Source organism: Mobula birostris, chromosome 1, assembly GCF_030028105.1.
Source record: "Mobula birostris isolate sMobBir1 chromosome 1, sMobBir1.hap1, whole genome shotgun sequence".
NCBI classification, from domain to species: domain Eukaryota; kingdom Metazoa; phylum Chordata; class Chondrichthyes; order Myliobatiformes; family Myliobatidae; genus Mobula; species Mobula birostris.
In genome coordinates, this window is record NC_092370.1 from 209,960,458 (window position 1) to 210,104,636 (window position 144,179).

The 144,179-nt window shown below is 40.6% G+C and overlaps 2 protein-coding genes across 7 annotated transcripts; one reads left to right on the forward strand and one right to left on the reverse strand.

Moving 5' to 3' along the window:
* Positions 1–6,339: 6,339 nt before the first annotated feature.
* Positions 6,340–41,510, reverse strand: LOC140204141 (tryptophan--tRNA ligase, cytoplasmic-like). 3 transcript variants are annotated; one of them, XM_072270559.1, is made up of 11 exons: positions 41,258–41,510; positions 40,720–40,862; positions 32,437–32,650; positions 30,842–30,950; positions 29,926–30,045; positions 26,687–26,869; positions 22,597–22,697; positions 18,340–18,452; positions 17,234–17,407; positions 16,947–17,087; positions 6,340–6,636 (listed from the first exon to the last, which is right to left on the reverse strand). In XM_072270559.1, exons 2-11 carry the CDS (start codon positions 40,825–40,827, stop codon positions 6,478–6,480), a joined length of 1,422 nt encoding a protein of 473 aa, XP_072126660.1. In that variant the 5' UTR covers positions 40,828–40,862; positions 41,258–41,510; the 3' UTR covers positions 6,340–6,477. The 3 variants fall into 3 exon arrangements, with proteins under 3 accessions (XP_072126660.1, XP_072126670.1, XP_072126679.1); XM_072270569.1 differs by lacking the exon at positions 41,258–41,510 and adding an exon at positions 40,956–41,146; XM_072270578.1 differs by lacking the exon at positions 26,687–26,869.
* Positions 41,511–41,556: 46 nt separating this feature from the next.
* On the forward strand, positions 41,557–110,070 carry wdr25 (WD repeat domain 25). 4 transcript variants are annotated; one of them, XM_072270517.1, is made up of 9 exons: positions 41,557–41,717; positions 44,018–44,076; positions 52,622–53,417; positions 69,527–69,616; positions 94,531–94,678; positions 98,874–99,004; positions 99,875–100,045; positions 101,152–101,292; positions 107,245–110,070. In XM_072270517.1, the coding sequence occupies exons 3-9, from the start codon at positions 52,683–52,685 to the stop codon at positions 107,464–107,466; spliced, it is 1,638 nt and encodes a 545-aa protein (XP_072126618.1). In that variant the 5' UTR covers positions 41,557–41,717; positions 44,018–44,076; positions 52,622–52,682; the 3' UTR covers positions 107,467–110,070. The 4 variants fall into 4 exon arrangements, with proteins under 4 accessions (XP_072126618.1, XP_072126637.1, XP_072126628.1 ...); XM_072270536.1 differs by lacking the exon at positions 69,527–69,616; XM_072270527.1 differs by lacking the exon at positions 44,018–44,076.
* The last annotated feature ends 34,109 nt before the right edge of the window (positions 110,071–144,179 follow it).

Sequence of the window (144,179 nt, forward strand, 5' to 3'; positions counted from 1 at the left end):
TTAAACATCTGTAGGATTTGTAATCAGATTGCCTAAACTAGTGTAGAACAGTTAAAAATGTTTTAGCCCTAATTACAAGGCCTTTACGACAATAGTACGTCAACTTTGCGCCTGAACAAGAAAAATAAATCTCCTCATATATCTATAATAAAACTCAGCTGGTGAAGTGGATCATGAACAAGCTTATAGTCCTCATAATACTTCTGACACAGTATATCATCTGATCCTGACATCTACTTGAAACCGAAGATGTTGCTACAGAAGTTGCATGGCCCAAGTGATGCCCGTCTCTTTGTGGCATACTTCGAGCAGTCTTGCGCAGGTTTCTCTCCTTCATAACTATACTTATAACACATTGACTGCTTTCTGTACTGATACAGAACTAACAATTCACTCCTACCGTCGTGCTCACTTTCACATTACCCATAACTGACTCTTCTCATTTTAGCTACCTATCTTCATCTCAAGCCGTTGTTCGTCAATGAATAGGTGTCCATGAGTCCTTCAGTTATCTTGACACCTCCTCCAACACTGCTTCATTCCATTGTCCCACTTTCTCCATCTTACCTGTTCTGATGGTGATTGTGAAACTATCTTCTATTTTCCTTAACCAAAATTTCCTTGCTAACACAGTTGGCAGCACTCTCAAACATGTCCCCTCTACATCCTATAGATCTGCTCTTGCCTCCACTCTCAGCCAAGGGAATATATACCCTGATCTTCAGCTTCCACCTACTAGCTCATCTGTAATTTCTGGCAATTGTAATGAGGTTCCATTACTTTACACATCTTCCGCTCAGCATTCTGAAGAGACTGTTCTCTTTACAAGTCCCTGGTTTGTTTTTCCATCTGTATCAATTACATAATGGTATTTTCAGATTTAACCATGGAATAATCAACACTGCCTTTTTACCTCTTCCCATCATCTATGGATGCAAATTGTCTTGCAGATAAAGTAGCAGTTCACTTACACCTCTTCCAATTTAGCATATTGTGTTCGGTGCCCATGGTGTGGTTTCTACTTTGGCAAAGCCAAATACAGATGGCATGGTCACTTTGCAGAACACCTCCGAGTCTGCAAAAGTGACCTGGAGCATCCAGTTACCTGCCACTTCTCCATTACTGTAACCTCCCGATCTTTGACCTCTTACAGTATTCCAACAAAGCCCAACGTAAATTGAAGGAGCTCATCTCATTTACACATTACAGACCTCAAGGCTCAAAACTGAATTCCAATGTTTGAGGAAACTGATTTTTCTAGTTTGTGACAGAACAGGACAGTTATGATGCAAGGTCATCAGTAACAGTAACTCAGTTCTTTTCTCTCTCAGCATGAGTACTTGAGTTGTGTACTTTCAGAATTATTTTGTGTGTCAGATTTCCAGCAAATGTTGTATTTTATCTGCATATCACAGTTCCACCATATTTTGCTTTTGTCTCCTTACTGACTGCCCTTTTCCAACTGGACAATCTAGATTTTGACCCAGTCACAGGCATTCTCTTTGCTCCTCCACCCTTCTCCTTCTCTGCAACTTAAAATCTATCTCCCATCTGTTTTCCAATTCTGATGACAGGTCATTGACCCAAAATATTAACTGTTTTTCTCTCTTCATTGTCACTGCCTGATCTGAGTATTTTTGGCACTTTATTTTTAATTCGAACTTTATTAACATTTAGGAAAATTAAAAACTTTAGATTTAAAAAAAATGTGACCTTCTATTCCCTTCTTCTTACATCAATGCATTGACCTAAACCACAGGTGATAACAAGTTGCAATCTTTCCTATCCCAGGAAAAAGAAATACCTCAAATGACAGTGTTTATTACATTTATATTAAATATCATGAGTATTTGATTTATTGTATAGAGTCTAACAAAGAAATTATGATAAAGAATTGAGTGAAAGAGCTTCATCTTTGAATTTAAAAAAATACCAGAAACACTGAACCAGTCATCATCCATGAAATCAGAAAATAGTTAACAGACAGCTAGTTTTCCAGCACGTTTCAATTTATTCACAGACTTTTGACATTCATCTTTAGGTTTGTAATAGCATAGAAATAAATTAGGGATTATTCCAAATGTGGAGATCTTGTATACTAATCTGGTAGCATAACTCCTGTGCTCCCATAATATTCACAGAATAGTTTAACTGGCTGGCTGTAGCCATACAAGGCCTTGCAGGTATTTCGGACGAAGAGACATCATTCTTTAAATCCATGGACACACAAAGGATCAGAGTAACCAAAGAGGAAATTGTTAGTTATGTAATGCAAGTAGTAGTATTAGGGCTCCTGGATGCCATACTCGGGCAGATACTGCCTTTATTTTCACCTCTGCATTTCAGCACTTTGGTAAAAGTTTAGATTAACACCATAGTAAAAAACAAACAAACACTATTTGATAAAAACCCCAGATGTGCATCAATGACCAGGTTACTGATGAGTGAGGGGCTGCTTTACGCACTAATTACAATGCCTTCCATCACTTAATTGTTGATTAAAAGTAGACTGATGGAATGGTAACTGACCAGATTTCATTTCACTTTTTTTGTGTGGATAGCTCATAGACGGGCAATTTTCCATATCAGCACTTGCTATAATTGAACTGGAACATTTTGGTTGGAGCCGCAACTTGTTTCAGCAAAATAGTAATTACGTCATTTTGTCCTGCTGCTTTCATTGTATTTTCAGGAGCTTCTTTATATCATGTACAATCAGACCTGAAAACTGGCTTCTGCAAAGCAGTGTTCCTCAGGAGAAAGTTGTGAACGATCAGTTACTCGGCACTTCTGAATGAATGCCTTTGCAAATACATTAACCTTGCCTCAGAGGATTGGATGTTGTTGGAGTTAACCTTTCTTGTTTGTTGTTCTATTGCCTACCATTACTCATAATCAGATGTGACAGAACTGAGAGATTTCATCTGGCCTGCTAGTCAGGAATTGTTTGGCTCTCTTTATTACATGCTGCTTTTCCAGTTAAGCATGCATGTGTTATAGCTTCACTAGGTAAGTACCCCATTTTCTTGGATGTTTGGTACTACTCCCAGAGCGAGGAAAGAGCGGAGTTGCTGTCGCGTTCTGTCGGGTTTCGGCAGGACTCAAGTGCAGACCAACGAATACTTTTTCACCAGGGTTTATGAGGGAGCACAAAGGCAACAGTCTTTCAAAAACAGAAGGCAGGCACGAATCCGAAATGGCAGGCAGAAGTCTTACCAGGAAAGGCAGTCAGGCGAGGGCAGACAATCCAGAGTGCACAGGCAAAAATCAGGTCCAGGAACGGGCAAAATCCAAACACAGAATCAAGCAAAATCGGTTGGCAGAAGTCTCAATGACAGGCTAGAACGACACAGCTCAGAATATGGGACAAACTGGTAGAGAACGCTAGTCAAGGTAGGGTTTAAATGGACAAGGTAATGAGTGAAAATTAGACACAGGTGGGTGCAAATGAGGAGACAAGCAGGTAATTGGAGGAAGTCAAAAAAGGAAAGGGGCTGGGCCAAAACCCACAAGGCCAGGTGAAAGAAAACAGAAATTAAAGACTGTCGTGATCCAGAGCTACCAGGAGAGGCCCTTCGACCCAGTGTTCAGGCCGGATCCTTAACAGTTGCTGAGCACTAATCCCAGCCCTAGGTCATCACTGTAGAAGTTGCTCATGCTCAACTATCACTTACACCTGCAAACAAATGTACAAAGTTGGAACTGAGAACACAGTTTCACTCGTCACTCCTCAGATAATGAAATCCATGCCTTCTGGAAATCATGGATTCCAGGCAATGACCATCTTCTTCCAAACACAGCTAAGCACCTCCCCATGACAATTAAACAACAATACCATTTCTGAATCCCCCCCATCATCATATATGGGAATCACCAATGAATGGAAAGTAAGCATAAGATTGATCACTGAAATGCAACTACTAGTGCAGATGGGAGATGAGTATTTTGTAACAACAGGTTCATCGTCTGGTCTCCAAACCTTTTTACCACCTGCAGAATTCAAGACTTAATGCCAGCCAGGGCAAAACAGTCCACTTGATGAAACACCCCTTTCACCATCTGAAATGGATGAATTACGCACAACATATCTAAAGCTTCAACAACTTCTCGATCTAATATTTTTTTTAAAATATTAGTCCACCATTATCTTCTGGTCACTCACTACCCTGATTTGAGCAGCTATCACTGATCTTATGAAATCACTGAATAATTACCCAAGACCACCATGGGAATACTTCCAACCACTGCACTGCAATGCTCATTAACAGTTGACACTCACATGTCAAAGTAATAAACTTGGATTAATAAGTAGTTTACAGAAGAAAATAAAATTGGATTCAATCTACTATCTTTTCAGAAGTAAACTATTTAAGGAAACGAATCACAGTACAATACAGCACAGAAATCAGAAGCAGGCTTAATATCACTGGCATATGTCATGAAATTTGTTGTTTTATGGCAGCAGAACATTGGAATACATAATAACTATAAATTACACTGTATGCATAAAAAAAGAGAATTAAACACATAGTACAAAAAGAGAGGAAAAAAATACTGAGGAAGTGGTCGTGTGTTAATTGTCCATTCAAAAATCTGAGGGTGGAAGGGCAGGAACTGTTCCTGAATCGTGGAGTGTGTGTCTTCCTTTGATGGTAGCAATAAGAAGAGGGCATATCCTGGGTGATGGGGGTCCTGTGATGGATGCCACCTTTTTGAGACATCCCCTTTTGAAGCTGCTCTGGATGCCAGGGAGGCTAGTGCCCATGATGGAGCTGGCTGAGTTTACAAATTTCTGCAGCTTTTTCCAATCTAGTGCATTGGCCCTTCCATATTTTTCTCCCTCTCACCCTCATAATACAAGATTTCTTCTCCTTTTTTAAGTGATTATCCAATTACCTGAGATTCTAAAGATGATGATGCAACCAATTAGAATGTTTTCCATGATATTTCTACAGAATGTTCTGTAGAAATCTACAAGTGTCTTTGGTGACATACCAACTCCTAATGAAGTATAGCTGGTGTTCTGTCTTCTATGTAATTACATCAAATGTTTGGCCCAGGATAGATCCTCAGAGATGTTGATACCCAGAAACTTTAACTGCTCACACTTTCCAGTTCTGATCCCTCAGTGATGACTAGAGTGTGATCCCTTGACCTCCCCCTTCTGAAGTCCACAATCAATTCCTTGGTCTTACTGACGGTGAGTGCAAGGTTGTTGTTGTCTCACCACTCAACCAGCTAATCTATCTCACTTCTGTACGCCTCCTTGACACCATCTGAAATTCTGCCAACAATAGTTGTGTCGTCAGCAAATTTATGGATGGCATTTGAGCTGTGCCGAGCCACATATTCTTGGGTGTAGGAGTGGAGCAGTGGGCTAAGCACATATCCTTGAGGTGCACCAGGGTTGATTGTCAGCATGGAGATGTCATTTCCAATTGGCACAGACTGTGATCTCCCGGTGAAGAAGTTAAGCATCCAGAGGTGCAGGTTTTGGAGCGTTTTGATTAGAACTGAGGGTATGATTGTTGCAGCCATTTTGCATGTCAAACCTGTGTACTGTCTTCTTCAAAAATCAATCCAGTTAGTCCTGGTGTCTTATATTTTCCCCCTCTTATCCATATAATACAAATTTTCTTTTTTAAGTGATTATCCAACTACCTGACTCTAAACTTGCTTTTTTCAATTATAACAGATGAAAATAGGAGAGAAGTAGGCCAACGAGCCTCTCAAGACTACCACACCATTCAATATGAGAATGGCCGATGTATGCTGGCCTCAATTCAAATCTATTCTGGCAGCGTGGTAGCGCAGTGTCATAGAGAAGGACAGCATAGAAACAAGCCCTCAGAGCATCCTCTGTAAGAAATCTCTGTATGTCCTCCCCATGGAATGTGTGGGTTTTCTCCGAGTCCTCTGGTTTCCTCCCACTGTCCAAAGATATACTGGGTAGGTTAACTGGTCATTGTAAATTGTCCTGTGATAAGGTTAGGGTTAAATCAGATTTGTTAGGGATTGCAGGGAGGTACGGCTCAAAGGCTAGCAAGGGCCTGTTCTGCGCCAGATCTCGAAACAAAAATAAATGAAATAAAAACTCCTTTGTATCAATTCCTTTATCTTCCAAATATTTATCTATCTCCACCTTAAGTATCTCTAATGATTTGGCTTCTGGGGCAGAGAATTCTTGACCAATCATTTATTATGAAAGAGTAGGCTTCTTGAATAAGAAATAATCAGGGCAAATTGTTATACGGATCTAGGTGAAGTTTTATCAGGACAATCTAATAATGTACCAAAGACTGAGTAAGCAATTATCTCCATAGATCTGGAACTTACAGGTTATAATTTAGTGATATTTATTTGATTTTGAATCATTTGTCCATCATATTACATAGAACTTCTTCATAATGTTAAGATTTTAATGAATTAAATTGGACTGCATTCTCCATTAAGGAATGTGAATTCCAAAACTTGTCATTAAAAATTATATGCCAGTTTCCGAGGGGTCATGAACTGTTTTACCAGTTCGTCAGTCACCTGCTTGCGTCGTGCTTGGTGTTCTGCTATGAGAGGCTGCAGTGTTTCAATGAGAATTTTCTTTAGTTCTCCTGTAAGAAGCTTTCCACTTGAATAATCCTAAAGGAAATAAGGATAATAAAGAAAATAATCCTAAATTCATTGATGTAACTGCATTGACTACACCAGTGTATGCTTCAAATGACGTTATTAAAATCATTAGGATAATTATGTATAAAGGCGGCCTTTCAGTGTGACTTTATTCATTTAGAAATATGTTGTGGTCCATTCATTGCATCAGCTAATGTTCTTAAGGTGCAACTTACAGCTAATAGTTCTTTAAAAATTATTTTAACACCTCTTTCGGCAGAGACCAAAAGCCACATCACTGGAGAAATTATTTTTGCATTCCCCTACAAATAAATGACCAGAAACATGTAATATTGATGGAATGCTCTAAACACATTAATCTTTCAGATGGGATGTTAAAGTTAGGCAATATCTTCATTCTCAAGTGTAAGTGAAGAAGCTGGCTGATCACACCACTGACAAACATGCATCCTTCAATCAGTATTATAAAATAAATACATAGTCACATTACTGCAAACGTGAGCTTATTCTGGGCATGTTGGATGCTACTTCTGCTATATTATAAGAGCGAATATACTTAGTAGTCATTCATTTGCAGAAAAAAACATTTGGATATCTTGAAGTTGCTCTTATGTCATGCCTTTTGCAAATCCTTCATTAGCTGCATCATCACCAGGACTTCCTCGGACTAAATTAGCAATCCTGTGCAACTGATACATTCTCGAAATATTACACTGGCGTTGCTAATTCCTGCTCTGTATTTGTTGGCTGTATTAAAAGTTAAAGGTATGATTGCAAAAGAGGCAGATAAGTGTATCTAGAGGGTAGTTCTGGGTGAGCCTCAGCCATTACCAGGTATGAAGTTCTTGCTTCGTGTTTGGACAAGACTAGGGACTTACAGGGGATATGAAAATTGTTCATAGCGCAAGATGCAGAGAGTCATTCAAGTAGTGGGAGAAAAAAGAAACGTGGTCACGGGGTATACCATAGATGGGAGAAGAGACATTATTTTCCGCAGCAAAGAGTCTTGAGTGCCTTCCGCCAGGGCTGGGGATTAACTTGGAGCGACCGGGAGGATCCAGTCACATAGGCATTAACATCACAGGTAGGGTTAGGAAGGAGGGTATGCTGAAGGATTATGAGCAGTTAGAGCAAAGTTGAAAAAGCAGAACCATTAGGATGATAATCTCCAGATTATTACTTTAGTCATATGTAAACTGCAGAAGGTAAATAGAATAACATAAGTAACCACAAGGTTCAAGGGTGAGTGGAAGAAATAGGTTCTGATTCATGAAGTACTGGCACCATCTGGGGAAAAAAGGAACTGCACATTTGGGGCAAGGTTCATTTGAACTGGAAAAAAACAAAAACTAGGGTTATAGACTAGCCTTTCAACTAGCCAGAGGAGGGAAAATGTCAAGTGACACGAATGAAAATCAAACGAAAGAACAGAGGCTAGCGAGGAGAATGAAAATCAAAGCATGACAGAAAGAGATGGAAAATAAATGCAAAAGCATGCAACACAATGGATCTGTAGTTAAACACTGCAAAACAAAGATGAAGATTCCTTATCTGAATGCAGTGATGCTGCTACTAGTAGGTTTCCACTGCATCTGCATACAGTACACGTACAGTACTTGAGGGGTGGGGTGGCTCTGCTGGTAAAAAAAATATGAAATCAAATCCTTAGAAAGAGGTGACATAGGATGCAAATATGAACTTAAAAAGTATTTTGAGTCAGTCTTCACCGTGGAAGACACTAGACGGATACCAGAAGAGTGTCAGGGGGCAGAAGTGAGTGTAGTTGCTATTATTTAGAGAAGGTACTTGGGAAACTGAAAGATCTGAAGGTAGATAAGACACCTGGACCAGATGGACTACACCCCAGGGTTCTGTAAGAGGTGGCTGAAGAGATTGTGGCGGCATTAGTAATGATCTACCAAGAATCACTAGATTCTGGAATGGAATGGAGGACTGGAAAATTGCAAATGTCACTCCACTCTTTCGGAAAGGAGGAGGGAGCAGAAAGGAAATTATAGACCGTTTAGCCTGACCTCAGTGCTTGGGAAGATGTTGAAGTCCGTTATTACGGATGAGGTTCCTGGGTACTCGGAGACAGATGATGAAGTAGGCGTGGTTTCCTTAAGGGGAAATCTTGCCTGACAAATCAGTTGGAATTATTTCAAGAAATTATAGGCAAGATGGACAAAGGAGAGTCAGTGGATATTGTTTACCTGGATTTTCAGAAGGCCTTTGACAAGGTACCGCATATGAGGTCGCTTAACAAGATGAGAGGCTGTAAAATTACAGGAGAGATACAAGCATGGATAGAAGGTTTGGTGACTGACAAGAGACAAAGAATGGGAATAAAGGAGATCTTTTCTGTTTGGCTACTGGTGACTAGTGGTGTTCCACAGGGGTCAGTATTGGGACCACTTCATTTCACGTTACATGTCAACAATTTGGATGATGGAATTGATGGCTTTGTGGCTAAGTTTGCAGATGATATAAAGATAGGTGGAGGGGCAGGTAGTGTTGAGGATGCAAGCAGTCTGTAGAAGGACTTAGACTGGGAGAATGGGTGAAGAAGTGGCAGAAGGAACATAGTGTAGAGAAGCGTATGATCATGCGCTTTGGTAGAAGGAATAAAGGTATAGGCTATTTTCTAAACAGAAAGAAAATTTAAAAAATCAGGGGTGCAAAGAAACTTGGGAGCTCTTGTTTAGCATTCCTTAAAGATTGACTTGTACGTTGAGTCAGTGGTAAGGAAAGCAAATGCATTGTTAATCAAACTGTCATGGATAGCGTTGAAAGACTTTTTTTGTACAGTGCTAAATGGGTTATTTCTTAGAGCACTATGTTATAACAGCTGGGAACAGGCTAGTTTAGATTTGGTTATATAATGAGGAAGGATTAATAAAACATCTCAAGGATTGCAAATGAAGCTCTGATCACAACACTGTAGAATGCAGTAACAGTTTGAGGATAAACATCCCGATTCAAAACCAGTGTACTCAACTTATGCAAGGATAATTAACCAATGTCTAAAGGAAAAGCTGTCCTTCAGACATTGGGAAAATAGGTTAAAAGAAATGTCAGTAGATGAATAGAGGGAGAATGTTCAGAAGATTTTTCATACCACTTATCAGAAATTTATCGCCTTCAGCTAGATGAACTCAGTGAGAAAGATCTAACTGTGGTTAACAAAGCCAGTTAAGGAAAATTTTAAAATTAAAAGCCAGTGTATTCAGGAAGGGAAAAGGTAGTGGTAGTCAGAAGACAGGAGATTTAAAATCTAACTGGACAACGGGGTGACCCATTGGGGCACCCTTTGAGAGAAGGGTAGTGCAGTCTGATGTGACCAGAATAAACATTAAGTTTTCCTGAATGCTATTGGTATCGCTTTGCTTTGAAAACGGAAGTAGAAAACCTCAGTTTATTAAAGAAGAACGACGCATAGCAAAGCAAATATAGCTGCTCCTCATTTAACGAAGGACACTTTTGATGGCATCATTTCTGGTTTATCTGCCAGTCTTCTGCCTCTCGTTGTCATTCTGGAGACATGCAGTCCTTTCATCCCCCGTCTCTTTATCTCTTCTGCTGTTTGTTGTTTGTCTCTGATCCTGGAGACGTGCATGCCTCTCCTCCTCTGTCTCTTCTTCTCTCATCTTTTTTTGTCCTGACTCTTTGATCCTGGAGTCGTGCGGCCCTGGCCTCATCCGATTCTTGTTCTCTCCCTCTCCTTGCTGCTTCCCGACCACGTTTGTCATCTCTTGACCATAATGTCCCCCTTCCCTTTCCATGCGGCATAATTAGGCTGACCATTTCTTTTTTACCCTAATGCTGGATAGAAGATACAAAGCAGTAACACCAAAGGATGCTGATTATTCTTGATGATGTGGCTGGCATTCTCCTAAATGGACGTGATATAGTCATCGCTGTCCTTTGACGGCAGCAAAGGGTTTTATGGGTGTCTTGAAGTACATCATTACAATAAGATTTAATTATCTCTTATTGATGGGTGGCAGTTAGATCTGTCCCAATCCTGTACATGCTGATGGTGATTAGCAGAATGTGGCCCTTCGAAATAGAGCTGCCTTGCCCTTTTGCTCCAGTAGGTGTCACTGCTGAGGCTGGCCGTGCGCATGCATCGGGCTGTCGTGTCCCAATTTCCATGATGGCCGATAGGGTCTCGGGTTAAAAGGGAGCCTGTTTATTTTGGCGAATGAGCAATTTTATACGAATATATAACCCTGAACTTTGCCTGCATTCTGTAAGTTAGCGCATTTTAATTTGATTTAGCCAAAAAAAGTGCCGCTGTAATGCACCGTGTGCACTATTTGGAGGTCACAAACAGACAAACAGACAGACAGAGCATGAGAGTTTTAGTAGTATATAGATGAGGAAGACAGCTGATCATGAAAAAAAAACTGGCTAGCAATATCAAAATAAACAGCAGGAATTTATTTACATATGGTATATCAAAAGCAAGAGGCTTGCTCAGCATAGGACTCATGGAGAATAAGACTGGGGATTTTACAGCAGGAAATAAGCAAATGGTACATAATTCATGGCGGGAGACATAATAAACCAATTCCAATTATAAACAGAGTGGCTAGTTTCCAACAGCATGGAAGAACTTGTAACAATCGCTATCAGGAGGGAAATAATGAGACTGAAGGGAGGCAAGTCAACCATATCTGATGGCCTGCATCAAAGGTTTTGAAAGAGAATGGCTGCAGAAATAATAGGTCCACTGATTGAAGCTTTTAAAAACTCACCATATTTCAGGGAAATAACAGCAGTTTGGCACCCTGCAAACATGACTCCTTATACAAGACAGGTGGGAGGCAAAAAGTGGGAAACTATAGGCCAGTTACCTTAACATGTATCTAAATGAATGCCTGGTCAATTAGAGAAGCTTAATGTAATTAAACCAAATCAGTGTGATTTTATGTAAGGGAAATCAGGTTACATCTTTAAAGCAAAGAAGATCAATAGCAGAGTACCTGTAAATGTAGGGTATTTGGATATACAGAAGACATTCAATAAGGTGCCACATAAAAGGCTGGTGCACAATATTACTCACTGTCTATATTAATGACTTGAAGGAGAGGGCAAAGTGTAAAGTATCCAGGTTTGTTAATGACTCAAAGGTATGGGAATGCATGCTAGGATAAAGATAGTTAGACTCTGTCATAGTGGATAAGTTGCGTGAGTGGACAAAAATTTGGCAAATGGAATGTTGAGATTTTGCACCTTGTAGGAGGAATAACAAGACAAACTATTATCTTAATAGAAGGAAACGTAAATGAATCAAGCAGAAGGATCAAGATGTCTTAGGACATGAAATGCAAACTGCAAATAAGTGTAGCACAGTAACTAAGACAGCAAACAGCACATTAACAATCTACATATTGCTAAGGATTTGTAAATTAAATATAGGGCAATATTGTTACAGCTGTGCAAGGAGTTGAAGAAGCTGCACCTGGAAAGTCATGAACAGCTTTGGAAAGCTTATTTAAGAAAGTATACACTATAACTGAAGGCAACAGCACAGAAACAGGCCATTTGCCCATCTAGTCTACGTCAAACTATTCAAACTGCCAAGACCCATCGACCTGCACCCAGACTATAGCACTCCATATCCCTCCCACTCATGCACGTATTCAAACTTCTCTTAAATGTTAAAATCACGTTTAAACATTCCACACTCTCATCATCTTCTGTGAAGAAGTTTCCCCTCAGCTTCCCCTTAAACATCTCATCTTTCACCCTTAACCCACAACCTCTAGTTGAAATCTTACCCAAACTCAGTGGAAAAAGCCTGCTTGCATTTACCCTATCTATCCCCTTCATAATTTTGTATACATCTATCAACACCCCACTCCCTCAATCTTCTACGTTCTAGAGCAGTGGTCCCCAACCTTCGGGCTGCGGACCGATACCAGGCCACGAAGCATGCAGGGGTGCAGTGGTAGCTGGAGCGCACCCAGCACATCTTTAAGAAAAAAGCCGAAATAAACAAGCTAATTAATTAGGTGCCGCCCAGAAGCCAGTCTTCATTAGAGGAACTGAAGTGGAGAGGGTCAATAACTTTAAATTCTTCGGCATTAAAGATCGACGTTTCTCTCTCTGAAAAGTGTCAGAGGATCTGTCCTGGGACCGTCACGTAACTGTCATTACAAAGAAAGCACGACAGCACCTATACTTTATTAGAAGTTTGTGTAGATTCAACATGTCACCTCGATCCTGACAGCCCTGTCTGGGCTGGCGTTTAAATCGACCAAACAATGGAACAGCTAAAGGCTCCAGCGCCCTGGAAAGTGGAGTGAACATCACGTAGAGCAGCGGTCCCCAACTACTGGGCCACGGACCGGTACTGGGCTGCAAAGCATGTGCTACCGGGCCGCGAGGAAACAATATGATTTGGTGATATGAGTCAGCTGCACCTTCCCTCATTCCCTGTCACGCACTGAGCTTGAACACACGTGAGGTCATTACCCGCGCGTCATCCATGTCAACGCGGGAAGGAGATCAACTCCTTAAGCTTGCAAATGACGACGAGCTGAAAAGTGTGTTTGACATAACATCTCTGCCGGCATTCTGGATCAAAGTCAAGGCTGAATATCCTGAGATAGCCATGAAAGCACTGAAAACGTTGCATCCATTTCCAGCATATCTCTGCAATGAATGCAACGAAAACTAAATTGCAGAATAGACTGGACATAAGGAACCCCCTTCGAGTATCGCTGTCTCCCATTACCCCTCGATGGGACCGTGTTGTTGCAGGGAAACAAGCCCAGGGCTCCCACTGATTCAGTGATATTGGTGGGTTGCAATGATGTTACATGTTCATACGGGGAAAATATGTACGGTGTGTTTAACATCCAAACGTTACTTGAAATGTTATGATGCTATTGACTTATAAGTGACTTATATAACCATATAACAATTACAGCACAGAAACAGGCCATCTCTGCCCTTCTAGTCCGTGCTGAACGCTACTCTCACCTAGTCCCACCGACCTACACTCAGCCCATAACCCTCCATTCCCTTCCTGTCCATATAGTTGTCCAATTTTTCTTTAAATGATAATATCGAACCTGCCTCTACCACTTCTACTGGAAGTTCGTTCAACACTTACTTCAAGCTCCCCTGCCCTCCCCGGTAATTGACTTATCACTATATTCAAGCGAGGAAAATATGCGCTGTGTGTTTAATATTAAATTCATTAGATAAACCCTTTTAGAAACGAAATTGAGTGCATGAGCCACTTACCACCTATATTCCAGTTGTGATTAACACTCCCCCCCCTCCCTGAATAGAATTGCCAAAAATGATTTGCAGGGGAAAAAATTGGCACGTACACGCATGCGCACACAGGTGCCTGCGCAAGGCTTCATGGTCATTGTAGTCTTTCTTGGGGTAAACACAATGTATTGACTGCTACTTTTGTCCATTGGCAACCCTATCCTCCCCCCACCCCCGGTCCGCAAGAATATTGTCAATATTAAACCGGTCCGCAGTGCAAAAAAGGTTGGGGACCCCTGGCGTAGAGCAAGTGAAATCCACAATCGCCTCTGATCTGGGCCGACATTCACGTGCCGGGCGGCACCTAATTAATTAGCTTGTTTATTTTGGCTTTTTTCTTAAACGTGCTGGGTGCGCTCTGGCTACCGCATGCTTCGTGGCCCGGTATCGGTCTGCGGCCCAGAGGTTGGGGACCACTGTTCTAGGGAATAAAGTTCTAACTATCTTTCCTTATAACTCAGGTCTTTCAGTCCCAGCAACATCCTTGTAAATTTTCTCTGTACTCTTTCAATCTTATTTACATCTTTCTTGTAGGAAGGTGAACAAATCTGCACACAATAGTTAGGCCTCACAAACATCTCATACAACTTCAATGTAATATCCTAACTCCTCCGATCAATACTTTGATCTATGAAGACCAATGTGCCAGAAGCTTTATATCTAACCCTATCTACCCGTGACGCCACTTTCAATGATTTAGGGCCTTTATTCTAGCACACCCCTCAGTGCCCTGCTGCTCACTCTGTAAAACCTACCCTGGCTGGTCCTCCCAAAGTGCAACATCTCACAATCATCTGCATTAAGTTCAATCTGCCACTTTTCAGCCCATTTCTCCAGTTGATCCAGATTCCGCAGCGAGCTTTGATAGAATTCCTCCTTGTCCACTACATGCCCAATCTTGGTGTCATTCACACCGAGGAGAAGATGACGGCGCAACGCAGCATGCGCGGCCTCTCCGGTGATGAATATCTGTAATCTGTCAAGTAGGAGGCCGTGCACAACTCTGATTTGATGGAGGCAGACGTGAGAGCACGGAGGAACATCTGGTGAAACTTCTGAAATGCCTGCTTTGCTACCACTGCTACTGTGTGATCCGAAATCTCCGGAGGGGAAGGCCCCGAGTCCTCGGCTTTGCCTGTTGCTTGGCGGCCAGGGTCGAAGCGCTCGGTGCCCGGTGTTGGGGGGCTGGTCAAAGGCTCGAAGTTTTCGGACGGACTCAGAGTCGGACTATGGTCGGGTGCTTCCAGGATGCTGCATCGGCAAGTTTGCAGCACTGGAAGCTCATGGCAGGGAGCGTTTCTTCCTTCTACCATCTGCGTGAGATGTTGGAGCTATCGGGACTTTGAGACTCTTTTTTTACCATGCCCATGGTCTGCTCTTATCAAGTTACGGTATTGCTTTGCACTGTTGTAACTATATGTTATAATTATGTGGTTTTTGTCAGTTTTAGTCTTGGTCTGTCTTGTGTTTCTGTGATATCATACTGGAGGAACATTGTATCATTTTTTAATGCATGCATTACTAAATGACAATAAATGAGGACTGAGTGTCCTCATCATCTAATCTAAAAAAGTTTGTTCATTCAGTTAACCACATTATCATCCAGATCATTCCACTGGTCACAGGCCTCCAGTCAGAGAGGCAACCATCTACTACCACTTTCTGGCTTCTACCACAAAGCCAATGTCTAATCCAATTTACTACTTCATCTTGAATGCCAAGTAACTGAACCTCTTGACCAACCTCCCATTGGGGACCTTGTCAAATCCCTTGCTAAAGTCCACATAGACAATGTCCATAGCCCTGCCTTCATCAACTTTCCTGGTAACTTCCTTGAAAAAAGTCTAAAAGACTGGTAAAATAAGACCTACCATGCACAAAGCCATTCTGATTATCCCTAATCAGTCCCTGTATATTCAAATACTCATATATATCTGGTCCCTTGGGATACCTTCCATTAACCTTCCCACTACTTATGTCAGGCTCACTGGCCTATAATTTCCTGGTTTATTCTTCAAGCTTTTCTTAAACAGCCAACAACATTAGCTATCCTTTAATCCTCCAGTACCTCACCAGTTATAGTTGTTCTGGACACCGGAGATCTCTCTGCCTTTCCACATCCCGCAAGAGGGTCATTCAACTATCCTGCCTGGCATCCCTACTGCTCTAACTGTGCAGTTATAAAGAAGGAAACAATAAATAAACTGGAAAAAAATCTACCTACAGCTTTTTGCCTTCTCACAATCGAGCCTCAAAGATCTAAAGCCTAAAATCCCCACTCTAACACTGTCTACTCTGACAAAGGCCACTCCACTTCCCCTTGCCTTATTTTTATTTGGTTTTGCTAATGAATCCTGACCTCTGACTGTCATTGTTCAAATACCAAAACTCACACAAAGCTCGCTCCCGATTTCTGATTGGCTGCTGTTCAAATGCAATTCATGAGGCTAACTCCTGGGTTGTCCTGTCATAACGGCTAAAAGATTAGATTGTATTCTTTAAAGTTGAGACGACGGCTGATCTAAATGAAACATATAAAATCCTATATATGTATGTTTCAGTTGCATCACCTTTTTTCTATGAGGGCATGACAGAGCAAATGTTGAGTTGCCCTAACCTGTGGTAGAGTCTCAAGTGAAGGGACATAAGCTGCCACAGAAGGTGGTGAATCTCTGGAATACTGCACGTGTGGAAGTAGATCATTGGATGTATTTAAAGAGCAGGTAGATTTTTTTTTAAGATTAAGGAATTGAGGGCTATGTAGACCTGGGACAGATCTGTCATGATCACATCGAATGGCAGGCAGGCAGCCTACTTCAGTTCCTATTTACTTGTGATTTTTGTATTGTATTTTGGTGAAAATAAGTTCATCAAAGAATCAGAAAGCGGGCCCAAAAACAGGCCCTTAGACCCAGAGAGTTTGCACTGACCATCAACCACCCTTTATATGACAAAGTTGTTATGTAACGTTATCATTTTAGGGGACTGAAATGAATAAAATTAAGTTTTTAATAAACTCTGCTGACCTGCTTTATCTTGTCCAATCTCTCATCATCTTCCAGGAAAAACCTCAAGTACATATAAGATACATCCACTTCACAATTGCCACCAAGACGCTGATGCTCTTCAATAGTATCTTTACCTCCTGAAAATGCATGCTTGTTGATCTGAGCGAAACAAAAAATAAGAATTAAGTACATTGACGTTGTATAATTTAAAATTTTAATTTTAAAGAATAGTAATGCAAAACATCTTCGATTCCTCATTTGACCAACAAATATGGACATGAGTTTATATCTATGAGGAACATTACCTTTGTTTTGATTTGCTTTGGGGTATCTGTAAGGAAGATGGAAGAGTTGGGGTCACTGGCACTCATCTTTGTTTGTGCTCCCTGCAGAGCAGGGAAGAAGGTGGAATGCAACAATGCTGGTTTTGAGTAACCAATTCTTGGAGCAACATCCCTTGTCATCCTAAAATAAGGGTCCTATGGAAAAAGCATATGTACAAATAATAAGACTTCAGCTTTTTTCTCAAAAACTGATTTTTGAACTAATCAATAATTACTGAGTCTAATTTAATCACTTAGAAGTTTATCAATGCAGTAAGAGAAATGAGCAGTAAAATCTTTGACTTAACATACCTTATTTACAATCCCTAATCTGACGTAGATGTAGCGATATTTATTAAGTGCAAATTGAAAATTATTACTCAAACTTGCTACACTGAATTATCTACACCCAGAGATGTAACTAAACCTTTGTTGCACTATTATGTATTCCTTCCAAATGGTGAGATGACAATTCATTTGCTGATCCCAAACCATACTGAACTTCCAAGCTCAGGCATGTGCTTCTTTAGGTTTGTTAAGGAAGTGGCAGGTTCTCCAATGTGAAAAGCTACCCAAAACAGAGCCTTTGCCAAACTGACCTTCTAAACATCTTGAAGGGCATCTATTAAGAGTAATAGTACAAATATTTTCTCTATTTAGAGGGGCAGTTTTACATGGTCTTTTGACATTCCAGCATATTGCACGGTTATTATTTCTGAAATGTGGTTAATGATGCAATAAAGTATGGCAGCCAATTTGTAAATAAAAAAGATCTCTCAACTGGTAGTATGACAAATGGCTAAATAGTTCTCTTTTAATTGTGTTGGCTCAGAGATAACTAAACCCGGAAAAAAGGGAAATTTTTTTTCTCCCCTTCAAATCGTCACTTTCACACAGACAACGAATCAAGCCTGCCTCCGTTCTCTTTGGCTGACAGTAGTATATAATAAAAACTTGTAGAGAAAATATAATCTCATTCCGTGCACTTGAAGCTGAAATACTGTGGGAAAAATAATGATCTCTGCAATCTTATAATAAAAAGCATTGGCACTTTTCAAACACGATTTATTTTGATATTAAGCTCTGACCTGATCGATGGCACATGGAATAAGACACTGAATATCCTTTCGGCCATTAAAGATTTGTGGAAATGAGGAGCTGAATGACGGAGCAGCCTGTATTGCAGGGAAACTGATCTTTCCTGCCAATTAAAAAAAAATGAAGAGTTTTAAATATGTTTCTTAATGACAGCAATCAAATACTTAAAAGAATTAGAAACAATATATGCTACAAAAAATCTTATAGCCCCGATTAAAACAGTTGTTTTTCATTGCCACCCAAATATAAACATTTTCTCAGAGATAACCTCACAGTGTTTCTCCTTCAGACACTGCTCTATGAAATTTATTATTGACTGATTTGAAAGGCTACTCAATTTTTCTTGCACTCTACTTAAAATCATTGTTCTTGCATCCTTTCTTACTCCCTCCCTCCAAGTAAATTTCACAATACAGAAACTTGGTCATCCATTCTCATGTGGTCTCATCCCAATCACAGGCTGATGTTCTCTGTTCACTTCCTTCCATTGTTTGTCATCCAAATCCCTAATTACCACTGTTTGTGTCTGCCTGTCTGCCCCTGGAATAAGCTCCCTCTGAACTCATGGATGCTTGTACTTTTAAAATTTCCTGTTTAATCCCTGGTGGTCCATATGGTATTCCAGCAATACTTTATGGACAATTAATTATTTTTCAAAAGTAGTCAAAGATGTAAAGAAGTGCCAACCAGTATGTAGGAAGGTTCCACAATCACAGTTGGGTGTAAGATAAATGGTCTCAATGGTACATCTGTCAAAATTTGCTAGTCTTTGGTGACATGCCAAATCTCCTCAAACTCCAAATGACATATAGCCACTAACATACCTTCTTTGTGATTCCTCAGTACATGGGGCCCAGGATAGATCCTGTGGGATGTTGATGCCCAGCAACCTGAAGCTGCTCATCCTTTCCACCACTGACTCCTTGATGAGGATTGGTGTGTGTTCTTTCTACTTCCTCTTTCTGAAGTCCACAATCAATTCCTTGGTCTTACTGACATTGAGTGCAAGGTTGTTGTTGTGACACCACTCAACCAGCTGACCTATCTCACTCCTTTATGCCTCCTTCAATCATTAATATATATGACAAACAATAAAGGACCGATCCCTGTGGCAAACCAGTGATTCAGATTTCTAATTTAAAAATAAACCCTCTGCTACCACTGTCTGCTTATTAGACCAAGCCAGCTTTGTAGCCAATTTGCCATCTGACCAAGGATCCCATGTATTCTAACTTTCTGGACCAGCCTACTAGGTGAGACCTTATCAAAGGCTAAGTAGACAATGTCTACTGTCCTGCTTGTCAATTATCATGATCACCCCCTGGAAAAACTAAAATTTTTTGAGATATGATCCCCCGTGAACAAAGCCATGCTGACTATCCCTGATCAGTCCTTGCCTTTCCAAATATATCCTGTTCCTCAGAATGCCTTTCACTAATCTTTGCACCACTGAATTTAGATTCCTGGCCTACATTTTCCTGCTTGTGCGTGCAGCCCTTCTTAAAGCCAAAACATTAGGTATTTCTCAGACATCCAATACCTCACCTATGGCTGATGAAGATACAAAATTATAAATATGAGAAATTTTGCAGATGCTGAAAATCTAAAACAACACACACACAATGCTGGAGAAATTCAGAAGATCAGGCAGCATCTACAGAAATGAATAAACAGTCGAGCTGAGCTGAGACCCTTCTTCAGGACTGGAAAGGAAGGGGATAGGCGTCAAAATAAAAAGGTGAGGTGAGGGGAAGGAGGACAGTTAAAAAGTGATAGGTAAAGCCAGGTGGGTGGGAAAGGTAAAGGGTTGGAGAGGAAGGAATCTGATAGGACAGCAGAGTGTGAGGAATTGAGAATATAAAAAAATCATTTTGAACCTATGTTAAAAGAATAATTGGGACTGAATAGGAATTTTTGAACTAAACTCTAAGTCTTCAGCAGTTAGCTAAAACAAGCTCATTACCAGTTCTCCTTGGTTTGCAGAGAGACATTGAGAGTTTGATAACATTGTACCCTTGGTTAAGTAGGGGCAAGAGGACTCACCGATAAGGACAGGAATGATATCTGTCTGTAATTAAGTCAGGGCCTATCAAAGGGAATAACTGATAAGGAATGGACAGTACATCCATCTGTAATTAAAACCTTGATTTAGTGGACTCTCTCATCTAAGTAATTAAGTTTTGCTCCAACAGACTTGGTGTGAGTACCAATTCTAATAACATCTTGCAACAGTAATGTATGGGGCTTACTATGTATAAATATATGGCTGTAACCTGACTAAGTGGGTCTACTTGTTGGATGGTGGCAGTACTTACGTGCCTTCCCTCTGACTACTGAGTCTCAAACTCCTGCAGTAGGATGCACAATAAACTGTTGTAACTATAAGAAGCTGGTCTCCTGAGTTTTATTCAGATTTGACTTTAACAAGTGGACCATAGGAGAAAGGGAAGGAGGAGGGGACCCGGGGGAGGTGACAGACAAGTGAGTAGAGGTGAGGGACCAGACTGGGGAATAGGAGAGTGGAGGGAGAGGGTAAATCAATATTCATGCCATCAGATTGGAGGCTACCCAGATAGAATATAAGGTGTTGCACCTTTATCCTGAAGGTAGCCTCTTATTAGCACAAGAGGTGGCCATAGACTGACATTTTGCAATGGGAATGGGAATTGGAATTGGAATTAAAATGCTTGCCCACTGGGAAGTTCTGCTTTTGGTGGTTGGAGCAGTGGTACTTGACGAACCGATTCCCCCCAATTTATGACGGGTCTCTTCAACGTAGAGGAGGCCACATCAGGAGCACTGGACACAATAGACGACCCCAGCAGATTCGCAGGTGAAGCATTGCCTCACCTGTAAGGACTGTTTGGGGCACTGAATGAATGTGAGGGAGGAGGTGTACAGGCAGGCGTAGCACTTTGGCCACATGCAGGGATAACTGCCAGGAAGGAGATAATTGAGGAGGGATGAAAGGACAAGGGAATCATGAAAAGAACAATCCTGCAGAAGATGGGATGCAGGGGGGAAGATAGAGATATGCTTAATGGTAGAATCCCTTTGGAGAAGGTGGAAATTGAAGAGTGATGTGTTGGATGCGGAGGCTCATGGGGTGGTAAGTAAGGACAAGAGGAACTCTATCACTGTTGAAGCAACAGGAAGCTGGGGTGAGCGCGGATGTTTGGGAAATGAAGGAAATACAGGTGAGGAAAGCATCAATGGTCAATCAAAGATGCAAAATCTCTGCTCGGGCATCAGCAAGCTCCTCATTTGCTTTCCACAATGTCCTAGTATATACCAGATCAGGTTCCTGGGATTAATCTATCCTTATGCACTTAAAGATCATTAATGCCTCCTCCTTCATAATGTTACTTCTTCTGGTACTTTCAAGCGCATTCCTGGCTAGTTTTCCTCATTTAATTCTCTATAAACCTAAGGCTATCCAAAACCCGACTGCTCACGTGCTATGTTTCACCAAATCTTCCCTCACTTTGTCAAACTGGAATGGTTCCAATTAAGTGAAGCTGCAAGTTCTCATTTTAGTTTTCGAATTCTTCCAATGACTTTATCCATACTGTCAATGTGATCACATGTTTCACATGGCCATACAGAATAATCCTGTAAAATACATTTGCCTCTCCCATTCAGGTTTATTGAGTACACACATATTTAACTCCTATATTATTGAAGGCTATGCCTTTGAGTTGCAATGGCCCTATGTCCTCTCCACCTCTCTTTCCTTCTCTAAATGGCTCCTTAAAACCTGACAATTTGCTATAGGCATTATTCACCTGCCCTAACATCTGGTTATGTGATCCATTATCAATTTTAATAATACTCTTGTCAACTATCCTGACATGCTCTTGCCACTTCAGAAGCTCTGTTGTTGCACAATGAAAAGATTTTCCCCAGATACAATCTAATATTTGCATTTTCAGTTGAAATTAGCTGAGTCTTAGTATTGATAAATGGGATATGAGGATTCTCAAGTACCATTAATTGTGACAGCAAAGGCTCTTGCACAAATATAAAAAAAATTCTCAAGGTATATTTGCATGGTGAAATGAAGCTCCTATCTTTGAAACTCCAAGGATTGGCAGCAGTTTCCATTATAAAAAGAATATAAGACACAGTAAGATTGCCCCTTTTATGAGCACAGGATGTCCAATATGTAAATTAAACATTAAAGTACAATGGTAGGTTCACCAGCTGATAAACATTTTAACTTGGAAAATAAGCAATGCCAATCTTACCTATACAATCACTATCCCCAAATCCGAAGATTCCTTTCACTTGATTGAAAGTAACATGTTTCTGGACTTTAACCACATTATGATAGAAACCTGGGCTCTGCCTATAACAAAACAAGAATTAAGATATTAAATGCAGTCTCTTTGGGTAAAAGCTTATATATAAAATGGTGGTTTAGCAGATTTCTTAATAGCTATGTATCTCAAATGCAATAAGTTGCTGATAAGGTGAATGGTACACTTACATTTAGAGCACAAGTATATCTTGTAACAGCTATACAGGGCCTTGCTGAAAACCAGTCTAGTTTCTGGTAAAGTTTTTGGCGTCTTTATCTGAGTTGGAATGTACTGGCTCAATGACAATAAAAAATAATGTTTATTATATTAATTTCCTGAGACGGCAGGATTGATATATGAAGATAAATTGGATATGTTGAGTCCTTATTCACTGGAGTATGGAAAAATGAATGAAGATCTCATAGAATCTATAAAATTATAACAGTATAAGACAGACTAGATACAGGGAAGATACTCATGATGAACATGTACTGAAGTGGATGATCAGCCTCAAATGTACTAAATAGTATGCAGGAAAGGAGGACTAAATAGCTCACTCCCACACCTATTTCCTACGTAATACTCTCTGGTAATGTACCGGAGCTCCCATGTACCGTTCATTTTAATATCATGGTGAGGATGCACAGAAAGGGAAGGCCATGTCCTGTTGACCTCAGCTACCTCCAGCAGCCAGTTGTATGATATGATTTGGGCAGAAGGGAGGCTTGGAACCAGGTTCATTCCAGCAATTTTGCAAGTATGGGATAGCTGGTTCACAAGACAAACGAAAAGGCACTATAGTATATTAGGTAGCGCTGTTGTCTTACAGTTCTAATGACAAGGCTTCAACCTTAATCTTAGGTCCAGACTGTGTGGAATTTGTACATTCTCCCTGTGACCGTGTGGGTTTTACTCAAGGGCTCCGGTTTTCCCCATCACAATCCAAGCCCCCCATATCCCAGATATACTCCCACCATGCTCAATCTGTTTTTTCTCTCTTTTTCTCTCCATCTGCTTCCACCTACCATTCACTACCACTGTCTCCCAACTCCACCCCCACTCACCTCCCCTCTCTGCCTGTCACCTTACACTCCTTCTCAGTTCACCTTGGATTCCTTTCTTGCCACTGCCCTTCTCTTCTCAATGCTGGCTAACTCGCCTCTCCACTCTTTGCCTTAATGCAAGGTTTTGGCCTGAAATGTTGACAGTATTGCTGCTCCCAACAATGCTGCTTGACCTGCTGAGTTAAAACATAGAACGGTACAGCACAATACAAGTCATTTGGGCCCATGACGTTGTGCTGATGTCCTTCCAGCAGATGGTGTGTTGTCCCAAATGTGCTGACGATCAAGTTCAATGGGTTCTGAAAATTACTCCAAAAGTAGATGGGTGTTTGAAGAATCAGGGAGGAGAGAATCAATGAGTTTGTGAGAAAGCGTACAGTATATTACAGGGAAAATAGTTGGGAGTAATTGGTTTGCACTGAAATCATAGACTTAGGGGGTTGATTGCATAACAAAATATGAAATATGAGATTTATAAAGGCATAATAAGTTCCACAAGCAAGTAGCCTTATGTTTCCCATCGTATTTTCCCTCTTTGGTCAATGAGTTATAAAAAGTAGATGAAGTGGGGTGGAGTGGTTAGCCCATGTTTCATAGCACCAGCTGCAAGATCAGCGCTCAATTCAAGCTGCTAACTGTGAAGAGTTCTGTCCGCCAGAGAAAGCAGGATCTCCCAGTGGCCACACATTTTAATTCCACATCCCATTCCCATTCTGACATGTCTATCCACGGCCTCCTCTACTGTAAAGATGAAGCCACACTCAAGTTGGAAGAACAACACCTTATATTCCGTCTGGGTAGCCTCCAACCTGATGGCATGAACATTGACTTCTCTAACTTCCACTAATGCCCCACCTCACCCTCGTATTCCATTTGTTATTTATTTTTATACACACATACTTTCTCTCACTCTCCTTTTTCTCCCTCTGTCCCTCTGAATATACCCCTTGCCCATCCTCTGGGTTCCCCCCACTTGTCTGTCTTCCTGGACCTCCTGTCCCATGATCCTCTCGTATCCCTTTTGCCAATCACCTGTCCAGCTCTTGGCTCCATCCCTCCCCTTCCTGTCTTCTCCTATCATTTTGGATCTCCCCCTCCCCCTCCCACTTTCAAATCTCTTACTAACTCTTCCCTCAGTTAGTCCTGGTGAAGGATCTCAGCCTGAAACGTCGACTGTACCTCTTCCTAGAGATGCTGCCTGGCCTGCTGCGTTCACCAGCAACTTTGATGTGTGTTGCTTGAATTTCCAGCATCTGCAGAATTCCTGTTGTTTGTGTAACTGTAAGGAGTTAGCATTTTCTTCCCATGACCGACCAGGTGGGTTTCCTCTGGGTACTCTAGTTTCCTGCCACACTCCAAAACTGTATGGCTAGGCTTAGTGAGTTGTGGGCATGCTAGGTTGGTGGTAGAAATGTGGCCACATTTGTGCCCAGCATAATCCTTGCTGATTTGATTTGACACAAACTTCACTGAATGTTTTGATGTACATGTGACAAATAAAGCTAATCTTAATCTTTGTTTTTTAAGAAGAGCTCCTTATATTTAATGGAAATAGAGGCTTTTAAATTAACTAACAAAATCACAAAAGGAAAGCTTATTCAGTGATGAATCACTTCTATGCTTCATAAATGATCTATCACATGTATCATGGTTAACAGTGCAGGAGGATACATTTGGTCCATAGAATCAGTACTGGCTATGTGGACGAGCAATTCAATCAATATGGAAGCTCAAGCAACACACATCAAAGTTGCTGGTGAACGCAGCAGGCCTCAAGACCCTAGTCCTGATGAACAGTCTTGGCCTGAAACATCGACTGTACCTCTTCCTAGAGATGCTGCCTGGCCTGCTGCGCTCACCAGCAACTTTGATGTGTGTTGCTTGAATTTCCAGCATCTGCAGAATTCCTCGTGTTTACGTTTTTAAATATGGAAGCTCATCCTCATTTTGCAAGATTAGGAGATGTGCAAGTATTAATAATTTAGTAGTGATAAGCACACTAATTTCATTTACTTCAGTGGCATTATTTTTGAGTTAAACATCTCCATAATTTTTCATTTTACAAATTTACATATACCATAACATTTTTTTCTGAACAAATTCCCCCTCTGCAGTGACTTTCCTCTCTGCTGCAGGCAAACTATTGTGTAATCTACTAACTCTCTCTCTTTCAATCTTTTTGTTAATTTCATAAAATGAAAACATAACAAAGCAAAAATACAAGTAGTAGGAGATGCATTGTTACATTTAAGATGAGTAATTGTAAAACCAAATAGTGAAAATTAACAAAGCTCCCAATCGTGCAGAATAATGGTGAATAATACAAAGCAAAAAAAAACTGAAGAAAAATCATGAAAAAGAAAAAAAAAAGAAAAAAAAACAAACCCCATCCCCCCCAAAAAACTAAACTAAACAGAATTAATCAACTGAACTAAAAGACTTGGGCAATACTAACAACTTGAAAATGGGAAAGAAGAAAACCTTAGTGTCGACGACTCCATTCCTCTCAACCAACAGTACAGAGAAATAAAACAAGTTTGGAAATGGTCAAATTACATCAAATGAAAATGCTGAATGAATGGCCTCCAAGCTTTTTCCAAATCTAATGAAAGGGTCATAAACCGCACTTCTAATTTTTTCCAAATTCAAACATACCATAGTTTGTGAAAACCAATGAAATACCTTAGGAAGGTTAATCTCTTTCCAATTCAGCAAAATTGATCTTCTAGCCATTAGAATAAGAAATGCAATCATCTACTAACTCAACAATTCTTTTTTTGGGAAGTAACTCCCCAGCTGAAACAACAAGTACAATCCCCATTATCTGTTTGTTCTCATTATATTTCTGTGTTAAGACTTTTTATTAAAATCAAAGCCAAGACATTACTACTGCTCCTCACATTTACATAAAAACTATTATTCTAAAGAAAAACTCTAATGAAAATACATTTGTAATAGAACTATGAACATACCCCATATAATCCAGATCGGAGAAGATAAAGGTTTTATTCAGATCAAAGCCACAAGCAATGATGTCTTTAGCATTCTCAACACTATATTTATAGGCTTGCTCTAGTGTTATGTCTTTCCACAGGTATTTCTCATCATCAGTCAACTGAATTACAAGAGGTACATTGAAAACATCTTGCAGCCACCTATATAATAGAAATATCTCAAAAATAAACAAGCTTTTACAAAATGAAAATCTACAAATTGAAAATGCAATGGATTATAACTTCCATTATATACATTTTTAAACAGTTTGGAAATACTTTCAAAAGAACAAATTAAACACATTTCGAATTTTAAAAGCCATGTTGAAGTTACAGCATTCTCTGCAGATCAAAATGGTGAAATATTGCATCATGCTTTTAGGGCACAGGTTTTTTTTTTAATAAAATGATGTTACTGACCCAACATGTGCTTATTAATGGATAAGGTCAATAGCTGTAATGCTGCATTTGATTTCTTTTGAGTTAGAACATTATCGAGCAATGTCACAAAAGTCCTAATAACAAGAGAGTTACCTTGAAGTCCTGACTTAATTGGAATAAGATAATTGGAAGATATGTAGCAATGACATCTAGATTTCCTGTGTGGCTAACCATATTCAGGCCATACAACATGACATGTCTCTTTGATTCCACTAAAATAATGTAAATGCGCATTTATTTTTAAATACAGCTCTTTGAAATTATGTCTAGTCTTGCTGAGTCACAAGGTTTCAGATCTTTGTGACCAGGTTTGCGGACGATACAATGATAGGTGGAGGGACATGTATTGTTGAGGAAGCAGGGAGCCCACAGAAGGATGTAGGCAAATTAGGACAATGGTCAAAGAAATGGTAGATGAAATACAGTGTAGAGAAGAGTATGGTCATGCAAGTTGGTAGAAGGAATAAAGACACAGACTATTTTCTAAACAAGGATGAAATTCAGAAATCAGAGGTGCAAAAGGACTTGGGAGTCCTAATGCAGGATTCCCTAATGGCTTACTTGCAAGATGATGCAGGTAGTAAGGAAGCCAATACAAAGTTAGCATTCATTTCCAGAGGACTAGAATATAAAAACAAGGATGTAATACTGAGGCTTTATAAGGCATTGGTCAGATTGTACTTGGAGTACTATGAGCAGTTTTGGAGAGGGTTTAGAGTTTTACAAGAATCCTGGGAATGAAAGAGTTAACATATGAGAAGCATTTGATGGCTCTGGGCCTGTAGTCACTTGAGTTTAGAAGAATGAAGAGGGAATCTCATTGAAACCTATTGAAGGTTGAAAGACTTAGATCAGGAGTTTTTATGCCTTTTTTTAATGCCTTGGAGCCCTACCATTAACCAGGAGGGTCCATGGACCCCAAGTTGGGAACCCCTGGCCTAGATGGAGAGGATGTTTCCTATGGTGGGGGAGTCTAGGAGCAGAGGGCACAGCCTCAGGATAGACAGGTTTCCCTTTAGAACAGAAATAAGGGGTAATTTTTTTAGTCAGAGTGTAGTTAATCTGTGGAATTCATTGCCACAGAAGCCTGTGGAGGCTAGGTCATTGGGTATATAGAACATAGAAAACCTACAGCGCATTACAGGCCCTTCGGCCTACAATGTTGTGCCAACCATGTAACCTACTCTAGAAGCTGCCTAGAATTTCCCTACTGCATTGCCCTCTATTTTTCTAAGCTCCGTGTACCTATCTAAGAGTCTCTTAAAAGACCCTATTGTATCTACCTTTACCACCTTCGCGAGCAGTGCATTCCACGCATCCACCACTCTGCGAAAAATTTGCCTCTGACATCCCTTTTGTACCTACTTCCAAGCATCTTAAAACTATGCCCCACTTGTCTTAGCCACTTAAGCCCTAGGAAAAAGCCTCTAGTTATCCACACGATCAATGCCTCTCATCATCTTATACACCTCTATAAGGTCACCTCTCATCCGCCGTCTCTCCAAGGAGAAAAGGCCAAGTTCACTCAACTTATTCTCATAAGGCAGGCTCCCCAATCCAGGCAACATCCCCCTTTCTATAGTTTCTACATCCTTCCTGTAGTGAGGTGACCAGAACTGGGAACAGTACTCCAAGTGGGGTCTGACCAGGGTCTTATATAGTTGTAGCATTACCTCTCAGATCGAACTCAATCCCACAGTTGATGAAAGCCAATACACGGTATGCCTTCTTAACCACAGAGTCAACCTGCGCAGCAGCTTTGAGTGTCCTATGGACTCGGACCCCAAGATCCCTCTGATCCTCCGTACTACCAAGATTCTTATCATTAATACTATATTCTGCCATCATATTTGACCTACCAAAATGAACCACTTCACACTTACCTGGGTTGAACTCCATCTGCCACTTCTCAGCCCAGTTCTGCATCTACCAATGTCCCGTTGTAAACTGACAACCCTCCAAACAATCCACAACACCCCCAACTTTTGTATCATCAGCAAAGATATGTAAAGCAGAGGTTGATAGATTCTTGATTAGTAAGGGTGTCAAATATTACAGGGAGATGATGGAAAAAGGAGTTGAGTGGGGTAACAAAACAGCCATAATAGAATGGAGGAATAGACTTGATGAGCTGAATGGCTCCTATGTCTTATGGTCTTATCTAAATTTATTCAAGAGTCTTGAGTTCAAAAATGTAGGCTAATACTCCAGTGCAGTGACGACAGCACACGGTAATGGCAGAGGAACTACATTCTATATTTCAGATGTTAAATAAGAAACATCACAATAAGATGGATACAAGAAAATCCACTAGTTTGAAGAGTAGTGTCATAGCCAATAACTATCCTTCACTCCACATTTCTGAAATATATTTCTAATCATTATCATATTGCTCCTTGAAAGTTCTTGCTGTGGACAAACTGGCAAGTGCAATTCCTATATTACAACAGTGATTTCACTTTCAAATTACTGAATTGACTGTAAAAAGAAATGTAGTTGGTTTTAAAAGGGTTTTGAGTGGCACAATATAAATGCAAATCTTTATATCCTATCTCTATAAAATTGGTTATAAAATACAGAATGGATTTTCTCAATAATTCGTCATAAAGTGTTATGGCAAACATTCAGATGTTCAATGGCATCTGTAGTTCTGTGACACAGATATGCGCTGACATTAATAGGGCAGTTTAGATGGCTGTTCCCAAATGCATATTAAAATAACTGCAATAAGTATAAGATGCATGTTCTGGGGTTATTATCTCAGCAGACGTACTTACTTTGTGAAGATGAATGGGATAAGATGACCCACGTGCATGGCCTCTGATGAAGGGCCACGCCCTGTATACAGGTAAAAGGATTTCTTTGTTTCAAAAGCATCAAGGACCTGCTGCATATCCCTTTAAAACATGATCAATTCATAAGTTCAAAAATACAACTAAAACAGCTTTACAACTCAAAAACTATTTAGGAAGAGTTGAGAAGCAATTATATTGATTCATCACAATTATCTGAAGTCTACATTGCATTCCACACCTTAATATATTGACATAAATATTCACTACAAAGCAAAACCTGTTCTTTTTCAGGTACATTGAAGTATAACGGCTAAATGTATGTCTCCAGTAATGGTAAAAGAGTTTTTAAGAATACACTAATTATTTTTTACTAAAGTGACAGTTTATAGCAATTATCAACACAAAAGATGTATATTATGATAGCATGTGGCTTTCCCCTCCAAACAGAATGCAGGGATAAAGTATAAAGCAAACACAGTAACATAAAGCAGAATCAAAAGATATTGAAAAATTCCTTACAAAAATGTGCACAATCTGCAAAAAGAAACAATGTAGAAATACTAAGATCAAGTATAATATATGGAGAGGGAAATAGAGTAATCTTCCATCTAAACAAATCCACTTATTTCTCTTATCACAATACTACTTAATGTGTCATGTACTTCCAGCATTTCCTGTTTTTAATTCAGATTTCCAACATTTGAAACAATTTGCTTGGAACTGGAAAAGTAGCTCAAAATTAAAGAAAATCTACTGCATGGACAAATTTAGAAAATGTCACTTGTCATTGTAATAACTTAAATAGACTGTTCCCTGGTTGTGACTAAAACATACATTTTATAGAATGATTCTCATCATTGATTTTTCACTGAATAGAGATTTAAAAAAACTTGCCAACCGATGAGAAAAGAAGATTCCTCTTCGGAGAAAGTGATGAGCTTTTTGACCAGTGAGTTGTTCTAACCGTTCAATCAATGCCTGATCAATTTTGCTGCTTCCAAATCGAACTGAAAATAATGAAGTTTTCACAATATTATGCTAAAGCAATGCAACATTACAGTATCATGATACAGATATTAAATAACCCAAATAATAGTTAAATGATAAGACTAAAGTTATTTTCTTGCTCTGTATAGCAAATTGCTACAATTAAGTTCCATTGTCATCAATAATAATGCCCAAAGGCAATTGCCAATGCTCAGTAAGGGTGAAATGCCTGTATATGATAACAAACCACTGTATTCTGAGAATTTTAAGTGCCTTGAAACAGTTTTCTACTTTATAAGGCACTGGTGAGGCCTCACCTTGAGTACTGTGAACAGTTTTGGACCCTCATCTTAAAAAAGATATGCTGGCATTAGAGAGGGTCCAGAGGAGGTTCTCGAGGATGATTCCAGGAATGAAAGGGTTATCATATGAGGAACATTTGATAGCTCTGGGTCTGTACCTGCTGGAATTCAGAAGGATGAGGGGAGTTCTCATTGAAACCTTTCGAATGTTGAAAGGCCTAGACGATATGGAAAGGATGTTTCCCATGGTGGGAGAGTCTCGGACAAGAGGGCGCAGCCTCAGGATAGAGGTACGCCCTTTCAAAACAGAGTTGTGGTGACCTTTCTTTAGTTAGAGGGTGGTGAATTTGTGGAATTTGTTGCCACATGCAGCTGAAGAGGTCAGGCCGTTGGGTGTATTTAAGGCAGAGATTGATAGATTCTTGATTGGACATGGCATCAAAGGTTATGGGGAGAAGGCTGGGAACTGGGGTTGAGGAGGAGATAGGAAAAAAGGATCAGCCATGATTGAATGGCGGAGCAGAGTCGATGGGCCAGATGGCCTAATTCTGCTCCTATGTCTTATGGTAACCCATTTCCAAACTGTCATGTATGGTTTTTTTCCATGGAATACAGTCCACTCATCAGAGCAAATTTCCCATGAAAACAACTTGTCCATGTTACACACCATTTTGCATTCTAAGCTCACCAATGAATTTATACGTACTAAGTCCTATTCAGTTGTTCCTACATATAATTGGTCGAAGTCATCAAGTACTTTTTCAAACATTCATTCTTGGGTTGTGACTGCCACTTGGTCAGCATTATGGACAATTCCTTGCTATCCTGACAAATTAGTTGGGGGACACCTTTCTGTACCACAGTTGTCTTGTGGTAGAGATGCTCTGCAATGCTGTTTGCAACTGTAATAGTTTGATATAATTCAATGGTTTGTTTGGCCAGTTAAGAATCAAAAACTCAGTTCAACCCAGTAGGGATGGCAGGTTCCTCTCAAAAATGTACAGCAGAGAGCCACCTGCAATTTTACAATTATCAACAGTTTCACTGCTGCCTTTACTGTCAAAATTTCAGTAAATATTAATGTAATATAAAAGCCTTATGTTTTTTGTTATATTTTTATTTCCAACTAGAGCATAATATACATTTCACTATAATAAAATAGGGAAAATTATATATTATTTATGAAAAATAAATTGATATTTACCTATCAACTTGTCATAGTCCACGCCTTTGGCACTGGATGTCTGTACTGTCCATGGATCGACGTAGTCGCCATCATCTTCTTCAGCGGCTGGGCAATTACTGTTAACTGGTGTGCAGTTAGTAGGTGGGATGCCAACCTTATACTCTTGACCTGTCAATGTTTTATAATTCAGCTTCAGTGCCAGCAATTCCTTTACAGCAGCATCAATTTCTTCCTGAATTAAAAAAAGTAGGAGCTTGTAAATAGTTATATATATTTCATTGATGATTTTCGCCATTTTCCCCTCTCTGGTATTGCACACGATCTTCCAGTCCATTAAGTGGTGACGCTACAGCTTATAGAATGTTATAAAGCAATTTTAATAGAAATGAAATAAAATTAATTTTAAAACAGATAGCTAATAAATCTTCAAATTAGCAGTGATGCTATTGTAAAAACCTATAATGTGCTGTATAACTCTATGATTTGACTCTTAAAAGATTGTCAAAATTGTGGAAATCAGTTCACCCTCCAATCTAAACCGCTTCACTCCCTGACATTCTTGCTATAAAACTAACTTATAAATCTTGTCATGCAAGGTAAAACAAACTTACAAGGGGTGATTGATAAGTTCATGGCCTAAGGTAGAAGGAGTCAATTTTAGAAAACCTAGCACATTTATTTTTCCTACATTTACACACTTAGTCCATTGGCTGTGGAGCATATGGATCCCCTCTTTGTAGAAGCTGGCGTCTTGGACCTCCAGAAGTGGTCCACAGCAGGGGTGATTGATAAGTTTGTGGCCTAAAGTAGAAAGAGATGAGTTATTAACTTCAAACTTTCTGCATTTTCACCCAAAGAGTTGAACTGCACGTGCTTTGCTTGTAACGAGAGCGTCCTGGACCTCCAGGTGGTCCACAGCAGGGGTGACTGATAAGTCCGTGGCCTACGGTAGAAGGAGATGAGTTATACAGCTCTCGTTACATGCACATGCAGTTCAACCCTTTGAGTGAAAATACAGAAAGTTTGAAGTTAATAACTCATCTCCTTCTACCCTAGGCCACAAACTTGAAAATGAGCCCATAGACTAAGGAATAAGTTCAGAGTTGAGGTGACTAAAGTTATCCATCCTAGTTCAGGAGTCTGTTGGTTGAAGGGTAATAGCTGGTGGGTGTCCTCGACGATGGATTCTGCTTTCTTGTGGCTGCGCTACTTGTAGATGTGCACAATGTCGGAGAGGGCTTTGCCTGTGATGGACTGAATTGTGTCCCCAACTTTTTGTAGGCTTTTCCATTCTTGGGCATTGGTGTTTCCATATCAGGCCATGATGCACCCAGTAAGGATACTCTCCAATGTGCATCTACAAAAGTTTGTTAATGTTTTAGATGACACTTCAAATCTGTGGAAACTTCTGCTAGAGGCTCTGCCATGCTTTCTTTGTGATGGTATTTATGACTGGTCCCAGGACAGATTCTCTGATAAGATAATGCCAAGAAATTTAAAGTCACTGCCCCTCTCCACCTCCAATCCGCTAATGAGAACTGTCTCATTGACCTCTGGCTACTTCCTCTTGTCTTCAATAATTAGTTCTTTGATTTTGCTGATAGCCATGATCAGTAAATCATGGCCGAAAGTAGGTTAGAGCTGGGAGCTTAATGTCAAAAAGATAGACAGGCAGGCAGAGGGGGTGGCGTGGCTCCTGGTAAAATGAAATCAAATCATTAGAAAGAGGTGACATAGAGTCAGAAGGTGTTGAAGCATTGTGGGTAGAGCTAAGGAACTGCAAGATCCTGAAGGGAGTTATATACAGACCCCCAAACAGTAGTAAGGATGTGATCTACAAACTAAAACTGGACATTGAAAATGCATGCCATAAGGGCAATGTTGCAACAGTCACTTGGGTGTTGGGCAATGAACCAGAATTGATTAGAAAGCTTAAGGTAAAAGAATCCTTAGGGGAAAGTGATCATAATATGATCGATTTCACCCTGAAATTTAAGAAGGAGAAGCAAAAGTCAGATATATCAGTATATATAAATTAAAAAGTCAGGCTAGCAGGAAGAAGCTTAAGAATGAAATTAAGAGAGCCAGAAGGGGCCATGAGAAGGCCATGGCGGACAGGATTAAGGAAAACCCCAAGGGATTCTATAAGTATGTGAAGAGCAAGAGGATAGGATGTGAGAGAATACGACCAATCAAGTGTGACAATGGAAAAGTGTGTATGGAACCGGAGAAAATAGCAGAGGTACTTAATGAATACTTTGCTTCAGTATTCGCTACTGAAAAGGATGTTGGCCATTGTAGGGATGACTTGCAGTGGACTGAAAAGCTTGAGCATGTAGATATTAAGGAAGAGGATATGCTGGAGCTTTTGGAAAGCATCAAGTTGGATAAGTCACCGGGACCGGACAGGATATACCCCAGGCTACTGTGGGAAGCGAGGGTGGAGATTGCTGAGCCTCTGGCAATGATCTCTGCATCATCAATGAGGACGGGAGAGGTAGGTTCCGGAGGATTGGAGGGTTGCGGGTGTTATTCCCTTATTCAAGAAAGGGAGTAGGGATAGCCCAGGAAATTATAGGCCAGTGAGTCTTACTTCAGTGGTTGGTAAGTTGATGAAGATCCTGAGAGGCAGGATTTATGAACATTTGGAGAGGCATAATATGATTAGGAATAGTCAGCATGGCCTTGTCAAAGGCAGGTCGTGCCTTACGAGCCTGATTGAATTTTCTGAGGATGTGACTAAGCACACTGACGAAGGTAGAGCCGTAGATGTAGTGTATATGGATTTTCGCAAGGCATTTGATAAGGTACCCCATGCAAGGCTTATTGAGAAAGTAAGGAGGCATGGGATCCAAGGGGACATTGTTTTGTGGATCCAGAACTGGCTTGTCCACAGAAGGCAAAGAGTGGTTGTAGATGGGTCACATTCTGCATGGAGGTCAGTGACCAATGGTGTGCTTTAGGGATCTGTTCTGGGATTCTCACTCTTTGTGATTTTTAGAAATGACCTGGATGAGGAAGTGGAGGATGGCTTAGTAAATTTGCTGATAACACAAAGGTTGGGGGTGTTGTGGATAGTGTGGAGGGCTGTCAGAGGTTACAATGGGACATTGATAGGATGCAAAACTGGGCTGAGAAGTGGCAGATGGAGTTCAACCCAGATAAGTGTGAGGTGGTTCATTTTGGTAGGTCAAATATGATGACAGAATATATCATTAATGGTAAGACTCTTGGCAGTGTGGAGGATCAGAGGATCTTGGGGTCCAAGTCCATAGGACACTCAAACCTGCTGCGCAGGTTGATGCTGTGGTTAAGAAGGCATATGGTGCATTGGCCTTCATCAATCGTGGGATTGAGTTTAAGAGCCGAGAGGTAATGTTGCAGCAAGATAGGACCCTGGTCGGACCCCACTTGGAGTACTGTGCTCATTTCTGGTTGCCTCACTATAGGAAGGACGTGGAAACCACAGAAAGGGTGCAGAGGAGATTTATAAGGATGTTGCCTGGTTTGGGGAGCATGCCTTATGAGAATAGGCTGAGTAAACTCAGCCTTTTCCCCTTGGAGCGACAGAAGATGAGAGGTGACCTGATAGACGTGTGCAAGATACTGAGAGGCATTGATAGTGTGGATAGTCAGAGGCTTTTCCCCAGGGCTGAAATGGCTGGCATGAGAGGGCATAGTTTTAAGGTGCTTAGAAGCAGGTATAGAGGAGATGTCAGAGGTAAGTTTTTTTTTTACACAGAGTGGTGAGTACGTGGAATGGGCTGCCGGCGGCAGTGGTGGAGGCGGAAACAATAGGGTCTTTTAAGAGACTCCTGGATGGCTACATGGAGCTTAGAAAAATAGAGGGCTATGGGTAAAGCTTAAGCAGTTCTAAGGTAGGAACACGTTCGGCACAACTTTTTGGGCCGAAGGGCCTGTATTGTGCTGTATATTTTTTATGTTTCTATATCAGTATTACAGTGGAGAAAAGGGAATTACAGAGGCATGAGAGAGGAGGTAGCCAAAATTGACTGGAAAAGAACACTGGTACGGATAATGGCAGAGCAGCAATGGCTGGAATTTCTGAAGCAATTTGAAAGGCACAGGATATATACATCTCAAAGAGGAAGAAGTATTCTAAAAGCAAAATGACACAACCTTGGCTAACAATAATAAAGTACTTTATTGATCCCGAGTGGGAAATTATTTTGTTACAACAGCAACATTTAAAAACACACTTAGCAATAATAATAAATGATAATTAATATAATAATGATAATATTAATTAATACTAAAGAACAGAAAAATATATACTTATAATTTAATGTGCAATGATTATTCTATATTGTACTATAATGTGTACTCTCCTGTTGCACAGAGATGAACTGCTGTATATGCTTACTGCGTTTGCTAGGAAAGATTTTCCGTAACGATCCTTGTGACAGTGGAGCTGAATGAGCCTGTTTGAAAGGGTACTCTGCTACCTATTCAGTAGGTCATGGAGAGGATGTGCCTGATTGTCCATGATGATAACAGTTTGTTCAGTGACCTCCTCTCTACCACTAACTTAAGAGATTCTGGGTTGTAGCCAAGGACGGATCCATCCTCTTTAACGAGTTTATTTAGCCTTTTTGCATCTCCAGGGCTGATGCTGCTTTCCAATATAAACCTGCAAAAACTGCACTCACTAGAACAAACTGGTAAAGGATCTCCAACATCCTGCTGCACACATCGAAGGATCTCAGCTTCCTTAGAAAATAGAGTCTGCTCTCCCCTTATTGTAAACGGCCCTGGTGTTGGTTTTCCAGTCAAGTTCGTTGTCGAGGTGAACACCCAAGTATTTGTACTCCTCCAGCACCGCAACTTCTTCTCCCAGAATGTATACAGGACTCGTCACAGTCCTCTTCCTCCTAAAATCAATCACCATCCCCCTGGGTTTGGCCACTTTCACGAGCAGGTGATTCCTCCTGCACCACTCCACAAACGTGTCCTTCAAACCTCTGTACTCCGACTCCTGCCCATCCCTGATACACCCAACCACCGCAGAGTCATCAGAGAACTTCTGCAAGTGATAAGACTCAGATTTGTACTGAAAGACTGAGGTTTTCAGTGTGAACAGAAACGGAGACAGGACACGGGACAGGACAGTCCCTTGTGGCACTTCATAGCCACTCACCACCATCTCAGTCAGAGAACTACCCAGCCATACAAACTGGGGTCTATCTGTCAGGTAGTCAGTAATCCAGTAGATAGTGCACTTGTCTACTCCCATCCTTTGTAGCTTCTCACTCAGAAGAAGTGGGTAAATTGTATTGAAAGCACTAGAGAAATCAAAAAATATGATTCTCACAATGCCACCAGCATCATCCTGGTGGGAGTGAGCTCTCTGCAAGGTAGATGATGGCATCATCCACTCCCACGAGATGGACAGGCAAACTGTAGAGGGTCCAATGAAGATCTCACCTGCGGCCCAAGTTAAGTAAGGACCAGCCTCTCCAGTACCTTTATTATGAGACATAAAGGCAACTGGTCTGTAGTCATTAAGTTCAGATAGGGTTGCCTTCTTTGGTACAAGAACCAAGCACAAAGTCTTCCAAAGCACCAGTATCTTTTCCTGACTCAGACTCAGATTGTAAAGGTGCTGCAAAATACCAGACAGCTGGTTTGCACGGGCCTTCCGTACCCTGGGGCTAATACTGTCCGGTCTAGCAACTTTGCCTTGATGTAACACGACCTGCAGTCACAGACAGGCAGGGGAGGGTGGTCATCCACATGGAGGCAGGATACTCCAAAGCTGGGGGACTTGGAGCACAAGCACTCAGCAGAGAGGAGGGAGAAGGCTTCAGGGGCAGGGAGAGTGTGTAGCTTGGGCAAGGGAAGTCAAAGCCAACATTAAAGCCAAAGAGAGGGCATATAGTAGAGAAAAAATTAGTGGGAAGTTGAGAATTGGGAAGCTTTTAAAAATCAACAGAAGGCAACAAAAATGTCATTAAGGTAAAGATGGAATACAAAAGTAAGCTAGCCAATGATATAAAGAAGATACCAAAAGTTTCTTTAGATACATAAAGTGTAAAAGAGAGGCAAAAGTGGATATCAGACCTTTGGAAAACAATGCTGGCCAGGTAGTAATGGGGGACAACAAAGTAGTCGTTGAACTGAGTAAATATTTTGGAGCAGTCGTCACTGTGGAAGATACTAGCAGTATGGTGGAAGTTCCAGGTGCTGGGGGAATTAAGTGTGTGAAGTTGCCATTACTAGGGAGAAGGCTCTTGGGAAACTGGAAGTTCTGCAAATAGATAAGTCACCTGGATCAGATGGAGTGCATCCCAGGGTTCTGAAAGAGGTGGCTGAAGATATTGTGGAGGCGTTAGTAATGATCTTTCAAGAATCACTAAATTCTGGAATGGTTCCAAAAGACTCGAAAATTGCAAATGTCACTCCACTCTTCAAGAAGGGACAGAAGCAAAAGAAAGGAAATGATAGGCCAGTTAGTCTGACCTCAGTGGTTGGGAAGATGTTGGAGTTGATTGTTTAAGATGTGGTTTTGGGATACTTGGAGGCACATGATAAAATAGGCCATAGTCAGCATGGTTTCCTCAAGGGAAAATTTTGCCCAACAAATCTGCTGGAATTCTTTGAAGAAATAATAAGCAGGAGAAACAAAAGAGAATCAGTGGATGTTGTGTACTTGAATTTTCAGAAGGCCTTTGACAAGGTGCCATACATGAGGCTGCTTAACAGCCCAAAGATACAAGGATGAATACAGCAGTGGCTAGTTGGCAGGAGGCCAAGGCTGGGAATAAGGGGAGCCTTTTCTGGTCGGCTACCATGACTAGTGGTGTTCCAAAGGGGTCTGTGTTGGGACCACTTCTTTTTAAGTTATATGTCAGTGACTTGGATGACAGTACCAAAAGCTTTGTTGCAAAGGTTGTTGATGGTACAAAGATAGGCAGAGGGGAAGGCAGTTTTGAGAAAGTAGAGAGGCTACAGAAGAACCTAGACAGATTAGGAGAATGGGCAAGGAATAGGCAGATGGAATAGTATCAGGAGGTGTACAGTCATACACATTGGTAGAAGAAATAAACGGGTAGACTATTTTCTAAATGGAGAGAAAATTCAAAAATCGGAGGATTCCTTAAAGGCTAATTTGCAGGCTGAGTTGGTGGTAAGGAAGATAAATACGATGTTAGCATTCATTTCAAGAGGGCTAGAATGTAAGAGCAAGGATGTAATCTTGAGACTTTATAAGGCACTGTTGAATCCTCACTTGGAGTATTGTGAGCAGTTTTGGGACACTTATCTTAGAAAAGAGAAGGTTCAAAGGAGGTTCACGAAAATGATTCCAGGATTGAACAGCTTGTCACCTGAAGAGCATTTGATGGCTCTGGGCCTGTACTCACTGGAATTCAGAAGAATGAGGGGTGAACTAAATGAAACCTATTGATTGTTGAAAGGCCTCGATAGAGTGGATGTGGAGAGAATGTTTCCTATGGTGAGAGAATCTAGGACCAGAGCATGATACGTCAGAATAGAGGGGTGTACTTTTAGAATGGACACTAGGAGGAATTTCTTTTGCCAGAGAGCAGTGAACCTGTGGATTTCATTGCCAAAGGTGGCTGTGGACACCAAGACTTTACATATATTCAGGGCAGAGGTTGACGAGAGTCTTGATTGGTCAGGGCATGAAGGGTTATGGGGATAAGGAAAGGGATGGGGCCGACAGAGAAAACGGATCAGCCATGATGAAATAGCAGAGCAGACTCGAGAGGCAAAATGGCCTAATTCTGCTCCTATATCTTATGGTCTTATGGGTTATTGTTGTGGTACCATTCAACCATTTTGCAATCTTTTTTTCTATATGCTGATTAGTCATCACCTTTGATTCAGTCAACCACAGTGGTGTCATCAGCTATGTAAATATGGCATTGGAGTTGTGCTTAGCCAGTCATAAGTATAAAGCGAATAGAGCAGGGGGCTAAGCACACAGCCTTCTATTGCAGCTGTGCTGATGGTGATTGTGGAGATGTTGTTGCCAATCAGTTTTGACGAATCTGCAAGTGAGAAAATTGAGGATCCAGTTGCACAAAGAGGTATGAGGGCCCAGGTCTTGGAGCTTAGTGATTAGTTTTGAGGGGTGATAGTGTTGAATGCCGAGCTGTATTCAATGAAGAGCATCCTGATATATGCATTTTCATTGTCCAAATTATCCAGAGCCGAGTAAAGAGCCAGTGAAATGGCTTAAAAATGTGGCCATCTGAAAAGTACTTAGTATGTTTACACATACTTAATGTTATGTTATATATTATCCAGAAACTTTACCTTTGGTGCCTTGTTTGACTTCAGCAAACGGACAGTGTCCCCCTGTTCGGCCACTTTCATATACAAATCCATCGGGGTTGTGGATCTTTCACAGTTATTAGTTGACATTTTCTCTAAAACTGGTTACTTAACGGCCCGTGCACCTGTAAAAAAAAAAGCCAGATTATAAACGGCTACAAGATTACCTATACCCAGGGCTCTACACCCACATGAGTAGCCAGGTCCACGGCCTTTACCTACGTCCAGGTTCAAGCTGGTTCTCGGATCTCTGTGCCCTCATCCACAGCTATAAAGAAGATGATTGTCTGCTCTCGCCCCTTCCTCTTATCCTTCGCCTCTCACTCTCCCGGGCACACAGCCCACCCTCGCCACTTTCTCTTCTCTCTTTTCCCTCCCGGGATCTCGGACAGGCGATCTTTCCTTCTTCTCCTCCTCCTCTCCTGTGGCCCTCCCGCAGTCCAAGTCCGGGGTCCTCATCCGATCCTCTCCCTCCTTCCCCCTTGCCCGGACCCCATGCAGCCCAATTCCCGGCCCTCACCTTCACTCCCCGTCGGTTGCATCAGCAATGAGCTGACGCCCCGACGCCCGCACGGTGTTCCGTCTCCACAGCAGCTGCAGCGCTCCCGGGCTTGTCTCTGCGCCTCTTCCTCCCTTCCTGTCTTTCCACCACGCTCAGGCTTCGCGAAACGCTTCTCCCCTTCCTTCAGCTACAGCCGGAAACACAGGGTGAGCGACACACACAGAAACGCTGGAGGAGCTCAGAAGAGTAAGGCTGATTAACCAGGGCCGGAACGAAATGAAAGTGCGTTGTGACGGGGGAATCATGAATGGTACGGACTAAAGGCGGAGCCTTATTCCAGTGGGTTTCCAACTCGAATTGTCTTTTTAGTGTTGTTGTATGTGTTAATCGGCTCGATATATATTTCTCAGGGTAGGAAGAAATGGAAGAAAGGAAGTCCTTTTATTCATAGTTAATCCATTTTAAGAAGAATTATCCGGTAAGTGTTCTATTCAGTTTCAAAGTGACAAGTGTCAGCATGAGTAGGTCCCCACTGTCAGCGAGCAAGCGATTCGTTGTTGTGGACTACAGTATTTCATTCAAAAATGTTTCTATAGCTTTTCATGTTATAAAATTGTTGTACCTTTACTTGTTGACTGGAACTAGTTCTCTGTCCTTCAAGATTTTTTTTAAGTTTATGGACTCTGGACTTAACTAAAACAAACTTGTAAGTTTGATTAATCAATCTTAACCGAGTTTCTTTCCATTGTGATTGACTAATCCCTGAGTGTTTCTTATCGTTACTGATATTCTTAAAGCTCTTTATGTTTAGTTTCAACCATTGTTTCTAGTAGGGATCTGAGTCCCAGAAGTCCTCACAGTTTAAAAATAAATTCCTTATTTTCTTCATCTTGGGAATGTATCTATGTATACATTACCAATTTTATGTAATTAGCTGCTTTGCTGAGTGTAAAGAGCTCTTGGAAAATGTTAAGAGGACTCTCATTACTGATTTGACTTTAGAGTCACAGAAGAGTATAGCACAGAAACAGGCACTTCGGCCTATCTAGTTCATGTCAAAACATTTAAACTGCCTGCTCCCATTGACCTGTACCAGAACTATATCTTTCTTGCACCTGCCATCCATGTACCCGTCCAAACTTTGCTTAAACATTGAATTTGAGCTCACATGTGTCACTTGTTCTGGCAACTCATCCCACACTCTCAGTAACCCTCTGAATGAAGAACCTTCCCCTTATGTTCCCCTTAAACTTTTCACCTTTCACCTCTAGCCCATGATGTCTGGTGTCGTCCCCATCTACCCAGTGGCAAAAGCCTGCTTGCATTTACCGTATCTATACCTCTCATAATTTTGTATACCTTTGTCAAATATCCTCTCAATCTTCTATGTTCCAAGGAATAAAGTCCTAACCTAATTGATCTTTACTTATAACTCAGCTCCTCCAGACCCGGCAACATCCTTGTAAATTTTCTATGTACATTTTCAACCTTATGTGCATCTTTCCTGCAGGTAGGTGACCAAAACTGCATACAGTACTCCAAATTAGGCATCACCAACGTGTTATACAACTTCAATATAACATCCCATCTCCTGTACTCAGTACATTGATTTATGAAGGCCACTATGCCAAAAGCTTTCCTTACAACCCTGATGTCACTTTCAATGAATTATGGATGTCTATTCCCAGATCCCTTTGTTCTACCACATTCCACAGTGCCCAGCCATTCACTGTGTAAGACCTACCCTGGTTGGTTCTACCAAAGTGCAAACCTTACACTTGTCTGTGTTAAATTCCATCTGCCATTTTCAACCCATTTTTCCAGTTGATCCAGATCCCTCTGCAAACCATGATATCCTATCTTGCTGTCCACTACACCTCCGATCTTGGTGTCATCCACAAATTTGCTGATATATGTATTGATGTATTTGAATATCCATGCATTTGAATTTCATGTATTGACCCCATTGACTTGATGCTCTTTCTGTAAGCAAACTGGTCAAATTATGATACAGATGTGGCCTATCCAATAAATGATATAAATTTAGTATTTATGTAAGATCATTAATTTTTAAAAAGGAGATGTCCCTGCAACCCTACCGATCTGTAATTCTCCTTTTCTTTTGGCTCAAAGCGTACAATCTTTTTTGTCATTTAATGTTATTTGATATCCAGATCTCCCTCCATATTAAATCAAATTCACATACTTTTAATCTCTTCTGCATAATTTTGAACCCCTTTCCCAAATCCAAATCATATCTATATACTTACATATATTTAACACACTTCTGTTGTTTTGAATATGATAAGGCAGAGCTGATTATAACCTTCAGATAAAGTAGACAAAGAGAATAATTACCAAGAATATAGATGTAAATTTAAAATTCTGTTGCAGTAGCAAAAGGGTGCAATTGTGGGATTTTCAATATAAAAAGCTATTTACTAGGTCAAGTAAAAAATATACAGTAACTTGACAGTAAAAAATTGACAGTGTGTGTGCATTTAACCTGTTTGAATATCATTACATTTCCTGCCGGGGATTATAATGCATGAATTATATGATCATTGAGTTGTTATTTCTTGACACAATCAGACACACTAATCTATCTTTAATCATGTCACAAACTTTATCATGTAAAACTCAAAATATTTACTTTTCAATACTTTTGAAATGTTTTTTGTAGCATTTTATTAGGACACATTTTAGAAATCTGCATTTGCAATAACCATAGTACTTTTTCAATGTACCTCTTTCTCTCCTCCCCCCCCCCCCCCCCAGTTACAAGCAGGTTCCAGTTTCACAGACATCCATGAGCAAAATCACTTGTTAATATGGAGGTAAGGTTAATGAATTGTGCTGATGAGAATGAATTAACATGAGAGTGTATTTGTTGTCTCCCCCTGCCTAGTTACAATAGTGTGGAATCAGGATGTCCCACACTCAGCTGCTGGCTCTGATATTTGTAACTTTATTTAACAGGGCATCATCAGACTCAAAACCGTACAGCATGAGCAATACACACTAAGTGCTGGAGGAACTCAGCAGGTCAATCAGCATCTATGGAAGGAAATAAACAGTTGTCATTTTGGGTTAGGGCCCTTCATCAGGATTGGAAAGGAAGGGGGCAGAAGCCAGAATAAAAAGGTGGGGAGAGGGAGAGGACGACAAGCTGGCAGGTGGTAAATGAGCACTGATGATGGGAAAGGTAGGTGGCTGGGGCAGGTGTGAAGAAAGGGAATGATGTAAGAAGCTAGAAGGTGATAGGTAGAAGAGGTAAAGGGGTGAAGAAGAAGGAATCTGAAAGGAGAGGACAATGGACCATGGAATAAATGGAAGGAGGTGGGGAACCGCCAGGAGGTGATGGGCAGGTCACGCATGAGGGCAAGGGAGGGGAAGAGAAGAGGTGAGAGAGCCACTAGAATGAGGGAAAGCCAAGTGCAGGTGGGTGAGTGGGGGAAACAGAGGGAATGGTTGCTGGAAGTTAGAGAAATTTATGTTCATGTCATCAGGAATATGATGTGTTGCTCCTCCATCCTACATTTGGCCTCATCATGGCTGTAGAGGAGGCCATATACAGCCACGTAGGTGTGGGAATTCAGAGTAGAATTAAAATGGGTGGTCATCAAGAGATGCTATTAACTTTTCTCCATTGCATCCTAATCCTATGCCCTCTATAATTTGGCATTTATGTAGGCTGTATCTACCCTATCAACGCTTCTCATGGTTTTACATACTTTTATCAAGTCATCCTTTAGCATCCAATGCTACAGAGAAAATATTAATGTTTGTCCAGCATCTTATTAATAAACTGTATTCCAGGCAGCATCTGGGGAAGCTCTTCAGCTCCCTCTTCAAAGACTCCACACCTTCCATGTGAAGGGGCACACAGCACTCCAAATGTGCCCAAACTAAAGTTTTATATAACTACAACATGACTTTCCCTTCTTTTATACCCTGATTGATGAAGACAAGTATATCATAATCCTTCTTTCTCATTCTATTTAGCAGTGTTGCCACTTTTACAGAACCTTGAAGTTATACCCCAAGATCCCTCTGTGTATCAATTGTAGGGTCCTGCTCTTTCCTCTGCACATTCCCCTTCCATTTGACCTCACAAAGTGCAACACCTCACACTGCTTCAGAATAAACACCATCCCTGCCTACATTCCATCTGCTCTATATGCTGCTGAATCCTTTAACAAGCTATTTACAGTTCCACTAATTTTTGTGTTGGAGTCAGCCCACCTGCATGTTCATCCAGATTATTGATATAACTCAAACAACACAGGTCTGATCACCGATCTTTGTGGAGTACAACTAGTCACAGATCTCCAGTTAGTGACAGTCCTCGTCCCCACTAATTCTGAATGCAATTTATCAAGCCTCCAAGGATTCCATGTGCCTTAACTTTTTGGATCAACCAACATGAGGGACCTCATTGAAAACTTTACTAACGTCCACATATACAAAATCTGCTACCCTACTCTCGTCAATCATGTTTGTCACCTCCTCAAAAAAACTCATCTGGTTTGTAAGGCATGACCTCTCCTGCACAAGTCCATACTGACTATTGCACAAGCATCAATGAAAACAATTGCTTGTCAATTTCCAAAGCAATTCTTTTAAGTGGCTTCCCATGGTGAATTCTGACAACTGTTTGTTTCCCTTCGTAGATGCTGCCTGACCTGCGTTTTGTGTATATTGCTTATGCTGCACTCTTCTGTGATACCCTACTAAATAACGTAACATACATCAAAACCAGCCACTGTGTGTGGGACGTGATAACTAGGCAGAGGGAGACAATAAACAAATCTAAATGTCAATTGGCTCTCGTCAACACTATTCATTGGCAACCGTGAGATGATAGTGTCTGATTACAGCGGAAAAAAAACATGTAAACTTTTTTTTTCTATCTGGTTCTTATTTGAGTATAATAATTGTCACGTACCCCGTGACGGGGATAAAGAACCAGCAGAGATGGAAAACACTTTGGAGTCTCATATTGCTATAAACTAATAATATTTATTAGTAACTACGCAATACAGTAATATAAATGTAGATAAATCAAACAGGTTAGCAATGATTATATATAAAAATAAGTGTGGAATATATATGTATGAAAAAACCAAGCTTTAAGTCTAGGGGTAAAAAGATACAGTCTTATGATGTTGAGTACAGTAAAGTTCAGTTCAGTTCGTGGTATTTAGTTGAGTAGTGATGGAGAGAGAGAGAGAGTGAGTTGAGTCCTCAGGTGAGCTGATGCCGTCGATCTTCTCATCGTCCTCCGAAATCCTTTACAAGTCACCGACTGTGACTTTAACCAGGGGGACCGGTCTTCCTGTGGTGGAGCTATCACCCCGGCAAGGGTGGACACATAGACAACTCCCCACCAGTCAACCCCTTCTTTACCGTTGGAGTGGCAATTTGGATCGATCCACCTGATCGATCCTCCAAAACCCACTTTCTCTGCGGGCACCACAATGCTCATTCAGTGTCCAGTTCATGTGTCCTGAGGTCTGTATCATCTGACCTCTCATTTATTTCACCAGGTTGAGCATCACCTGTCATTCAAAGAGTCCCTCTCTCCTTTGTCTGTAAAGGAGTGCAAGCAGGCAACATGTCCTTGAAAGTAACATCAACAACCAGCCTTTGGTCACCATAGCAACCTTCGAGCTGCTCTGTGCTGTCTCTAACTCCAAACTCAGTAAAAATCCAAAGTTACTTCCAATGCCTTAAAGTGACAGTCCAACCGTTAATCTTCGTCTCTCTCTCTCTTTTCAGAAGCAACATAGCGGTGGTAAATAACTCTGTCTCTCTCTCTCATTTCCAAACAAACTATCAATGATGAATGTCTCTCTCCGTCTCTCTTCAAACAGTTAATAGGGGCACTCCTGGATCCCCTCACACTCCCCTTCCTCAAGGAAAAAAAATTGTCGAAGATGATTTTTTTTAAATGTCCATCACAGGGTTTTAAACAATACAGGGAAAAAAAACATCAGATGACAAAGCAAAAATGGTTACAATTTTCAACTTAATATATGGATAACTAATCAGCTATAACATTGTCAGTACCTTTTACATGTTTGATTTTTAAGTCACCTTCCTACAATACTAGACTCCAATTTAACAACCTTCTATTCTTATCCTTCATTTTATTTAGAAACACCAACGGATTATAACCCATGCAAACCACAAGTGGTCTCTGAGCAACAGAAAGGTTTTGAGGTCTCTGATCATAGGCCTCAAAATGTTGTAAAGCCAGAATAAGTCCTAGTAATTCCTTTTCAACAATTGAATAATGCTAAATCTATTTTCGCTTCGGCAGCCTTTCTGGACATGCGCCGAGTCACTGCGCAAACGGGATAAACCTGTGAGTCCATGGGCGGGGCCCCAATGCTGGCAGCCTGGCTTGTCAATCTTACTGCTGGGTACACCTCTCCGCCGGCGAGGTCATTACTGAGTAAGACCTCCCATCGGTAGTTTGGGCCTCACCCCGATTGTGACCGGTCCGGAGACCAAGTTGCTTTTTAGGTGTACCTGGTATATATTAAAGTTCTTTGAGAAATAAGCTACTGGGTGTTCAATGTCACTCACTCCCTTCTGTAACAGTACTGCCCCAGCAGCTTCGTCACTAACGCCTGTTGTTGTAGAAAATGGCTTCGAGAAATCTGGTGCTTTGAGCACAGGATGATAACACAGGATGGTTTTCAAACGTTCAAATGCCTCCTGGCAAGGGTCACTCCATTCAAATCTTTCACTCTTCCCTAGGAGTTTTGTTAGGGGGAGAGCAATGTCAGCAAAGTTCTTCCATAATTTTCTATAATACCCAACCATTCCTAAAACCCTTCTTAAAGCTTTCTTGTCGGTCAGAACAGGAACTTCAGCAATCCCTTGAACCTTGGCCTGTACAGGAGCCATTTGGCCTTGGCCCACCACATAACCCAGATATGTGACTGTGGCAAGGCCAAATTGACTTTTAGCGAGGTTCACAGTATGATTGGCCTTAGAAAGTCTATCAAACAGTTTCTCTACAGCTGCAATATGCTCTTCCCACATGTCATTCCAGACCACTAAATCAGTGATATGAACTCCTGTGCTTTCTAACCCTCCAATCACAGAATTGATCATTACTCTTTGAAATGTTTCTGGAGGATTTTTCATCCTAAAGTGTAAAGCATTGTATTCATACAGTCTAGACGGTGTCACAAATGTTGATATCTCTTTAACCCTCTCTGTTAAATAAACACCCCAGTATGCTTTTAACAACTCAATCTTAATAAGGTATTTAGCCTTCCCCACTCTATCAATACCGTCATCCATTTTCTTTCTTTGTTCTTTCTTGTTTCTAATTTCTTGTTCAACCATTTTACTTTTCTCAAAGTTCACTCTGTGAAGATGCCATTTCACAGGCTGGACTAAATTCATAATGATGTCATGCATTGCACCTGTGTACCATTTCAAACCACCAATTAGTACTTTTACTTGCTTTTTCGGCTTTGGGTCCAACTGGTGGACCTTATAAGTAATATTTTTCAAAACAATGGATTTCTGACATCTTGGTGCGTCTAGATTCAATGAGTAAACATGTTTTTCCATTCCATTATCAGATTTCACTATTCCATTTTGTACTCCAATAATTCTCACAGCTGCAATTTCAGTGAACAAGTGTCTTATTTTGACTCGACCGTTTTGTAAACTTTCCTTAGCGAAGTCACAAAACTTGCTAAATCCCTTCCAGAATTCTCTGAGTAGGTCAAAGGTCCTTTTGGCCTGTAACTGAACACAGGTTCCAACAAGTTACCCTTCACTGCCTTCTGAATCGCATCTTCACCACTAAATAAGAAGAGGGGAACCCCCTCGTTCCAATTTTCCTCATTTTTTACACAATGACATCCACCTAAAGGCATACTGTAAGCCAAGATTAAAATTTCAGCCTTGTAACCTTTCAAAACCACCACGTGACTTGCAGACACTGTGGCTGGTTTCCACCTCTTTCATCAACGCCCCATCTTTAAGGTAATATCCCACTGACTCTCTCTGAACCTCCTCTCCTGTGAAAGCCATCTCCCTTAAAGTCACCATTTCAGAATCTTGCTTCTGTTCCTTGATACATTCCTTTCTCAACAAAGACAAACTTTTCTTATACACCTTACCCTTATCAGCTGTACTACCTTCTGTCCTGCTGAAATTTGGAAGGTAGAAAGGTCTCTGACACATCATAATTTAAACCTTTGGTCTTGCTATAGGCCTCAACAGAAACTTTGCTCATCAGATGAATTGCTGAAACACTCTTATCTTGGAGAGCTGTCAACATGCCTCCATTGTTTACCAAATTCTGCATCATCATCAGGCTGGTGAGAATATGAAAGAGGCCAAACAATCTTTTTATCAACTTTCTCTGACGTTCACTACGCCTTGTTTCCATCACAGTACACTGAATAACAGTATGATCTTGCAGGTGCATACTTCCAAATATCCAAACAAAATCCAACAAACTAGCGCATCCTGTCTCAGCAGGCCTTTGTCCTGCAAGCAGGGTCAAAGGTCGCACAACCAATCCAACCTTTTCTAGCACTTTATCCAAAAGTCCAGGAACAGCACTTTTGCCATTATTTTCAACAACGCTGACCTCACCAGGTTTTAAAACACAGTCTACTACAAATGACTGAGAATCCTCACATTCCACTGGTACCAAGTCCATCTGACTCAAAAGGACTGCATTCCCTTTCAACCAAGTCAGGCACCTCAGACCTTAACTGAGCCTCAACATAAGGTTCAGTACCCTGTGAATCCACAGGTACTTCAACAACCTGAACACAGGCAATCGGGACAGCTGCCTCTTCTAGGCCTTCATCACTTGTCCCAGTTTCAAATTCAAGGTCATCTCGAACCTCCCAGCTATTCTCTGGCCAACTTCCTTCTGGAGTAAACTCAACCTCGTGGGTTAAAACTTCTTCATCTGCTTTCTTATCAAACCCCTTCAGGATAGGGGCATCCTCTGCCACTGGATATGCCCTTACCTCATCAGGAACTCAACTTTTAAATTCATCACGCAAGACTAGCCCTTCCAAGCTGTAAGAATCATCAAGGTCTGACTCTAAACCTCTTTGCTGCAACCTCTCCCTTTTAAACTGTCTCTGCCTTTCTGCCACGTGATCTTCACATTGCCATTTCTCCCTCTCGAGCTGTCTCTGTCTTTCCGCCTCTTCCCGCTGTCTTTCCGCCTCTTCCCGCTGTCTTTCCGCCTCTTCCCGCTGTCTTTCCGCCTCTTCTCTCTGTTTCTCTGCCTCTCTGGCCTCTCCCTCGAGCTGTTTTAATTTCAATTCATGCTCCCTCTTCAATGTTTCCAACAGAAGCTGAAGCTCATCCTCAGTAGGTCCATCTTCCACGAACACCTCTAACGCCTCCTCATCAAATGTTCCCTTATCTATATAATATTCAACTATTTTTCTTTGAATTTCTACCTTACTCACACCCTTCTCGATTCTCAATTCTTTAGCAATGTCCCGCAACTCATACTTTTTAGCAAACTTCAAAGTCACCAGGTCTGATGATTTCAGAAAGTCTCTAACATCCATTTCTGCTGTTTTTCCACACAACCAAATCAAAAGTCCAAATTCAAAAGGGATTTTCCCCAATCAATTCAAACCAGCCTCCCGACCAATTTGTTCATATCGCGGACGCAGGCCCCAATTTATGTCATGTACCCCGTGACGGGGATAAAGAACCAGCAGAGATGGAAAACACTTTGGAGTCTCGTATTGCTATAAACTAATAATATTTATTAGTAACTACGCAATACAGTAATATAAATGTAGATAAATCAAACAGGTTAGCAATGATTATATATAAAAATAAGTGTGGAATATATATGTATGAAAAAACCAAGCTTTAAGTCTAGGGGTAAAAAGATACAGTCTTATGATGTTGAGTACAGTAAAGTTCAGTTCAGTTCGTGGTATTTAGTTGAGTAGTGATGGAGAGAGAGAGAGAGAGTGAGTTGAGTCCTCAGGTGAGCTGATGCCGTCGATCTTCTCATCGTCCTCCGAAATCCTTTACAAGTCACCGACTGTGACTTTAACCAGGGGGACCGGTCTTCCTGTGGTGGAGCTATCACCCCGGCAAGGGTGGACACATAGACAACTCCCCACCAGTCAACCCCTTCTTTACCGTTGGAGTGGCAATTTGGATCGATCCACCTGATCGATCCTCCAAAACCCACTTTCTCTGCGGGCACCACAATGCTTATTCAGTGTCCAGATCATGTGTCCTGAGGTCTGTATAATCCGACCTCTCATTTATTTCACCAGGTTGAGCATCACCTGTCATTCAAAGAGTCCCTCCCTCCTTTGTCTGTAAAGGAGTGCAAGCAGGCAACATGTCCTTGAAAGTAACATCAACAACCAGCCTTTGGTCACCATAGCAACCTTCGAGCTGCTCTGTGCTGTCTCTAACTCCAAACTCAGTAAAAATCCAAAGTTACTTCCAATGCCTTAAAGTGACAGTCCAACTGTTAATCTTTGTCTCTCTCTCTCTTTTCAGAAGCAACATATCAGTGGTAAATAACTCTGTCTCTCTCTCCTTTCCAAATAAACTATCAATGATGAATGTCTCTCTCCGTCTCTCTTCAAACAGTTAATAGGGGCACTGCAGGATCCCCTCACATAATTTTTATGGAAGCTCATTCATATGCATGAATGTCCAGAAGTCAGACATTCATGAGCCACTTATCTTAAATTATAATATTAATCACATACTTTTCTAATTTACAAAACCATATGCTTCTAGGTGATTTTAATTTTATCCTGCATTTTTGGCCCTAAAAAAACTTCCTCTAGATGAAGGAACTGAAGATTGCTGGTGCTGGGATCTGAAGCAGCAAATAAATTCCTTTCCTCCCACAGTTGCTGCACAACCATCTTGAGTTCTTCCAGCAGATTGTTTGTTTTCCCTGGAATGATGCTGGACATGTAAGCATATTTTCATGTGGCTTATTCCATTCTCCCTTTTTGGAATATATTTAAATAGATTCCAATCTTCTCACCTTCATTATTTTCACATACATTCAGTTGACATCTACTTTTGATTTTATCTTGGTGCCAAGAGAATATAGCCCATATTTGTATATGACCCTGTCACAATACAACTTTTTATATGTTGTTCCAGTAGGAATACTGAACCACAATTACCTGAAATCATCTCAATGAACTTCCAATTGCACATTTACAAAAGGGAGAGAATCCATGTTTTAAAAGTGTATGATAACCTTTTGGAGAATAAGTGCCACATACTTTTGAAAAGTAAATAGAAGTTGAAATTTACATTATACTATCTAAGGGTGTAATTTACTTCTTTCAATTTATGAAAATGTTTCACCTGCAGGAACATCCAACGTCCTCGCAGACAGAACTGTGTGCAGATTCTTTCCATTGCATAATGTGACATGAATTCGCTGGTTGCTTATGACTCCTCAGATTCAGAGTCAGAGAATGACAAAAGTGAAGAAATCAAGTACACTCGGGACGAAGAGAATTTTGCTCATTCTAACTTTGAACTTCGATCTGTATTTCCAACTACCTCAAGAATGGAAACATCAGGATGTGGTCATCAGGTAAAAATGGCCTCAACTGGTAGCAATGTGGATTGCAGTTTGAATAGTACACAGAATTTTGCGCAGCGACACTTTGGTGTAACTTCCAGACCAGCAGTGATGACTCTAAATGATGAGTCTTGCTTCCAGGTTTCTAAAGGTGTCCATGAAAATTCACTGGCTCTGGTGCAGAAATCTGGCAGAACTGGAAAGATGATCCCTTCAGCTCAGAAAAGATTACTTCAAGATTCAATGACTGGAACTCAAAATATTAAACCTTATGTACCCAAGCGATTGAGGGAGAAAGAAGCTGCATGTAATAAAAGCAACAAGCTTCAAGAAAGCAGAGACATTTTCAACACTGGGATAGATTGTACTGCACCAGCAGAATACCAGTTAGGTCTGCTAAGCAAAGTTTCAGACTTCATAAAGCCCTATTTGGAGAGCCAACACAAGACCTCAAAAGTCCCTAAACACTTGGTGTTTCAGATGTCTCAGCATAGTGGACCAGTTACCACAATACAGTGGTGTCCGGTGGAACAACACAGCCATTTACTGCTCTCTGCCTCCATGGATAAGTCAATAAAGGTAGTGCACCTTCTGATGTATTCAGGGAATAAATGCTGGTATTATTAGGTGATTTAAAAAGTTGTTTAAATCTTTTTTATTGAGTAAAAGTTGTTAAATTTTTTTGTGTAATTGCTAGCTAATAGGAATTGAAATATGGGATTTGATTGTTTTTCTCTTTTGAATCTCTTTGCACTGCTTTCAAGATCCTATCAAATGTTCTTTTGTTGAGTGACAGTTATATTATTTGTTGACTATTCACCAGTATAATTGTTAAAGCAGATGTTTTAATTGTTCCTGGTTACGGCACAGACATTGCTTCTCACAAATCTAATAATTACATGACTAAAGTAAAGCCCCTTTCACAATACTTGGAGGTACTTTCCCAAAATAAGCACAATTTATAGGCAGAGCTGATGCTGACTGAATCATAAGAGGGGAAAAAAATCACTCATGGACTCTAATTACAATGATTTAGCATTATAAGGATTAGTGTTGATAACCAAGTGGGTTTGGCTCGGTAAAGGTTTGCAAATTATTCTCTAAATTCCTAACTTAGACTGCATAAGTATAGAGGGGAAGAAATACACTGTATTACATTAATTTGTCTCATTAATTAAATGGAACTGAGTTTCAATAAAATGCAAATTAAGGTATAATTTAGAGCTCTTAAAATATTGACTACTTGTCACATTAAACAATAGCTGGCCCTTAGCATTTTGCTCTTTAGCTGAAAGTGAACACTAGATTGATTAAAGAAAGTATAATGAAAATATAATGAAATTGGTCAGCTACAAAGTTTGAAGATTTCTGTATGCAGTTGAAATAAACCAGACAATAAACACAGGATTCTCCAGATGCTGCAAATCCTGAGCACCAAATGTTGGAGGAACTCATCAGGTCAGGCAGCGTCTATGGAAATTAATAAACAGTCGACGTTTCAGGCCAAGATCTTTCTTCAGGACTGGCACTGAAGGGGGAAAATACCAGAATGAAATGGTGGAAGAGGGAAAGAGGACTATCCAGAAGGTGATAGGTGAAGCCAGGCGGATGTGAAAGCTAAAGGGCTGGAGAAGAAGGAATCTTATTAGAGAGGAGAGTGGACATGGGAGAAAGGGAAGGATGAGGGTCACCAGGGGGAAGGGATAGGCAGGTGAGGAGAAGAGGTAAGAGGCCAGAATAGAAGCAGAGGGAAGGAGGAGAGGAAAAAATTATCAGAAGAAGAAATCAATATTCATCAAGTAGGAGGCTTCCTAGAAGGAATATGAAGTGTTTCTCCTCCATCCTGAGAGCGGTCTCATCGTGGCAAAAGAGGATGCCATGGACTGGCATGTCAGAAGGAGAATGGGGATAGGAATTAAAAGGTTGGCCACTGAGAAACACTTGGCAAATGGAGAGGAGGTGCTCGACAAAGTGGTCCCCCAGTTTACGTCGAGTGTATCCCTAATGTAAGGGAAACCATATTGGGAGCACTGGTTACAATGGACAACCCCATTTTCCTGGACATCTGTGCTCACCCCATCTTACCGCTACCTTAACGGTGATAGAGTTTCTCTTGTCCTCACCCCATGAACCTCCGCATCCAATGCATCTCTCTCTGCAACTTCCACCACCTTCAACGGGATCCAACCACCAAACACACCTTTAACCCCTCCCCATCCGCTTCCCACAGGGATTGCTTCCTCCGAGATTCCCTGAACCATTCGTCCCTACCCACTAATCTCCCTCCTGAAACATATCGCAGCAAGCAACAGAAATGCCACACCTACTCATTCATCTTACCTCCACTCAGGTCCCCAAACAATCCTGGCAGGAGAGGCAACATTTCACCTGCAAATCTGTTGGGGTTGTCCGTATTTTTTTTTCTTCCCTTCCCCTTCCCCTTCCTCTTGTTTCTTTTCCCACTCTGGCCACATACATCTTCTCTTCAGCTGCCTGTCACTTCCCCCAGTGCTCCTCCTTCATCCTGTTCTCCCATGGTCCACTCTCCTCTCCTATCAGATTCCTTCATTTCCAGCCCTTTATCTTTTTCACCCACCTGGCTTTAGTTATCACTTTCTAGTTGTCCTCATTCCCCTACTCCACCCTTTTTATTCTGATGTCTTCCTGCTTCCTTTCTAGTCCTGAAGAAGAGTCTCAGCCCGAAACATCATTTCCATAGATGCTGTCTGACCTGCTGAGTTCCTCCAGCATTTAGTGTGTGTTGCTATAAGGCAGATAACTTTCTATTTGAAGGGATGCAAATGATGTTAATTGTCTTCCTAATCCCTGATACATTTAAAGCTGCACTTTTAGTTTGCAATATAGATTTGTTTAAAAGTTGTTGAACTCTCAAGAATTGAGATGGGCTGTGGTAAACTTAAAAGCAAAACCCTGACAATAATGGCAATCTAAAATACTGTAAACAGCACGTGCTGATGATTTTCAGGCAGGTAGGCCGCATTGTGGAGAGAGAAAAACTTAAAGCTACAAGATGGTGATTTTTCATCAGAACTGACTAGTTCTGGCACAGCCTATAAAATATCTCTTTATCAGCTCAGTTTTCCCTCTAGAGACTAATCTGTTGAAGGTTTCCAGTATATTCTGTCTTTATTCACTTTTATATTTCCACACTTTAGTTTTGGATGACTTTTTAAATATTTATTGCCATGAACTTCAATGAGTACTAATTTTTCATTTATGTTTATTATATTTGATGTGAATTTTAAAATTATTGAATCAATTCTATTTTATCTATGGTCTCATATCATCAAATTTTTATTTCAATATCGAGCTCATTTTTATAAAAAGAAGGACAGTATACTTGCCAGTGTTTATTAAACCTATTAGTATGCTACTAGATTTTGCAGGGAAACGTTAACAGTTACTTGACATATTATTAACAATTCTCTGACATTAAATATACCTTTGAACCATATCTCCACATGTTGCTTGGAATGCACTGTGGGGCTGAAACCCTTCTGGAACCTAGAGAGGCTGTACAGTTTTTTTTCCGCAGTTCCCCAGGATATACATTGGGAATGTACTCGAATAATTCAGGTTAGACTTGTTGCAGGTGATACATCCATTGGTTTCATTGGAATGCAATATCATTTAAAGTAAGCTTTAAGAATTAGGAACTTCTGGGGAAAAAATGTTTCTGTATAACAGAAACTATAACAATTGGATTATCCTGGATAGAACATGCCAGTGTGATGCTGTGGTTAACTGATACCTGCCACTGCCTGAGCAGGATCCAGAGGCTATCTCTCCACCCTAGAGTGCTGCCATGTAGTCCACATGATAATTCAGTGACATCCCATCTGTTTTTTCTGTACCAGCCACCTTTCAATTATAGATTCCAACCCCTCAAAATGAACTAGCTCATATTTACTGGCATTGAATTCTTGCATTTTTCAATCTCTATTGCGTTTCAGGATTTTGTACAATATTGTATGAACACCTTGGGACTATTTTCTCTAGGCATTTATCAGAGACAACTGAATCAATTGACATAATGAACTTCACCTATCATAGAAAGGTTACACCTGTGAGACATCAACTCATTTACAATCTCCCTGAGAAACTGCCTCTTACTTTTGTTCTGTTCCTTCCCTTTTAAGCCATTCGCATTCCAACTTGCTTCATTTTCCATGTCATGCCCCTTAAGTTTCTTTAGATTTATCTATGTTCCAACCATTTTTTGAAGGAAAACTCTATTTAATCATTAAAACACATGTTCCAATCAGACACATCTGATGTTGAGATGAGCTGCTGCTTTTAAGAACATTGGAAATTGTTGGGCACTTCTAGTAGCAATATGAGGTAACCAGTATATTTATTTTGTTTTTTAACTTTTGCAAACTTTCTAGTTAGATAAATATTTAATAAATAGTATTGGCATGTGTGTTGGTGTGTGGCCAAGTGGTTAAGGCGTTGGTCTAGTGATCTGAAGGTTACTAGTTCGAGCCTCAGCTGAGGCAGCATGTTGTGTCCTTGAGCAAGGCACTTAACCACACATTGCTCTGTGATGACACTGGTGCCAAGCTGTATCGGCCCTAGTGCCCTTCCCTTGGACAACATTGGTGGCGTGAAGAGGGGAGACTTGCAGCATTGGCAACTGTCAGTGTTCCATACAACCTTGCCCAGGCCTGCGCCCTGGAGACCTTCACAAGACTAACGAATGTGTGTGTGTATGTATATATATATATATATATATAAAAAAAAGTAGTATTAAAGTCTTAAGGACAGCAACCTTCTACCCACCACCTGGAATCCTTTGTGCTTCTCCAAAGGGGCTTCTGTATCCAGGGGTGAGCCCCACTGACTTATGCATTATAATTGGATTTCACACATCAATCATATTTGTCAATTTCTCGAAGTAATTATATAAAATATTACAGTCTCCCAGCATTAAAAGATTCTGATGAAAGACTAAAAATGCCAGAAGAAAATGCCTTTCAAACTTCTGGTGTTTGAAAACCAGTATCAGAATCAGAATCTGAATCAGGTTTATTATCACCGGCATGTGACATAAAATTTGTTAATTTAGCAGCAGCAGTTCAATGCAATACATAATCTAGAAGAGAAAAAATAAGTAATAAATAAAAAACAAGTAAATCAATTACAGTGTAAGTATATTGAATAGATTAAAAAAATGTGCAAAGAACAGAAATAATATATATTAAAATGTCTCAAGGATTCAATGTCCATTTAGGAATCGGATGGCAGAGGGGAAGAAGCTGTTCCTGAATGGCTGAGTGTGTGCCTTCAGGCTTCTGTACCTCCTACCTGATGGTAACAGTGAGAAAAAGGCATGCCCTGGGTGCTGGAGGTCATTTACTCTTAATCCACAGTTTAGTGTGCTTGAAACTGCATTTTCACCATTTATCTTGCCAACTTTTTAGAATCATAGATTTGATGTGGCACAAAAGGAGTCCTTTTGGTAATCTTGTCCGTGTGGGATTTTTATAAAATGGTCCAGTCAGTTCCAATCTCTTTCCTTCCTATTGGGCTTGCAAATTTCCCTCAAGTGCCGATCCAACTATAGAAAGTCCTGGATGACTTTGTTCTCCAGAACTCTGCAAGCAGTGAGTTTCCAAAAGCAAAATTTGTTTTTCTCACATTTGTCCAGAATGTTTTCCTCATTACATTAAATCTGTAACCCTTAACCTATTTGCTTTCTATTTATTCTTTCTAAAACTATCACCTTTTGAAATTTCCTCCGTCTTTGTTTCAAGTTCTTGCTTCAATTCTAACCTTGTATCTGAAATTCTTCATCCCAAAAACCTTTGTAATAAACCTCTGCAACTTCACCTCTTTCTTAAATTGATCAGAATTGGGCACTGCTCCAGCTGAGATCTAACCGATGTTTTATAGAGGTTCAAAACAACCTCCCTTCTTCTACCTGTTTCTAGCCGTGAAATCCTGTATCCTATTTTTTTCAACTGAAATCTCTCCCAACATGTCTAAGTAAGTATCAAAGACCAATTCACATAACATTAAGCTGGCTTTGTTCCTATGCACCTACTGTAGCATGTGGTCTATATTGTATCTCCTTGGTCAATGTACATCACTTCACACCATCTGTACAAAATTCGGTCTACCATTTTCCTGCCCATCTTTGAATGGCCAGACTTGCACCTGGTTTCACTTATTGCCACCCTTATGCAGAACCTTGAATTTAAAATTCTTGTCCATGTTTTCAAATCTGTCTATGATCACCTTTCCCTTCTCTTGTAATCTTGTCCATCTCTCTGTAGCATCAAAATAGCTGCAAACTTATTCTGGTCTTTTTATTCTCCTTTATTTCATTGCTTCCCTATTGGCAGCCGTCTTGGCCTTAAGTTTTGGAATTTCCCCATTATTCATTTTTACCTTGCTCAGCCTTCTCCATCTTTAAGGCACTCCTTAAGACATTCACCAAACTTTTGAATATCTTCTGTAAATAGTATAGTGTCAGTTTGTTATGAGTCCTGTAAAGCATCTTCATATGTTGGCTTTGTAAAGTTGCTAGGTAAGGGTTAATAGTAGTTACTGTTGCACTTTGTTTTACAAAGGAACTCCTGCAAGTTTATGCATTGTTCATGTTGGGTTGTAGGTATTTGCTCTGTCCTCATTTCTGAGCATCAATACCTGTATCAGTTATGGTTTCTTGTCACCAGATGTCTCTGTGGTACAAATTTTGAGATCGTTCAGCAGATTTCATGTACATAGACATACATTTATCACCTGGCTGTGCAATAAAATTGATTAATTAGTTAACTTACTAAAATCCCAAAAGATATTTGAACTTTTTAAAAAAAAAAGCTTCTGCTTGTTGCTGCACTGGGAGCACCAGATACAGTATATAAATCTGATAGACTCTCTGGTGAAGAGTTGCCTCAACTGGAAGGACTATTTGCGGCCCTTGACTGGCAATGAGGGACGAGGTGAATGGGTAAGCATGGGATGAGAGGGAAGGTAAACATTTTATATTTGCTCTTGCCTAATGACATTATCTCCGTCAGGCTACGTCCACACTAGACCGGATAAATCCATAACCAAAGCCTTTTCTCTTTGTTTTGACCCTCCGTCCACACTGAAACAGCGTTTTCCTCCCCTAAAACACTCTCCAGAGTGTTTAAATCTGAAAATGCCGGTTGGCCATTGTAATGTGTATGGGGTAACCAGCTAATTTTAAAAACGCTGCCATGACGTGCCGGAACAAATGGTGGCGGCAGCGTGGCATTTCATTGTTTTCTTGAAAGCAACCTCCAACACCATAACAATATCTGACAATAGATGTGTAACAGCCTAGTGTAACATTGTATGAAAATACAAGGTAACACTGATGCAGACATGTTTTACACATTTAACAAGGTGCTTTATTAATGTATTGCTTGTGCAAACATTCAATAGATGCAATTGTCACTTTTGCCCAGTAACTTGTTTTATTGCACATGTTAAATACAGCAAAATAATGCACAACGACATGGCAAAAGTAAAGGCAAACAAATGAGGTAACAGCAAATTTCACTTTTGCCCAGCAACAAGCCTTATTGCATTTAGTTGTAGCTGTCGTCCCTTTCATCAGTGAAGAGACTATGGCTGTAGGAAATGTTTCTGGACAAATTTCCTTTTAAGTTTTTCTAGTCTGTAACTGGACAAACGTGCACCAAGTATACCGTTTCCTCTTCGCTTGTTTTCTGTGTCCTGCGCATGCCCAGTAGGAGGAGATTTGCCCAAATATCCGTTTTAATGTGGACGGAGGTATTTTCAAAAACGCCTGGTGTGGATGCCTATCTTTTTTATGCAAAACCGGCGTTTTCAAAATTATCCGGTCTAGTGTGGACATAGCCTTAGTATACAGTAAAGATGAAATAAGCTTAGTAGCATTGTATTTCATTGATCAGTTTCATGCAATTTCATTGATCAGTTTCACCTGAGACTTTTTGATACCCAGTGCTGACATCATTCATCAATGGTTTCCTTTCATGTGAATCAGAGATGGAGGGAAATTATCAGTGTGCTTTATCATAAATTGTTTGTTTCTATTAAGCAAAAGGTTAATAACCACATGCTTTTAGAAACAAAACATGCTGGAGATGCTGATGAATGGTCATCAGACTAAAATGTTACTTCGATTTTTTTTTCCACTCTAGAGATGCTCCTGAATTCCTGATTACTTCTATTATTTTCTATTTTTATTTCGTTTTTCTAGCATCTGCAATATTTTGATTTCACACAATATCCATGCAGCAAGTAGCTAGGATTTGAATGAGCAGGTAGAATATGTTTTATAATATTCAATATGTTTTAAAAAATTAATTCATGAAGTAAGTATTTCACTGACACAGCCACTGTATATTGAGAGTGTAGTGGTAAATGGTCCCTTGATGACTGACAAAGGCACATCTACCTTGATAAGAAGTTCCAGAATTTTTGTTCTAATGATAATGAAGGAACAACAAAACATTTCCAAGACAAGATGGTGTTCAAATTGAAGAGGAATTTACAGAAAGCCCTCTCATGTCTGCTTTCCTTATCTTTCTAGTAGGTCAGGGGTTCCCAACCATCTTTTTTTATGCCGTGGACCAATCCCTGGTCTAGATGATAGAGAATACAGACTTGATGAGTGGTGTCAAAAACATTGGTGATTTGTAACACCAATTGGTAACCAATTGTAACCCCTTGGTAACATCCACCTGGCTGTCAAATTTACTTTGTCCATTTCTGACACCTCTCTCCCCTTTCTCGATCTCCCTGTCTCCATCTCTGGAGACAGCCTATCTACTGATACCTTTTATAAACCAACTAACTCTCACATCTATCTGGACTATACTTCTTCACAACCTGTCACTTGCAAAAATGCCATTCCCTTTTCTCAGTTCCTCTGTCTCTGCCACATCTGCTCTCAGGATGAGGCTTTTCATTCCAGAGCAACTGAGATGTGTTCCTTCTTCAAAGGAGGGGACCTGCCATCCTCCACCATTAATGCTGTCCTCACCTGCATCTCTTCCATTTTGTACATCTGCGCTCCCACCATCCTCCCACCACAACACTAGGGATAGGGTTCCTCTTGTCCTCCCACCACCCCACAAACCTCTGCATCCAGCGCATAATTTTCCATGACTTCTGCCATTTCCATCGAGATTCCACTACCAAGCACATCCTTCCTTCTCTCTTGCCCCCCCACTTTCCGCTTTCCACAAGGTTCGCACCCTTGTCCACTCATCCCTCCCCACTGATCTCTCTCCTGGCACTTATCCTGGCAAACAGAACAAATACCACAGCTGCCCCTACATCTCCTCTCTCACCACCATTCAGGACCCCAAACAGTCCTTCCAACTTCACCTGTGAATCTGTTGGGGCCATCTACCGTATCTGGTGCTCTACGTCACAAAAAGTGGAATTTCCCGATAGCAACCCATTTCAATTCTACTTCCCATTCGTATTCTGACATGTCAGTCCATGGCCTCCTCTACTGCCAAGATGAGGCCACACTAAGGTTGGAGGAGCAACACCTTATATTCCATCTGGTTAGCTTCGAACCTGGTGGCATGAACTTCCGGTAATTGCTGCCCCCCCCCCCCCGCTTCACCGTTTCCATTCTTGTTTACCTCTCAGGCTTTCTCTTCCTGGTGCTCCTCCCCCTTCCCTTTCTTACATGGTCTTCTGTTCCCTCTTATCACATTCCCCCTTCTCCAACCCTGTATCTATTTCACCAATCAATTTACCAGCTCTTAACTTCACCCCTTCCTGCCCTCCCGGTTTCACCTATCTCCTACTGCCTTGTACTTCTTCCACCCCTTCAACCACCTTTTTATTCTGACTTCTCCCCTATCTTTTCAGTTTTGAAGAAGTGTCTTGGCCCGAAGTGTTGACTGTTTACTCTTTTCCATAGATGCTGCCTGGCCTGCTGAGTTCCTCTTTATATTTGTGTGTGTGATTTTCTCGTATTAGTATTTTGCTATTGGTGCTTTGCATGCTCTGGTGTTTAAAATGGTGGAGTGGGCACTGTTTAAACAACTACTTTATCCTGGATCCTTTTGAATTTCTTATGTTTTTGTAGCTGTACCCATTTGGGCAGATGACCAATGTTCCATCACAGTAATGAAATGCCTTGAAGATACTAGAAATGTTTGGTGATTAGACACATCTTAAAATTCCCAGCCTCTGACTTGTTTTGTTGTCGCAGTATTGTAGTCAAATTTAAGTGTCTGGCTTGTGATACTGTCATAATGTTGAAGAATTTGGTGATGGTAGTACTGCTGGATGTCAAGGAGAGGGGGTAAATTGTTCATGCCTTTGCTTGTCACCAATGTGCTGCTAATGTTACTTGCCCAATGTTATATTGGCCCAAGTATGAAGGTTCTTGCCTGAGGAGTAGGGAATAGAACTGAACACTGGACAAATATCAGCAAATATCCCCATTTTAATTTATGGTGAAGGAGTAAACACTGAATGTGACAAGATTTAGGCTTAGTCCAGTGTCTTGTAGAACCCCTGCAAAAATTTCCTAGCAATGAGATGGTTTGACCCCATAAACATAGACATTTTTCTTTGTGTGATTATAACGTTCTATGTATTCATTTTTCAGGATTAAGTTGCCTCAGGGAAGACCAGTATTTATTACCTATCAACAATTGCCCTTGAGAAGCTGATGGCAGTTGCTACCTTAAACCACTGCAGTCCTTTAGTGAAGGTACTCCTATGATATCCCACAACATTCTTGTTTCTTGGCAAGCTGGGCTCATTCATCAAACTGATCAAGAGAACTAGTCTTATATTAAATACTGTCAAAATAAAGGTGACACTATTAACATATATGAAGATAGATGGAGGGACTGGTAGTTTTGAGAAAGTAAAGAAGCTACAGAAGGGTATAGACAGTTTAGGAGAATAAGCAGCGAAGTGGCAGATGGAAAACTGTGTCGGGAAGTGTATGGTCATGCACTTTGGTAGAAGGAATAAAAGGGTAGACTATTTTCTAAATGGAGAGAAAATTCAATAATCTGAGGTGCAAAAGGACTTGGGACTTGGGAGGACTTGCAGGATTCCCTAAAGATTATTTGCAGCTTGAGTCAGTGGTCAAGAAGGCAAATGCGATGCTAACATTCATTTCAAGAGGACTAGAATATAAAAGCAAGGATGTCATGTTGAGGCTTTATAAAGCACTGGTGAGGCCTCACTTGGAATATTGTGAGCAATTTTGGACCCTTTATCTTAGAAAGGATGTGCTGACATGGGAGAGGGTTCAAAGGAGGTTCACAAAAATCATTCCAGTATTGAATAGCTTGTCATATGAACAGCGTTTGATGACTCTGGGCCTGTATTTACTGGAATTCAGATGAATGAGAGGTGACCTCATTGAAACTTAAGGAATGTTGTAAGAGCTGAGTAGAGTGGATGTGGAGAGGATGTTTCCTATGGTGGGGAGTCTAAGACAAGAGGACACAGTCTTAGAATAGAGTGGCATAATTTTTTTAGCCAGAGAGTGGTGAACCTGTGGAATTTGTTGCAGTAGGTGGCTGTGGAGGGCAAGTCATTGGTTATATTTAAGACATAGGTTAATAGGTTCTTGATTATGCAGAGTATAAAGGGATATGGGGAGAAGGCAGGAGATTGGGACTGAGAGGCAAAATGGATCAGTCATGCTGAAATGGCAGAGTAGACTCAATGGGCTAAATGGCCTAATTCTGTTCCTATATCTTATATAATGCCACAAGATATCGAAGACTCTACAAAGTATGGAACTTGTTACATACCCTATGAGGCACGCCAGACATTGCTAATGAAATTTACCACCATGTCCAGTGCACGTCCTTTGGCCATCTGTGGAAACAGTTGCAGATTTAGACCTCAAATTGAGCACAGAACTGTAGATTCCACTAGGTGGCAATGGTCCCTGCTCTCTTGAATGCTACAGAGTCCTGAGCCACCTACACCAGGCAGCTGAACACATGGAGAAGTACTCTCAAAAGCATTTTGTTTGTGTGCTCAGCAGCAGACTCAGTACCGATACTTAGAACAAAAAATCATCAGAACAGAGGAATGCTTCAAGGGTGTTCTCGAAACTTCCCTGAAAATAAGTAGCTTCACTAACTTGAGAGTATTCCTGTCCCATGTCCAATCAAATTAGGGAAAGGATAGCTGATATGGCAGTAAAGAACCTTAAAAATCTTAATCAGTTTCACAATGGAGTCCAACGCAAGGGGTAGATGTAACTCTGCACCCCATATTATCTATTCACCCATCTAATTAAGTATTTTCTGTTGCATGTGGTAGAGTCTGCAGATCTCATGTCATCTAGAACTGGAATACGAGTAAGTCATCTTTGACCACGAGTGATTGCATAAGGAGAAGAATAAAAAAGCAAAAGCATAGCTCATTTATACTACATAAAAGTTCACTTTTTTTGCTGGTCAGTGATTTAAGAGAAAGATGTGTAAATAGAAGTCATGCCAAAACCTGCTGTTCATGTATAAGAACAAATGCAGATTTGATTTCCTACTCGATATCATTTATGAAGAATTTATTTTAATGTAACTGCATTTCCCCCATTTGGTGCTTTGTTTTCCTAAAATCTTATATTTTCCATTTGCTGTCAAGGGACAGCAGTTCCTTAGGATCAGCCATCACTTCTTCAAGATAGTTCCTTAAGAGCCATAGTGTTATCTTAACATTATTCTGTTGTGAGAATTGTACCATTATTCATTGCAACACTGATGTAAAGTGTGTGATCACTAAAAATAATATGTATATTGTATTGGCACTTCTGCAGAAAGACTAATCCTCTATCACAAAACTTTTTAACCAGTGATACATCAAATATTTCATGGCCAAGAAATTTGCCGTCGTGTTGATCTTTATAATCATTATTATGTATTGATATAGATCATGTATTTTTCTAAATGCATGATCTATATAATGAGTGATGACTGTAAAACAGCCTAACTTTGATTATAAAGGATTTGCTTTTATCATAATGGCTATAAATGATCTGTGATTTGTGTAAGCACTGTGGCTTGACTGATTGGAAAATTAGCTTCAGTGCTTGCAGCATAAAGCTTCATCAGTGGTGTTAAATTTGCCTGTAATGAAGTCTGCATTATGGATAATGTGAAGGGCTTAAAGTGCCATTCCAATCTGGATAATTCCCTGGCTGATAATTTTGTCATCATCCTCAAGTTTCACTCTCTTTCTCATTTTGAAACTGTCACTCAATTTAAGAAAAAAAGATTTTTGGTATCTCTACCAAGATTTTAATTGTCTTTAGTGTGTCATATATTGGAGAAGCTGGCTCTTCAGGCTTTCATTCTTGTGCTAATACTTTGAAAAAGCTCTCCAACATGAGCCATTTCATAACTTGAATTTCTGACTGCTTTACTACCGTACACCCTGAAGTTTGATGAGGACCACCTTAAAGTCGTAGCAGCCCAGTTGTTGCTGCAAGAAGCTGGCATTTATGTGCAGAACTACCAACATTACCCAGCATAGGTGTCAGCAAATTAAAGACTGGCATGTACGTTTTTGGGAACATAGGAGTCTTTAACCAGATGTTAGCTGGTGTTTCCTGACAGAGTCCAGCAGCCGATCTCTGAACTGTAACAATTCACCACTGCTTCAAATAGAGATGACCTGAACAGCTCACACTTTTGTGCAGGAACAACTGTTCTGTGAAATTGAATGGAGAAGAGCAGCTGTGAGGAACTAAGTTCAAGTATGAAAAAGATTTGGGAGAACATGCATGTGGTTTAGTAAATGCAGAGATTGGGAGACATTGTCAGAGGGCAAAGTTGCACAGTTGTACAGTAGAACAAGTTGATAGATCTCCTTTATCTTGATATACACCATAGCAAAAAAAGAAGCTTTAATAACTGGTACTGAATGATTTAATCATGTGAGTCACACTATCTGCAGTCTTGCCCCACCATTGTCTGCTGTTGACAAACAAAAAGTATGGTTTAGCCTAGATGTATGAGCCATTTGAAAAAGGGTAGAGCTGGCAGTCCAGACGAATAGCAAGGACAAAGGCTAGGGATTTAAAACAAGAAAGGAGAAATGCCAAAGCCCTAGCTCGGGTGACTAAGGATAACTGAGTTTTTTTAACTGAGAAGACCCCTTCAAGACTTGTAGATTTGTGGGTGCCCACATGCTCCACTTGCAGAATTGCCACTTTGTTCACCAAACATGTTTATAAAATCATCCTCTGGTTTTGTAGGGACTAATCAAAGTGTTCTACTTATAAAAAGTAAATAAATAACACTCAGAACTAAAGTTAGCAAAAGTGAATCAACAGCCAGTTCATCTCTGCAGTCATTCCAGGAGCCCATTAGTTGCAGGCCACAGCCTCAGTTCAGCGCAGAGATGAGTAAACCTTGGAGAGCAGCAAGCTAAACACCAGCCCATCCCTTGCCTTTGGCTCCAACACAATGACCTTTTCAATCTGGCCTGGTGCTTAAATCAGCCAAGGATTGGCTTGTTCCTCCCTCTTTTCCCCGGTCCACTCCAGCAATGGATAGACATCAGTTCATTCCTCACTCTTTTCCCGGGTCCTGCTGCTTTGATTCAGCCCCGGTCCACTCCAGCAATGGACAGTCATCAGCTCATTCGTCACTCTTGGGCGTGGACCCTACTGCCTTGGTTTGGCCTGTACTCACTACGCCGCAACCTACAGCATGTTTGAAACTCCATTTCACACTGCAAAAACGGCAGGTCATACAGGCAGTTCAAAAGCACAACCCCAAAGGGGAAGTTATAGACTATTGATTGCAGTGATTGTTGTCCAGAAAAAGGGTGATTAACAGAGAAGTTAGAAGATTTATTTGCTGCTAGTAAGGCATCGCTGTATCTCACTAGCACCATCTTAAACCGGAACAGGGGATATGTCAACATTAAACAATCCTGACTCTTGAATAATATAGGCACTGAGTGTATTCGTGCTTTGACAATAATCTTATTTTGACTTTGAAGTCACATTCTTGATTTACTTTAATATCAATTGGGCCTGAAGCAGTTCAGAATTAGAATCATGTTTGTTATCACTGACTTATATTGTCAAATATGTACCAGGCTCCTGTACCTCCTTCAAGATGGTAGTAAACTGAAGAAGGCATGTCCCTCATGGTGAAGATCTGTAATAATGGATACTGCCTTCTTGAGGACCCGCCTCTTGAAGATGTCCTTGGTGCCCGTGATAGGACTGGCTGAGTGTGCAACCCACTGCAGCTTCTTGCAATCTCAAGCATTGGAGGCTCCATACCAGGCCGTGATACAACCAGTCAGAACCTCTCCACTGTACTGTTGAAATTTTCAAGGGTGTTTGGTGACAGACCAAATCTCTTTAAACTCCTAGTAAAAGAGAGTTGCCAGTGTGCCTTTTTCATTATTGCATCAACATGTTGGGCCCAGGATAGGTCCTCTGAGATGCTGAAGCCCAGGAGCTTGAAGCTGCTCCTATTTTCTACTGCTGACCTCTTAATGATGATTGGTGTGTGTTCTCCTGACTTCTATATTTTTTTCAATATCTAGAGTTTCTGTTTTTTTGCACTGTTTTTGGTCTGTTCGGTAGGCGTATACTGCAGTTGATTTATTGTTTTTTTTCTTTCATATTGTGTATTGCATTGAATAGCTACTGCTAAGTTAACACATTTCATGTCACATGCCAGTGATAATAAACCTGGTTCTGATTCTGACTTCCCCTTCCTGAAGTCCACAAACAATTCCTTGATCTTGCTGACACTGAGTGCATGAATGTTGTAATATCACTCAACCAGCCAGTCTGTCTCACTCCTGTATGCTTCCTCACCATCTGAAATTCTGCCAATAACTGGTGTTATCACCGATTCTCAGATGCCATTTGAGCTGTGCCAAACCACATTCATAAGTAGAACAGAGGGCTAAGCATACATGCTTGGGGCACGCCTGTGTTGATTGTCATTGAGGCGATGATGTGATTACAAACCACACTGTGGTTTCCCAATAAAAAAGGTGAACATGCAGTTGCAAAGGGAGGCCCAGGTTTTGAAGCTTGTTGATCAGTAGCAAGAGGATAATGGTGTTGAACGCTGAGCTGTAATCAATATGCTTTACTGATGTCTAGATGCTCCAAGGCCAAGTGGAGAACTAGTAAAATTGCATTGCTGTAGATCTTCTGTGGCAGGAGGCAGATTGTAGCGGGTCCGGGTCCGGGTCCAGGCCCTTGATTAGGCAGGTGTTAATTCTAGCCATGACCAACCTCTCAATGCACTTCATCGTACCAGGCAATAATTGTAGAACAGACCTGCTCTTCTTGGGTGTCAAGATGATTGATGCCTTTCTGAAGCAAGTGGCAATCTCAGATGTCCTTGAATGTTCCAGTTGGTTGATCAGTGCAGATATGCAGTACCTTGCCAGGTATACCATCTCGCAAGGATTCACTCTCTTGAAGGATGTTCTGATGTCCAACTGTGAGACAGAGATCACAGGATTGCCAGATACTGAGGGGATTTGCCCAGGCTTAGTGTTATTCTCTCTTTCAAAGTTTTCAAAACGAAAAGGCATTGAACTCATCGGAGAGTGAAGCATCACAGCCATTTATTCTGAACGGTTTTGCCTTGTGGGGAGTAATGGCATGTAAACTCTGTCACAGTTGACATGCGTTCATTTGTGTCTCTAACTTCACACAGAATTGCCTTTGTGCTCACTCGATGACCTTCTGTAGGATATACCTGGATACCTGGCATCCATTATTAAGGACCTCCAGTTGCTACAAAAAGGTAACAATTATACCAGTGCCTAAGAAGAATAACATGGGCTGCCTTAATGACTATTGCTTGGTAACACTCACATCGGCAGTGATGAGATGCCTTGAGAGGTTGGTTATGACCAAACTGAACTCCTGCCTCAGCAAGGACCGGGACCCATTGCGATTTGCCTATCGCCGCAATAGGCCAACAGCAGGCGTAATCTCAATGGCTGTCCACATGGCTTTAGACCACCTGGACAACACAAACACCTACGCCAGGATGCTGTTCATTGACTATAGCTGAGCATTTAATACCATCATTTCCACAATCCTGATTGAGAAGTTGCAGAACCTGGGCCTCTGTACCTCCCTCTGCAATTGGATCCTCGACTTCCTAGCCGGTAGACCGTAGTCTAAAGTAATTGAAGTCTAAAGTAGTCTAAAGTAATTGAATAATTACTTTGGTTCTGTCTTCACTAAGGAGGACATAAATAATCTTCCAGAAATAGTAGGGGACAGAGGGTCCAGTGAGATGGAGGAACTGAGCGAAATACATGTTCGTAGGGAAGTGGTGTTAGGTTAATTGAAGGGATTGAAGGCAGATAAATCCCCAGGGCCAGATGGTCTGCATCCCAGGGTGCTTAAGGAAGTAGCCCAAGAAATAGTGGATGCATTAGTGATAATTTTTCAAAACTCGTTAGATTCTAGACTAGTTCCTGAGGATTGGAGGGTGGCTAATGTAACTCCACTTTTTAAAAAAGGAGGGAGAGAGAAACCAGGGATTTATAGACCGGTTAGCCTAACGTCGGTGGTGGGGAAACTGCTGGAGTCAGTTATCAAGGATGTGATAACAGCACATTTGGAAAGCGGTGAAATGATCGGACAAAGTCAGCATGGATTTGTGAAAGGAAAATCATGTCTGACGAATCTCATAGAATTTTTTGAGGATGTAACTAGTAGAGTGGATAGGGGAGAACCAGTGGATGTGGTATATTTGGATTTTCAAAAGGCTTTTGACAAGGTCCCACACAGGAGATTAGTGTGCAAACTTAAAGCACACGGTATTGGGGGTAAGGTATTGGTGTGGGTGGAGAGTTGGTTAGCAGACAGGAAGCAAAGAGTGGGAATAAACGGGACCTTTTCAGAATGGCAGGCGGTGACTAGTGGGGTACCGCAAGGCTCAGTGCTGGGACCCCAGTTGTTTACAATATATATTAATGACTTGGATGAGGGAATTAAATGCAGCATCTCCAAGTTTGCGGATGACACGAAGCTGGGTGGCAGTGTTAGCTGTGAGGAGGATGCTAAGAGGATGCAGGGTGACTTGGATAGGTTGGGTGAGTGGGCAAATTCATGGCAGATGCAATTTAGTGTGGATAAATGTGAAGTTATCCACTTTGGTGGCAAAAATAGGAAAACAGATTATTATCTGAATGGTGGCCGATTAGGAAAAGGGGAGGTGCAACGTGACCTGGGTGTCATTATACACCAGTCATTGAAAGTGGGCATGCAGGTACAGCAGGCGGTGAAAAAGGCGAATGGTATGCTGGCATTTATAGCGAGAGGATTTGAGTACAGGAGCAGGGAGGTACTACTGCAGTTGTACAAGGCCTTGGTGAGACCACACCTGGAGTATTGTGTGCAGTTTTGGTCCCCTAATCTGAGGAAAGACATCCTTGCCATAGAGGGAGTACAGAGAAGGTTCACCAGATTGATTCCTGGGATGGCAGGACTTTCATATGAAGAAAGAATGGATGAACTGGGCTTGTACTCGTTGGAATTTAGAAGATTGAGGGGGGATCTGATTGAAACGTATAAGATCCTAAAGGGATTGGACAAGCAAGATGCAGGAAGATTGTTCCCGATGTTGGGGAAGTCCAGAACGAGGGGTCACAGTTTGAGGATAGAGGGGAAGCCTTTTAGGACCGAGATTAGGAAAAACTTCTTCACACAGAGAGTGGTGAATCTGTGGAATTCTCTGCCACAGGAAACAGTTGAGGCCAGTTCATTGGCTATATTTAAGAGGGAGTTAGATATGGCCCTTGTGGCTACGGGGGTCAGGGGGTATGGAGGGAAGGCTGGGGCGGTGTTCTGAGTTGGATGATCAGCCATGATCATAATAAATGGCGGTGCAGGCTCGAAGGGCCGAATGGCCTACTCCTGCACCTATTTTCTATGTTTCTATGTCTGTGTGGATTGCTGATAACTTATCCTTCTCACTGACAATCATCACTGGCGCACCTCAGGGGTGTGTGCTTAGCCCACTGCTCTACTCTCTGTGTACATATGACTGTGTAGCTAGCCATAGCTCAAATGCCATCTATAAATTTGCTGACAATACAACCATTGTTGGTAGAATCTCAGACGGCGATGAGAGGGCACACAGAAGTGGGATATGCTAACTAGTGTGTGGTGTTGCAGCAACAACCTGGCACTCAACGTCAGTAAGACAAAAGAGCTGGTTGTGGACTTCAGGAAGGGTAAGACGAAGGAACACATACCAATCCTCATAGAGGGTTCAGAAGTGGAGAGAGAGAGCAGCTTCAAGTTCCTGGGTGTCAACATCTCTGAGGATCTAACCTGGTCCCAACGTATCGATGTAGTTATAAAGAAGGGGACACAGCTGCTGGGTGGACAGGAGTCCCAAATCTGCAGGTTCTGAAAAAAAAATGATAGTAGATTTAAATGACTTGAACCAATGCTGCAGAGACTGTGACTGTAGATTTCAGCTGTAGTAGTTGTAAATGGGAGAAAGTTTTAATTCTCTTGGGAGCTGCACACAAAAACTTGCCACTCTGTGGTGCCATCACCCTCTTAAAACAGTTGCAAAATCATTGATCCTTCCAGAAGAAGATGGGGCCAGAGAACACCGCAACCAAGGGCAACATCCTTCAGACGGTTCTCGAAATTACTTCTTTCACTTCTGTTACTTAAATATAGTCCTGTTCCTGTTGGAGCCTATGGTCTATATTCTGTTGGTGTGTTTTTGGGTCAATTGAGCAATCTGGTGCTTTGCTGTCTCTGTGGGAGTTTGGAGAGGCTTCAAGAAAAGTGTGTGGCCTCAAGGGCAAGAAGCCTCCAGTTTTCTCCGAGTTTGCTGATTAAAGTGTCGAGGAAGACTGAAAATAATCAAGGATGACAGCAGAAGGTAGATGGGTGTTCAGTGCCACCTACCTACATTCCAATGGTGTGTCTCTCTCTCTCTCTCCCACTCGCACACTGCTCCCAGATGAAGGTGTATGCGCGTGTCCGATCTCTCTGTTCCTGTTGTTCAGGGAGTGACTGCTGGAGTCCTTGATCTTAGGCAAGATTTAATTGACGCGGTTTGTGGATTGGACTCTGCAGTTCATGATATGATGAGTTTCTGGTTTCTGATCACTCCTTTTTCTGTTGTTATTTTGTGCAATTTTGATCTGGGTGGACTGAATCTGTGGCCTGAGTTAATGAACGACAGTGCTAGATTGTACTAAACTGAGCTAAATTGTATGTGACTGGATTCTTTCGATGACCTTTGGGTTTGGTGTTTTATATTCTGTGGTTTTCGTTCTTTTTTTAATTTTTGTTTGCATGATTTGTGTTTTTTTTTAGCATGATGTGGGTTTGATGTTTTCCTTTGAGTGGGTTCAGTGGATCTTCTTTGTTTCGAGACTGTCTGTGGGAAGACGAATCTCAGGGTTGAATATTGCCTACATAACTTTGATAATAAATGTAGTTTGAATCTTTAAATTACTGGTTGTCACCTGCTATTCTTTGTGATCGATTGTAGTTAATACTAATAGCAACCTTGATATGATAGCAAGCTATATCTTAACCATCAAGTGCTTCTCAGTCCCCTTAATGGCTTTTTTTTGTAGTTTTAGCCTTCCATGCTGAACTGTTTCATTATTTAGGTTTTTTTTTAAATGAAGGTTTTTAATTGGACACCAAAATGATAATTCAACTGAGCAGTATGTGTTGTGCAGAACTCTAGATTCTCAAAGGAAACACTAACCCAATGACTAATCTAGTGAGAAGTATTGAACATTTGGTTAATCATCTGTTTAACTTCTTTCCTCAAATAACATTTATGTTCTGTCTTAAATCTGTTGGATCTTTATTGTTTTACGACTGTGCCGATTCCTGATGGAGCAACTAACCACATTATTTTTAATTTCAAAAGCAGCAATAGAAGCTATCAAAACTAGTCACATTTAGAATTTAATAAATCTGGTGAGATGCGGTAATTGGCAGCAATTGTTGAGTCATTATCATAACTAAGCAAAACAATTTCTGCTTTCAATATATAAACTGAGCAGTAGTATTTGAGGAGAAACCTGTCAGCAGTTTTTCTTTGCTTTTTCTAATGTAGGTGAATGTGTGTTCAATTTTTTAATGTATTGTATACCCCTAGGCAGCCCGCCTAGGGGAAGGAAAACTCTGATTTCAAACCTCTGCTGCCTTGCGGCTTTGCCCACCCATGGGAAAGCCTTCGGGAGTAAACCCTGAGGAGGAAATCTGGAGCCGGTGTCCCTAAGGCAGTTTGATGTCAGTTACAACTTCACTCTGGCAACCTCTGCGACGATACTGGTGTCGAGCTGTATCGGCGGTTGCCCTTCCCTTGGACTACATCAGTGACATAGAGAGAGGGAACCCACTGCATGGACAACAGCTGGTTCTTCAAATCTTCCCGCCCAGGTTTGCGCCCAGGAGAGGACACAGTCCACCAGAGGCACAAACCCATGATCCCCTGGGATCGATGGCTTCCTACCATTTTAGGTATACACTCGAGTACTAATAAGTGAGTTGTCTTGGGAAATAACCATTCACAGAACCTGTCTAGTCAAGTGAACTATAATTTCATCCTAAATTCTGATCACATTTTTGCAATGCATGTTGTCACGCTGTTGTCAGAATGTTTCTTTGGCATCTAACCATTTCAAAATTGATAGCAAGCATCATTTTAATAAATATATCAAGGATGTGCAAATAGTATCTAGAGATTAAAGGGAAGGGAGATATTAAATTTCAAGACCTGATAACACAATACACAACTGATATAAAAATGTGAGAAGAATTTTAACCTGTTTTGGAATGTTTTATAATGTTTAGATTAATGTAATCTGAAATCGCTGTGTGCTGTATTGCAGCATATTTAATATAGTTTGGATATCAAACTGACAAGCAGTGCTCTTGGCTTGACTGATATAAAGAGAAACAATTTGAGCAATTGTTCACTACTGAAAACTTGTGATGTGCTCAGTTTTTAATACAGGTTGAAACTCTCTAGTTTGGCATTCTGTGATCTGTCAATTCCCGTAATCCAGCGTGTTTTGAATCTGTAGTACAGATCTGTGCCAATTAACAAATTCTAAGTCAGAACTAACTAAAATCTAAAATTGACTGAGGTCTGTACTAACCTTTAGCTAACTAATCTAGCAGTGCCGCTGACAGTGATCTAGTAGATAGCCAGTTTACAGAAGCTTCAGGTTACTACCAGTTGCTGGAAGCCGTGCCTATATTTGGAACAGTTTGCCTTCTCAGAGGAAGATGCTCGTGGTCAATATCTGTGGTCTGGCATCCGTGAAGTCCTAAGGATGCTGGTCTAAAGAGTTCCAACCTGAATAAAAAGTAGCCTTTGTAGCTCACATTGCCACCTAATTAGCTACAAGCATCCAATAGGTCGATTCTAGCCACCTGATATTTCCTTTGACTCTAGAGTCGATAATAAACAGACAAAGAAAGTGCTGGGCTTAATTTTTTGATTCCCACTCCTTGTTCAGTGGAAAATCCCCAAAGCTAGTGAGCTTTTCAGGTTATGATAAATTAACATATTTAAGAATGTGAAAATGCATAAGTTATAGAACTAGAACAGAGAACAGTACAGGACATTATGGGCCTTTTATCCTACAATGTTGTGCCAACCTATATAAACCTACTCCCTGATCAATCTAACCCTTCCTTTCTACATAGCCCATAACCATCCATTTTTCTTACATCCCTGTGCATATCTAGGAGTCTCTTAAGTGTCCCTATTGTAAAAGGCACCCAACACTCTCTGTGAAAGATCCTACCTCTGATATCTCTCCTAAACTTTCCCCCTCTCACACTAACCTGATAGATGGCCATTGTGTTCCTTAAGGTTGTTATAGCTGGAGCTGGTAGTGGAGAAAAGCTCCCACTATTTATTAACTGCTCCCAATGGTGTGCTTCTCAATCAGCCTCTGACAACCAAGTCCAGCTTCATGTGTGGCTTAGCTACTAAGCCCAGTGGAACCACTTTTACTGATAGGAGAAGGAGCAAAGGCTGGTGCCATATAGTATTGGTCTCTGCCGTTCCTTGGGATTCATCAGCAGAGTGGAGAGGGGGAGCCTGCTGCATGGGCAACAACTTGCTCTCCATATTTTGGCTTGCGTATCACATAGACAGCTAAGAAATAAAGTGGATGACCTTGTTGTACAGCTAAGGGTTAAAAGATATGACATTGTGGCCATCACCGAGCCATGGCTAAATGATGGATGTGATTGGGAGCTGAATGTCCAAGGATACACAGTGTATACGGAAGATAGGAAGGCAGGTAAAGGAGGTGGCGTGGCCCTGATGGTAAGCAACGATATCAAATCACTAGAAAGGAGAGACATAGGATCAGAAGAGGTAGAATCCTTATGGGTCGAGTTAAGAAATGCCAAGGGTAAAAAGATAGCAGTTATATACAGGCCTACAAACAGCAGCCGGGATGTGGACTACAAGTTGCAACTGGAAATAGAAAAAGCGTGTCAGAAGGAAAATATCAAGATAATTATGGGGGATTTTAATATGAAAGTGGATTGGGAGAGTCAGGAAGGTACTGGATCTCAGGAGACGGAGTTTGTAGAATGCCTACAGGATGGCTTTTTGGAGTAGCTTGTCCATAAGCTCACCAGGGGATTGGCCGTTTTGGATTGGGTGTTGTGTAATGAACCGAAGGCGATTAGGGAGCTGGAGGTAGTGGAACCCCTTGGAAGTAGTGATCATAATATGATTGAGTTCAGTTTCAAATTTGAAAAGGAGAAGCTGGTATCAGGTGTATCGATATTTCAGTGGAACAAAGGAAATTACAGTGGTATGAGAGAGGAACTGGCCCAAGTCGATTGGAAAAGTAAGCTAGATGGAGGGATGGTAGAGCAGAATTGGATGAAATTTCTACAAGAAATAAGGAAAGTGCAGGAAAAATATATTCCAAGAAAAAAAATCATGAATGGAAAAATGACACAAATGTGGCTAACGAGAGAGGTTAAGGCTAAAATAAAAGCAAAAGAGACAGTGTGCAAGGAAGCAAAAATTAGTGGGAAACTGAGGACTGGATGACTTTTAAAAACTTACAGAAGGGAACTAAGAAAGTCAATAGGAAAGAAAAGATGAATTATGAAAGGAAGTTGGCAATTAACATAAAAAAGGATGCTAAGAGTTTTTAAAAAATATATGAAGAGTAAAAGAGTGACACGGGTAGATATAGGACCGACTGAAAATGATGCTGGAGAAATTATAATGGGTAACAAAGAGATGGCAGAGGAACTAAATGGGTATTTTGCATCAGTGTTCACAGTGGAAGGTATTAGCAACATACCTGATAGCCAGAGGTCTCAGGGAATAGAATTAGGTACAGTCAAGATTACTAAAGAAAAAGTGCTTGGGAAGCTAAATGGACTAAGAAAAGATTAAGCCTCCCGGACCAGATGAGGTGCACCCACGGGTTCTGAAAGAGGTGACCTTGGAGATCGTGGAAGCATTGGAAATGATCTTCCAGGAATCAATAGATTCTGGCGTGGTTCCAGAGGACTGGAAGGTTGCAAATGTAGTTCCGCTGTTTAAGAAAGGAGGGAGGCAGCAAAAAGAAAATTATGGACCAATTAGTCTGACATCGGTAGTTGGAAGGTTATTGGAGTCAATCCTCAAGGACGAGGTTATGAAATACCTCGAGGTGCATAACAAGATAGGCCCAAGCCAGCATGGTTTCATGAAGGGAAGATCCTGTCCCACCAATCTATTGGAATTTTTTGAGGTAATCTCAAATAAGATTGACAAGGGAGAGGTTGTGGATGTTGTGTATTTGGATTTTCAAAAGGTTTTTGATAAGGTGCTGCATAAGAGGCTGCTTAATAAGATGAAAGCCCATGGAATTACAGGAAAGGTATTGGAATGGGTGGAGCATTGGCTGATAGGCAAAAAGCAAAGGGTGGGAATAAAGGGATCCTATTCCGATTGGTTGCCGGTTACTAGTGGTGTTCCGCAGGGGTTGGTGTTGGGGCCGCTTCTTTTTACAATGTATATCGATGATTTAGATTATGGACTAAATGGTTTTGTTGCTAAGTTTGTGGATGACACCAAGATAGGTGGAAGAGCGGGAAGTGTTGAAGAAATGGAAAGGTTGCAGAGAGACTTGGTCAGTTTCGGAGAGTGGGCAAAGATGGCAGACGAGATACAATGTTGAGAAATATACGGTTGTACATTTTGGAAGAAGAAATAATCGGGCAGATTATTATTTAGATGGGGAGAAAATTCAAAAATCGAAAGTGCAAAGGGACTTGGGGGTTCTCGTGCAGGATACCCTAAAGGTTAACCACCAGGTTGGATTGACAGTAAGGAAAGCGAATGCTTTCAAGAGGAATAGGGTATAAGAGTAAGGAGGTGTTGATGAGGCTCTATGAGGCACTGGTGAGACCTCATTTGGAATACTGTGTGCAGTTTTGGGCCCCCTATCTTAGAAGGGATGTTCTGATGTTGGAGAGAGTTCAGAGAAGATTTACGAGGATGATTCCTGGAATGCAGGGGCTAACATATGAGGAGCGTTTGTTGGCTCTTGGACTGTATTCATTAAAGTATAGAAGAATGAGAGGGAATCTCATAGAAACATTTTGAATGTTGAAAGGGTTGGACAGAGTAGATGTGGAAAGGCTGTATCCCTTGGTGGGTGAGTCCAGGACAAGAGACCACAGTCTTAGAATTAGAGGGTACCCATTTAAAGCAGAGATGAGGAGAAATTTTTTTAGCCAGAGGGATGTAGATTTATGGAATTCATTGCCACATACAGCTGTGGAGGCCTGATCTTTGAGGGTGTTTAAGGAGGAGATTGATAGGTATCTAATTAGTCAGGGTATCAAGGGATATGGGGAAAAAGCTGGAAATTGGAACTAGATGGGAGAATAGTTTAGCTCATGGTGGAGTGGTGGAGCAGACTCGATGGGCTGAATGGCCTACTACTGCTCCTTTGTCTTGTGATCTTGTGAAGACACAATATCCATGGTTGACCCCGACCAACACAGGGCCTCAGGTGGCCATTGTCATACTGGGAAAATGATGGTGGCTGTCCACTCTATCTTTGCCTCCCATAATATTATATACCTCTATCAAGTCTCCACTCATCCTTCCCTCCAAAGCAAAAAGCCTAACCTTTCTGCATAAGACTTGCTCTTTAAATCAGGCAGCATCCTGGTAGTTCTCCTCTGCATCCTCTTTATAGCTTCCATATATATCCTATAATGAAGCAACCATAGCTGAACACAATATTTCAAAGTATCTATAACATTTCTAACCAGAGTTTTATAGAACTGAAACATTACCTAAAGGCTCTTGAACATAATCACCCAACTAATGAAGGCCAGCACTCCATACACCGTCTTAACCACCTTGCATGGCATCTTAGAGGAATCTCTGGACTTGGAGCCTAAGATCCCTCTGTACCTCCACACTACTAAGAATCCTGCTATGACCTTGTACTCTGCCTTCAGGTTTGATCTCCCAAAGTGTATCACTTGACACTTTTCTAGATCGATCTCCATCTACAACTTCTCCACCCAGCTCTGTGTCCTGTCTCAATTCCATTATAATCTGAAACAACCTTCTTCACTATTCACAACTCCACCAGCCTTCATGTCATCTGCAGATTTACTAATCCATGATTCCACTTTCTCATCCAAGTCATTTATAAACAAAACAGAGTTGTTCCAGAACACCACTGGTTATCAACCTCCAGGCAGAAGTGCTTCACCTGCTACCACCCTCTTCTGTGAGGAAGCCAATTCTGAATCCATGCTGCCAAGTATCCATGGATCATACTGTATTTCTCATGACTTTCTGGCTAAGCCTACCATGTGGAACCTTGAATATGCATCTTAAGGCTGCTGTACTTCCCGTTGATGGTAGCAATGAAGAGAGGGCCTGTCCTGGCCGATTGGGGTGCTTAATAACGGATGCCGCCTTTTTGAGGCATCTTCTTTTGAAGATGTCCTCAATGCTAGGGTGACTATTGCTCATGATGGAGCAGGCTGAGATTGCAACTTTCTGTCACCTTTTCCGATCCTGTGCAGTGTCTCTTCCATACCAGATGGTGATGCAGCCAGTTAGAATGCTCTCTGTGGTACATCCATAGAAATTTGCGAAGCCTTTGGTGATATACCAAGTCTCCTCAAACTTCTAATGAAATATAACCACTGTTGTGTCTACTTTGTAATTGCACCAGTATGTTGGACCCAGGATAGATCTTCAGAGATGTTGACGCCCAGGAACTTGAAACTGCTCACCCTTTCCACTGCTGATCCGTTGATGAGAATTGGTGTGTGTTCCCTCAACTTCCCCTATCTACACCCCTCAGAATTTTGTACACCTCTATCAAATCTCCCCTCATTCTGCAATGCTCCAGGGAATGAATTATTAACTTATTCAATCTTTCCCTATAACTCAGGTCCTCAAAACTTGGCAACATCTTTGAACATTTTCTCTGTACTCTTTCATGTTGATATCTTTCCTGTAGGCAGGTAACCAGAACTGCATACCATACTCTAAATCTGGCCTCACCACAGTCTTATACAACTTTAATATAAGATCCCAATTATGTAATTTATGTTCATTTATGTGCTCCCTTTGCAGACAAGCAAAGGTATTTGGAATTCTTTGAAGGTGATTTGGCTTAAGAAAATTAATTTACTGTAACTATCTCTTCTAATATTTGTATATCTGTGCACTTGTAATGTTGCTGCGACACTAATTTCCTTGGGATCAATGAAGTATCTATCTATAAATTGTGTGTATTACACTCAGTGGCCATTTTATTTGGTACCACTTGTATCTAATAAAGTGGCCACTGAGTGTATGTTCATGGTCTTCTGCTGCTGTAGCCCATCCACTTTAAGATTCGACACCTTGTGTGTTCAGTGACGCTCTTCTGTACACCACTGTTGTAACGTGTGTTTCTTTTGGGTTACTGTTGCCTTCCTTCAGCTTAAACCAGCATGGCTATTCTCTGACTTCTCTCATTATTAAGGCATTTTCGCTTAAAGAATAGATGGCCATAAAGTGCTTTATGTACTTCACGCATTCTCTGCAAACTCTAGAGACTGTTGTGCATGAAAATCCCAGGAGATTAGAAGTTTCTGAGGAACTCAAGTCTGGTACCAATAATCATTCCATGGTCAGTTATTTACAGTGCCAATGTAGGTCACATTTCTTCCCATTCTGATATTTATTCTGAACAGCAACTGAACCTCTTGACCATACCTGCATGCTTAACGAGCAGATGTACAGTTGTACCTAATAAAATAGCCACTGAGTGTATATATCAAATGTAACATACTGTATATTAATCTCTAAACAAGCATAAAGCTCCATCTACTTTTGTTTGTTTCCAATACTGACTTTTATGCATATAGGGATTTATTCAGTTGTCACAATCCAATTAAAAATGCATGCATCAATGCCTCTGAGGAAGTGCCCTATAGCAGTACAGGTAATTACAGTCTATCCATCAATTATGACTTCTATTTCCTAAAATCTCATTAAATAATGTCTTGTTGAGTTCTATTTATGGAGTAATAAAATATTCCAGCTTCATTTGACTAAGGATTTTTTTAACAAGTTCTCAACAACCAGCTAATTTAGTTCATGGAAGAAACTTTGAAAATTGAGTATAATTTATGCCATTAAACTGAAATAAAGTTTGACTGAACTTGAAGAGAAACGAAGAGAAGTTACAAGGTATTTACTGTTACGTTTTATAACTTCAAAACATAAATCTAATCAAAACTAGAACATGGAGCCAAGAATAACACCTTAGTTTTGTTTTTTACTTTAAGTGAAGCACACGCATGTAACGTGGTGGCGTAATGACATGTGTCATTTATGTACTTTTACGTATAACCTGCAATGCATTATGTCAACAATAAAGAATGCTTAATCAAGCAATATATTTACAATGGTACTCAGATGTTTTTGAAATATTAAATACACAACACTAATGCATCTCAACTTGTATGTAATGCTATATAACACAACTGCTATACAGACATCTACAGAGCAGTAAATTTTAATTTATCCCATTCAGGCCTAAATACTTAATTGCTGTGGAGGATTTCTTACTCTTGTGGGATAACATTTTTCTGACAAGGGGGATCACTCTGCTTGGGAGGTGAGACTTGTGGCTGTGAAACAATCTCAGGTTCTGGGGCCTCCTCTGTGGTGGTTGTAGGAGTTGTCTCTGGACATCTTTCTTCTGGATATATTTGCATCCCAAACAGTACAGAACAAACTTCACTGGATAATGTGGATTATAATGTGTGAGTATAGTGTCTGATGTCACCATTTCCTTTTCCTTCACCTAACACTGCTTTGTCCTTTGCCATTTCTTCCCGATCTGTAGTAATGAGTTCAAGGGGTGAAACACAGTAGCCAGGTTTGGCAGGAATCTGTTATAGTAATTGACAAATTCTAAAAAGGACCAAAACTCTGAGACGTCCTTTGGCCTTATGGCATCCACCACTGCTTGAATTTTCTCAAGCGGTGTAAATCTTTTGTGTCGATGATGTGACCACATTTAGTGATGCTTGGTTTAAAGAATTCATGCTCTGAACCCATAATCTTCTAATCATTTTAACATTGTCTTTAGATTTTGGAAATGTTTCTTGTCGTCTTTACAAGTAACAATGAGGGCCTGTACAGCCTTGCAGCATCTGGTCCATAGCTAGAGTACAGGTGCAGATGCTGCTCCAAAAATAAGCCTATTTTAGTAATACAGCCCTTTGTGTGTGTTTATGGTATGTGTTTACACTTTGGACTATTCTCCATCTCTATCTGTGGGTAGGCCTCAGCTAAATCAATTTTACTGAAGTGTTTTCCTCCAGAAAGGTTTGCAAAGATATCCTCTTTCCTGGGCAGAGGGTGTTGATCTACTTTCAGTACTGGGTTAATGGTGACCTTAAAATCACCACAGAACCTTACAGACCCATTTTTCTTGGCTACTGGGACCACTGGCATTGCCCATGGGCTCCAGTCAGCCTTGGAAAGAATTCCTTCAGCCTCCATGCTATCTTGCTCATTGGCTACTTTAGCACAGGTAGTATAAGAAACTGGACAGGCTTTGTAAAACTTGGAGGTAGCATTTTCATTTAACACTATTTTACCCTTGATGTCTTTGAGTTTTCCAGTGCCTTCCATGAACATTGCTGTGGCATTGTCCAGTACCTTTCTTAATTTGTATTTAATTGACCCTATTGCAGTGGATGTGGCATGCAAATACTGGATGGATCTTCAATCAAGTTGTAGTTGTCTTAGCCACTCACATTCCCACAATGCTGACCTTCCTGTTTTTACCATATGCATGCCCAATGTGGCTTGTTGTTAGAAATGTCATTCCCGCAATAGTTATCTTTTCTCCAGAATAGGTTGTTAGTTGGATATCTGCAGGCTTCAGTTTAGTATCTTTGTCAGCCTTCCTCAGAATCTTATGCTTCAATAAGATCACCTCTCAATCTTCTAAAATCCAATGTATTTAGGCAGCAGCATGTTCCTCATAAGTGTACGCCTTTAGACAGGAATTAACCCAGTGTGCCTTCGCTAATCTGTCACCATTGCAAGCATAACACTCTAAATAAGACAAACTATACACAAAAAGGGTCTCACTGGTTTACAGCACTAGAATTTGCTACTTTTGTACTTTTTTCTCATTATAATGTCTTTTCCTCTTTAAACACTTCCTATAGAGGGATACAGTATGGAAACAAGCCCTTTTGCTCTGAGGACAAACCAAGTTATCAGAAGATTGATGCTGATGAGAGAGATAAGAGAGACAATGGAGAAACATTCAAAATGCTAATAAGAGAGAAGAGAGAGATTAACGAGAAAGAAACACACTTCAGAATATTGACAGACTGGTTGCTTTGAACCTGCACTGTTTGAAGTTTGATGGACAGGCGATACTCCAGCAGGGTGATAAAAAGAACAGGTTCGCTAAGGCACGACGATGACACCACGAGATCACAAGATAACGAGACCCTGGAAGAGTGGTGTGCCCCCACAAATTGGTGGGAGTTATGAGGTCTGGTCGCGGGAACCGACCATAGACGCACAGGGTGAAAGGGTACGATCTGCGGGAACCTGGTGTGTGTGTCCGCCCTTGCCTGGGTGCTGAGTTTACCGCGGAAGAACAGTCGTATCCGGAGCAGAGGGGTCACAGTTGGTGACCACAGAAGACATAACAAAGGGTCCGCCCAAGAGCTGACTGCGAAGAACATCAAAGGTCTGCTGAATCAGATTTGCATATCTCTATCTCTCTCTATCTCTCTCTCTCTCTCTCTCTCTCCAACGGCACAACAGCAATTACTGCGAACTGTACAAAGCTGAACTGAACTCTGCGTCACTTGAGACTGATCATTTTACCCCTAGACTGCGATAGAGCTTGGTTGATTCCTATTACCCTAGTTCTGTGTACATGTGTGTTTTATCATTGCTAACCTGTTGCATTTATATCCTTACGATTAGAGTACTGTGTTACTTATTTCTTGAATAAAACTTTATTAGCTTCTGTTAAACCAGACTCCAACTAAGTGGTCCATTTCTGCTGGTTTGGCAACCCAGTTACGGGGTATGTAACAGCTCAAACCATCCATGCCAACTGTGCTGCCCAATGAGCGAGTCCGATTTGTCCAGGTTTGGCTCATAGCACTTTAAACCTGTCCTCTCCATGTACTTATTCCAGATGACTTTTAAATGTTGCTCATGTGCCTCTGTCAAACACAATTTCTGACAGCTCATTCCAAATACACACCATACCACACTATGTGTAATGATGCTGCCTCTGATATCCCTCTTGAATCTTTTACCTCTGATCTTAAAACTATACCCTCAAGTTTTATTGCACCACCTCCCTGGGAAAAAAATCTATGTGCTTTGCTGACCATGATGTGGTATATCTATATCAAGTCACCCCTCAGTTTCCTATGTTAGGGAATAGAGTTCTAGTCCAGGTGAACTCCAGGAGATCTGTCAGACACAAATTCTTGCCCACAAAGCTGTGCTGATTGCCCAAAATCAGACTCTGAATGACCAAGTAGTCGCACCTAAGTGCCACCACAGAGAAGGCACGACAGCACCTCTACTTTCTTAGAAGTTTGCACAGATACAGCATGTGATCTAAAACTTACACAAACTTCTACAGATGCATGGTGGAGATAATCCTAACTAATTGCATCACGGCCTGGTACAGAAACACCAAAATCCAAGAACAGAAAAGCCTACAAAAGGTAGTGGATACAGCCGTGTCCATCACAGATAAACTCTCCCCATCACTGAGCACATCTACAAGGACTTCATTCCCATATTTCTTTGTAACATCAAATGTTGTTACAATTTATTTAGTTGCTTCCTCAAATCAATAGTTTTAATTGTAAGTAGTTGTAACCCCAACATTAATCTTGTGATGTCTTATAGTTATACCTTGTCAATTTGAAAGTTTCCTATTTATCCTGACTTGTTGCTTTCTTTTGATTAGCTGGTCATTTTACTTGCTAATGTATTTAATCACCCTGCTTGCTACATAATCAAAGAATTTTAATAAATCCATTGAACAAATCTCTTCTTTCACAAACTTTGTGGACACATTTTAGTTGTATTATAATATATTAGAAGTCATACTACTACTTCCTCAATAATGGATTCCAACATTTAACCTGTGACAGAAATAAGGCTAGCTGGCCTATAAATTCATGCTTTCTGTCTATTTTCTTGAGTAGAGGAATTACATTTGCAGTTTTCCGTTATGCTGAGATCTGTCCAGACATAGTGATTTTTGCAAGACTGCAAACAATGTATCCATTTTCTCTGCAGGCACTTCTTTAAAGACTCTAAAATTAGCCATCTGGTCCTGGTAAATGTATGCTCTCTTAATAGATTTCTGAAAAATACTTCCATTGGGCAAATTTAGGATTTTTAAAACAAGTATGTTTTGCATTGAAATTACTTTACCTAAATATTAAACTTCAACTGTATATAGTTGAAATATATTAAACAAATATGCTCACTTTCAGTTGTTGCTGATGTTACAAAATTTGTGGTTTTTATTGACAGTTCTTAATTACCCTGTAGAAGGGAGTGATGAGTTGCTGTTTTGAAATTCTACTTTTTATCAGTTGAAGGAACACCCGCAACGTTAATGTGTAGGGAGTTCCAGGATTCCCACCTAGCAATAATGAACTGACAGTGATGTACTTGCAAGTTAGTGCAGTGAATGTCATGGAGAGGGAACTTGAAACTGATTGTCCTCCCCTATTTCTGCTACCTTTATCTTCAGTATGAAGTGAAGATTGTTTCTTCAAGGAACGTGGTTGATGCTCCTCATTATTCTGTCATGTACAAGTGGTATTTATAGGGTTGGTAAGGTTTATCCATCATGCTGATTCTCTAATCACTTGTCATACATTCAGTTTGCCTACATGGTTCAGCTCTTGGCCGTCTCAATTATTGTTGGTATTACTGAGTTGTTCTTTATTATATACTGTATGTTCCCCTACATTCTATGCCCTTGTCGGTCTCAGTCCTTCCAGCTGACATTGTACACATGAGGTTGCTTTGTGGGTACTGATTTATTAACCAAAGGGAAATAGTTAGTGGTAATCAGCACAAGCTTTTCATGCCCTTGTTTGTCTTGAAGCTGTAAAACTTGATTGGGTCCAGAAAGTATGCTGGGGGTTCCCATGGCTTCATTTTGACTGTGTATTACCATGTCACTACTGCTAGTGAACCTGCCTTGCTGCTGGTAACTAATACATAGATTGCAAGTACACCTGGACAACAATGCTTCTTCATAAGTCTGTGGGTCAAGTTAATATAATAGCATCTAAAGAGGACTGGACTATTACCTGAGACATCCAGATGAATTGTCCAGGAATTTAATCATTAACAGTAGTGCTCCTATCAGGAAGATTCATTTCTTCTGGTTAGAAAAATATCATAAATGGTATTCATCAATCAGTGATTTAAGATGCTGTTAAACTACCTGGAGTGAGAAGTGTTTTTAAAGTTTACGTGATCTTTTGTGTTCAGTCTTCTATGTCATTTATTCCAACATTATTTAATAAAGGTAATAGCAACAGCTACCTGTGACTATATCACACCTCTAATGTTGAAAAATGTGCCTAGATGAATAAACTTGTTTGGCTGGGGGATAGGAACCAGAAAGCCAGTTTGATAGTGGAGGATGGAGAGGAAGGTAAATGTCAGGGCCAGTAAAAACAGGCAAGAGCAAAGTAATAGATACAATAAGGCAGATAGTTTGAAGAGTCCATATTTTGATTCCAGGATTATTATTCTTAGGAGCCTCATTTGGAGTAAAGTGAGCAGTTTTGGCCCCTTATCTTAGAACGGATGTGCTGACATTGGAGAGGGCTCAGAGGAGGTTCACAAAAATGATTCTGAGATTGAAAGACATCATACGAGGAGCATTTGATGGCTCTTGTACTCACTGGAATTCAGAAGAATGAGGAAGGATCTCATTGAAATCTATCGAATGTTGAAAGACCTAGATAGAGTGGATGTGGAGAGGATGTTTTCTATAGTGGGAGAATCTAGAACCAGAGGGCACAACCTCAGAGCAGGGTGATGTACCTTTAGAAAGGAGTTAAGGAGGAATTTCTTTCGCCAGAGGATGGGGAATCTGTGGAATTCAATGCCACAAGTGACCATGGAGGCAACATCATTGGTTATATTTAAAGCTGAGTTTGATAGGTTCTTGATTAGTAAGGATGTCAAAGGTTACGAGGAGAAGGCAGGAGAATGGGGTTAAGAAGGCTAATAAATCAGCCTCGGTGAAATGGCTGAGCAGACTTGCTGGAACAGATGGCCTAATTCTGCTCCTGTGTCTTCTGGTCTTATGGTCTGAATTTTCTTTTTTGCTGGTGAAAAACTGCTCCCATGTAAATTGAGCATGTAATATTATCAGAGTTTTTTGCTACCATGTATAAACTGAACTTGATCACCAAGTATGAAAGGCGCAGAAAATAACAGCCCAGTTTAGACGATGTTTTGTCTTAAATATTTTCATATTGTACGATAAATTTGTATAGATTTTTAATGTATTTGGATTGCTAATATTTAATTGTTAGTTCTTGGTTTGCACAATCACATGATCATTAGGGAGAATCTAAATTAATTGAACAGGTTCAGAGGGCCTCGTGGGAATTGCCATAATGAAAAAGTAATTCTGTCTGTAATTAAGTTCTCCTGCCAGTTATACCTTCCAGTTTATTTTAGAATGTACATCAGTTTTCAGAATACCGTGAGGCATTTTCCATTTAATCTGCATTTGCTGGTATGAATTGCCACTCATAAGCATTTTGCTCTTAATCGTAGTATGAAGGAAATATTATAAAGTGCTTTACTTTGATCCTATAGATATCTAATTTTCAAATGCTTTCAACAGGATAATAGGACGTCAATTTGTTACCAGAATACAAGCCAAGAATTATAATATCCAATAGAAAGCAGGTGAATCTGCAGTCATTTCACTAGTTGACTAAAACTACTAATTGACATAATCATTAACTAAAAGACAAATTTACATTTCATTGAGGAATGATATGTATGATAATCTTTAAAGGTGAAGCTTAAGAGTTTTAATTGCTAGTTATAATTTATTCAAAAATAAAATTATATAAGACATCTGCATTTTTGCAGCATCATTTGAGTTTAGATCTTCACTGAAGTCAAGATGATGTCCGTTAGTTTTTTTTATTGAACTATTTCTTTGCAGCTAAAAGGGAATGGTATTTGACAGAATTGCTACAGATCCACAGAGATGATGAAATTGTGACCCTTCCAACGCATGCCATTCTGCAATTTGGTATTTTCTTCATTCCCTGCATTATATCATACGTAGCATGAATTAAATCTGACTATCGTGGAATTTTGAACCTTTGTGTGATAATGCTCCCTTATTGTTGGCTAATGATTCCTTTTTTGAGGCTCCACTTTCCAGTGAATTTTGGTCAGCAAAATTCTGAAACTACCGTAATTGCATTTTGAAAGAAATTAATTAAATGTAATTAGTTTCCCTTCAGTGGCTTTGGTTGTAGATTATTTGTTTGTTTGTTTATTTTCCAGTTGTATCTTGTTGTCTAATTCTGTTGTTACGTACCCCGTAACTGGGTTGCCAAACCAGCAGAAATGGACCACTTAGTTGGAGTCTGGATTACTGGAACTAAGGAAGTTTTATTAAAGAAATAAGTAACACAGTACTCTAATAGTAAGGATATAAATGCAACAGGTTAGCAATGATAAAACACACATGTACACAGAACTAGGATAATAGGATCAATCAAGCTCTATCGCAGTCTAGGGGTAAAATGATCAGTCTCAAGTGACGCAGAGTTCAGTTCAGTTTAGTTCAGTTCGCAGTAATCGCTGTTGTGCCGTTGGGGAGAGAGAGGGAGAGAGCGAATGATGATATTCAAATCGGATTCAAACAGACCTTTGATATTCCTCGCAGTTAGCTTTCGGGCGAGCCCTTTGTAATGTCTTCTGAGGTCACTGACTGTGACCCCTCCGTTCCGAATACGATCGTTCTTCTGCGGTGAACCCGGCACCCAGGCAAGGGTGGACACACACACCAGGTTCCCGCCGATTGTACCTTTTCACCCTGTGCGTCTATGGTCGGTCCTGCGACCAGGCCTCCAAAACTCCCACCACTTGTGGGGGGGCACACCGCACTTCCAGGGTCTCGTTATCTCGTGGTGTCGTGGTGTGTCGCTTGCCTTAGCGAACCTGTTCCTTTTATCCCCCTGCTGGGGTATCGCCTGTCCATCAAACTTCAAACAGTTCAGGTTCAAAGCAGCCGGTCTGACAATACTCGGAACTGTGTCTCTTTTCATTAATCTCTTTTGTCTCTCATATTAGCATTTTGAATGTTTCCCCATTGTCTCTCTTATCAGCATCAATCTTCTGATAACTTGGTCTTTTGTCACACCCCTACCCTTCAAAGGATTTTTACTGGGGTAAAATTTATAGGCATGAATACACTATTAGATACACACAAATATACATGTTCATCAGCTATTTGGCTAATACAGAGAACTTTAAGTTGTCAACCCTTGACAGACAGTCAGCAATCACATTTTCCGTTCCTTTTATATGTGTTATTTTAATAATCCTCTAAGACCAGGCTCCAATTTAGCAAACTTCATAGTGGCCAAAAACAGTAATGAGTTGTGATCAGTGTAACTTCTCAGTGGTTTTCGCCCCGGACACAGATAACAAGGGTCATCTCACACCAACTTAGCATTCTTTGGCAAGAGCTTAGTAAGAGGGTGGGTAATATCCGCAAAGATTTTTTTTGCAAAACTTCCGATAGTACCCCACCATCTCCAAGAACCTTCTCAGGGCTCTCTTGTATGTCGGGGTGAGGACTTCGGAGATAGCCCGCACCTTAGCTTGCATCGGAGCCAGCTGCCCCTGTCCTACCACAAATCCCATATAAGTGACCTTCGCGTAGCCGAATTCACTTTTTGCGAGGTTCACTATCAGGCTGGCTTCAAACCGCCGTTTAAACAGTGCCACACTGTGCTCCTCCCACGTGTCACTCCAGACCACTACATCGCCACTATACGCTTCTGCGTACTTTAGCCCTTTTGTCACTGAATTAATCACCCTATAGGGGTGTTGCTCACTAGGCAGACCTGATGTGACGACAACACCCTGTCCCGGCTCTTTGCATCGCCTCAGGCCATCCGGACATACGTGTGTGTGCCGTTTAATTAGCTCTCTTGGCAGGTCGCTTTGTTCAGGGATTAAGGGAGAGACATCAGCAAAGCCGGCCAAAACAATAGACTTCTCCCATCTGGTCGGCACCATACTTATCTTTTCAAAATGGGTCCTCCCCTTATCAGGTGGCACCCTAGCCTCATTAATTTTCGCGATAACACGGACTAGGTTTGTTCGCCTATCGTAGCAAGCTGTCAGCATATCAAAAGCCTGTAACTGTGTTAGCTCACGTCTACAATAGTCAATAACATCCTTCCTCCTGTGCTGCCAGTAAAACTCTTTCATGATTCCGCCGACTGTTTTCCTCCCCCCAAAATGTCCACCGAGGAGTATCTTGTGGGCCAGGTTAAGAATTTCATCCCCATAAATTTTTGGCACCACCCCCCATTCCTCATCTGCGGGCACGGTACTTGGTCTCCATTTCTTCCTTAGTACTCCCTCCTCCACACAATAGCCCACGGGCTCCCTTTTTAATTCCGCTTCGAAGAGAGCTGTCTCCGTCAAAATCATCAGCTCCTCATCTCGCTCCTGTGCCTGTATGAAGTCCTTCCTTGCTAATGCTAAGTCTGCCTCAACTCCCTCACTTCCTTCTGTTTCACTATGCTCCTTCTTTTCACTTTCTAACCCCCCCCCCCCCGTACAAGGCTGGTAGAAACGTCTCAGCTAAATCTACATATCGCTTCAGCAGCCTTTCTGCACATGTGCTGAGTCACTGCGCAAACGGGATAAACCTGTGAGTCTATGGGTGGGTCTTCAATCCTGGCAGGTTTGCTTGTCAATCTTACTGCTGGGTACACCTCTCCGCTGGCGAGGTCATTACCGAGTAAGACCTCCACGTCTTCCATCGGTAGTTCGGGCCTCACCCCAATCGTGACCAGTCTGGAGACCAAGTTGCTTTGTAGGTGTATCTGGTGCAAAGGTACTGCTTCAGTCGCTTTCCCAATGCCTTTGATCACACTGACCTCCCCAGTCTCGGTCTCTGAACTAAAGTCTAAAACACTCCTTAAGATCAGTGACTGACAAGCTCCCATGTCTCTCCAGATCCGCACTGGAACTGGGTTTAACCCCTCCTTCACCGACACCAATCCGGCCGAGCTAAACCTCTCGCACCCTTCCTGAACTTTATCAGCCCTCTTCTCCCCTAGCGGTTTGTTTACCGGCTCAATACAGCCAGCCGGAACCGCCGTTTTTCCTTTTCCCGTCTCCTTCTTTGGGGCAAAGCACCTGGACGCAAAGTGACTGGCTTTCCCACAATTATAGCATACGACCCCAGGGGACTTCCTACCAAACTGCCTCCGGTCTACCTTATCCTTCTCACTAGTCCCCAGCTTGCTTACTGACTTTTCTGGCGGACTCTCCCCGCCGTTCTGACTACCCTTCTGGTAGCCTTTACTCGGGGCAAACTTCATTTTATGTGTCAACGCGTACTCATCCGCTAACTGAGCAGTTGCGGCTAAAGTGTCTGCCTCTTTCTCATCTAGGTAGGGTCTCATACCTTCAGGGACGCAACCTTTAGACTGCTCAATCAGGATGAGCTGTAGCAGTCTGTCATAATCCCCATTGACCCCCTTCGAGGCGCACCAACACTCACAATATGTCTGCAGCTCACAGGCAAACTCTAAATACGTGCGGCCCCACTGCTTCCTCGCATTCTGGAACCTCTGCCGGTATGCCTCTGGGACCAACTCATAAATCCTGAGTATGGCCTCTTTCACCACCTCATACCTCTGGGCATCTTTTGCGGACAAAGCTGAGTAAGCTTGTTGGGCTTTTCCTTTAAGTACACTCTGAAGCAAAACAGCCCACTTATCCCTCAGCCAGTCCTGACTTGCAGCAACTTTTTCAAAATGGAGAAAGTACCGATCAACATCGGTCTCGTCAAATGGGGGAACCAGCCTCACCTCCTGGGTCGCCCTGAACCCTCCACCTTGGTTCGGCATGGGCCCCTGCGCTGCCGTCATCTTTAACTTCTCCAGCTCAAATTCCCTTTCCCTCTGTTTCTCCAACTGCCTCTCTTTCTCTTGCCGTTCTAACTCTTTCTCTTTGTGTTCTAGCTGCCTTACCCGTAACTCGTGCTGGAGTCTCAATTTTTCAATCTGCACCTGTACTGCGTCTCCACCAGGTTTTCCAATAGATATCACCTCCAGCTCCCCTTGGGGAAACACACCTTTAGACACATAATGCTCTATGATAGCTCTGTGCATCTCCTCTCTCCTCATTGTCGACTTCCCCTTAAAAAAATTCAACTGTTTGGCCACAGCTGCCAATTCTGCTTTCCTGGCATCCTCTAATGCCTCCAAGGTCGGCGCCTTTAGAAATTCCTCAATCTCCATTTCTGCTGTTTGTCTTTTCTTTCTTTCAGGAATTTTAACCCAATCAATTTACCCCGTCCCAAATTTAGCGTTCAAAATCCCGGACGAAAACCCCACTTATGTTACGTACCCCGTAACTGGGTTGCCAAACCAGCAGAAATGGACCACTTAGTTGGAGTCTGGATTGCTGGAACTAAGAAAGTTTTATTAAAGAAAAACTTACACAGTACTCTAATAGTAAGGATATAAATGCAACAGGTTAGCAATGATAAAACACACATGTACACAGAACTAGGATAATAGGATCAATCAAGCTCTATCGCAGTCTAGGGGTAAAATGATCAGTCTCAAGTGATGCAGAGTTCAGTTCAGTTTAGTTCAGTTCGCAGTAATCGCTGTTGTGCCATTGGGGAGAGAGAGAGCGAATTATAATATTCAAATTGGATTCAAACAGACCTTTGATATTCCTCGCAGTTAGCTTTCGGGCGAGCCCTTTGTAATGTCTTCTGAGGTCACTGACTGTGACCCCTCCGTTTCGGATACGATCGTTCTTCTGCGGTGAACCCGGCACCCAGGCAAGGGTGGACACACACACCAGGTTCCCGCCGATTGTACCTTCTCACCCTGTGCGTCTATGGTCGGTCCCGCAACCAGACCTCCAAAATTCCCACCACTTGTGGGGGGGCACACCGCACTTCCAGGGTCTCGATATCTTGTGGTGTCGTGGTGTGTCGCTTGCCTTAGCGAACCTGTTCCTTTTATCTCCCTGCTGGGGTATCGCCTGTCCATCAAACTTCAAACAGTTCAGGTTCAAAGCAACCGGTCTGACAATACTCAGAACTGTGTCTCTTTTTTGTTAATCTCTCTCGTCTCTCATATTAGCATTTTGAATGTTTCCCCATTGTCTCTCTTATCAGCATCAATCTTCTGATAACTTGGTCCTTTGTCACACTGTCTTCCTGAGCATCTCTGAATTCAAATATACCAGTATTACCCACAGCTGTCAAGATCGTAAACTTTGAAATCTCTCTTTCTTCATCATCTTTCTATCTCTCTTTACTCTCCCTGGGGGAGTTTATTTAATCTTTATTAATCTTTTGGTTATGTTAATTGGTGTAATGTTAGTTGGTGTAAAATGTGGTTGATAATACGTCCCTCTAGCATTTTGGGACATTGTTGTTTGTTTCAGGTTGAAAATTGAAGATGTTGCCAACAATTGTGAATATTACAGGTTTTTTTTCCTCTTTTACAAATTTTTGGTGTTTTTTTTTACTGTGAATTTTCTACTGCAGTTCTAGTCCAGATAAAACCCATTGAATATCATCAAAATTTTCTGTTTGGAGCTAAGTTCTAAATTCTCACCTACACTAAAGATTTCAATTTCCCATATGAATTTTTGTATGCCTTTTAAAGTCTTTACTAAAATGGTTTTGTCTCTCTTCAGACAGCCTGCAGCTATATGCAGTTATTCTGTCAAGTTTTATCAAGGTTGAATTGATTTGACAATACTATAATGGCTCTCCACGAGGATTAATTTGAAGATGACAGAAAAGTGTTAGTTTTAAATGCCATTTCTAAGTATATTTGTCATTTATATAGATATGGGATGCCATTGAAACAGGCAGGTGCTTAAAGACGTACTTCGGCCATTCAGGGGCTATCCGTGATGCTCAGTGGTCTTTGTGTGGAAGACAGGTTCTCAGTGGTGGATTTGATTCCATGCTCCATCTCACAGATATTGAAACAGGTACAGCATTGTTATGTTCTAATGTTCAAATATCTTTGTGTTCATTTTAAAAGCATTTGCAATCCAACAAAATTAATGCGGGAAGTGAAAGTAAGTCACGGATATACTGTATGTTTTCCACCAGACGACTTTTTCCTCAAGCTCAAAATAATTTCTTTCCCTGAATTTTGAGATTTATGATTTGAGCAATGAATTCTCAAACTGTAATCATAGTTCAAATGTTACATGTCTAATTATTGAGTACTTTTTGAACATTAATATAAAAAGGTAATTATTTAATTTCAGCAACACTATTCTTCAATTTATTTTCAGCCTAAGGACTTTAAAACAGTCTACTGTTGCAACATCGGTTAGCCTAGAGACAAGGTGTACTTGCTCATCTCCAAGCAACCAATGTTGTCATTTTTTAATTAAAATAGAAAAATCAATGAAAATGGAAAATACTGGCAGGCTGGCAATATTTATGGAGAGGCAATAATTTAATTACTTAGATCAGTGCCCTTCCACCAGAACTGCAAATAAGTCGAGAAATGTTTTAAATTGTAGATAAGGGGAAGGTGGGGATTACAATGGGAATCTCATCAACTCTTGACACTGATACTCTATTTCTCACTCCATGGATGATACCTGATCTGCTGAGCAATTCTAAGATTTTCTGGATATCTTTATTTTTGATTTATAGCATCTGCAGTTTTTAGCTTTTCTAGAACCTTCAGCAGTATTCATGACTTATTTGTTAATAAGTACCTGAGTTAAGAAATGCATCTTGTATAGTTAAATTGTAAAATTCCTTTGTATAGTATTCATTTAATATTAGATTGGGCAGAGGTCAGTAGTTAGACCCATTCTTGTCAAAGGAAGGTTACATTATAGGTTCGCAAACATGAGGAATTCTGCAGATGCTGGAAATTCAAGCAACACACATCAAAGTTGCTGGTGAACGCAGCAGGCCAGGCAGCATCTCTAGGAAGAGGTACAGTCGATGTTTCGGGCCGAGACCCTTTGTCCTGACGAAGGGTCTCAGCCCGAAACGTCGACTGTACCTCTTCCTAGAGATGCTGCCTGGTCTGCTGCGTTCACCAACAACTTTGATGTGTGTTGCTTACATTATAGATTAATTGTTTAGCAAAAATAATCAGTTTCAAAGTGAGGAACACCATCTGGCAATATGCATTAGTAGTGGCACTTGGAATGAAAATTACAAGAAAAACCTAATTGTAGAAGAGTCATTAAATACTTATGTGACCTGATTATGATAGTGATTATTGTCAAGCCTGGAGGTAAGGATCACTTGTATAGAATTATTTTTATACATTCATTCAGATACGTGGGTTTTCGCAGGCTGAATTAGCATTTAATTACCCATCCCCAAGTTGTTGTTAAGAAGGTGGTGATGAGAAGGTGGTTGTCAATCTGCTGCTTTATTCCGGGTGGTATCAACCAGCTTGAGTATTGTTGGAGCTCCCTGCAAGTGGAAAGTATTCCATCACACTCGCTGTTATTGATGGTAAAAAGACTTTGGAATGTCAAAAGGTACATCATTTATCATAGGATACCCAGCTCAAATCTACTCTTTTAGCTGTTCCAGTAATGATAACCCTCAGGATATTTGTGGTGGAGACTCAGCAATAGAAAATGGCATCTGTTTTGCTGCAGAGATCATCGTCTGGCAGTCTTGTGATTATAAACGTTAACTCTTCTGAATTTGTGATGAACGGAAGGTCATTGATGAAGCAACTGAAAATTGGAGCAGAGACATTAAAGAGTTTCTACTCTCAACTTCCCAACTTTATTGTTGATGTAATTTCCTTATCTTAAGCTCTTGATTTTAGAGCATTGTTTAATATTCAATTAATATCTTGTTAAAGGTTTAGTTTGAATTGAGATGGCATCTGTTAGTCTCGCGAGACCATGGATCTGCGCCTGGAAAGTCTTGCTTCAGTCTGTGTTGGTAGAGCAGCATCTGTTGTGGCTGTAGAGGCCCACACGGGAGTGACAGTCTTGGCTGCAGCGACTGCACTCGAAGGCACTGTCCTCCAGTGTTGTCTTGGTGCCGTTTTTTAGGCAAGTGTGCTTTTTTTTCAGCAGCAAGCCTCAGCTTCTCTTCTCCTCTTTTTAGATCTGTGTGTATTTCCAGCCTCCAGTGAGAGCAATTGCTTGCAATGTCCTCCCATTTCTCGACGTTCATGTTCAGTAACTTGATGTCTCTCTTGCAGACATGTTTGAAACGAAGATGAGGCCGCCCTTGTGCTCTCTTGCTGGAGGCCAGTTCCCGCACAGCAGGTCCTTCAGGATCCTCCTGTCAGCAGGGACAACATTGTTGGAGCAGGGTGAAGAGGCTGGGTATCTGGGCGCAGGCCAGGACCTCTTTGCTGGTGACTCGGCAAACCCACTTGATGTCCAGGATGCGTCTCAGGCTGCGAAGGTGGAAGGCATTGAGACGCCACTCTTGTCTGGAGTAGAGGCTCCAGGTCTCGCTGCCGTAAAGCAGTGTGCTGAGGATGCAGGCCCTGTAGACTGCAACCCTGGTGTGCGTCGTCAGCTTTCTGTTCTCCCAGACTCTCTTTGTCAACCTGGCGAATGTTGAGGCTGTTTGTCCGATCCGTCTGTTGATCTCGGGGTCTAGGGAGAGACTGTCTGTGATGGTGGAGCCAAGGTATGTAAACTCGTGAACTATCTCCAGCTGGTAGTTGTTGATAGTAATGGCAGAGGGGTGCTCAACGCCTTGGCCCAACACGTTGGTCTTCTTCAGGCTGATGGTCAAGCTGAAGTCCTGGCAGAGCTCTTGAGAAGTTGTCTATGAGGCATTGCAGTTGCTCTTCAGAGTGTGTTGCCAGTGCCACGTCGTCTGCATACATGTCCCTGATGAGTACTTCACAAACCTTGGTTTTTGCCCTCAGCCGGGACAGACTGACCAGCCTCCCGTCCGATCTGGTGTGGAGGTGGACACCATCAGTTGATGTTCCAAAGGCGTTCTTCAGCATGACTGAGAAGAAGATGCCCAACAGGGTGGGGGCAAGCACACAGCCCTGCTTCACACCGCTGTGGACGTTGAAGGCCTCTGAAGAAGAGCCATCAAACTGAACAATATATGTTCCATAAATGTACAATGACAATTGTTTTTCAGGTTAGTTATTAATAAAGCATATTTACTTTCCATCCACTTTAGATAGCTTAAATCTTCCCCAAGGTCTTTAATCCATGTGGAAAATTGTAGTCTCTCCAGTCTATCTCCTTAATCTCTTGGATCAAAGAGAGTAGGGACAAAGGAAACAAAGAGGTATTTCCCACAGACTGTGCTTAGGCTCAGTTTTTAAACTGTGCTTATCCAGTGCAGGTAACAGGAACTGAATATTTTGGGTGGGGAGCTTTACAAAATAATTACAATTCCAGCAGGAGGAAAAATAGCTTTAATTCATAGGAGCATACATTACAGACATTGATTTCAGGTTTGAGCAATGGAACTGACTTGCATTTCACAGCTTTATCACCTGTCTTTGTCTTCTCTCTGTTTCTCATTAATCTGATGACTAGACCACTCTGTAAACACTGTGGAACATTAAACAAAGCTAGTTCTAGCCTACCAGAGATATTTCCTATGTCCTATCCACCTTTTAACTATTCACTTTGTAGCTTAAAATGAACTTTTCTCACTTTCCCAGTTCTAATTAAGGCTCTTTGATTTGAAAGATTTAAGTTTCTTTCTCTTTCTACAAATATTGATGTTCCAAGCATGTTCTCACTAACCATTGTTCCAGAATATTTCCTGATGAATCATTTGACATACAGTTCATAGAATTGGGAAGATCTGTTATTTGTCATCGTAAGGTTCAACACAAAAAAGTTACTTACTCAAAGAATGTCACCACTAAACCCCATCTCCCTGCTTAGCAGTATAGATCATCAAATGATGATAAGTGGAAGTCTTGATATTTATGTAAACTCCATTCATTTCTGCCCAATAACATTAGATATGTCAATACAAACAGAATGACAGCTTCTACTATACCACCTAGTCTTTTCAGTACCCAGGAAACATGGTATATTTACCTATTCAATTATCAGGAAACATAAGAATAAAATAAACCTTTGCTTTAATCTAAATAGATAATGTATTGTTTGTCATTTCAAAATGTCAAAACTTGAAGATCGTCAGGCAGCTTGGTAACTTAAAATCTCACTTTTCTTGACGCAGGTAAACAAGTCAACAGTTTTTGTAATGAATTTCAAATCACTTGCTTGGCGTTCAGTCCTACAAATCAAAATGTCTTCTTGAGTGGAGGTTTCAGCTCAACAGTGAGAGCATGGGATACAAGAAGTTGCAAGGTTTGGTAACATCTTATTATTGATATATATTTTTGACCTGAAGTAAGCTGAATTAGAAACATAGAAAACCTACAGCACAATACAGGCCATTCGGCCCACAAAGCTGTGCTGAACATGTCCTTACCTTAGAACTACCTAGGCTTACCCATAGCCCTCTATTTTTCTAAGCTCCATGTATCCATCCAGGAGTCTCTTAAAAGACCCTATCATCTCTGTCTCCACCGCTGCCGCTGGCAACCCATTCTACGCATTTCACCACTCTGCATAAAAAAAAAACTTACCCCTGACATCTCCTCTGTACCTACCTCCAAGCACCTTAAAACTATGCTCTCTCGTGCTAGCCCTGGGAAAAAGCCTCTGGCTATCCACACAATCAATGCCTCTCATTAACTTGTACACCTCTATCAGGTCACCTCTCATCCTCCATCGCTCCAAGGAGAAAAGGTCAATTTCACTCAACCTATTCTCATAAGGCATGCTCCCCAATCCAGGCAATGTCCTTGTAAATTTCCTCTGCTCCCTTTCTACAATGCATTTAATTTTTCAGCAGAACAGCAATATAAATGACAAAGGCATTAGAACTTAAAGTATTAAGCTGCTAATTTATCAGCCAAAATTAAGAAAGCTAACATGTTCCAACTTTTCTCCTGTAATTCAGTTTGTATTGGTTCAGCAGACAATGTTTACATTTGGAAATTGGTTTTGGATTCAGCTGAGAGTGAGATGATCAACATTATAAAAGCACATGTGTTGAAAGTCGGGCTTAAATTGTGACTAATACTTGCAAAACAGAGCTTTTTATTAAAAATCTTCTTGTGTAAAGGGACAAAGACTTTTTGTCACTGTAATTGTATTTCTATTTCATTCCAGTTGGTGAATGAATACAATGCTGGAATACAGCAAACACTCGACATTCTTTTCCTTCCAGGAGGAAATGAATTTCTTACCAGTACAGATGCTGTCAGCAGAGACTCAGCAGACCGTACAATCATAGCCTGGGATTTCCAGACTTCTGCTCGAATATCCAATCAAATATTCCATGTGAGTATGACAAATACACATTTTTATTTATTCATTGAGAATACTTGTGTCAAGTGTTTTGAGTTCATTCTCACTGTATAATTAAATTTTAGAAAATCTATGGTGCCCCTTTTTAATTGCCTAATAACTACTTCTTATCGTACAACAATTCTTTTTCATTTGTGTCATTTTAGTCTTTTGATGCACTTTGAAATTCATTATTTCTGTAATGCTTTTTTCTAGTACAGCAAAGGATAACACAAATTATTGCTAGCAAAATATAGCAGTCAAAATTTTGTTTCCAAAATTAAGTCTCTTTTAGTGCGAGTTGCACAGTAACTTGTGAGGATGAGCTAACTTATAACCATATAACAATTACAGCACAGAAACAGGCCATCTCGGCCCTTCTAGTCCGTGCTGAACTCTTACTCTCACTTAGTCCCACCGACCTGCACTCAGCCCATAACCCTCCATTCCTTTCCTCTCCATATACCTATCTTATTTAACTTTAAATGACAACATCGAACCTGGCTCGACCGAATTACATATCATCCTAGGTTGCTGTATGATTTGAGTAGCTTGGTGTAAAAACAAAAACTCAACAACTTTAACTTTGCCAAAAAGTTTTAATGAATTATTTGTTCTGTACATTTTGTAATTATATGCATGGCCTGCTACTCTCTACATATTTACTAATAAACTCTTATCAAGCTTCCAGCCAGGTACCAGTATCGATTTTAACTGACATTTTTAATACCACCAGACTAGACATGCCCAGGCATCATCCCTGATGAAGATGGCAAAGTTTGTCATCAAAACGTTGGTATAATCAATACCCGTACTTGGCTAGGAGCCCAAGAAGAGTTTATTTGTCATATACGCCGGGAAAGCACTAGATAATTTTGTACATATTTACTGCCATTTTCAATCATGACTGAGCTCATTTGTTGGAATGTGACCAGTGGGATATCTTTGCAGTAATGTTTATTGCTGAAAGCAGTTAAATTGCAAAGTCCCTGAAGGAAATAACATTAAGGTCTTTACTTCATTGCCAAAATATTTTGAGGCACTTTTGTTGTGAATTTTCATGGGATTTAAAGATCTGATAACTCCTTCCTTCTCCATAGGAACGATACACCATTCCATGCATGGCTCTCCATCCCAAAGAACCTGTCTTTGTTGCTCAAACTAATGGCAACTACATGGTGCTGTTTTCTACTCAGAGACCTTACAGGATGAACAAAAGGAAACGATACGAAGGGCATAAGGTATTTTAATAGATTATTTTACTACTAAAGCAGGACCAATGAACATAAATATCCTGAAGAAGGGTCTAAGCCAGAAACTTCGACTCTTTACTCTTTTCCATCCATGCTAACTGATCTGCTGAGTTCCTCCTGCATTTTGTATTCGTTGCTGAATATAAATGTTTGTTCTCTTCAGGAAAGTCTCTTTGATTTCTTTGTAAAATCCACCTAGAAATGCAACAAGCTGAGATTTAGCATATCATTTAACAAATGCACCTTATTAAGCTTGTTTATTGAATAGTGCATCCATCTGAAAGCTTTTCAAATAATTTGTTGTATTTTATAGCTCATTTGCAGTTTCCACCATGTTAAGTGGTCTCTGTGTGGGACCCCAGTGAGAAAGAAGCAATGATGTAGCTTTATATTTAAATCATTCCAGTTCCCTGCTTAGTGAGTTTATTTAAGTAGAATGTGACATAGTAGAACCATGTAGAAATCCAGGGCGCATCTTCTATCTGGACAACCATACATGAAGGAAATATCTTAATATGTAGGACCTTATGTTTAGGTTTTGAGCAACAGTGGACTTTGCTGCTGTTCCTTGTGAGACTGGGTGCTTCATTCAAAGATGGTGCTGGTGAGACAAAGCAACACTTTACAGGCAGCAAATGAACTACTAACTATTCTATTAATTACACTTTTTCTGGAATGTGATCAATGCACTGCATGGCTGTGGCCTTCTGCCATCGGGCTTCTGGACTGGTTTCACACACCAGTGCTGACCTGGCTCAGGGACTGTGGCCTACAGTCATCGGGCTTCTGGACTGGTTTCACACACCTCAGTGATGACCTGGCTCAGGGGCTGTGGACTCACTTACGGGAACGCTGCAACTTATGTTCTATGTGTTATTTGTTTACTTTTCATTGTTTGCACAATTTATTTTTTTTCAAAGGTTCAAAAGTTACATTTTATTATCAAAGTATGCATGCAGAATAAAACTCTGAGAAAATAGCCATGAAATAGAGAAAAACTATAGATGTCGTGGAAAGAAAAGACATCAACCCCATCCCACCACAAGAAAAGAAAACATAAACCCCCTCCCTTGCAAAAAAAAACTAACATATCATCCACAAGGAAGCAACGGTGACAATAACATCAAATCCCCAACCCCCTCTCTCACACACATAAAAAACTAACAGATTGCCCACAAGGAGAAACAGCAAAAAGAACATCAAATCCCTCCCCCCACGCAAAAAACTAATGTATCCCCCACATGGAGAAATAGCAACAAGAACATCAAACCCCAAACCTCCAGACTGCCAATCTGCAACAAGAAAGAATGTGCGAAAACACAAGAAAACGTAGAACTGAAAGAGGCCGATATGAACTATAGTTAGTTTGAATTACAGTCCAATCCATAAATCCCAGAATTTCAATAACATCTCCGAAAGCAACTGCTCAAATCGAGCAGCGTTTCCTTTTTGCACATTGGGAGTTTGATGGTCTTTGTTGTGTAGGTTTTTAATGTGTTCTATTGTGTTTCTTTCTCTAGTGGCAGCCTATAAGACAAATTTCAAGATTGTGTGTATATATATACCTTGATAATGAATGTAATTTGAACTTTGCACATAAAGCGTTTTGGAGATGATCTTCTGGCAGCTCAAGAGGGATTGTGTGCAGAGATAAAAGTATTTAAATTTCAATCATGTAAGCTTCTTACCAGTTTGTTCCTTCCACATAGTTTTTACTTGCTAATGTTTGCTGACTTACTTATTAATGATGTGCATGGTACTGGCTTATAGCGGCTAGCTTTAATCTCTGTATGGGCAATTGCCAGATAAACCAAAATAAGAGCAAGCAGAAAATTCAAGAGGCCTATGAGGGAATTTGTTCTCTTATCAGTATTTTATTCTGATTGCTGATGAGGGAGAAGGTGCCCCTGGGGAGCAGTGCCAAAGTCAAGACCATAGCAGCACTGGTGGCTCAGCAATACGGAAAGAAAGCAACAGTAAAAAGGAATTCTATAAATGGAGGAGTGAACAGGCATTTCTGTGTATGCAAAGATGGTTTCAGGATAGTATGTTGTTTCTTTGGTGCTGGAATGAAATTCATTACTTAATGGCTGCAGTCAGTGTGAAAGGGGAGAGTGAATAACTACCTCATGTTGATAGCAACAGTAAAAGAGGCAAAGTTCTTCAAGCAGAATTTAGGGAGATAGGAAAGAGATTTAAAAGGAGTTCCACAATGGCACTTATCTCTGCAGCCCCTAGGGCAACAGTGAACCAGCCCAGCTTTAAAACAACATGTTAGTTTTGTGCAGCAATTGATTTTTATTTTGCAGATTATCAGTCTGAATTTAAATCCCAGAGCTGTCCTGGTGGCATTTGAACTCTTGGTCTCTGAGTTGTTAATCCAGGCCCTTTGTGTTGCCAAGTTTTAACCAATGTGCCATCTCTACATCCATGCTGTTGATTTGTTCTCTGACTGGAGGTGACCAATGGCTGACACTTAAAGTGTTACAAATGCTGTTTACTTACTCATTCCTAAGTGTTGTTTAGCTGTTGCAGCAGACATGGACTGTTTCATTACTGGATGTTTCATCACAGATAAATGTGAGGTTATCCAATGTGATACTAAAAACAAAAAGCTTATTATCTGAGCAGTGATTATTAGGAAACACAATATTTACAAAAGTCATCCATCCCACGCCTTATCTGGTCCTCTCTGACCACATTTCAATAATCTCAATCCTGGCATAATGACCACTGCTGAAAATGGAGAAAACAGTCATGAGGACCATCACTGTATGGCCTAATGAGGCAATCTCTATGCTTCAGGACTGTTTTGAACAGCCTAACTGGCAGACGTTCAAGGACGCTGCCACAAACGGAAAAGACACAGACCTCAAGGAGTATGCCTCATCTGTCACTGGTTGCATCTGTAAGTGTGCAGACAATGTTGGTACCTCAAGAACAGTCATCTCACAGTCCAATTTTTATGCGTGCTTCAAGGCATGGAACACAGTGCCAGCCACTAAAGCTACCTCCCTCCCAGGTGCGCAGCCACTATCTGTGGCAGCAGAAGCTGTGAGGAGGACTCTGCAGAGAGTCAACCTGTGTAAGGCGACTGGGCCAGACAACATCCCAGGCTGAGTTCTCAGGGAAGATACACAAAATACTGGAGGAACTCAGCAGGCCAGGCAGCATCTGTGGAAAAGAGTACAGTTGAGAATTTTCAGCAGGCCTGCTGAGTTCCTCCAGCATTTCTTGTGTGTTGCTTAGATTTCCAGCATCTGCAGATTTTCTCTTATTTCTGAGCACTGGGAGTATGCACACCAGCTCACTGACATCTTCAACACTCACTCATCCAGGCCGCTGTCCCCACATGCTTCAAATCAGCCACCATCATTCCTGTACCAAAGAACTCCACACCTTCAGGACTGAATGACTACTGTCCGGTGGCACTGACACCTATCATCTTGAAGTGCCTTGAACGGCTGGATATTGCATATGTCAACACTTCTCCCACACTGGACACTCTTCAACATCCTTATCGATAGAAATGCTCCATAGCATCTGTCATTCACTTGGCCCTGACACACCTAGAAAACAAGGACACTCGTGTCAGATTTCTCTTCAGCATTTAACACTATTGTCCCACAGATCTTGGTGAACAAACCCCTACTCCTCAGTCTAAATACACAACTCTGCAACTTGGTGTTGGACTTCCTAACCAACAGACCTCAGTAGATCTTGGATAGTCAAGATCCACAACAGCTCTTCCCTCCCATCATCCTCAACATGAGTGTCCCCCACAGCTGTGTACTGAGCACTCTACACTCTGCTCACACACACTTGCCAAACACCCGAGAATCACATTATTAAGTTTGCCGATGACACAACAGTGGTGGGACACATCACCAACAAGGATGAGATGGTCTACAGAAAGGAGGTGGAAGAGCTCAAGGTCTGATGCCTGGCAAATAATGTCTTCCTCAAAGTCATTAAGACAAAGGAGATGGTCATTGACTGCAGGAGAACTCACACCACTCACACTTCCCTTCACATCGGTGGCTCAGCAGTGAAAACTGCCAGCATTTTCAAACTCCTGGGAGTGCACATCTCACACAACCTCTCTTGGTCCCAGAACACATTCTACATAATCAGGAAAGCTCACCACTGCCTCTACTTTCTGGGGAACCTGAAGAGAGCTGGACTACGTACATCTATACTCACGACCTTCTACAAATGCACAGTAGAGAGCATCCTAATACACTGCGTCACTGCATGGTATGGAAGCTGCGCTGGCAGACAGGGAGGATCTACGACAGGTAGTCAGAATTGCCCAACGCATCACCAACACCAGCCTACCATGCCATGAAGGACATCTATACAGAAAGGTGCTGGATAAGGGCCAGTAACATCATGAAGGATCTCACCCACTCTGATAATGGCCTGTTTGTTCCTCTCCCTTCAGGGAGGAGGCTACATAGCATCTACGCTAGGACCATCAGATTAAAAAAAAAGTTACTTTCCCCAAGCAGTAAGGCTGATTAGTACCTCCACACCCCCAACACCACTACTTTATCATTTTCTGCTAGAATCAACTTGTGCACAAACTCTCCTGTGCCTAGCATCGCTTTATGGACATACAATCAATGTACAGTATATATATATAAGCTATCTTATGTGTTCTTATTTATTATGTATTTTTAAATTATTGTGTTCCTTATCTTATTGTTTTAGTGATGCATCAGATCTGGAGTAACAATTATTTTGTTCTCCGTTATACTCCTGTACCAGAAATTGACATTTCAGCAATCTTGAATCTTGATCTTGATCTTGATCTTAGGAAAAGGGGAGATGGAACAAGACCTGGGTGTCCTGGTATACTAGTACTGAAATTAAGAATTCAAATGCAACAACTAGTTAAGAAGGCAAAGTGTATTTCGTAAATGATTTTTAAAAATGATTTGAGTATAGGAACAAGGAATTCTTGCTACTTGTGTGTATGGCCTTTCTGAGACTCCATCTGGATTTCTATGTGCAGTTTTCATCATTTTAAGTGAGGAAGGTTGTTCTTGCCACAGGGAAATTGCAACAAAACATTAATAGATTAACAATGAGAAGTGCTAATGAAAGGTCTTCAGTTTAGAGCATTAATTCTTATCTCGTTCCATAGATGCTACCTGGCCTGCAGCAGCTTCTTAGACTTACTATGACTTAATAGACTGACTCCTGGAACAGCAGGAGTGATATCTGCAGTTAGACCAATGATCACCAGAGTATAGAAGAATGAGAGACTATTTCATAGAAATTTATAAATTTTTCACAGCACTAGATACAGAGATGATATTTCTGTTAGCTGATAGAGAGTTCATTAAAAGAGGTCATAGCCTCAGGATATGAGATATGCCATTTAGAACCATGATTTGGAGTAATTTCTCTACCTGGGGGCTGATGAAACTGTGGCAATCTTAATCACAGAAGACCATGGAGTCCAGGTCATTAAATATATTCATACAAGTGCTAGATATAATTTTATCCACAAAGGAATCAAAGGATATGGGAAATGATGAGAAAGGGTAAAATGGTCATTTGGATGTTGAAATAGGTATACAACTTTTCCTATTTTCTATTTTTTTTATTGACTGAAGACAGCTTAATAAATAGGATCCAATCATAATTCTTACCTTATGAAGAAAAGGATATTGATAAAGCATCTAAAATTGTCTGAGGATATAAAAAAGTTCAGCTTCTATTAGGTTTGACCTTTAAGGTTTTATCTTTCCGATCTGAATTGATGTTTGTCTGAGAAGACGATCTAGCATCCTAAATGTTTATACTATTTTGCTCAATGCTAAACTTGAGTAAAATTTTACAATTCGCTTCAAAATGTAGCTTTATTGTGAAAGGCTCTGCACTGAACATCATTTTAATTTGTAGTAAATAAATTTTCATAATATTTTGCAGGTGGAAGGTTATGCAGTGGGCTGCAAGTTTTCAAGCGATGGAACTCTAATAGCTTCAGGAAGTTCCGATGGGACATTATGTTTTTACAACTATCTGAATTCAAAACTGGTCCATACTCTGCCTGCCCACAAGCAAGCCTGCGTTGGTGTTTCATTTCACCCCGTGCACCCATCTATTATCGCATCTTCTGACTGGAGTGGAGAAATCAAATTGTGGCAGTGATGATCGGTTAAACAGCATAAGTGGGAGGTAAACCTGAGGTGTGAGTGAATAATATTGTTCATTATTCTGTCCTAGAATTGGGGAAAAATATCCTTTCCCAGCAAAGAAGTTAAATTAATTTTCATTAGTACATAGAGTATTGTGCTCATTGATTCTGTCATAGGCTTCATATTTTATAACTCATAATAAATAGAAATATGAAGTTTAAACTAGATTGAGTACCCAGATGCTAGTTTTGTAGTTCAATTGGGCTATGACAAAATCACAGATACAGGGACAATGTTTGATCCTGTTAAGTTATACATATGATTCAGTGAACCACTTATGAACCAACAGACCACAATTTTAGGCAATTTTACCTGCCCCATCACCTCCCTCTGGTGATTCTCCCCCTTCCCTTTCTTCCATGGTCTTCTGCCCTCTCCTATCAAATTACCCCTTCTCTAGCCCAGTATCTCTTTCACCCATCAACTTCCCAGCTCTTTACTTCACCCCTCCCCCCCCCCCCCCCCCCCCCCCCCGGTTTCGTATGTCACCTGCCCTGTTTTACGCCATAATAACATCCTCAGCTTCTCTGGATGTAGAGATTGAGTCAAGAACCAGAAAAGCCTGCTTTGCCTTTAGTCAGCTGAAAGATTGAGTTTGGTCAAAGAACATCAGGTGGGCCACCAAGTGCAAGGTATACAGGGCTGTTGTCATATCAACCTTATTATACGGATGTGAGACATGGTGCCCATATCAGAGACTCTTACGCCAGCTTGACCAACTGCAGCAGCGTCACCTGTGTTCTCTGATGAAGATCACCTGGCGAGACAAGGTCTCCAATACCGAGGTCCTCTCTCGAGCCAGAATGCCAGCAGTTTCAACCCTGGTGATATCAGCCCAACTGCACTGGGCAGAACATGTCAGAATACCTGATGGAAGACGGCCCAAGGACATCTCGTACAGCCAACTGTCCAGTGGTACCCAAAAACGAGGAGGCCATCGACCACGGTACAAGGATGTTCTTCACAGGAGCCTCAAGAAAGCTGACATTGCCCCATCAACATGGGAGGATCTGGCTCAAGATCCTCACAGTGGAGGGATGCCATCAGAAAAGGTGTGGACGCTGCTGAGAACAAGCTCAACGAGGCAACAGAGGAAAGGCACAGGAAGCGCCACAACAGAGCTTCTGCCCCTGCTGCCCCTCCAGGCCTCACCTGCCAAGTATGTGGCAAACAGTGCCTGTCAAGGATCAGCCTATACAGCCACTCCAGGATGCACATATTAAACCCCACTAACTGACTGAAAAGAACCATCATTATCCTATGGGATGGATAGCCAGAGAGAGAGGATGCCACCTACCACCTTGTACTTCTTCCTCCCCTCCCCCCACCAACTTAGTCTGACTCCTTTCCCTCTTTGTTCCAGTCCTGATGAAAGGTCTCAGCCTGAAACATAGACTGTTTCTTCTTTTCCATAGGCACTGCTTGGCCTGCTGATTTCCTCCAGCATTTTGTGTGGATTGCTTCAGATTTACAGCATCTGCAGATTTTCTCCTGTTTACAATTTTGGCACTTTTTTTTTGATTCACTGGTAGCAGCAGAAGCTGAAATAATTGTTTCACCAAGAATGATACAATATACACTTATAATCACACTGTGCAGTGTTACGTGCAATGTCATTAACATAAGATGTCAAATGGAATGGTGTTCCACTCATGAATGCCCCTTCTCATTATGTTACATGCCAATGCAGTCCACCTCCACATCAAAAGTATGCTATGGATTTCACTTTGGACGCTCATAAGCCGTTAATATAAATGAAGATAATTTTATGCTTCTCTGATTATGTTATTCAATAATGTTTGATGATTCAGACTGTGTTGATCAATCGATAAGGAGAACTATCGACTTGCTGGAGTCAGAAGTGGCTCAAGGCAGCAATATTTGTGATGAGATATATTTTATGAAGTCGATTAAAATTAATGTTGCCTGCCATCTTCAATAATTAAAAAATTTATAAAAGGAAATGTGTTACAAATTATTTTGTTTGAACAAGGAATTAAATTTGCTTCCTTCAGTCCTTCTCTACGTACTGATCAAATGAAGTCCAGCTGTGTCATTCATTTCTATTTAGATGAATAACTCTTGAATTTCCTGCTGTATATAGAAATTGTTCTGCATTATGTAGACATTTAGACATTATGTTAGAGTTAAATATCATAAATCATGGGATTAATTCAAAATCAGTATCAACTTCGTTCAAACATTTTAAAACAACATTGCTTGGAATCAGTAAAACTTTAGTACTGCCAGTATTTTAAACAATGATTTAGTATGATTTAGGAACTCCGTTGGGGTCATTTCTATTGGGATACAAGCAAATGTCAGGAATAGAGCAAGATGATTAGCAATCCAGAGAGTCAGCAGAGATTCAGTGGGTTAAGTTGCATTCTTCTGTGATGTAAAATTCTTGATGGTGTGCTTTTTCAAAAATCTGCTGAAATTGACTATCCTTAGGTTAAAAAGTGTAAAAGTTGCTTTAAATGTTCTTTCCGATTTTGGTTTATGTTTTCTGTGGGGAGGGAAAAAGTAAATGTTTGTGTTCTAATGAATAATAAAAAATAATTTTAAAATATACTTAATTCATAAAAATTCAATTTGTATATAATAAAATATTCAAGTTAACATTTGTATTGCAAATCATTTATATGCAATAACACTTTGACAGTTAGTGACCCAAATATCCAAATGGTTCAGCATCTGGCACACCAGTTGATATTTGTTGCACTCCCTTCCAAATCACCTGGATGCCAGTTCCTATGTTTCCTTCTAAATCTCCAAGATGCCAGTTACTGTGCCTTTCTCCCAGTATGTTAGAAACCCCTTTAAATTTACTGGGTTTCACTGGAAATAGAGACATACAAAATCTACAGCACAATACAGGCCCTTCGGCCCACAAAGTTGTGCCAAACATGTCCTTACCTTCGAAATTACTTGGGGTTACCCATAGCTCTCTATTTTTCTGAGCTCCATGTATCTATCCAGGAGTCTCTTAAAAGACCCTGTTGTATTGGCCTCCACCACCATCGCCGGCAGCCCTTTCCACTCACTCACCACTCTCTGTGTATATAAAAAAAAACTTACCCCTGACATCTCCTCTGTACCTTCTTCCAAGCACCTTAAAACTTTGCCCTCTCGTGCTAGCCATTTCAGCCCTGGAGAAAAGTCTCTGACCGTCCACACGATCAATGCCTTTCATCATCTTAAACACCTTTATCAGGTCACCTCATATCCTCCGTCGCTCCAAGGAAAAAAAGGTGGAGTTCACCCAACCTATTCATATAAGGCATGCTCCCCAATCCAGGCAATATCCTTGTAAATCTCCTCTGCACCCTTTCTAAGATTTCCACATCCATCCTATAGTGAGGTGACCAGAACTGAGCACAGTACTCCAAGTGGGTTCTGACCAGGATCCTATATAACTGCAACATTACCTCTCAGCTCTTAAACTCAATCACATGATTGATGAAGGCCAATACACCGTATGCTTTCTTAACCACAGAGTCAACCTACACAGTAGCTTTGATTGTCTTATGGACTCGGACCCCAAGATCCCTCTGATCCTCCACACTGCCAAGAGTCTTACCATTAATACTATATTCTATCGTCATTTTTGACCTACCAAAATGAACCACCTCACACTTATCTGGGTTGATTTCCATTTGCCACTTCTCAGCCCAGTTTTGTATCCTACCAATGTCCCGCTGTAACCTCTGACAACCCTCCACACTATCCACAACACCTTCAACCTTTGTGTCATCAGCAAATTTACTAACCCATCCCTCCACTTCCTCATCCACATCAGTTATAAAAATCACAAAGAGTAGGGGTCCCAGAACAAATCCCTGAGGCACACCTCTCATGACTGACCTCCATGCAGAATATGACCTGTCTACAACCACTCTTTGCCTCCTGTGGGCAAGCCAGTTCCTGATCCACAAAGCAATGACCCCTTGGATCCCATGCCTCCCTACTTTCTCAATTAGCCTTGCATGGGGTACCTTATCAAATGTCTTGCTAAAATCCATATACACTACATCTACTGCTCTACCTTCATCAATGTGTTTAGCCACATCCTCAAAAAATTCAATGAGGCTTCTAAGGCATAACCTGCCTTTTACAAAGCCATGCTGACTATTCCTAATCATATTATGCCTCCTCAAATGTTCATAAGTCTGCCTCTCAGGATCTTCTCCATCAACTTACCAACCACTGAAGTAAGACTCACTGGTTTATAACATCCACAACCCTCCAATCCTCTGGAACTTCTCCCGTCCCCATTGATGATGCAAAGATCATCGCCAGAGGCTCAGGAATCTCCTCCCTTGCCTCCCACTGTAGCCTGGGGTACATCTCGTCTGGTCCTGGTGACTTATCCAACTTGATGCTTTCCAAAGGCTCCAGCACATCTTCTTTCTTAATGTCTACAACCTCAAGCTTTTCAGTCCGCTGTAAGTCATCCCTACAATCGCCAAGATCCTTTTCCATAGTGAATACTGAAGCAAAGTTCTCGTTAAGTACCTCTGCTATCTCCTCCAGTTCCATACACACTTTACCACTGTCACACTTGATTGGTCTTATTCTCTCACATCTTATCCTCTTGCTGTTTCTATACTTGTAGAATGCCTTGGGGTTTTCCTTAATCCTGTCCACCAACGCCTTCTTGTGGCACCTTCTGGCTCTGCTCATTTCTTTCTTAAGCTCCTTCCTGCTAGCCTTATAATCTTCTAGCTCTCTATCATTACCTAGTTTTTTGAATCTTTCGTAAGCTCTTCTTTTCTTCTTGACTAGATTTACAACAGCCTTTGTACACCACGGTTCCTGTATCCTACCATCCTTTGTCTGTCTCATTGGAACGTACCTATGCAGAACTCCACGCAAATATCCCCTGAACATTTGCTATATTTCTTCTGTACATTTCCCTGAGAACATCTGTTCCCAATTTATGCTTCCAAGTTCTTGCGTGATAGCCTCGTATTTCCCCTTACTCCAATTAAATGCTTTCCTAACTTGTCTGTTCCTATTCCTCTCCAATGTTATGGTAAAGGAGATAGAATTGAGATCACTATCTCCAAAATGCTCTCCCACTGAGAGATCTGACACTTGACCAGGTTCATTTCCCAGTACCAGATCAAGTACAGCCTCTCCTCTTGTAGGCTTATCTACATATTGTGTCAAGAAACCTTCTTGAACACACCTGACAAACTCCACGCCATCTAAACCCCTCACTCTCGGGACATGCCAATTGATATTTGGGAAATTAAAATCTCCCACCACAACAACCCTGTTATTATTACACCTTTCCAGAATCTGTCTCCCTATCTGCTCCTCAATGTACCTGTTACTATTGGGTGGTCTATAAAAAACACCCAGTAGAGTTATTCACCCCTTCCTGTTCCTAACTTCCACCCATAGAGACTCTGTAGACAAACCCTCCATGTCTTCCTCCTTTTCTGCAGCCATGGCACTATCTCTGATCAACAGTGCCACGCCCCCACCTCTTTTGCATCCCTCCCTGTCCTTTCTGAAACATTTAAAGCCTGGCACTCAAAGTAATCACTCCTGCCCCTGAGCCATCCAAGTCTCTGTAATGACCACAACATCATAGCTCCAAGTACTGATCCACACTCGAAGCTCATCTGCTTTGTTCATGAAACTCCTCGCATTAAAATAGACACATCTCAAACCATCGGTCTGAGCGTGTCCCTTCTCTATCACCTGCCTATCCTCCCTCTTGCACTGTCTCCAAGCTTTCTCTATTTGTGAGCCAACCTCCCTTTCTCCCGTCTCTTCAGTTTGGTTCCCACCCCCCAACAATTCTAGTTTAGACTCTCCCCAATAGCCTTGGCAAACCTCCCTGCCAGGATATCGGTACCCCTGGGATTCAAGTGCAACCCATCCTTTTTGTACAGGTCACTCCTGCCCCAAAAGATGTCCCAGTGATCCAGAAATCTGAATCCCTGCTCCCTGCTCTAATCCCTCAGCCACGCATTTATCCTCCACCTCACTCTATTCCTATACTCATTGTCACATGACATGGGCAGTAATCCCGAGATGACTACCCTTGTGGTCCTGCTTTTCAACTTGCTTCCTATCTCCCTGTCATCTCCTTTCAGGACTTCCTCCCTTTTCCTGCCTATGTCGTTGATACCAATATGTACCACAATTTCTGGCTGTTCTCCTTCCCACTCAGGATATCGTGGACATGATCAGAAACATTCTGGACCCTGGCACCTGGGAGGCAAACTACCACCCATGCTTCTTTCCTTCATCCACAGAATCGCCTGTCTGACCCCCTAACTGTAGAGTCCCCTATCACTGCTGCCATCCTCTTCCTTTCCCTACCCTTCTGAGCCACAGTGCCAGACTCTGCCAGAGGCACAGCCGCTGTTGCTTCCCCCAGGTAAGCCGTCCCCCCCAACAGTACTCAAACAGGAGTACTTATTGTTAAAGGGTATAGCCACTGGGGTGCTCTCTAGTATCTGACTCCTGCCCTTCCCTGTCCTGACTGTTACCCACTTATCTGTCTCCCCAGGCCCTGGTGTGACTACCTGCCTATAACTCCCATTTATCACCTCCTCACTCTTCCTGACCAGACGAAGGTCATCGAGCTGCATCTCCAGTTCCCTAACACGGTCCCTAAGGAATGTCAGCTGGAAGCACCTGGTGCAGATGTGGCTGTCCGGGAGGCTGGGACTGTCCAGGACCTCCCACATCTGACACCAAGCACAGAACACCAGCCTCACAAACATTCTTCCTGTTTGTATTCTACACAGATAACCCTCCTTGCCTCGACCCGTTATCGCCGAAGCCCCGTTGAGCTAAAGCCTTTCTTCCTCTACTCCTGTTGCCTGCTCTATGAGGTGTCTCCTTTTAAACTCTTCTCGCTGTTCTACTGGCTGACGTCCACGCGCTCGCTCAGCCATGCCCCGATCAAACCGCTGAAGAAATTTTGTGCTATTACTATGTAACTGCTAAAAATAAAGTGTGTATGGGTATTAATAGGAATAGCATGCAATAGTCTGAAAGATCTCCTAGTCCGTCACCCGCAGAGGCTTGAGCATGCTAGATTATTGATGTTTTACTGTCCAAACCTTAAGCATAAAGTTCAGAATCAGAATCCAGTTTAATATCACCAGCATAGGTGGTGAAAGTTGTTAACTTTGTGGTACAATGCAATAAATGATTACAGAGAGAAAAAGAGAACCGTGAATTACAATAAATGTGTGTGTATATGTATAAAAAGTAGTTAAGTAAGGCAAAAAAGATTAAAAAATAAAAAAAAACAGCCATGAGTTCTTGTTCATGGATTCAATATCCATTCAGAAATCAGATGGCAGAGGGGAAGGAGCTGTTCCTGAATCGTTGAGTGTGTGCCTTCACACTTCTGTACCTCCTTCCTGATGGTAGCGATGAGAAGAAGGCATGTCCTGGGTGGTGGTGGTCCTTAGTGATGGATGCCACCTTACTGAGACACCACTCCTTGAAGGTGACCTGGATACTACGGAGGTTAGTGCCCATGATGAAGCTGGCTAATTTTACAACTCTCTGCATCTTACTTTGATACTGTGCAATAGCACCCCCCCCCCCAATCCACCCACCCACCCATACCAGACAGTGATGCAGCCAGTTAAAATGCTCTCCATGGTACCCCTGTAGCAATTTGTGTGTGTTTTTTGGTGAAATACAAAATCTCCTCAAGCTGCTAATGAAATACAGCCACTGTGTTGCCTTCTTTATAGCTGCGTCAATATGTTGGGTCCAGGTTAGGTCCTCAGAAATCATGACATCCAAGAACTTCAAATTGCTCACTCCTTCTAATTTTGATACTTCTATGAGGACTGATGTGTGTTCCCTGTCTTACCCTTCCTGAAGTCCACAGTCAGTTCTTTGGTCTTACTGAAGCTGAGTGCAAGGTTGTTGCTGCGATTCCACTCAACTAGCTGATATAACCTGCCCCTGTATGTCCTCTTGTCACCACCTGAGATTCTGCCAACAATGGTTGTATTGTCAGCAAATTTATAGATGGCATTTCTGTGGTTGACATACTTATAGTTTTTGGGGTTTTAACACATTTTGACTATTTTATGTGCATTGTCTTTAAACTGGCTCTCTTCCTTGCCTGGATTTGAAAATATGCCAGTTTTCACCACTTAGTGATGGACTACTCAAATAATTTTGGGCAGATCTTAGGGAGTCTTTCACTCAATATAGGTTTTCCAGCAGATATAATATTTTTCTCAGTCAATGGCCAGGGGAACAACCCATGCAGCACAGAATCCTGTTGGAAAAGTATGGACACCCCTGCATCTTTTTCCAGACTTTCCAGGTAACAAAGCATTCTGGAAAAGTGCATCATTAATGTGCTCTCAGGTATAACTGCTGTGTTGCCTTTAAGGCATTTATTTGACTTTGTTGGGTCTACGCTTTAAATGATTTGTTTGTGACTATTTTCTAGTTAAAGTTAAAGGTTGATAATTATGTTACAGTATAACGAAGGTAAACTCATTGCCTATGCTATATAGCGGTATGTGATGGTGTTACCTCCGGTTTCGCTGCGTCTTGTGTGTAACTCTGGTTCAGGAAGATATAAAGGTGGGTGCCATGTGTGCAGCATGATCGTGAAAAACTCCCTGTCTACCACAAAGGAACATTATAGAAGCAACACCATAAGTTCCTATGAAAGTATTTGAAGTAAAAATATTAATGTGGTTTCTGTTAAAGAAGCCGCGGTTCGGGTGGCGCGCGTGTCGGCTTTTCAATTTCAAACGCGGGGTGGGCTCAGGCTCGGCGGTGGTTTGACGGGACCCTCCTCGTTCCCTACTCGGGGCGGCTAGAGACACTTGCTAAAAGAAGAGAGCGTGCATGATCTCCAGAATGAAACAGACGCTGTATATGTTTGTATTTTTTTATCAACAGTTTTCACCATGCGATGTTAATGTGGAAGAGTGAACAGTAAATGGTTAACCTTACTACGACTCTGTCTTCATTGACTTCGGTTTAACTTGGTGTTTAGTCAGAGTTTCAACACACTGCACAAGAACACTACAACTGCCACTGTCGATTAATTTGGAAGAATGAAATTGCAAATGTCTGAAATTGGACTGAGACCATGAAAGAATTTAAGAACAGATGACTTGCGTTATAACTGTCTGGGGTAATGAAAGTTCACCCTCACAGAATTCACAAATCAATACCCAAAACTTTGAGATGCGGTATGAATATTGCTCTAATTTGTAGGGGAACAAAGTAAATAAATACAAAATTTATTTTCTTTTTAATTCTCACTACTTGACACATTCACAGATGATACGGATTCACCTTATGGAAAATCACGACATGGGTTATTTTCTAAAATGCAGCCCTCTTTCCTACCATAATGTGGGAGCAGCCTCTAATTTTTTGTGAAGAACTCATTGTTTAAAACCTAGATGTCACTACCGGGGAATGTAAACCTTCCAGCTTTCATTTTTATTTTAATTCAAGATTATGAGAATAGTCCATGTGAAAATATATTTTGATAAAGAATTATTAACTATTATGATAGTCAGTGTTGCCTGTATAAAATGTAATTTTTAAAAATTGCCAAGACACAGCCAAGGGCTTTTCTTCTATAGTGCTTTCCAGTATCCTTTTATTGAGTTTATATGGTTTATAATTCAAGTGGAGCACTGATTCATTTAACACATCATTCAACACTTGTGGAAAGTATCAGAGGTACATAGGCTTGGGTCAGGTATTTCAGACAACATTAAAAATCAAAATGCAATGACAAGAAATAAAATCTGGTAAATGTTCAGTGAAGTTATGTATCAAATTCAGGCCAGCCTTTTGAAAACTGTACTAATGTAAGCAAATTTCTAGTGATGGTGGTTCTTTTTGGTAGGTTTGCATGGAATTGCATAATGCATAACAAAAGATTCTTGGTTCTTAGACATAAAAGTCTTCTGGTGTATTTTTTTCTTAAGTGTATTTTTATTGTGTATAAAGCCTAATTTGGATAATTCATGAATTGCAAATAGAATACTTTTAATGAGCTATTGTTATTCATCTACAATTCGCTCTTTTGTTAACATTTAGATGGAACAGAATAATCAAAGTTTTATATTTAAATCAGAAATATTTTAAAACTGCATGTGGAAGGGACTGAAAAATAATCATTTGAGATCAGCTCATATTCAATCAGAAAATGTTTCTATTGCACTTTAGTAAAATGTATGTGGCATTCTTTATCTCAAGGAATACTGAAATGGAGACAAGGTAATTCAGAGTAAGTCACTGTGTAACAAAGCTATGAGGATGGATTTCTTCCTCACAAGGTTGTGACTCTTTGGAATTCATGACCAGGGGTAATAGTGGCTGCATGATTGAATAGATTCAAAGCTAAAGTGGACTTTTCTCTATCGAGTGTTTGAGGGTTATGGAGATTGAGACTAAAAATAGTGCTGAAGCTGTATTGAATTGTGGAGCAGCACAAGAGGGCAAATGGTCTAACACAGCTCATATTCCTTACATATGGGAACTGAAGGATCATTGTCACATATGAACCTTGGGCCAAATCCCCTCATCTGGCTGGTCCAGGTGAAGGTTTCTGACCACAATATTGACTGTTTATTTCTATCCATAGATGCTGCCTGACCAGTTGAGTTCCTCTAGTACCGTGTTCTTTATTTTATATAAGTACTGGCTTGTGTTTTGGACAAGCAGCATCTCAAAAGTTTCACATTTATCTCACATTTTCTGCTGAGATTAATCATAAATATTTTGTAAACCATAAGCAGCTACAATAGAATAAAGTATTACAGAACAATGTTTGGTGAGATAAATACCAAAAGGGTAAAACCAAAGAAAACTTTGAATGCTATTAGATGACCTTAGGAAATAAAATGCAGAAAAATAAGAGCATGAAACAGAGCACAGCTGACACTATGTGCTTTAAGTATATTAACAGCTGCAATTTTGACTCAAAGGTTTCTTAATTGATAACTTTCAATACATTTTTCTATTTTCCCACTGTATATAAGACATAATTCAGGTACAAGTTATTTTAACCCTGCAGTTCAAGAACAAAAGCATCTGATTTGGTCTAGTCTAATTAAAATCCATTGGGATTTCTTGTTAACATTTTTGTAAGAAGCAATATTCCATTCAAATAGTTTGAAGGTCTGCAACTTCATGTGCAATTTTCAATAGCACAGTATAGTTTTTGTGGGCATTTACATTTGTGCATTGTGTTCAACATTAATTTTGCATAGAATTTAAACTGTTAGTTGAGCAAGTTTCCATAAAGTTGTGCCTTTGTAAGGCTGTCCTTCCTATAAAGGCCATCCTTCTTGAAGGATTTCTCATTACTATTCGAAACCCCATTATCCAGGTGAACATTATGGACCACAAACAACGTAATGGGATGTCTGTATGAGGAATCTACTGGAATTACTGAGGCAACATCAATGTATTTTCTAATGTTACCAACATTTGCATTTTCAATACACATTTGATTTGTCTCCTTTCCGCTGGACAAAGATTCTGGGCCATTTTCAGTATCTTTTTGCTTAGACATGGAAAATGCATCTCGTTTCTGAACATTATTGCATTCGTTTTCTGAAATTGCTCTGAAATTTGAATTTGTAAAGTTATTCTGGTCAGGATCCTGTCCATCAAGAAAATTATCTTCTCTGGAAGTAGAAAACAACTGGTTTGCACGCGTGGGTGTTCTTCTCATCAGATTATTATCTGGTTGCTGCTCAGTAAAGCTACTGGATGAAATCATTCCAGGTGCCCTGTGTGAATAATGCATGTTGATTTTCCGACTTTGGCCCATTGTATTTTTTTCCGGTTCATGTGTATCCTTTTGATCACTGTGCAATTCTGAGGTCCTGTCCTGCTGAGTCATTATCCTCGAAAAGCACAGTGAATCATTAAAGTGTTTTGGGAGAGTTGCATAGGAGTGCTGAGTGCTATCACGTGTCATATCTTGGAGTTGTAGCTGCCCAGTGTGAACAGGGCTAGATTTGTTGTTTCTGTGTTCTCGTGAAGGGCTGCACTTTCTTTCATAAACATCATCTCTGCTGTTAAGACACTGAAGGTTGTGAGCAGGGTTCACAGTGGCTTGCGCAGTCCCTTTCTTCTTGTTTGTCCTGCTGCTGCTTAAGTAGTTAGTGAAAGTTGACACTGCATGGGAATAATTGGGAGGGGGCTCTCTTGTACTGAAGTCCTCTGCTTCCACAACGCTATCTGTAAAGCTCTGTGTTCGAAAAAATCCAAGATTTCTACCTTGCATATCTCTAACCTTACTTCTTCCTTTCCTTTGTTCTGCAGGGCAATAAAGAGCTGTATCACTACAGTACAAATTAGCCTTGAATTCAGAGCCTTGATCATGTTTGTCAGTATCCCTCATAAGTCTGTGTGTTTCCTGTCTTGAGGGTGAAACTGGTTTGGGGGACCCTGGCAAACAGATTGAGTCAGGGTTTTCTAATAAGTGAGTTTGCGTCTCAGACACAGGTGACTCACATACAGTTCCAATAAGGCCATGTTCGAAATTCTCCGTGTATTCTCCAAGACTTCCTTGAATTTCCGCTGGCACCTGTGCTTAATAAACAAGTAATTAAGCAATGACACAAACTGTAGTTACTTATAATGATAAATTCACTGATATAAGAGCAATTTATTAGCTTGCACTTAATTTCTTCCCCTCGAACCTCAGTGTAAGGAACAAAAAAAGCCACCCCCCCCCCACCTTCTTACTCTGACTTCTCATCTTTTTTCCAGACCTGAAGAAGAGTCTCAGCCTGAAGCGTTGACTGTCGACTCTTTTCCATAGTTGCTGCCTGGCCTGCTGAGTTCCTCCAGCATTGTGTATGTATTACTTTCATTTCCAGCATCTGCAAATTTTCTTTTGTTTGTAATACAATAAAATACAGTTTTCTATCAATTTAAGGAGACATTTGGAGATGTACATGATGGAACCATGGCATTAGCATGGGCAGAAGACTGGCTGACTAGCAGAAGTTCAAATATATTATCAAAGTACATATACTATCCTGAGAACAACAGGAATTCTGCAGATGCTGGAAATTCAAGCAACACACATAAAAGTTGCTGGTGAACGCAGCAGGCCAGGCAGCATCTCTAGGAAGAGGTGCAGTCAACGTTTCAGGCCGAGACCCTTCGTCAGGACTAACTGAAGGAAGAGTATACTATCCTGAGTTTCTTTTTCTTGCAGAATTTCACAGTACATATAAAGAAACACAATAGAATCAATGAAAACTGCACACAACAAAGACGGACAAACAATCAATGTGCCAAAGTTAAACTAATTTGGCAGGAGGATGGGAACTGGAGTGATAGGACTTGAGGATGGGGCAGTAGGTTTACAAACAGGCAGTGTGCAGTGAGACAGCTACCAAGGACAGGCTGATGATAGGACAAACATGCAGTTGGCAGGATGAGTTGCAATGTAAAAGGGAGACAAATATTTAAAAGGGTGAAAACAGGACAGAAGGTGTTATATTTGAATGCATGTAGCATAGGGAATAAGGTAGCAATGTTAGAGACTGGCAGGTATCACATTCTGGGCATCACTAGAAAAAGATTATACTGTAGTTGAGAGCCTAACATCCAAGGATACACATTGTATTATAAGGACAGGCAGGTAGGCAGAGGGGGTGGGTGGCTCTATTGGGAAAAAATATTAAATCAAATCCTTAGAAGGAGGTGACATAGGATTGGAAGGCTAATGGAATCTTTTGTGAGTAGAGCAGAGAAACTGCAAGGGTAAGAAGACCCTGATGGAAGTTATATACAGGCCTCTGAACAGTAGCTTACATTTGTAGCAAGATGTGGGCTACAAATTACAACACGATATAGAAACAGCATGTCAAAAGGGCAATATTACAATCATCAGGAGATTTCAATATGCGGGTAACACCACCAGGGATAACAACAGAGCAGCAATAGATGGAAATTCTAGGAGCAATTTGGAAGATTCACGATGGATACACCTGAAAGAAGTATTTTAAAGGCAGGATAACACACAGTGGCTAACAAGGGAAGTCAAAGCAAACAAAACCCAAAGAGAGGGCATATAATAGAGCAAAAATTAGCGGGATGTTAGAGGATGGGGAAGCTTTTAAAAACCAACAGAAAACAACTATGAAAATTCATGAAGAGGGAAAAGATGGAATATGAAGGTGAGCTAGCCAGTAATAATAAAGAACATAACAAAAGTTTCTTCAGATATATAGAGTAAAAGAGGGGCAAGGGTAGATATTAGACTGGTGAAAATGATGCTGGAGAGGTAGTATTGGGGGACAAGGAAATGGTGGATGAACTGAATAAGTATTTTGCATCAGTCTTCACTGTGGAAGACACTAGCGGTGTGCCAGACGTTCGAGTGTGTTGGGGGCAGAAGTGAGTGAAGTTGCCAACTCTAGAGAGAAGATGCTTGGAAAATTGAAAGGACTAAACGTAGATAAATCACCTGGACCAGTTGGTTTACACCTTAGGATTCTGAAAGAGGTAGCTGTAGGGATTGTGGAGGCATTAGTAATGATCTTTCAAAAATCAATAGATGCTGGCATGGTTCCAGAAAACTGGAAAATTGCAAATGTCACTTCACTCTTCAAGAAGGGAGAGAGACGGGAGAAAGGAAATTATAGGCTAGATATTCTGACCTCAGTGGTTGGGAAGATGTTGGAGTTGATTGTTGAGGATGTGGTCTCGGCCCGAAACGTCGACTGTACCTCTTCCTAGAGATGCTGCCTGGCCTGCTGCGTTCACCAGCAACTTTGATGTGTGTTGATTATAGAATCAGTTCAGTTTTGAGATGAGTGAAGTTATCCCCTCTTGTTCAAGAGCCCTATGGTTAAGGGGTAATAATTGTTCCTGAGCCTGGTGGTATGGGACTTGAGTCTCCTGTACCTCCTTCCTGATGGCAGCAGCGAGAAGAGAGCATGGCCTGGTTGGTGGGAATAAATGGGGCCTTTTCGAGTTGCCTGTCGCTGACAAATGGGTCAGTGTTGGATCCTTTACTTTTCGCATTACATTTTAATACCTAACTGAAGGAACTGATGGTTTTGTGACCAAGTTTGCAGATGATACAAAAATAATTGAAGGATCAGCTAATGTTGAGGAAACAGGGAGTCTGCAGAAGAACCTGGACACATTAGAAGAATGAGCGAAGTGGCAGTTGGAATGCAGTGTCAGAGAAGTATATGGTCATGCACTTTGGTAGAAGGAATAAAGGTGTTGGCTATTTTCTAAATGGGGAGCAATTTCAGAAATCGGAGGTGCAAAGGGACCTGGGTGTACTAGTGCGGGATTACCTAAAGGTTAACTTGCAGGTTGAGAAGATATTAAGGAAGGCAAGCATGATGTTAGCACTTATTTTGAGAGGAATAGAATACACAAGGAAGGATGTGATGCTGAGACTTTATAAGGCTTTAGTCAGACCACGCGGAGTATTGAGCAGTTTTGGGCCATTTATCTTAAGAAAGGAAGGTAGAGAGGATGTTCACAATAATGATCCTGGGAATGAAAGGGTTAATGTATGAGCAGCATTTGATAGCTCTGGACCTGTACTCGATGGATTTTGGGTGAATGAGTTGGAGGGTGGGGGGTGGAAACCTACCGAATATTGAAAGGCCTCGATAGAGTGGATGTACAGAAGACGTTTCCTATAGTGGGGGAGTCTAGGACCAGCGAGAACAGCCACAGACTATCAGAAGGTCCCTTCAGAACCGAGATGAGAAGGAATTTCTTTAGCCAGGGGGTGGTGAATCTGTGGAACTCTTTGTCACAGACAGCTATGGAGGCTGTGTATTTAATACTTAAGTAATATTAGAGTAATGTAAATATATTGTTTGATTAAGCATTCTAGTTCATTTAAATAGTTCATTACAAGTTATATGTAAAGATACGTGAATTGTATGATGCTAGCACGTGTTACGTGCACACCTTGCCTACAGTAAGGCTGAACATATGCAGTTATCTCCCGGTTCCCTTGTTTTCCTTTCATTTAGTTTAATATTTGGGAGTTACGGAACATAACAGTGAACTTGAGGATGGCATTGGAAAACTCAAACTTATTAAGGGTAAAATAGTGTTAAATGAAAACGCCACACCCAAGTTTTACAAAGCCCGTTGGGTTCCTTATACCATCCATGATGATAGGATCTTTAGCACCAGACGAACTCGAGGCTTGAACTCCTACTGTGCCGACTGGCCAGCCCTCATGTCTCCTGCTTGCATGGCTTTCGAGCATGGACTGGAGGTCTGGACTTCGGATATTCTGTCACTCACCCATGTCACTGGACTTTGAATGCGGAGCGGAGGCCTGAGTTCTACCTATCCATATCCCTATTCCCTAAATCCTAATCTGACCTCTAAATTCTCCACACTACTTTTCCTAAACTCTAATCTGACCTCTAGCTTCCCTTTTTGTCCCCAAAACCATCCCTATAGATTTAAAAAAGAAAGTCAGCCACAACCTCAACAGAGACCATAGTTCCATGCCATTTTTCCAAAACAATTGAGAGGTTGCCTCATCTTCTGTAATAAAGTACAGCTTACAGACCTGGAGGGAGTTGGGGACCATAGAATCTTCTTCTCTGCCTCAGCAAAATCAGGGGATGCTGGCTTAGGCAGCATTAGTGCAGTGAAAGACAAAATCAACCCTTCAGTGACAAGACCAGTTGTTGCAGAGGGGGTAGGAATGAAGAGTACTCCAGAAATATCCAAGGTGGGTGGACACCAAAGATGCTCATACTGTAATTACTTTAAAGTTAAGCAATCAAACCAAAATTATATCAAAACATGTTGAAGCAGAAAGGTACAGACCCCATTTGTGATGAAAAGGAAGGGGGCAGAACTTGAGGGGTGACAGACAGCCTGGAAGCTCAGTATTGCCCTTACAGACTGCAAAGTGGTCACCCAATCTGTATTGGATTTCTCAAGTGTAGATGAGTTAATTAACATTTTGTTTATATGCAATTTATCTTTCCAGAGTTAATTTATTGTGAATGTTGTATATCTGCTGATATGTACCTATGAAGCTTGATCCAACCAGTTTTTCATACATGTGACATGATGAGATTGTGATATCATACAATGCATATGTGTGCTAGTGCATATGACAATACACTCAACTTTGACTTCACAATCATATTGTAGGCTGCAAATACAATTTTTAGGAAGACTTAATTTGTTCCCTGAATGGTGAAGGGAAGGTGTAAACAGGTAAAAGTTACACCTGCAAAGAAACATGCTGTTAGAGGGGGAGTGATTGGTGGGGAGGTAACAGTAGACAAGAGGCATGGGGTTCTTATGAAATTAAGGACAGAGTTATAATGCCCAGAAACAGGCCCTTCAGCCCACTCGGCCCATGCCAACCCATCTATACTAATCTCATTTACCAGCACCAGACTTGTAACCTTCTATGCGTTGCAATTCAAAGGATTGACTAAATAGTTGGTGTTCAGTTATGCTGTGATTCTAAAATCAATAAAGTTCTAAACAATGTTTAAATTAAAGGGTGAGAATTGACCTGAAAGTGTTTGATATGGAACGTTGATAGAAAGAAGTAAACAGATAAAAAAAATTGAGGCCGCAAGACGTGATATTCTTGGATAAAATATGCATTCCAGATGATAATTAAAATCAATGTTGCATCGCTTTAGTGAGAGTGAAATCTTAATGAAGTGTTTGTTCATCTGAACTTACATTCTTCCCTGTTAGTTGTTCTATGGTCATCTTGGCTTCCATTAGGTGGCTGCTTAAAATCTTTACTTCATGTTTGAGGTTCCTCTTTTCCTTTTCATGCAGTTGTACCTGTGTATATAAAATGGACAGAATCAATTGCTGCATAAAAGGAAATTAGTTTGCCATTTTGTACTCAGAATTTTTGTATCAAATTAAATGATATCTTGTGTATTATTCATTGCTTTCATTATGATGAAATCTCAAGACTTGTCAAGACATTAACTTTCAAATCAATTTATCTAAGTATTATCCAGAATAGGTTCCATTTATTATATAAAAAATTGAATTTAATATAACAGTGCAGCAAATTGAATTACATTCAGTTGACATATGTACCAGTTTAAATAAAGCAAGCAAGAAATAATATTTTGCTTTCTGTATTGTGACAGTAAAATAATATTTCAGTTTATCCATTGTTTTGAGAAAATGTTAAGAAGCTTCTTTCCTCTTGAAAACAAAAATATTAATTTGCCCTTAGCCATCAGAAAAGAATGTACTCCTGCTGCACCAAAGGCAGCTTTTAATTCTTGCCTTTTTCTTTCCTTGGGTCTTCCCTATAAACAGTCTGTAAATAAAGTTAACAAAACCCTATAACTGTTCTTTGTTAACTAATAATACTCTAAATTGATGAATGTTCTTAGGGGATTGAACAAGATGGAATTTAAACCTGTGGCAAGCTTTCCCCCAACTTATATTTTACAATCTTGCATTTATGAGATATCTGATGCTTGCCTCACTTGAAGGAAAAAATATAATTTATTTTCATTTTATTATAATGTTAAACCATAGACATAAGAGCAGAATTAGGTCATTCCATCATGGCTAAATTATTATTCTTCTCAATCCAATTCTCCTACCTTCTTCCTGTAACTTTTGACACCCTTACTAATCAAGAACTAATCAACTTCAATGCAGTAATAACAATAACATTGCATAGCTTTCCAATGCCATTCTTCAATATAGTTAATCAAATTCTCTGGTTCTTCATCAAACCCTTTCTCAAGGCAATTAAGCAAATTTGGATCCAAAGTTAGCTTGATGTTAGGGGGCATAGGTGACAATTAAAGGTTGCTTTGGTGATTGGAAACCTGTAACTCAATAATGTACCACAGGGGTTGGTGCTGGGACACTGGCTGTTTAAATTAACAATCTGGATACAAATACAGCATTTATAATTAATATATTCAATAATAAATCAAAAATTGGCTGTGATATTGAAAGTTTGATGGGTAGTCTTCGGCTCCTAAACAATATTATTGATTTGGGAAGTTTGATAAAACAATGGCCAATGGAGTTTATCCTTGCAAAATGTGTGGCAACACATTCTGGGAGGACTGAAAAGGATATATTAGTCACAGATCCCACAGATGAAAGGATCCTGTCTGAATGAAACATGCACTTCTCTCACACATTCATACCAGATCTAATATATATATATACAAATGTACAGTTTGTATATATACACACATGTACATTTACTATATGATTTATGGTAAATATTATATAACATTAAATCTCTTGATAATTAAATATAATTACATTTTATGGTGAAAGCAGAATTTCCATGAAGTGAGACACTCTGCCATTTAATGTGATCACAGATGATCATTCAAAATAGTTCCAGATTAATTAGCAGTTTTAACATTTGCCATTGGCAAAAGGAATGAAGGAGGGTTTGATAGACACATGTCACAAAGAATAACTTGCAAGGGTACAGGGAAATAAGGAGAAGGGGTTTGGAACATATAGGACTGAGCCTCTTTGGACACAATTGGTCAAACAACCTCTTCTTTATTGTATTAAGCATAATGTTAAAGTGACAACAGTGAAGATCGAGGCACACAGAGGAAATTGTTAGAATTCTTGCCCCAAGAGTTTTTCACAGTCTTACCCTTTGCCTAGATAGAGATAATTGTACCCAATTTTTAACAAATGTCCCAAAATTTAATTTTATTATAACTAGCTGTGTTTTCACTTACCATCCTGTGCAGTTTATTCTCAAGGTCCTGGTTAACTTTTTGCAGTGCTGTCTGATTGTTTTGTGTCCTAAAATAAACAAACATTAGACCATTGAACAATTTTCATGGAATGTTTAACATTATTCTTTCTCTTTTGAATACTTTAAAATATAATGATCTTTCCCAGGGTCATGCGTCAAATGAGGATAGATTTAGACTCCTACTTTAAATATAGTGGAAATGATGTTGCTTTGTATCAGTTACTGTGTTACAGTAGTCTGAATACCACATCAGATCCAAGTCTGAAATGGAAAACCTGCCAAATGAACATTTTCCTCATTACTGAACAAGAGATGGAGAGCTGGGGGGAAAATCACACTGAGGTAGTCCAGCCATTGGAAATGTTCGTATTGTATTTCACTTTGGAGTCAGTGGTCCATGAAAGGCAATTTTTATTCCTAATTTGGAGTTGGTGTGGTGTGTGAATATGTTTGAGAAGGGGTATATCTGCACTCAACTATAACTGAGAAGAGAGAGCACTGTATAGTATTAGCATATGACTGACTTGAAATTCATAATGGCCATCAAGTTCATTTGAATAGATTAGCCATTTTTGCCACAGTGCCAAATTAAACCAATGACTCCTATTAAATCTAATTCCTGTTTCCCACACATTGACCCTATTTCCCCTTCTCTGAATATTAATGTGCCTATCTAAGAGTCTCTTAAATGTCTCTGTGATGTCTTCCTCTACCGTCATTCCTGTCCGTTTGTTCCAGGTCCCCACCACACTGTTTTTAAAAAAATCTCGTTTCACAATCTCCTTTGTACTTTCCACTCACACTTTAAGCACATGCCATCTAATACGGGGCATTTCAATCCTGGAAAAATAGATACTAGCTTTCTATCTATGCCTCACATATTTTTGCAAATTTCTAAAAGAAACCTCCCTTTAGCCTCCACTGCTCCAGAGAAAACAGCCCCTGCTTGTCCAGGGTCCTCTCATAGCAAATCTTCCAAATAATCCTGGTAAAACGTCTCCGCACCCTCTCCAAAACTTCCACATACTTTTATTGTGAGGTGGTCAGAATTCAAAGTTGAAAATACATTTAGTATTGAAGTATATATGCAGTATACAACCCTGAGATTCTTTCCACAGACAGCCACGAAACAAAGAAACACCATGGAACCCGTCCAAGGAAAACATCAAACACCCAACACGCAAAAAAAAGAACAAATTGCGCAAATAGGGAAAAAAAAGAGTGAGAAACACACAGAATATAAAACATCAAACTGTCGAGTCCTTGAAACAGTCTAGGAATGTTCAGTTTAGTTCGGTTCAGTTCAATTTAGCTGTTCATTCATTGACTGCAAGCCGCAGAGCCAGCCTGCCCTGATGAAAATCACACAAAATAGTAATTAAAAAAAGGAATAACCAGAAATCAGAAATACATAACATGAACCACAGAGTCCAATCCACCAACCATGTCAATTAAACTTTGCCCAAGACCCAAGACTCTGACACCATCCTCTGGCAGCAGCAAGTGAGAGGGAGAGAGAGAGAGAAAGAAAGGGAGACTGATCAAATGCAGGCACCTTCCTGCCGGCTGGTGGCGCAGTGAGATCAGCGCTGGACTCCGGAGCGAAGGTTCCCGAGTTTGAATCCAAGTCGGGCCACACCCAAGCACGCTTTCCAACCATGCCGGGTTGAGTGTCGAGCTAGCCACTCGGCCTCATAAAAAATATAAGGATCAAGTCAGGAATGTTCATAACGTGACTGGGTTAATCCTGACACCAAGTGCCAGGCAAGAATGGCTGAATGTCTGGTACAACACGCTTTAAAAAAAAAACCATCCTCCTGCGAGGGGAGGGGGGATGGGGGGGAGCGTGTTCCCAGAGGTTTGGAGCGAATTGTGCAGCCTCATATCCCGATGATGTAGTCTGCAGCAGACCGGGCGAATAGGCAGATCAGCAGTGAGATCCAATGGCCAAGGAGGCGGTTCTGAAATGCCTCACGGAGCGCAAAAGGCATGATAAGGCACGGAAGTGATGGTCATCCACTGCAACCAAGCAGCACTCCACTTTCTGAAGACTACTTGTACCACTGCACCTGGATTTCCAAGGCTAAAGGAGTGGAACTGTCCTGGTGCAACAGCTTTTCCTTTCAAAAAATTCTCCCACACAGGTTATTCATTGTCGATACTGCTGTGTCACTTTGATTGACTATAAATGAACAAAATTAGGACAAGGAGGTAGTGCAGATAATGGACTGCCACCAAAGAATGCTTTGGACGATTGCATCCTCCAAATCTTCATTTTCATTGTAACATTCAAGATGATTGTCGATACCTTCGAAGTCTTCATAGTTTCTAACTTGTTGAAGTAATGAAATTGTTTCATTTTCACCTCTTGCCGTTTCTGACATCGCCAAGCCTGAATGCTTGAAACTGCAGTCGACAACATAGTTCTCAATTGTCTTACTGCATATTTCTCACCAACTATCAATGACAAAAATCACTGCTCTTTGAACACAAACACACGCTACTGACAGTATTTAAAAACTATCTGCTCTAAGCACAGCGTAGTGTTCTAACGGCCACACAAGTTCATGTGACTGACACTGGTTAGACACCGTTCAGTAAAAGTGTCCTGTCCCAGCTAAGCGGCATAGTGTCCCAAATAAACAAAGGCAATCCTGGCTATTTTCTCAGTTAGTTTTTGTCCTTTAAAAGTTGTCCCAAATAAGCAGCTGTCGCACGTAACCAATGGACCAATTAACTGGATTTACTGTACTCTAAATGTGGCCTAACTAGAGCTTTATAAATCTTAGCTTATATATTTCCTTGTTCTTGAACTCAATGACTCAATTAATCAAAACAAGCATGCATATCTGACACTGATCTATAACCTGCTGTATCCTTCGGCAATCTTCTATGCAAACCACAATGCCACTGATCTTTGTGTCATCTGCTAACTTACGCATCCATTCTACCACATTTGTGTGTTTTTTATATATACACACACACACACACACACACACACACACATATATACATATATTTATATGTATCTACGCACATATTTTATATATATATATAATTTATGTATACACATATACACACACACACAGATATAACAGTGACAAATCGAATGAGTTTTACAGAAATAGATAATTTTGATCTCTGAAGATGAACCTGCGTAATTTTCCTGCCAGCTTTTTCAGCTCCTCCTGTGCACACTGCAACTCTTTCTCCAGGTATGAGCAAGTTGTGTCAGAATTGGATTCCTGCTGCTCCAGTCGATGTTCCTGAAGCTGCTCGTTTTGTTTTTGTGAAGAACTGAAATAATAATTTATTTTATTATTGTGTTTCATGTTTCTCTTCCATATCAGAGTTCGACTTTTATTAGCACACAGGAATAAACTGCCCCACAAAATTAAATCCAAGAATGAGAACGTATCATCGTTACCATCATGTTTTCTACTGTATTATTGACAGCAGATTTCAATCTCAGTTAATATTTACACACTAAACTATATTTTGAAGCTTAGGAGGTAATGGAACACGTGATTTGCATCAGGATCAAGGAGGATATTGAAGATTTATTTGCTCCAATATAATGTGTACTTAGGGTGTAGATCTGATGAAAGTTCATTAGGCTGAAATCTTTTCACAAGTGGTGCCTGATCTGCTGAATCCTTCCACAATTCCTGTATTTTTGAATCTGCTGATGTAATCCTCTACTGCAGCGGTAAGTACTATATGTTAGAGCATTTTAATTCTGTTATCTGCTGAATCAGATGTCAATCTACAATCAGAATGACCTTCAAAGAAATTAAATCATAAAAATTTAGAAATTTCTTTCAAGTCAAGGAATAGATTAGCTTTGAAAATTAGGTACAATTGTCTACCACTTGAAAGAGTCTGCTGTTAGCATGTCATATAGCAGTTTGCCTTTACATGCACGATTTTCTTGTAATAATTATTAGTTGCCTGTGCAGTAGTAAGCATTTGTATTCTTTTGCATTATCAAATGGTAACATTGTCAAGACAAACAATGTCATTTCACATGTAATATCAATTAAAATCTCGTGACGATTTCTCATCCATACAGAATGTTCCCAGTTCAAGAATATCTTGAGGAATTTAATTCTATATTGAGAGATTGGTGTCTTGTTTAGGTGAAATGGTGTTTGCCACTAATACTAGTGTGGTGCTGATTCTCAACATCAAATTTCAGTCGTGTCTCTTATTCTAAACTTTAACAACATGGTTTAGGGATTGTTTCTCATTTGGAAGGGAGATTGAGCATGGTCAATTTTTGCATAATACCAAGTAAAATGGTGCATGTTAACATCAGCAGTCAGATTATGCTGTGCCTTGATTCCCTTCAGAAAGGGTTTGCTGCAGAGAAAACACTTTGTGGTACTCTGAGGCTACAGAAGGTACAAGACAAATGAAAGATCTGTGAGAGATTACTGATATTACATGATTGCAGTGACAGTGCCTTTCTAAGGCACGTGGGAGACCCGGCACAAAGTCTGCACCTGGCGTGTACAGTATGTTTTCTGGAAATTTCCCATTAGTGCACAAGATTTCCATGGATTCTGGATCACTAATATTTATAGTTTGTAATAATACAGAAATATTTGCAAATTAAAGCAATGTTTTAGTTAAATTGTAATGATAAATTGTCAATCTCCTGAATTAGATTTTCCTACACATTTTAGCACAGATTTTTGCCAATCTCGAAAACAATCTTTAGTCACCTAGCAGTTACACAAAAGGAACTGAACTATTTTTTATAAATTCTTTCAGCAATTAGGTGCGTTTGCGCTTCTCTCTTGTACTGAAATTTCTTACATCCCCTAATTGTTGTTTGAATGCAACATGCACTGTTTTGAGTAGGTTGTGCTCTCTTGAGAATTACTCTCATTTCTTCTTTCAACATCAGAGATATGAAAGTAATCTCTAGAGAGGTTACTGCTATTATATGATTGCAGCAACAGTGAATATCATAAACATGTAGGGGCTTCTTTAACTTCCTAACAGAAGCTGGTAGGTCTTGTCATCAATATGATGCTAAATGGTAAGATTACACAAACAGATCTACATAATGCTTCTGATATGTTATATGTGCTCATTTACAACAAATCAGTATTTGTTTTTAAATATTTATTCACAATAAGGTCAACATTTATTAGCCATTCTCAAGTGTTAGAAAATATGATGCTGAGCTATCTGCTTGACTTGCTTGAACTCGGGTGAAGGTTAAAACGTATTTTGTCTTGTGTTGTAGCTTCACCAAGTTTGTACTTCGTTTGTTAATATGCTTGATCTTCAAATTAAACTGAGAGTAGTGGGAGCCAGTATGGATCTGATGCGCTGAATTATCTCCCTCTATGACATAGTAAGCAAATACTGTATAATACGGTAAAGTATCAGTGAAAGTATTCTCCAAGTCAGAATGTGTTGAATATGATGAAATGACCAATTTTATACTAGTGAAAAAAAGTGAATCACCTCTTTAAAAAGGTTACTTCATTCAACTATGTGGTAAGGCTAGAGGAGTGAATGTTTTGTGGGTCCCTGTTAACTCTTAGCTACTCCTTGGAAGTCTTTGATGACTGTTAACAACTTAAATTATATCTCAGTTCGAGGACATACAATAGTCTGCACTGGACTATGGTTTTTTGAAGTTAAACTGACTAGGGTCTGCAAACTTGGCTAACACAAGGATCTGCAAGCACCACAGAGCCATAAGAACAAGGTATAAATTAAAGAGCATGAACAAAACACTTGCAGACTGATTTGGTTGCTGACTTTGATTCTGTTCAATTTACTTGAACTGTTTATATGATTGATCAACGTATCTGACAAAATCAGGCCTAATTCTATCCAATTGTGATTGGCAGCTGAATTATTGATAGGGTAAATTACGCTTGGGAATCTTGGCATTAGGAAATCTTGCAACTGGGCAGGCTCTGACCATGTGTTAGTTGGTACGAGTACTGCTTTATAAACTGATTACTCTCAGAAATACTCTTTCACTGTTCACAGTTCCTAGCTAGAATATGCAATATGACCCATTCAAGATAGTCATTTAGATTTAATTCACAAACTTCTTTTTTGCTGTAGGCAGCCCCATTGCTAATTATATTTTATCCTTAATAAATCAAGTTAAGTGATCATTAGAGTCCACTCCAGACACTGGCATGTGAACCTGACATTCATAGTATAGTTTGGATTCAATATTTAGAAATGTCTTGATGTCTGATTCAGAACAATTTTAATATACAATAAAATATAAATCTAATCTATTATGCCATTTCTGGAGAACAAACAACTTCCCCCTACTTTTTTTCTAATATATTTTAATAGCTGTGTTCGCCAAATATTCATCATTGGGATCTCTTCTGGGGAAGGTATGACCTGTACAAACAGGATGGGCTACACCTGAACCCGAGTGGGACCAATACCCTTGCATGCTGGAGCTTTTGGGGAGGGTTTAAACTAATTTGACAGGGGAATGGAAATGGAGTGATAGGGCAGCGAATAGTGCAGTTGGTATACAAGTCAATGCAGTGTGCAGCGAGACTGTGAGGAAGGACAGGCAGATGATAGGACAAAATTGCAGTCAGTGGGACGAGCTGAAGTGTAGCATGGGGACAAAATTGAAAAGGGTGGTGAATACAGGACCGAAGGTGTTATATTTGAATCCAGGTTGTATACAGAATAAGATAGATGATCTTGTAGCACAGGTATGATGTTGTGAGCATCATTGACATGACTGAAAGAAGATCATAACATTCAAAGATACTGTATGCATTGTGTTGAAAGGACAGGTAGGTAGATAGAGGGGATGGGGTGTCTCTGTTGGTAAAAAAAAATGAAATCAAATCCTTCGAAAGAGTTGACATAGGATAGGAAGATATAGAATCCTTGTGGGTGGAGTTAAAAAACTACAAGGTAAAAAGACCCTGATGGGAGATATATACAGACCTGTGAACAGTAGCCAGGATGTGGGCTATAAATGTTAAGAGTGATAAAAAAGGCAACGTTACGAAAGTTAAGGGGGATTTCAATATGCAAATAGATTGGGAAGATCAGGTTGGCACTGGATCCCAAGAGATAGAATTTATAGAATGTCTATGAAGTTGGCTTTTTAGAGCAGCTTGTGGCTGAGCCTACTAGTAGAAAGGAAATTCTAGATGGGTATTGTGCAATGAACTAGATTTGATTAGGGAGCTTAAGCTAAAGGAACCCTTAGGAGCTAGTGATCGTAATATGACAGAATTCATCCTGTAGATTGAGAGAGAGAAGTATCAGAATAACAGTGGAGTAAAGGGAATTACAGAGGCATAAGAGAAAAGATGGGCAAAGTTGTTTGGAAGGGGACACTAGCAAGGATGATTGCAGAATACCAATCATTAGAGTTTCTGGGAAGGTGCAGGATAGATGCATGCCAAAGTTGAAGAAATATTCTGGCTGGCAAGGGAAGTAAAAGACAGCATAAAAGTTAAAGAGATGGCATATATAATAGCAAAAATTAGTGCTAAGTTAGAGGATTGAGAAGCTTTTAAAAACCAACTGAAGGCAACAAAAAAAGCCAAAAAGAGAGAAGGGATGAAATAGGAAGGTAAGGTAGCAAATAATATAAAAAAAAGTATACCAAAAGTTTTTCAGGTATATAAAGAAAAAAAGAGAGGTGAGTGTGGATATCTGGTATGATCATGATTCAGATGGGGATGATAGTAATGTACGTAATTGAGGCACATAAAAGTTAGAGAGGAACGCTGAAATGCTGATGAACAAAATCAGGTGGCAGCAGCTGCCCCATTACCACTGAGACCACCATCCTTAACTACACTACCACCAAATTACAGCAGTTAGCCCAGTGCTGTGTCAACATCCAGGGAATCTTCACCCAGCTGCCTCATCTCCGTCTATGGGATTTAGGACCCTCCCAACTGTTTTGTTAAATGTGCACGAATTGGTTCAGTTAGGGCGATTAACAACAAACCCGTTGGTCCTGGCTGAATTGCGGGTTGGAGCTGATGGAGCTGAACACTCCCTGTGGGCAGTGCTCATACAGCACAAGCTGTCCATGCTTGCTACCTTGCTCCTTTGGATTGAGATGCATCTCCTCATCCCTGGAAGCCCCACTCCCCTGGATGATCCGTGATATGGGAACACAACCTGCCATTCATACTAACAATACCCTTAACGGCCCAGAGGCTGTCCCCTTTCCCCTTGGAATGCGCGCCTGATTGATGGAATGGGGACCCTCACGATGCAGAGGCACCTCCTTGGCTCTGTTAGAGCTAGCTGAGGGTCAGATTTTTGCAGAGACTAGCAGTCTGCTGGCCTAACATGAAAGGCCAGATGTAGATCAGGAATAAGTGAAGGTTAAGGTTGTTTTTAAATTCCAGCAGCAGCAGAAGCAAACTGGACGTATGATGAATAGAACTAGGAATGCCCCAGAGCAGCTGACGACTGTCTCCCAGACATTGGCTTAAATCATTTTTCATTGAATGTCACCAGCCCTTATCATTGGCCAATTTTCCAAACTACCTATGTATTTCAATATTTCATTGAATTGGGAGAAAAAGCTTAAGAGCCTGCTGTTTGTAATCCTCCTGATTTGCAATGGCCAACTTGAAGGTATTTCTCACTATTTCCTCAAAATTGTTTCTTCACACTTTACAAATTGTATAGTACCCAAAATAGAGTAAAAATTTGGCTTTGCTCTCTGTGACAAGAATACACATAGATTAAGATGTAGCTGGCCTGTGCTGGCACCAGTGGAATCAGCAGTTGGTCTGCCACCTATCTTCAGGAGAGAGAGAGATAAGGAAAACAATGGAGCAGCATTTGGAGATGTTAATGAAGGGGAAGGAGAGCTGTCAAGATCGGCTCCCCCTTCAAACCCTGAACTGTTTGAAGTGATGGACAGGCGATACCCCAGCAGGGGGATAAAAAGGGACAGGTTCGCTAAGGCAGGGCACACACACGACACCTGAGGTAACAAGACCCTGGAAGCGGTGCGTCTCTCACAAGTCGGTGGGAAGTACCGGGCCATAGACGCACAGGGTGGAAAGGCACGATCGGCGGGAACCTGGTGTGTGTCCACCCTTGCCTGGGTGCCAGGTTCACCGCAGGGAAGTGAGCGTATCTGGAAACGGAGGGATCACGGTCGGTGACCTCGGATGACATCACAAAGGACTCGCCCGAAAGCTGACTGCGAAGGTCTGTGTGGAAGCCTTGAATATTCATTCGTTTTGCTCTCTCTCTCCTCCCCCCCACTGTCCATCGCCACGGCAGCGATTACTGCGAACTGAACTGAACTAAATTGAACTGAACTTTGCGTCACTTTGAAACTGGTCATTTACCCCTAGACAACGATAGAGCTTGATTGATCCTGTTATCTTAATTCTGTGTACATGTATGTTTATCATTGCTGAACTGTTGCAGTCATTATCCTTTTGATTAGAGTACTGTGTTGCTTGTTTCTTTAATAAAACTTTCTTAGTTCTAGTAACCCAGACTCCAACTGAGTGATCCATTTCTGCTGGTTTGGCAACCCAGTTACGGGGTACGTAACATCTCAAAGTTTCTGCCTGAAGCCTTTGACGTCAGAGCTATAGTTGGAAATGTGCAGTAATTTCACAAATGCATACAAATCTAGTTGTACTGATATTGAAAATGGCATTGCATCTCATCAACTCTGCCTGCAATGCAGTTACAAAGCACAGCCCAGAAATCAGTGCCACAAATAATATTCTCATCATTCCCAAACATATCTGGAATTTTTAATCCAGTATTTTTTAGATTTTTATTTTTAAATGGTGTGATGACATAAATATTTTCTTTGTCAGTTTTGGCACAGAAATTTCCTTGTCACTCCTGCTACAGATTCACACGATTTATCCCCCTAATCTTTCAACAATCCTCTCCCTCTCTCTCTCTCTCTCTCTCTCTCTCTCTCTCTCTCTCTCTCTATTACCACCAAGAGACTTAAATTCTATTGGTATCACAAAATGCAAGATTGCTTTTCTGGATAGTCAAGAAGGAGTTCAGTTTGAGGGAAAATGTTGAGAGAAACAATTCCATAAAATTGTACATGACAGCAGTCTTCAAAGAGTTTGGTGTGAATTAAGATGAATTATTCAGAAATTCATAAGTAAGGTTGCCCTATAACAAGTGTCTTCATGTGCATTAAAAATAATAACCAACTGATGGTTCATTAATGAAACCTGAATTAATATTATTGAAAGCAATGTACAAATGTTTTTCTTAAATTTTATTTAGAGATACAGCACAGAACAGGCCATTCTGGCCCAACAAGCTGTGCTGCCCAGCAACCCACCTAGTTTAATCACAGGACAATTATTGAACATTTGCATTAACAAACAGGTGTACACATGTACCTCATAAAGCAGCCACTGAGTGTGTTAATGCAATTAGTTAATCAGCCAATCATGTGGCAGCAACTCAATGCAAAAAAGCATGCTGCCATGGTCAAGAGTTTCAGTTGTTGTTCAGACCAAACATTAGAATGGGGTGGAACTGACTTTCACAATCAAATGATTGTTGGTGCCAGACAGGGTGGTTTGAGTATCTCAGAAACTGCAGTTCCTGATATTTTCACGCATAACAGTCTACAGTTTCAGAGAGTAGTGTGAGGAAACAAAGAACATTCAGTGGGTGGTAGTTCTGTGTGTGAAAGCACCTTGTTAATCAGAGAGGTCAGAGGAGAATAGCCAGACTGGCTCAAGCTGACTGGAAGGTGACAGTAACTCAAATAACCACACGTTACAACAGCGGTGTGCAGAAGAGCATCTCTGAACACACAACACATCAAACCTTGAAGAGGTGGGCTACAGCAGCAGAAGACCAAGAACATATATATGTTTTATAATAAAATAGAACGTTGTCTTGAGTACTGACTTGATAACAGGGCACATGCAATAAGCAGAGGTTGGCCAAACTTGGATTTTCTCTTGAGTGGCAGAGGCTAAGGGGAGATCTAATAGAAGTTTATACAATTATGAGAGCATAGATAGAGTAGATAGCTGGCATAGTTTTCCCAGGATAGAAATGTCTAATACCAGAGAATATGCACTTAAGGTGAGAGAGGTTAAGTTCAAAGGAGATATGCAAAGAAAGTTTTGTTTAAACACAGAGAGTGGGTGATATCCGAAATGTACTGCCAGGGTTGGTAGTAGAGGCAATTATGATAGTGGCATTTAAAAGGCTTTTTAATTAGATACATGAATGTTCAGAGAATGCAGGGACATGGACATTGAGCAGGCAGAAGGGATTAGTTTAGTCATATATTTAAAGTTCAAAGTAAATTTTATTATCAAAGTACAGATATGTTACCATATACAAATTTGAGATTTATTTTCCTATGGGCATACTCAGCAAATCTATAGAATAGTAACTATAACAGAATCAACCAGAGTGCAGACGACAACAAACTGTGCAAATGTAATTAAAAATAAATAGCAATAAATAACAAGAACATGAAATAAAGGTAAAGAGTCCTTAAAGTGAAATCATTGGTTGTGGGAAACATCTCAATGACGGGGCGAGTGAGTTTAGTTATCCCCTTTTGTTCAAGAGCCTGATGCTTGTGGGGTAATAACTGTTCTTGAACCTAGTGGTGTGGGTCCTGAAGACCTTGTATCTCCTACCTGATGGCAGCAGCAAGAAGAGAGCATGGACTGGGTGGAGGGCATCTCTGATGATGGATTTTGTTGGCCATGGTGGATTTGAAATATGGAAGAAAACGCTGAACTCAAGGGCAGTGGAAGCAAACAGATCAATTATCTTTGTTCCTGCCATGTGCTCGGAGATGGAGGCTGCATTTTATGGAACTGTTCTATGCCCTCCATTTCGTGCGAGAAATTGCGACACAGTGATTCTTCAGGTAATCTGTGGAACTAGGGATCATTTCCAAATAAGAAGTTATTTGAGAGATGTTCTTTGGTTGGAGATAACATGCAGGTTTATGAATGTTGGGGCAGGTGTCTGCCTGGAGTGACTGCTGGTTGAGAGCTCATTGCTGATTGAGAATGAAGAGCCACTTGCTGGGACGTAGGACAATAAATGGATGTGGCTTGAAGTAGAGCTAATGAAAAGGTGATAAAGGTCAGTCACATGACCTACAGCCAACGACACTGGAATGCTACATTTGAATTGATAAGAAGTGAATATAAAAGTGGAGACTTTGATTGAGCTATCAGCAATAACTCCGGAAAATCAACGTCACGAGGAAGAACCCCCACGCCAGGGGCTGGGAAAAGGAAGGATCGATTGTCTGGCCAATGGAGATCCACAAATCCGCTATTCTGGTGATAAAAATTGGACAAGTTGTCCAAGTGAGCATTGGTATGGAGGGAACAGTAGAATTCATGTTTAAGTCGATCTCCTGAGGTCAACATAGTTACGTCGTTGTTTGTGCAGAGACAATAACGTGTGAGCTTCCATTAATTACATGGGAAGTGAATTTCCTAACCCAGGTCCATTGAGGAATGGTCAACATTTTGGTCCTGTGCTGTACTGTTTTAGGTTCTTCCCAAAATGCAAAATCCCAAAATAGGGATTGCACAAATTTTGTAATGTACAGATAATAACAACTTGTGATGAAAGACAGTTTTTAAAGAAGCTTCTGATATTTTATTATCTTCTGAGCCTCGATGCATTTGTATTATAGGGATCTTAAAACATAAAAATTGAGTAAAATGATTATATAATTGCCAGAGCAATTATATAATTGAAAAACTTAAATCTTCTATTTGGATTGAATAGATTTGGTGCTACAATTTAGTTGAACTTAAATAATATTTCTAACTAAATTATTTACTTTCTCTACATCATCCATTAGGCATACTCATATTAAGTTCAATTATGAAGACTTTATACCATGTTTAAGAAATTGCTGATATAATATAGTCCATTGCTTTTTTTAAAAATTCAGGAGCACCGTGCTCATGTTCTCTAAAGTATTGTTTAATAACAGTTCCTATTGATATTATCACAGAAGGAATATTCTCCATATTAGGTGTTTCCAGGAAATATTTTTAAACCTAGAATTAAGTGTAATTTTCACAGTATCATGTGGCCATGGGTACTTATGGTATCCTAAACTAGTAACTTCATTTGTAGCTGGAAAATGAAAGTATGTGACTACATTCTTCAGATAGCCATGAAAGAAACCCCAAATTTAAATTTTACTTGTTTACATCAGATTTCTTAAATACTAAAACTACACTTGAAATAAATTGGCATCTTATATCATAATTGATTTTCTCTGCTTTGATGTAAGTAATATTAACATTATCAGGACCTTAACATACCTTATTTTTTCCATTTTGTCAGCTGTGACCTGAATGAAAATTAATTTAATAAATGTTAAAAATCTTAATATGTTACACTATTTGTAAAGGTAGTTTAAAAAATGTATTTCCAAAATCTTAATAAATCCATCCACAGTACACTGGCACTCCACAAGGTTGTGTCCTCAATCCCCTACTCTACTCCCTGACTGCAAGACCAGATTCTGCTCCAGCTCCATCTGCTAGTTCGTAGATGATCCCACCGTAGTGAGTTGCATCTCAAATAACGATGAGCCAGAGTTCAGGAAGGAGACAGAAAGCCAAGAGTCATAACAACAACCTTTCCCTCAATGTCAACAAAAATGCTTGTCAATGACTTCAGAAGTGGGGAGAGAAGGGTGGTGCACATGCCTATTTCTAATGTCACCAATAGCCTGTCCTGCTCCAACCACGTCGATGTCACGGCCAAAAAAGCTCACCAGAGCCTCTACTTCCTCAGGAAGCTAAAGGAATTCAACATGTCCTCTTTGAATCTTACCTATTTGTATTGATGCACCACAGAAAGCCTTCTGTCTGGATACATAACGGCTTGACAAGACAGCTGCTCTGTGTGTGACCGCAAGAAACTGTAGAGACTTGTGAACGCAGTTCAGCACATCATGGGGACCAGTGTCCCCTCTGTGGACTTCTTACTGCCTCAGAAAAGACCCCACCCATCTCAGACATTCTACCTTCTCCCCTCTTCTAGCGGGCAAAAGATACAAAAGCCCAAAACCACATACTACTAGCTCAAGGACTGCTGTTATAAGACTGTTGAATGGTTCCCTAGTACAATAACGAGTCTTAATTTCACAGTCTATCTCACTATCATCTTGCACTTACTATTTACTTGCATTGCCCTTTGTCTGTAACTCTAACACTTTATTCTGCATTTGGTTATCATTTTACTTTGTTCTGTTTCAATGCACTGTATAATGATTTGGTTTGAATGAATAGTATGCAAGACAAACTGATCGCTGCATGTGGCAATAACAAACCAATTCCAGTCAACAGCTTTATGTATGCACACAAGTTAAAAAGTTTACAGCAACACAGTTTACTTACTGATTCTACAGCAGCAATAGAATCAAATAAAGCAATATTAATTTGCAAAGTAAGCCTAGGGCCATTGATCATGTGTCACTAGAAATTTATACTTCCAAATACAGCTGGGTGCAAATAAAATTGAAAATTTTATTTTGAATTGGTAGGAAAGCAGGAAAATTGAGCTATCATGGGATGCAACATGGTAAAATTCCCAAAACAAGAGAAAATCTGCAGATGCTGGAAATCCGAGCAACACACAAAATACTGGAGGAACTCAGCAGACCAGGCAGCATCTATGGAAAGAAGTACAGTCAACGCTTTGGGCTGAACCCTTCGGCATGGAAAATTCTCTGTCTTTAAATACAACATATTTAATGATAATTTCAAACTAACATATTTACTTCCATTGGAATTCATCCAATATCTAGGCAGTAGTAAGCTAAGTGGGAAGGATTGGGTAATAAGTATTTGTTCTTTGCCTGTTAGCCATCCTATCAATGTCCATTTTGTGCCTTTGGTCAATTTTAGCTCTGGTACTGCATGCTGTTTACCAGCTTGGTCAGGCCTCATTAATCAGACCCAGCATGTTGCTTGTTCCTAAGGGACTGAGTAGGGGAAGTTGCAATTATGGTTACAATACCATCAGTTCTTCAACAAAGTTGTGGTGCTATGGATGCCAAAGAACTTGAATTTAGATACTAAAATTGGCCTATTACCTTGAAACAAGTATTTGTGCCTATAGAAATAACTGTTAGACATTAAAACTGCCAGGCTCACTGGATCTGTTTCAAGACATTATCAGCACAGCAATACTTAATAGAGAAATGCAAGATACTGAAATTTAAATTAAAACCAAAATTTTAAACTTACCATATTAATATCTCTGGATAAGGATGGCGATCTGCATTTCAAGAAACTTTTACTTGGAGTTGACATCACTGGCATGGGAATCAGTGGCCTAGTTCTTCTAGAATTTTCCTTGTTCACATAAGCGTGGTTGTCCTGCTGAACTGTGTTATCTGTACAGATCCTTTCTTCGGTGCCTTCACTCTTAGTGCTGTCTACGTCTGTATCGAGAGGGGGTTTTCCCACATGGTACATCTGACTAGGGATCTTTTGAATCTGCTGCACTTAATTGAAAATATACTGGCTGAAAGCAGTTCTGTACCTTTGGGTTTTAGAACTCAAAATATTTTAGGCTTTTTAAGACCCTAAACTCAGACTGTGCATTGGTCAGGAACTGAGGAGAATATCAGCTGTCCACTGCTCTCACAAGAACACTGATTGATGACACTCAAGTCTGATTCGGCTAAACCGTTGGTCTTGAGCATTTTTATCTTCTTCTGTTCTTAGCTTTTTCCTTCTGTAAACTGCACTTAATTAAAAATAGAAGCATTTTAATCAGGCAGTGTCAACAGCACATGAACGTCATGTTTTAAGTATTAGCCTCTTTCTGTGGGGGAGCACAAATTTGCAGCGATAACTGTTTTTGCCTCCGTGAGAGAACAGAGACTAGCAGGAAGCAACACAATCAATATCCGACTACTTCCACTCTGTTGTCTTTCGTTTGTCTGAACAAGCGCAGGGTAATTCTGCCCTTATGAGACTGTTCCAGTTACTGAGCATTTTAAGACAATAACATCTGATTGGTCATCACTGGAATCGATTCTTGTTTTAAGGCATACTACCAGAATCAATTCAGCTTTTGTATAATCACATATTGAAGTTTGGTAGCTGAATAATTTGATGTCCATGAGCTGCATTGACTTAGTATTCTAGGGGATGAAATAAAAGAGATTTTAAAATGTTATTTTAATCTGTGGCCTATATTTGACGCAATTCCACTCAGGCCAAATGCAAAACTCTGGAAAAAAAACACATCAATGTGAAAAGCAAATTACTTAACATAATTAGCACGTATGGCTGATGCATTAAAAATCTGACCGATTTTTGAGGACACTGGGAAATCAATGCAGATATTTCACATGAAATTGATTAAAAAGGTCATTATATTCTGGTAGAGCTCATGTTGAACCTGAAAGAATATGATATTTGTTAATGTTTAAATTTGGAATTATAGATCATCATGATCTACTTTGTGTGTTCTCATCACTTGTGACAGGAAATCTGTGGGGTTGATCTGAACTCTTCACAGTTTAATTAAAAAGCTATCTAAAAGCCCATTAGCCTTCCTTTGCAGAACAAGAGATTTAAACTCATTCAACAAAATATCCTGAGAGTACAAATGAAATGAGCAATCAGTTCTGAAATCTCACTGTCAATCCTTTCTGTTACTAATTGTGAACTCACAACTCAAAAACTGTGGCTAGAATGATAATCAGGTACATGCTTGGAAGTAGAGGCTAATTTATACTTTTGAGTCAAATTGACGCTGTAGGTACAGCGTAGCGCGAACCCTACGCAGCGCCTACGCAGATCCCTACGCTGTAGCCTGACGCGCACATCTCCCAAAATGTAACTACACGTCGCGGCAACGCAGACCGCAACAACCGTGATTGGTCCACT

Excerpts from the sequence above, each read along its gene's own strand:
- LOC140204141 (XM_072270559.1), bottom strand. The coding sequence starts at position 40,827 with ATGTCAACTAATAACTGTGAAAGATCCACAACCCCGATGGATTTGTAT. Across the intron at positions 30,046-30,841 it reads GGAATCTTCTTTTCTCATCG|GGATATGCAGCAGGTCCTTG; the intron begins GTTGGCAAGTTT and ends CATGTTTTAAAG. Across the intron at positions 26,870-29,925 it reads ATCCCATTCATCTTCACAAA|GTGGCTGCAAGATGTTTTCA; the intron begins GTAAGTACGTCT and ends TCTATTATATAG.
- wdr25 (XM_072270517.1), top strand. The coding sequence starts at position 52,683 with ATGAATTCGCTGGTTGCTTATGACTCCTCAGATTCAGAGTCAGAGAAT. Across the intron at positions 53,418-69,526 it reads CCATGGATAAGTCAATAAAG|AATTGCCTTTGTGCTCACTC; the intron begins GTAGTGCACCTT and ends AACTTCACACAG. Across the intron at positions 101,293-107,244 it reads AACGATACGAAGGGCATAAG|GTGGAAGGTTATGCAGTGGG; the intron begins GTATTTTAATAG and ends AATATTTTGCAG.